The sequence below is a fragment of the Pithys albifrons genome, chromosome 18 (assembly GCF_047495875.1).
Source record: "Pithys albifrons albifrons isolate INPA30051 chromosome 18, PitAlb_v1, whole genome shotgun sequence".
Lineage (NCBI taxonomy): Eukaryota > Metazoa > Chordata > Aves > Passeriformes > Thamnophilidae > Pithys > Pithys albifrons.
This window is the reverse complement of record NC_092475.1, coordinates 8,221,909-8,339,024: the sequence shown is the minus strand read 5'-3', so window position 1 is coordinate 8,339,024 and position 117,116 is coordinate 8,221,909. Positions and strand designations below refer to the sequence as shown.

Sequence of the window (117,116 nt, the reverse complement as noted above, 5' to 3'; positions counted from 1 at the left end):
ACCAAGAGAATCATTTCCTTTTGTCATATGCTGACTCCTCTTGAACTCACTGTCGCTGTGGCTCTGCAAACTGCTGCAGAACGGCTCCTCATGAATCATATTTGCATATCATTTCCCTTCAGCACAGGCTGCTGCTGGAAATCAGCTCTTGTGTCTTGGATTGGTCGTTTTCTCTCACCCTCGAAGAAAGATGGTTTAAATTTGTTCCGTGTCTGCTCTGACAGTTGCTGTCTTGGGTCCGTGCACCATCTCCCTCTCTTGCTCTGCCCCAAGCTCTTGTTCACCGGTGCAGTAATTACCAGTATCGTTTACAGCCGCATTTCACTATAAGACTGGCTTTTTCCTGGTCCTTTCTGAGACCAACATCAACAAGCAAGTTGGTACCTTATCTCTGGAAACTTCAGGCTCAAATTGTAATCTAATTTGTTTACCTGAATATAAACTTCACCTCAGACTGTCAGTCTATTCTTCACATGTGCTTTGTGAGAAAGGAGAGGTTTTCTGCCCACCACTGAGCCAAAAGAATTCAATAGAACAAACCTGGGAACCATCTGCTTCATCTCCTCCAGTATGTGTTAATTCATGTGGCTCCACTGACAGGGATCCTGCCTGCCTGGCTGTTCTCCCTCTCTGCTGGATATGAGGGACATACTGCAAAGGTGCCAGGTGGTGTCTGGGGCTGCAGTTGTGTCGCTGCTGGGAGGTGGCCCTTGCACTTTGGTGGCTGCAGTGCTGAGATGCTGTTGGTTGTTGGCAGTAGAAAGCTCCTAGTGTTTGATATGTCTGTTTGATCTTCTATTGCAGAACACCTAGAGCACTGTAAAAGCACTTGATCTGCATGTACCCATTCTGGTAATACAAATACCATAAAATCTTACTATGAGTAATTTTATACGTTCATTGCTCCATTTATACTCAGTTTTTACAAACACAACTTCTTTAAAAAAACCAAACACAAAAATGAGTCGTATGATCATCAGTAAAATGTCGAAGTATCTATTAGAGTTTATAAAGCATGGCCCATGGATTAAATTATCTATAGCAGTCATTTATGCTTTATTTAAGCTTCTAGATTAAATCTCAAAATGCCCAGAAAATTCCCTGCACTATGAGCCTGGTGCCAAGTTCTCTCCATTCTAGCTAAAAGAGCCTTTCTCTGTCCTGTGAGGTTGAGGGAAGAGTATCTTCCAGCTCAGTCATTGGGCCAGAACTCTCTGCTGAAGGGGTCCTCATTCCTCTGTATTCTGTGAAAATCCTGGGCAGCACAGCTTTAACCCAGAAGTGAACCAAGACCTTCTCTACTTCACTGCAGCTGAGAAAGAAAAATTGTATAAAAGTGGGCTCTACTGCCTCTCATTTCTCTTGTCAATGTGCTGCTGCCCTGTTTTACAGACCAGGATGCCTTTTGGGGTGTTTTGGGAGAGGTTTTCTTGGGTTTGCTTTTATCTTTCCCTTCAGAGAGTTACTCCCTGTTCTTGGCTTATCCATCAATGCCTGTACGTTGCATGAGCTGCAGAGCTGTTTGGAGGTGTATCGTGCTGCCAGTGAACAAAGCACTGGCAGGTGTTTATGTAGGAAATTGGGTAACTCTTGCTAATACAACACTTGGCAGGACTGCAGATAAGGTTCAGGCTCTCCTGTGGGTGCCAGAAACAGGCTTGGTTGTAGTAGGTAAAAAAAAAGAAAAATGTTTACCATATTAGGCCCTTGTGATAACTTTCTGAGTAGGTGTAATTTGAAATATTCACATGAAAAAAACAGTGTAGTGTTTATCTTCAAGCTTCATCCTCATGTGACAGACTTCTCTTTGTGCGGATCAGAAGTGGTATGTCAGAGCCTGGATGAGACCAGTCCACTCACAACAGATGAGGTGCTGGAGATGAAACACATCTATGCCAAAGTTGATAAATGATAGGTTTGTTCACTAGAAAATTTATATCCTTTTTTTTGTATTTATGGGTTGACTGGCCAGGATTTTTACACTCAAATGTTTATGGCTCTCTATTGTCTTATGTTTGTTTTTAAAACAGTGTGTTTACCCATGGTCCAGCACATATAAGTGTTTATGGTTTTGGAACATCACTGAGTAATTTATTGCTAATTTATTTACAATTAAAAATGCTAGATGAAGAGCATTAGTTGTGGTTTCAATGTTAATAATGATGCTAATAATGTTAATTTGTTTTATGACTTGAAGGAGTATGTGTGAAACCCTTTGTAACCAAGAACTGAAGTCTCCCATCCAGTGCAGACACAGGCACTTTAAACTTGCTGGTGAAGGTCTCCTGCAGCAGCAGAGCCCCCTGAGCTGCCCTGCTGTGCTGGGTTGGTGTCTGACTCCCTGTCTGCTCTCCCCATGTTAGTGAGCAGTGTGGTGATGTTTGAGTCAGCTGAGGGCAAGTGTGCCTCTGGCAGGAGTGTCATGAGAACATGACCAGAGAAATTGGGTAACGTTTAAAACCAGTTCTAAGTGACTCAAAGTTAAACCAAGTGGTTGTGGCAAATCTGTTTATGGTTGTCCTCCTTTTCCCCTGTTCTGTAGGACTGCAGAGATCTCCCTCCAGCATCTTTGGCCATTAGAAAATTAAGACTGTCCTGGGGGTGAGTTTACCTTGTAATCGTGGTGTCCAGCTGGGGTGTCCTGTCTCCATAGCCTTGATGAGTTTGAGTGACTCTCTCTGAACAGAGTGTATTTATTTCAGCTACACTTTTAGCTCTTCTAATTAAACAGGGATGACACTTTAACTGCAAGGGAAATCTCCTTCTATGTGTTTTGCAATTGTGTTTCAAAATCTTGTAATGTTTGTCATATTCGTCTTTCACTGTGGTTTTTGGGTATTCAGAGATGTGTTTCATAAACTCTTCAGTGCACAGTAATGCTGGGAGATGGATCTAATCCACAGGAGAAAAGTGAGGAATCAGGATTCACTCTTTGTATTTGGAATATCCAGAGGTGGGCTGAGTAAAAAAAGGACTTTGTACTAAATATAAATTACAAACGTGCCTGGGTAAGTCTGACGGATTCTAAGAATATAAAACCTCCGGAGGGAACAGAACAGAGGAAGGAACTTTCTCTTGTGAAGTTTGTGGCTCTGTGGGAGAAAAGCTTTTCTGCTGTAAAGCTTGAGCTTTGTATGGGAGAAACTGTGATTTCAAATCTTTTTATTCAAAGATGTTATCTGTGCCCTGCCTGAATGGGGTGCAGCAATCTTAGAGAAAGGACAGGAAATCTATTTTACAAAACTTCAGCCTGTGAGGTTTAAAGAAAACACCAGTATCTCCCAATGAAAGAAAGCTGAATGTTAGCAACTCTTGCTGTTTTGCAGCTTGTGATACCTGACATGTTCTTAAAGCTGGAAATTTTCTTTCAATGTCATTGGCTGAGAATCTTGTCAAGTATTTATTTTTAGAGTAATTTTTAATCCTTGTATAATTGCAGGAAAAGGCTTATAAAATCATAACCTCCAAAACCTCTCATGTGTTGGTTTGAAGAAAAAGTGTTAGATAACTTTTCTGGAGGTTTTTTACTGTCTTTTTCTTACTACTGAGTTTTTAATCTCTAGAACAGCCGCTGCTTATCTGAGGTGGGGTTTGCTGTCTTGTCCTGGCTGAGGTGCTGGCTAATGGTCCTTCTTGACACCTGGGGTAGATTCTCAGGAAATTGATGGGAGGATATGGAACATTCTTTGTGTTACTTCATTGGTTCAGCTGACCTCAGTAATCAGCAGAAATTATTGATGGGTGAGACTGAGAGACCTATGTTTAACAGGCCTTTCCAGTGGCTGCCAGTGCAAAGTGTGGATGTGGAATCAGAGCCTTCTGGCTTCAGTCTCCATAGACTGGTAGGAGATTGATTCTCAGAGAGAAGAAAGCTCAGGAGGACTAAGGTGCTGTGTGGAGTTAAATTTTTGCTCAAGGTAGAAGACAGCAAACTGTGCCTTATCAAAAAAAAAAAAAAAACAGAATAAGAAATCTTTCCTGTATTGAGACTTCGAATTTTTTAACTTTTGCAGATCAGCCTTCAAATGTAACTTGATGGAGGTGTCAGCCTCACTCTTGGCTATATATTAGCAGTTTCTCTTCTTGAGGAATCCAAAGCAGCACATATTGGAATTTCTGGTACTGTCTTTGCCACTGACAATGTGTGATCACATATATGTCACGCTACTTCTTTGTGTCCTAATTTACCTCACAAGATAATGTTTGGTGTTTCCAAAGTGCTACGAGATTTTCCTGACAGCCTTGAAGAAAAATATTTGTTAAATTAATACTCAGCCATACCAGATGGGAAAGATGAGAGGAGAGAAAATAGAGCAGAGTATTTCAAAACTGGGGGTGTACTATGTTCGTATTTAAAACTCATTAATTTTCAAGTACTGAATGCTACAAACCATATTTTAATGATGGGGAAAATAAAAAATCTGGCAAGTGCTTTAATATTCAATGTTAAGAACTCTGGGGGTATGTTCAGCTCATTTTACCTGCAGCTATGCCTGAAGTTCATCCAGCTCCATTTTGACTTGGGCTGATGCATTAACTGGTTTGGCAGCCCCAGAGAGGTCACGCTGGTTCTGTGTTGAGAAAGAGAACACTTGAAAATGGGAACATGCAAGGGAGGGGATGCAGTAGGCCCAAAGTCAAGATTTCAGCTGTCACAGCACTGTGACAGTTTGCAGTTTTCAATTGGGCATGAACAGAAGTCAAAATACAAAACAGTGCCTGTTCCCACATGAATCAATTCTGTCTGACTGTACTTAGAGCAGGTGTAAAAAGTCTCTGCACTAGATGTTGTTAGACATGTCCTTGTCAGGCTGTGCAAAGGACAGCACAGAAGCACTGACTGACACCAGGCTTTGTGCAGCTCTTGCCCCGAGTTAGACACAATGATGGGGGACACTGCAGTGGCACCACGGCTCTGCAGGGAGAGCTGGGGCAAAGGGGCTCTTGTACAGACAGGTGCCACTTAGGGGGAAAACAGCTTTTAGTGGAGCCATCATGCTGCAGTGGTAGCAGAAAAAACCTCCCAACATTTTCTCATTTATGTGCAACAAAGAAGTTAAAATAACAATCCAGATTCCTTTTTTTCAATCAGTGCTAATATTGGCTTCTGACTTCCTGTTCTCTAATGGGAGGGATTAGGCCCTTTATGTTTTGAAAGAGACTGAGCCAATTCCTGTTGCAAAATTCCAGTACTGAGATCAAATGAATGAATAAAAACACTCAGGAAAAACTTGATTTGTCAGAAAGGCACCTTCATTAGTGCTCTCATCCCTTTTCTGTCACAGGGATTGTCTTTAAGCTATAATTGCATCTCACTGACAAAGGCTTCTGGCTACATATGTAAAGATTTGTAAAACGCTGCCTTGGGTGTGATCTGTGCCAGCAGCAGGAACCAGAGCTCCTCCTCCGTGGCAGTGCCAGGGACTATTGGTTCATTCAGCTTGAAATGCACTCTGCAGTGCACGGTCACTGGGCTCTGGGGAGGCAGGAAAGCATCTTCCTTCGACAGCGTTTTATGTAACATTGTCTGTGCAGTTACAGGGGGTTGGTCACAGAGCACACACTGGCTGTCAGTGGCAGTGGGGTCTCCTCAGCCCTGTGCAGTTACAGGGGGTTGGTCACAGAGCACACACTGGCTGTCAGTGGCAGTGGGGTCTCCTCAGCCCTGTGCAGTTACAGGGGGTTGCTCACAGAGCACACATTGGCTGTCAGTGGCAGTGGGGTCTCCTCAGCCCTGTTCCTGAGCTCCTGCTGGAAGGATGGACGTGTGGCTGCTGGGGCAATGGGGGTGGCTGCAGCTGAATCAGCTTCTCAGTTTGCACTTGCATTTCTGTTCCTACGAGGCTCTGTGCTGTGTTTACACAATCAGACAGGGCTGGGGGTGCTCAGTGTTACAAAACAACGTGTGAAATACTGTTCAGGGCTCCTCTTCATAAACCTGGGCTGTGCTGCCGTCAGTTCTTAAGTCCCCAAGAGCAATAAGAGGAAGAGCTAAACCTTGGCTGCTGTGTCTCTGGCATGAAGACTCCAGGGCCAGATGGGTGTGTGATGGGGTTGGCAAAGTGCTCTTGGGTCCCTTCCTCAGCACAATCACCTGTTTGAATTTTCCTGACAACATCCCAGGTCTTTATTACAGGGGTGCTGTTTGTCCAGCTGGTGTCAAGACACATTAACCACATTTTCCAAAATATTAGAAGTGCCTTACAAGAAAAGGACGAATCTGTTCTGTTTCAGGGTTTCTTTGGTTATACTATTTTTCTCTCTTTATGCTCTACCAGCTACATGTTGAATTCTAGCTGAATGTTAAATTCCAGTTAAATGAGATGAAGAAACATCCTGCAGATTGCATGATGTTAGAGTTGAACATCTCAAGTGGATTTTAATACACTGAGAATTTATGTTCTTGCCAGCCATAGTTGTGGTGACCTTGTTGGGAACTTTTGTTTTACCATATTTCTGTGGGTTATTGTCTCCACAGCTCACTATGCTCCCCCACTCAGTGCTGCAACCATATAATATATACTTTTGGAACAGTGTCCCATCAGAGGAATGTCTGTGGAAACTGTGGTCTCAGTGTGACAAAAGCAAAAACTTCTGTGTTTATTTTGTTCCTATTTTTATTTTTGCACAGAAAAAAAGTTAACCTTTAAAAACAACATTTTTTTAAAAAAGTTTACAAACATTTTGCTTTAAAAAAGGTTAATAATTTATACTTGGGGCTCAACTGGGGCTGCAACTCGCTGTGGCTGTCTTCATGCAAGCTGTTCTGTCTTTGAGCTTCCAGTTTAATGAATGCAGTCTGCCACATTAATTCTTGAAGGAGCTCTTAAGTGGGAAGTTGTAAAAGGGGTGATCTTGGACCAACATACTTTTGAAAATAGGAACTTGACTGTTGCAGCAGGAGGCACACGTGTTTGGTTCCTTGTGTAAATAAGCAATTTTATAGTAGTCTTCAAAACTGTGAAAGGGGTTAAAAAAATCTCTGCAGCTTTTCGTGGTACAGGGAAAGCAACTCATAAAGCAAATTCAAGTATCTGGAAAAGGGCAGCAAGGAAGGAGCAGAGGGCAGTGATACTTAACCATATGGGTTTCATTGATGTGGGAATGAGTGAAGTGTTGGGAATGCAAAGTGAATTCAAGAAACACCTGGACTCCTTTGTGCAAAGAGCTGGGCTGGAAGTTAAAAGGGCTTGAGTTTGGAGTATGAAGGATCTGAGACCAGATGAGGGGTTTTTCACTATAAAGTATACATTGTTTTCAAATATTTCTGGCATGAATATGTCCTCCTAGTGTAATTTTTTCAGCTGTGTGGGACATAGGCTGACATGTGTTTATTTTGGTTATGACCACAGGCAGGGTTTGTTGTGTTTTTCTCCCCTCACTGTTTGCAGTCACTGGCAACAGGCCCCCAGCAGCTGATAGTCTTACCAAAATGAAAACATGGCAGGTGATGTTGGGAGTACATCCAGAGAAATTACACTGTGCTGTAGTTTTATGAAGGTAAAGTATTTCAGGTTTCTTGTTCTGACTTTCTTATTACAGCTGGGCAGAGGGGTGAGGCTGTGTTGTTAACAGGCACAGCTGTAGATCTCGTGCTTGTTTTGGTGGTTGTTTCTGTACCAGCTAATGCAGAACTGCACAGCACGTCACTCCAGAAATAGTTATTCCTTGGTGCCACAGCAAATTCCTTTTTACTTGTGTTATTGAAATGCTCAAGTGCTCTTTAGGTTTATTACTAGAAGCACACACTGAATGTCAAATGAAGCACCACATTGACCAAAGCTAAAACAAAGCTTTTACCATCTTGTCTTGGCATGCCCTTGGCACAACTTTGGGGCAAAACATTGATATTCCCTATTTTCCAGCAGGTGAGAAGTAAGGGGGATTTATTTTAAAGCTCATTTTTTAACAGAATGAGTGTAACCATTGCCTGTTTCACCAAATGGAGCACATTCCATCACTGGCCCCATCCCTGTCAGCCAGGCCCATTTCCATGACCTCGAGCACTCCAGGCTGATGTGGCGGTGCTGTGCAAGTGTAGGGAAATCAAAATACCCCACAGCCCATGGCCCAGCAGGGTCAGGTTTCTCCCCTCTCGTTTGTGAAGTCTTTACTCAGCAGTCACATTTTTCCTTGTGGTAAGAAACGCAGCTGAGCAGATGGCGAGTGAGAACACACGGACTGCGGCTCTGCCTGGAGTGGGGAATGGGGAGCCGGGGCTGGCGCTGCCTCCCGGTTTCCAGGAGAGTTTGGAAGGTAATGGATTTGTTCCATTCAAAATATCCAGTGGTATGTTCTGGGTTCAGCGGTCAAGGGATCCTTTAGGAGTAATTGAGGAAAGCAGGAGGTTTCCAGACTCTGAGCTTGTGGGGCTTTTTCCTTTGACTGATTTTAGCATTTTTGCCATTAATATGAAACTGCAAAGAGAGACAGAAGGAACAACAATGGATAGCAACATACAGCCTTTACCTGAAGGAATCCCACAAGAAAGATGGAGAGGGACTATTTACAAGGAACTGTAGTGACAGGACAATGGGGAATGGCTTCATACTGCCAGAGGGCAGGTTTAGATGGGATATTGGGAAGGGATCTTTCCCTGTGAGAGAGGTGAGGCCCTGGCACAGGGTGCCCAGAGAAACTGTGGCTGCCCCATCCCTGGAAACATCCAAGGCCAGGTTGGACAGGGCTTGGAGCAACGTGGGCTGGTGGAAGGTGTCCCTTTGAGGTCCTTCTGACCCAAACAATTCTATGATTCTATATTGGGTTTTAAGCACTGCAGTGATACCATACCCCTCATGGCAGCTCCCCTTGGACTTGAAATGTAAATGCAAGATCACAACTTGTAGAAAAGACCAAACTAATTGCTCTGAATGTGCACAGGTGTGTCTTTAAGGCCTAAAATTTGACAGTGATTTACTGTACCCTTTGGGAAGGTTCTCCCCAAGCAAACAGTGCTTAGTTCAGTCAGGATCAGTCTGTGAGCACAGTCAGCCCCGCAGGCAGGGCTGCTGGCCCCAGGACTTGGCTGCCTGAAGGAAGGTGAGGGTGTGCAGAAGTTACAGTGTGGCTCTGGTGTGGTTACAGCGTGGTGATGGAGTGGTTACAGACCAGTTATGGTGTGGTCATAGAGCAGTTATGGGTGTGGTTCCTGTGTGGTTACAGAGCAGTTATGGTGTGGTTACAGTGTGGTTATGGAGCAGTTCCTGTTTGGTTACAGCACGGTTATAGTGTGGTTATGCTGTGGTTATGGTGGGGTTACAGCGTGGTTATGGTGTGGTTACAGAGCGGTTACGGCACGGTAATGGTGTGGTTACGGTGTGGTTACGGTGTGGTTACGGTGTGGTTACGGTGTGGTTACGGTGTGGTTATGGTGCAGTTACAGCATGGTTACAGCGCGGTTATGGTGTGGTTATGGTGTGGTTATGGTGTGGTTATGGTGTGGTTATGGTGTGGTTATGGTGTGGTTACGGTGTGGTTACGGTGTGGTTACGGCGCGGTTACGGCGCGGTTACGGTGCGGTTACGGTGCGGTTACGGCGCGGTTATGGTGTGGTTACGGCGCGGTTATGGTGTGGTTATGGTGTGGTTACGGTGTGGTTACGGTGTGGTTACGGTGCAGTTACAGCGTGGTTATGGCGCGGTTACGGCACGGTTATGGTGTGGTTATGGTGTGGCTATGGTGGGGTTATGGTGGGGTTACAGCGTGGTTATGGTGTGGTTACAGCGTGGTTCCTGTGTAGTTCCAGAGCAGTTCCCAAACAGCTCCAGCACTGCCATCACCCGTTTGCCCTCCCTGCTGCTGCAGGCAGTGCACACACCAGGCTGAGCCTCATTAGCCCGGGTGCTTTGTTGGGCCTTGGGGCTGTGTGACATCATTGGCAGACACTCAGAAAGTGCTGTATGTTAAATTTGATCAAAGTAATTTAGAGAAGGTACCTTTCTATTTCTGGGAACCCATGTGCTGCAGATTCCTGTAGGTTAGGGGAGTATTGCAGGCAGGAATGTTGCATGCTTGCTCTGTTTTTGTACACTAAGCATCAGCTGTTGGTCTCAGCTGGAAACAAGTTCCTCAGCTTTGGCTGGACCGTGTAGGCATGCTGGCTATTCCTGGGCAAATTGCTTCCTGGGCCACTGCAGAACAGCATCCCAGCTGCTCACTAGAGGGTCACACACAAGCCAGCCCTCAGGGATCTCTGTTTCCTGGTGCACTACTCTTGGAAGCTGAGTGTAATTTTCCATCTCCTGTGACTCATGGGTGGGTCAGTCTCTGTTTGTCAGAATGCCTTCTCAATGAGCATTAGAATATTTAATATTTTGCCAGGCTAAGTCTAACACTTCCAGTTTTACCACATTTCCAGTACCTGCTGGATTGTCCAAGGTGCTGTGTGCTTCCAAGTCCCACTGCCTTCTCTCCTCCAGGCTGAAGAAACCAGCTGTGTCAGCCTCTCCTCGGAATGTACCTGCCTCACCCCCTGAGCATCCTGGTTGTCCTCTTGTTGGACTTGCTCCAAGTGTGTCAGTCCAGCAAATCCTTCATGTCCTGGGGAGTCCAAAGCCAGACATGGTACTTGACTGAGTCTTGTGCCAGGATAGAGGGCTGTGATCAGACTCCCTGGCCTGTAGGTTGTGCCCTCCCCATACCAGGGTGTGTTATCTCTGCACTGCCAGAGAGTCTGCTGAGTCAGGGGCAGCTTCTTGTCTCTGAGGCCCGTCAGGACTTCTTTTCTTGCCAGTTGTTAATTAGGTTGACTTTTAACCACTGTTTGCCCTCACTAGGTCTATGCTGACTCTTCAATCTTTGAAGTGCTGGAAATGAATTCCAAAGGTTTTGCTCTGTATTTTCATTGGTACTCAGGTTAGGCTGAACATCCTGTAGATAGATCCCTGTATCCTGCTCCTCAGCCTTCTGAAGTCAGGCATGGCATTTGGCTTGTTTCCAGTCATCAAGAACCTCCTGTGATTGCCCTGACATTTAAACTGACTGACAGCAGCCTCAAGGTGATGGGAACCAGCACCCTTTGCATCTCCAAGTGCATCTGTCTGGTCCCACAGCCTTTGTTAGATTTTACTTTTATTTACAAGCTTGCTGTGACAGTCCCTGTTTGGATCTCCCCCTGTCTTATGCACTTCCTTAGACTGTGCCACTAGTCAGGGGCGTGCGAATTCTGGGAGCAGGCCTGGAAGCAGAAACCAGGGCAAAGAATGCACAGAGTTATCCTACAGGTAGAATGAGAGTAGTTGTGTTAGAAGGGTGCTGGGAAAGTTTCTGTCTGTGGTGCTCCTGGAGGTGGAAATGCTCAGTACACTGTCATTATTTATCTTAGTTTGCCTCATTCCTTCTTTTTCTCTTATTCCCTTTTGGCTTTCCTGAAGATTAACACATGAGGAAACTGAGGGGCTGAGCTTGTCCAAGTCAGGCAATCTGCCTTAGGGAGCCTCACAGACAGACTGTCAGACCAACCACAAATGGCAACAAAACAGATCCAGACTTGCTTTTTTAAAGGACATGTTCCTTCTGGCAAGAGCATATTGGGAAAATTATTCTATTAGTGAGAAGCTAAATCTACCACTGAAGAGCAGAAAACCTGGTGGGGAACAGACCTAAGCACAAAGTCCTGGACTGTGCATTCAGAGCACATTTTGCAGTGAGGTTTTGAAAGCTGCCACACCCCTGGTGGCCCAAGGAGAACTGCTGCATCTTTGTTTTCTGTCTCCTTACCAGGCAGCCAGTAAACTGTACTTCCCATGGCTTCAGCAAGATTATTGATCTGTGCAGATCATTATTGCAGCTGCTGAACAGATCTTTGCTGAAGAGATTGAAGGTGAAAGAGCAAATATAGTTGTTTTTTTTTCTCCTGTGCTTTTCTATATTCTCTTGACTTTATGTATCTCATAATTTCTGAAAAATATAGCTGTTTGGCAGTTTTTACATATTTTCATGGTATTGTACTTCACAAAGGGAAGCCTGATTTATCCTTCCCTTGAGGAAATTACATGTCATAAGTGAAAGGTTGTCATGAATGACCAGTTTCAGCCAAAGGGACCCATGGGATGCTTTCTGGAGCTTGCATGGAATTGGCTTTGCTCTGGAGTGCTTGTAAGGAATGTTTAGAACAACACAAAGGAAAAGATTTTTGCATCTTCTGGAAGAAAGTTCTGCAACTTGTGCTCCTCATTTGGCCACATTCTGGGCTTACAATATTGAGCAATAGTTTTACAAAACTGAGCAAGTGTTTGATTTCCTTACCTGGCTGAGTTAGTAAAGATGCTTCACATGGAGAATGGAATTCAGCTCCAGCAGGGAGTGCTGGGTAAAGTATATCTAGTGTGGGAGATACAGGCAAAAACTGAGCTCTGAAACTTGTGTTCTGAGAACTGGAGTGGTTGGACATTACTATGGTTGCCTTAGGACAGAAACTACTCCTGTCCTGAAGAGGAGAATTTCCACCTGTACTCTGGTTTTTGCAATTAATAGTTTGGGCTCTTTAGCACAAACCCGCCTTTGTCAGGGGTTCATGGTGGTGTGCCAGGCTGGCTCTGATGTGGTGACACACTACCTCCTGCAATAGAGAGAAGAATCCCCTTGGAGGAGGAATGAGGAGCTGGAGGAGCTGAGGTTTTAACCAGCCCTGCAGGCGCTGCAATTATTCCCTGATGCAAATCCAGGCTCTGTTGGGACTTGCTGTTCCTTGGGCCATGCTGTGCCACCTCTGTGCCCTGGTTCCCGAGGTGCAGCACATCTGGTGAGTGTGTGGGGCTGTTGGTGGAGGCACCTCAGCCTTCAGCCTGCTTTGAAGTGGCCAGTTAAAAGGCGATCCCTTGATGCTGGTTAAGAAGCTTCTGAGAAGTTGGTTTAGTTGGCTGAGGATGAGCCCCAGCACTGGTTTTACACTGGTGTTGCACTGCTGGTATCTTCTTGTGTGTGTGAATGCTGTGCTGTGTGGTCACTCAGCACAGGCTCCAGAGCAGCTGAGTTTTGTTTTCTGGGCACTGTGGGATTGGTAGCCCCAAACAGGAGATCAGGATCACCATGGAAACCAGCTTAAGTTAAAGTGGTCTCTGATGTGGCAGGGGTGGACATCAGAGCCCTCATTCTCCTTATTAAATGAGTTCCTTGGTACATGGCAAATCTCCAACAGAGAACATGTGGCCAGGATTTGTTGTGCTCAGCACTGGAGTTGAGCATGAAGAATGTTTTGGTTCTTCATTTCATGCTTTTCCCCAAAGTGAGTGTCTTGAGTCCTCTTGCTCTGTGCTGGATGTGCTGGTGGGAATCAACAGGAGGCTGGTTGGAAAAGTCAGACTTGGTGGGTTTTGCAGAAGTAAGTTTTACTGTTGAACTTCAAATCTCTTTTAGTAGAAATGAAAATTATTTCACCATTTTTATATAAAACTATATTAAAAATTAAGATTGAGAGGAATCCAAATAATAATTTTTGAAGTTTTGGTGGAAAAACCCTGAGGTTTGCTTGACTTTGGACCTGCCAAAGAAAGAGGTTTCAGCTTTTGCTCAGTTTTGATTACTACAATGAGTCTTAATACTTTAATACCTGCAAGAATGATCAGAGCTGACAAATAATTATTGCTGGGTGGCCAAGAATCCCCTTTTATCTCTGATAGCAGAGATCAGATGTGTGTTGCAGGTCTCTGTGGAGAGGTGCTCCTTGGTCTGGTTTGCTTTCCTTGGGTACCTGCAGCCGTGCTGATCCACTCCAGAAAGCCTGGCAGACCTTCTCTGTAAACTAACTGGAGCAAATTTGTTTATTGGTGTCAAGGGAAAGGTGCATTAGTGCTGCTTCAAGTGGTAGGCAGCAGGTGTGGGAGACATGGATTCAGGAGCTCTGGGAACACGAATATATTTCAGGCAAAGTCATCACCACAGGCCAGCTTTGAAACGGCAGAACTGATCCAGAGCTGGTTCAGGGGGAACTAACACAAGTAATAAAGTATTATCCATCGAAGAATCAGATTTGCTATTGATCTAAAAAAAAAAAAGCGACAACTAACAACAACAAAAAACCCCAAACAGTAAATTCTCCTTGCAATTGTGGCATCCTCTGTTAGGAGGAGTTTCGGACAGTAAGTGCTCGTACTTCTAAAGTCGCTGGTTACCAGCCAGAGTGGGGCAGTGATTTCATGAGCTGTGGGAGATCCGGAGGCTACTTCTAAAAGCTGCTTTGAGGGGCTGTGCCCGTGGTGAAAGTGGATTGCTCTGGGCAGGGCTTTCTGCAAACGGCTTGGCAGTCAGCTCGTTAGGCCTAATTACTGTAATTCACAGCACCGTTTCTGCCTTGTCTGCTCCCGGTAGGACCAGTGGCAGCATTGCCCTAGAAATGGGGGAGATTATTTTACTTGTAATATTGGAGTCACCTTTACCTTTTCCTTCTCCCTGCTTTTATTTTGGGGAACATACAATGTGCGTGCTCCACCGTGAATAGTCACAGCTGGCTGTTCCCGCACTGCTCCTCTCCGTGTTCCTTATCCAGGCAGAGCCTGCGGGTCAGCGGGAGCCGCGTCCATCCCGCCGTGCCGTGTGAGCGCCGCCCCAGCAGCCAGGGCAGCTCACGGGATCAATCCATCAGTGTTCGCCACTCCAGCGGGGCCTCGGGGTGTGCAGAGCCGGGGGCTGTTCCCAAGCGTTAGCAGAGGATGCTCAGGCGACGCTTGTGAACTTGGAACACACGAGTGAGAATTAAGTACCAATAAATGGGAGCATTACCTTTAAATAGCAAACTACCCTCAGGAAAGAGGTGAAGTTTAGAGCCTGGAGAGCATCAGCCTCATGGGAAAGACAGGCTCTTCCTTTACCATCGAGACAGAGATTTGAGCTAGAAATTTGGATCGCTGCACCATAGAAAAATGATTTTATCTCCTCAATTCAGGATTAATCAATTATTTGAATTCTTCAAAACCCCAGGAGCAAAACCAAATCCCTTTCTGTATTTCTTCTGTAGTCAGTATTTTCCAGTGGTACTAATTCATTTGCATTTCTCTGTGCTTTAAAACTAATTTCCCCTGTGTTTTACTCTATTTTTATCAGTTCAATATTAACCCAGCAAAAGTCTGTAGAATCAGGTGTGAGAATAAACAGCTTCACATCTTTACCATTGGTTACAAAGTCAGTTATTGCTGTTGGAGAACAACTTCTGTTCTGAGGTGCTGATTCCAGCCCCCTTGTCTCTCTTACCAGTCCATCCCTCGGGCATTATTTCCTGTTCTTGAGCACTCAGCTGGATTTCTGCCCTGCTCTTGTTCCACAGGCACCCTCTGCCAGCACTCACCCCCACGACCTCCGAGAACTCCACTGCACAGAAGTTCTTCCTGTGAACTGTGCAGGTACTAAGTATCCAAATCATTAATTTTTGATAACCAAAAGGTTTCTAGGAAAGTGCCTGGGATTATTCTTAACAGTTTGTACCTTGGGACATTATGACTCTATTCCATCTCACGTCTTTGGCTGGCAGCTCTAAGGGAAGGCAAAAGTGTCTGATCCTGGAGTAGCTCTGTGGAGATGGAATGTTTATTCTGGCATTTGATCACAGAGTTTGCACTTGGGTTGATGAGCTCCCCAAATCAGTGAAGACACTGTGCAGAAGCTCACTTTGGTTACCCCCATGTTCTCATATTTCAAATGATCAGAGGGCTGGGGAGTGCTCTAGTGTAGCCTGTCAAACCTGCCAAGTCCTGTGCCGACACTGCCAGCTTCGCAAATGCTGAGTGGGCAAGAGAACGTGAAGTCAAGGCAAAATTTTAAAATTCAATAAACTGCACGTGAAGCTTTCAGCACACTCTTTACAGTAGGAGTTCACAAGCTGTTGTGTAATATAACTTCAATGATGTGGATAAACTTTCTGTACAGCTGTTATGGGCCTCTGGATGTGCAGTTCTGCAATGCAGATGGGATTTAGGCACGAGCAGGAGTAGCTGTTCATCACTGTACCATTTATAATGTTTTTACTTCAAAAGAAGCCTAGGGAAACAAGCCCTCCTCAGTTCTCTGAGTAAGGAACAGAGGAGGGGATGTACCTTTCTGATGATTGGCTTTGCACCCAGGGCAAGATGGAGAAATGGAAAAAAATGTGTTTTAAAAATGCCTGGGAAAAGCTCAAGATGGAGATCCCACTGCAAAGTCTGTAAAGGAAAAAAAAAGCCAAGCTTATGGTGAAAGTAAAGCTGCATGGCTGTAACCATGGAAACCAAAGCTCTTCTGATGCAGAAATAAATGAACACAACCTTTTCATATTTATTAGTGGGACTGATGATGAAAGATAAAGTCAAATTAAAATATAAAGCAATAGAGGCAGAGCGAGTTGCTGCCTCTGCCCCTGCAATGCAGGTTATTGTAATGGATCACTACCAATGAGCTGGGGTTACAGAGAGGCAAATTGGTTATGAAAGGAACAAAATACTCTGAGTTATACCAACCTGTTTATGCAAGTAACAGCTTTTTTATTAACAAAACTGGAGGCAGTGAGATACAACAGATTCCTGAAATCTTTTGTTTCTGATAAAAATGGAAATAATACCATAGCTTTGAATGAGATGTGTGTACTACACAACGGGAAACATCCCTGTAACTGTACTTGTGAATATGTGACACCTGCTAACTTCCTGAGGGCAAGAATGAGAGAATTTTCCTACAGAAATACTGGGTGAATATTCAGGTTTGTCTTGAAAATACGTGTCCAAGGGTCAGGTGAGTTGTTACTACAGAACTGTCACTGCAGGACAGGGGAGGCAGCAGGAAACACCAGGGGGGCTTTCCAAAATGGTTGAAACCCGTGCAATAAACCTTCAATTTAGAGCTTTGACATGATGCTGCAGAATGTTTGGATTTCTCCCAGAGTAGGGGAAGGATTCAGCCACAGCCCCCCAGGGAAAACGCTGAGGTTAAGGGTGGCTTTGGTGTGTGGTGCACTGGACAGAGAAGTGTTTAGGGGAGCTGCCTGCCCCTGCTGGGAAATCCCAGTTCCCTCTGGGGGAAAGCTGAGTGGCTGGGCCTGAGGGTGGAGGGGAGGGGATGGAAGGAGAAGAGCACTGACAGAAGTGCTGTGCTGAGCCACAGCCCGACTGCAGTCTGTGTGTGGACTGGGATTCACCAGCACAGCTCTGCTGGTCCCACACGGACATGGGCACAGATGCCACCAAACCAGCTGCTGTGCCTGCCCAGGGCTACCCCAGCACCTGAGTGTGCCGGGGGGCACAGGGCACAGCAGCTCCTGGGCTCTGCTGCCAGAGCTGGTGCATGCCTGGAAACCATGTCTGTGCCAAAAACCTGCTGCTCCTGCACATCTCCAAGTGCATTTCACACAGAGAACACACTTTACTTTCCTTCAATTCAGGTAAAGTGGGTGAAACAAAGTCTTCAGAGAAGAGCCTTAGTGGTCTTTGTGCCGCTGTGCTCCCGAAGCCTGGGCAGGCTCCTGCTCCAAGGGCTCCCACAGAACTTTGTAATGGCTGCAAAATTTGGGTAATTTCCAGCTCATAAAGTTATAGCAGTGTGACATGTTAAATTACCCAAACTGGGGTTAAGGTTCTCCCAGTTCTACTGGGCTATTTACCTCTTCTGCTTTTTGACTTCCTCAGAAGTGTGGTTAGCCTCAAATCTGAGGGGAATCTGTGCCAGCCTCAAATCCACATATAAAGAGTTACTGGTTTGAAACAGCAGAAAGTTTATGCCAAAACTTAAAATAACCACCCTCCATCCTTCTGGATATTCTGGTAAGAGAGGTAAAAGGCAAGACCTTTTATTTAATCACTTTATAAAATGGCATTTCCTGGAATTTTCTGGCAAATGAAGCACTCCTAGAGAGTTCATATTTCAGTCTTACTATTCACTGACCACACCCAGGAGCTCAGAATATGTAACTTACAACTACAGAGCTTTACCTTGCCAGATATTGAGACAAATCTGATGTAGGTTGATAACAGGATACCACATTGCTTATGCCATTGCTCAACAGATAAAGGCTCTGCTGTACTTTTAAGGTTTTGCAAATACATTTGTAAAATCCCTTAAATCCAGCCTGAAGGACTTAGAATAAATTCTGAAATGTCTGAATTCTCAGCCAGCAGCTTCCTGCAGCACAGTGGGAGGAAGGAACACAACCAAAGTTTCTTAGAGGGGACTCAGCTTTTCCAGGACTTCCTGCCTGGTGCTGCTGGGGTACAGATCAAGCCACTGACAGCTCCAAGTGGTCATTAACCAACTCTCACTGGATTTACTGAAGTTATTCTCCACCAAATAGTTTGGAAAACCTGCTCACAAAATGAGTTGAGGCTCCAGTTTTCTTTTAAAGCAGAGAACCACAAGGAGCTCTTTTGGTGATACAAATGTCAAAGTGGTTTTCCTGTATTGTTCTTGAAACAACTTCTACCCCTGGAGCTGGAACTGGGAGCCGGCCAGTCCAACTTTCACTCCTCTGAGGGGAAAAAGCACAACAAAGTTGCGTCCCTTCTGTGAGGGGGGAAAAGAACGAGACAAATCTAAATCATCTCCAGGTACCTGTTTTCAGTCCTCACTTCACAGAGTTACATCAGCAAACCCCAGAGATGCTCCCTGCAGTGTCAGCAGCACACGGAGCACACGCAGAGCCTCAGCTTTGGGGCAGGCACAGCCAAACCCACCTCACTGCTCACCACCTCTGAGAAATGCTTTTGCTGCTTAAAATGATGGAAAAACACAGAATTATTCCCTCCTTAACAACATCAGTGAAAATTGCACAGGTCAGTGTAGTTCTTGTTTAGTATCAAACAACAGGTCCCGGGATTTACGAGTCCAACTCAGCACTCTGGTCAAGAACAGTTTTGTTCCCATCACAATCAGGTTCCCCTCAGCCAACCGTCTCCTCTTGCCTTGCTCAGCTCTGTTCCCTGCACAGGTGCCACATGGTAGGACTGGCTTGGCCAAACAAGTCACAGCTTTGAATGCACTGATTTTCTGGTAATCAAGTACCTTTTCCTTCCAAGCCAAGGCAAGCCTGTGCTCCTCCCTGTGGGAATGGTCAGCATTCCAGCACTGCTGCTCTCCTGCCCCTCAGGCCTCAGTGCCCCACACACAGTCCTAGGGCAGGTTTTTAGAGGTGAAAGCAATTTCCACTCACTGAGTACAAAGGGATGGAAAAGGCAAAGAATTCACAGCCCTTGTTTCCCCAGGATGCAGAACAAGCAAACCACTACAGTCCTATTTATAACTCCGTGTTCTACAACACTGAACAGGAACAACGAATTTCAGCTCAAGTTAGTTTTGTACATTTTCAATATCCTTGAAGGACATCAGTCCATTCAGTAAGTACTAAACAGGCCCCAGCAGGGCTGTGGAGCACTTGGAAAAACAAAAAGGAAGGAATGAATATAGCAAGGTGGAACCTACCAACCAGGAATGGAGCACTTGCACGTAATAAAGCAAATATTTACATTAAGCACAATACAGCAATTTATTTAGATGCTTAAATGAAGAATACAAAGGGAAATAAAGATCACAAAATTATACATACTACAACAGTGTGTCATATATTAGATGGTATAAATGAATACACCTTGTTGGTGTTAACTAAAGATAAAACTAAATATCCAAACCCAGCACTTTGTCTGTGTGCTGCTTCAACACAATACACTTTTATACAGATCTAAAAGGTGTCAAAATTAGTAGCTGCAAACTCGTTTCTTGCATGTGATTTTTCTTTTTTAGCTTAAAAGATTTCAGAAAATGGCTCTGAAATACGTTTGTCATCAGTTGTCATGTCAAGGATATTCAGAACAAGAAAATTCTATAATACAACAGAGCCCAGATATATTTTTATGTTGCTGGCCTCTGATTGGAGATTGTACAAGGTTATGTGCAAAAACTAAGTTTGTCAAAATTGATACTAGAGCAGTCTCAAGCTTTGCTAGGGAAACTAGATACAGCATTTATTACACAGCAGGGCAACACTAAAAAAGAGAAACAGATCTATGATGGGTACACAAGAACAGTTCCATAGGCTTCACTTGAATAGGTCTAAAAGACTGTACAAATATACATTTCAACTATTCAGAATGATACATGAAAAGTCCATTTCCCCAGAGTCTGCTATACAGGTGCACCGGGTGGCGGCCGTGCCGCTGAGGGGCGTGTTGGAGACACAACTCGACATGGACAGGGTGAGATAACGGGTTGGAAACGCAGATAAACTAACCCTCTGCTTTACTCCGTGTGCATTCTGGAGCCACCAGCGCATCCGTTTCACATTAGGTTACTGTGCTCATCCCAGCAGGAATTCCCAGGCCAGAGCAGCCAGGAGCATCCCTCTGGGCCCACTGGGACGGCAGCGGCCGCCCAGGCCAGGCCGAGCCCGGGCGCAGTCCCCGCAGCGCGGGAGCCGCAGTGCCACGGCAGTGGGACCGTGGGCAGAGTCAGCCGTGCCAGGCCGGTGCCAGGCCGGTGCTGGGCCCTCACGCCTGCTGGCTGCTCAGCTCCACGCCGGGCAGGCTGCCATGCATGGGCTCGGCCACAGTGGCCGCCACGCCTGCAAAGCCTGCGCCGTCCTCGTTGTCCAGCGCACCGCTCTGCCACGGCACCTGCTGCCCAGCCAGGCTCCCCTCCACCTCCGCTGCGCTCTTCCACTGTGGCTGGTCCTTAGACCAAAACTCTTCTACCTTTCCATAGGAACGATTCTTCCACTTGGACTGTTCTTCATCGCTTTCAGATCCGCCCCCTTTGGCCTCCACAGCGGGTTTGCTGCTTCCGGCGTCTTCACTTTGGGAAGATTCATCTGTCCACACTTCTGGTTTTACTTCTGATGTATTATCTTCAAAATCTGAGACCTGCTGGGAACCAGGCCCGCTTTCAGACTGGGAAGCTCCATCTTTCCATTCCACAGCATCATCCTGATCACCTTCACTGTCCGAAACATCCCCTACCAGTTTTCTTGGTTCTTCAGCAGCAATAATCTCTTCGTATTTAGAGCTTTCCTCTTGTTTTTGATCAGACTTCTCTGGAGATTGTAATGCATTTTCTTCCATGATTTCCTTGGATATGCTGTCCTCGGGGTTCTCTACTGTGCCATCAGGTGAGGGTTTCCCACCAATGTCAGAGATGCGCTGACCAAACGGACTACGGCTCTCATTGTATTCCTCGTCTATATTTTCATAGCTGTCTGAGGAACTGTCATTGTCCTTTTCTAAGTTGATTTTTTTATCAACAGTCTTACTGGCATTGACTCTGGAGTTCTTTTCATCATGGTTTTCAAACAGCCATTCAGCGTCAAAATCCATTTCATGTTTGACTTTGTTCAGCTCTTTCATGTTGAAGCCGAGCAGCACACCAGGCTTGTACTTCTCACAATCCCGAACACATTTCTTCCTTTTGTTACTGAAGTGAGACGCGATGTCTGATTTCCAGAGCCACAGACTGGCCGCCAGCTTTTCGATCTCTCTCCTTGTGGGGTAGGGTTGCTTATTGAAATACTTTGTAAGAAATGTTTTCCTGGCTTCATAGGAATCATCTTCATGACCCTTGGGGTCCAGTGCTAGAACTACAGGTTCTTCGGGCTTCTCCTCAAAGGCAGAGGGCGAGTCCTCATCATCCGTCTTCCTTTTCTTCATCAGGGGGAACTCCATGTGCTCGTAGGTGCGTTTCACCGGCGCCATGGCCGGCGACTGGCCGAGTCGGGACGTGCCCTTGTCCTGGCCGTTCTGGGTCTTGCCCACCCCTCTGCAGTGCACAAGGTGCAGTGTTATGGTTGAGGCCGTCATGTTACTCGTGTACACCCCAAGGCAGTGGATGCACTTGTAGGTCAGCTTCTTCTCCACCGGGTGAACAGTCTGGATCACCTGATGCCTCTCCCGTAGGTGATGCGCAAGAGCATCAGAGATGGGTCCTTTTAGGATTGAAAAGCACAGAGGACACAGAGTTTTCCCCACATCTTTTTTGTAGGGCACTGCTGCTTGTGGAGAACTTTTGACAGGTACATCAGACTTCTCCTGGATTTTGGGCTGTGGTTTCGGTGGAACAGGGGGAGTGTTCTGGGCATGGTAAGCTACGGATTCAGCGGGAGCATCTCGCAGGTTGTAGGTGGTTACAAGGAGATGTATGTTCGTGTGACTGCCCTGCTGCAATGTCAAATCAAAGGTCAGAGTGGAATCAGTCTTAGGTCCCATTTCTTCGTCCACGTGCACCATTCTCATGTGAGCAGCCATCTTCTCCACGTCGTTGAAGGTGGAGCGGCAGTAGGGGCAGGACAGGCCGTGGATCAGCATGTGGTTGAGCAGCGTGTCGGTGGGCAGGTAGCGGTTACAGTAGAGACATTTGCTAGTGAAGTTGTGGATCTTCATTATGTAGTTGGCCACTGCAGGCACCTTCTCAGCCTTGTGCTCCTTTTCAAAGTGGACACTGTACACGTTTTCAGGGAACAGCTCGTTGCAGATTGTACAGATTTTCCACTTCTGCGTGGACGATGTATTGACAGTGGAAGGACCTGTAGCAGCCACAGGAGATTTGGAGCCAGACTGGCCCAAAGCTCTGGTCGCTGCTGGTGACTGGGAGAGAGAGGTCTGTTTGAGCTGTGCCGAGGACAGTGAGGAGGAGTTGGCAGACTGCAGTGAGTACCTGGCTGAGGTCTGGGACCTCTGCTCCCCTCCAAGAGTGTAGGGCCTTCCGTTCCCACTCGCTGAAAACTGTTTCATGGTTTGTGATTGTTGGGAAAGAGAAACAGGTGTGTTTCCACTGAGGTTGAGCCTCCCCCCTGGCTGCCCAACATAACTTGGGGGCACTGATTTGACCCCATAATTGTTCTGTTGCAGGTGAACATTTGACATCATATTCACTCCTGCGGAATTTAATGTAGGCTTTGGTATAGTGAGTCTGTTCATCATCTGCTGTGATGAGAGAGACCGGACACTTCCAGTGGAAAGGGCACCCATCCTCTGAGGGAGTCCCATGGACTTTTTATCCTGGGGTTTTGGAGCTATGAGCATCAAAGGTTTAGAGCGTGGAACCACCACGTTAGTGTGACCTATCATTGCTGTGACCTGGTATCCGATTCGCTCGTGGTCTTCGATCACGTGCTGCACTAAAGCTTCGTAGGATTTCGGCATGAAAAGGCATCGCTTGCAGTGGATACCCACCTCCTCTCGGGCACCGGAGCTCAGCGGAACGGCCCCATTGAGGGACTTTTCCCCTCCCTTTGCTATGTAAGGAGCAGCAACGTGCTGAAAATGTTCCCTGTAAATGTGCTTTCTGACGATCTCGTAGAGCGGGTCGCGGTAAGTGCACTTCTTACAGTAATAAACAGCTTGTTCCACACTGTCAGCCTGCTTGGGTTTAAGGCTCTCGTGTTTGTTTTTATCTTTGAAAGTGCTGATGCCTCCACTCGCTGTACTGGCATTGGGAGCGTGGAATATTTTAATGTGCGTTTCCAAAGTCTTTTTATCCGCATTGAAGGTACAGTAGGGACAGTTGAGGAGAATCCTGTTCTCAAAGTCTTCGCTGTGAACATTCCGGAAGTGGCTTTTGTAGGCTGAAAAGAACTTCGAGGAGAATGGACATGCACTGCAGCAGAAGGGCTTTGTCCGATAGTCCTTGAACAGAGAACAAAGCACAAACTCAATATTGATCAGCAGTTTTTATAAAAACAACACCCACAATCTTCCCTAAACAATGGTTCTGAATGACACTCATGAGACCCCCTGCAACGTCTCAATCCTTCCAATTCATTTCTTCTCTCCCATTTCTGGCCTCCTAAAAAGTTCCTCCTCTGAGCAGACATGACGGGGCCCCTCAGAGTTTAACCACGACCTCAGCAGGCAAGGCTGAGTCAGAAGCCTCTTTCCCACCAGTCACAAAAAGCTCCTTCCCTGCAGCTGAGCTGCAAAAAAAGGTTCCCCATAACCTCATTTCTGGGGGAAAAGACAAACGGGACTGTTTGAAGAGAATAAGGCTGTACACAGATGAGATACTTCCCACCTAAATCTGCCAAACTTCTACAGATATAAGATGGATCTATAACTTGAACTATTTCAGTGTCTTTATCCATTACACACTTTAGTATCAAAGATGGAATTCAAACCCTATTTTTGGTGAACCAAAGGATTTCAGCTTACCAAGGGGCAGACTAAGGCTACACAAGCCCTTAAAGCCACCAAGCTTTTTCCTTCTGATCAAAGCACAAACCCGATTTTTAAACCAACCTTGACTTAGGAAAAGAGGGGATTTGAAAATCCCACCCTTGCAGTTTCACTGCAGCCTTTCCCTTTGTTACATTTAATGTGGTGCTGATGCAGTGCAAACCAAAGTTCCATTGGCCTCAGAAGACACAGAATTCAAGTAGTTGCAAACACTCCTCATGGGGATCAGAACATCAGAACAAGTCCTGTGCATGGAGCTGCACGCAGGCCACGTGAAGGAGCTGCAGAGCTGCCCCTCTGCACAAGGAAGCAGAACACCTGTCTCTGGGCACCTGCTCAGACACTGGTGGGTGGTGACAGGCCACAGCAAACCAACTCACCCACACCTGTCTCCTTCTGCATTACAATTTTTATTCTGAATTAGCCAGAAAAAGGGACATTGGTGTATTTTATGGAACACAGCACTAAAGGGAGATTTTTAGATTAACACAGGAATCCATCCCACCTCAGGTTCCCAGCCAGGCACTGGCTGTGCACAGGGCAGGGATGTGTTCAGTTAAACTTCTTAAGTGATGAGAACAGGTAATGAACCATCCAGGAAAGGTAAAAAACTGATCAAGAGTTTTATACGTGTGGTGATCTTTTGACAGGAAGATGGTGGAATTGTGTTAAGTGTGGAAACAGGTGGGAATGGGCATTTAGTGTGCAGTTGTTTGACTTGGGCAACATTTCTGGACCCAGCAGTTCTCCAGTATTGGCCACCCAGACTCCTGAGAAAGACCAGGATTAGAACTTAACACAAAAGAGACAGAAGCAAGCAAGTAGCTTTTTGCTGTTCCTTGAGCTGCTGACACACAAAGGTCCATGGGGAAAACTGCATGAAAAGCTCTTGGCAGGTCTGTGAAACACCCTGCAGCACAAACCTCCTCAGACTCAGTCAACTCAAACTCGCACCAACCTGGTTTTTCGTAAGCGATGGGTCCCACAGTCCGACATCCTCCCATGTAGTGTTTTTCAAATAAAAGTCATTAGGTTCAAACTGCTTAAAATCCTGGAGAGGCAGAAGATGTGAAGAGAGGACAGAGAATCAGAACCAAAGCCCAATGGCCCCCTTAAGCAATCCCTGAGCCTCCCCTGGATCCTCCCAGGGGCTGCTGGCCAAGGGCACACAACACTAACCCAGGGCAGTGGGGGTGCTGCCCCTCCCCGTACGTGGGGAGCTGTGAATATTCTCTGTATCATAAAGCACCTCAATAACCATTTTCAATTCTTGTCCTCCTGATTAACCCAAGACTACAGTTACACAGTCACCTCATTTCAAAAGCACTCCTAGAGAAAAGTATTCCCAGAATTTGATGTTTGGGGTTTTTTGATTGGTTGCTTTTTTGGAGAATAGTGGTGTGGTGTTTGACTAGTTTTGTTTGGATTTAAATTAATTTCACACAGGAATTCAGATAGAAGTTCTTAAAGCTGGACATGAGTAAAGTCCAAGATGCCCAATTTTTATTAAAAATTAATCTTATCAAGTACTTTGGCATTTCACCTTTGGCATGAAAGTCAGCAGTGCAGAAGGGATCAAAAATAACATTTCCACTGAAATGAACATTGTCCCAATTCTGAACTCTCCCTTTAAATATGAGACTGGCCTGGCAAATTCTCCAAGCAGGAAGGACTGGCATTTTCTTTCCCTGACACATCTCAGTCAATGCTCTTTGGAGAGGCACAGACAGAACAGCCAAAGCCACAGTCACGTGCTGAGGCTGCCAGGGGTCGGGGGGAACTGCCAGGGAAAGCTGCACTTCGGGACAGCACTGAAGGGGTTTGTCCAGAAGAGCAGCACAAACACATCTCCCTTACAGGAACCGACACAGGCACAAAGTCCTTCTTTACCTTCCTGAGCTGCTGTAGCACAGCCAGACTCACCTTTGTCCCCCAAGAGCACCCCACACTGCTCCCAGTTCCTGCAGCATTCCTGGGTGTTCAGAACCAGGTGCTGTTGAACAGCCCAACAAAACTGAAGAGAACTTACCTTCAGTGTCACCAGGTCAGTCCCACAGAGCCTCAGGTCTGTCTTGGCTCCACTAAACTTCTCAGTAAGTGTTTACAGGTACATTTTATCTCAAGTTTTTAATTAACTCCTACTTTGTGTAGAACTTCAAAAGGTCTAAAAATACTGGCATGCCCCAAATCTCTCACAGTGCCCCTAACTGGGGAGCACTTTGGCTCTAACACTTGGGAGATGCCATACTTACTTCTATATGTTCTTTACAGTATTCCAAACCAATGTCACTAAGGATTTTTTTCACAGTTTTCCGGGCCTTTCTTAAACTGCCAAGGTTGTTGACAGGAAGTTGGAACATAGTTTCTATTGAAAAAGAGAGTAAGAGAAAAGGTTTAAATCAAATGTGTTTTGTCTGACGGTGTTGCATTTTTATCAGTAGTAATTGTCTGTCTCATCTCCCCACAGAATTTGTACCAGAGCTGTACCTTTAACTAACCAATTACACCCTCTGTCTGATTGTCCTTGGCTGAGGCTGCCCATAAGGCTGGAGAGGGCACTTAAAACAGGCAGCAAACGGATGGAACAACCACTGCAGGAGCTTCAGCTGCATCTGGAAATAACTTTGATTTCTTTAGTGTTTGTCTTTACAAACCCTACACTGAAGTACTTCAGCACCCAATTTCTCCCCTGTGCGTGTGTTCTAGCTGATTTGAAAACTGGCAAGTTGAGCTTCAAGGTCTGTGTCAGCCTTGCAGCAGATTTACCAGTGTCTCTGTGGTCACAAAGATGCCCCTTGCGCTCAGCTGTAGGTGGGACAAGAAATTCTTGCGGTTTCCTCCCTTCCTGCACTTGGAGCTTGAACTGGCTAAAGCTGCTCAGTAAAGATCCTTCCCTGAGGAGGGGCCGTGAGCCTGGTTAGAGCCCTTCGGAGGGAAACCACTGGGGAAAGCACCAGAGATGGCTTAAACCTCTGCCTGCACCCAAGCACTGCCAGCTGGACATCAGAACTGCTCCCTCTGCTTTCCCCATTCCCACCCCTCCTCCGGGACAGTCAGTATCTCCCCTGCAGTTCCTCCCTCTGTGCAAGAGGGACTGTGACTGTTTAACAGCGAGGGTGACACAGGCTGCTCACTGTGGCCCAGGGAATTGTTCTAAACCCTCAGGAAGGCCTGGGAAACAAGGTCTGATGGCAGTTTCTGACTCCTTGTTACTGTGAAAACTGACTCAGGTTGACTCAGTTACTGAAACCTGTGTTTGAGATTATGGCTCCTTTATCAGATTTTCTAACCAAATCCTGAGCTCATCCACATGGCCACTGCCTCTGACCTCAGAGCTATTTCTAAAGGCGCACATGAAAGAGAAGTTTAAGAAACACTTTCAGCACAGGCAAGGTTTTCTAACTGTGTACTCGATGTGAGGCTGAGTCAGTTACTCCAGAGTTCCAAGTGCTCTGCTCCCTGGGCTTGCCCACACAGGGTATCAGTTACTGTTCGAGCACCTCTGGGCAGAGGCTGCATCCTGGTGCTTGTGCTGTTGCTTAACATGCCTTTGGGTCAAGTAAAATAAAAATAATACCATTTATGTCAAAGTACAGGCACATAAATGGTGGAGAATTTGAAACCAGTAATAAATATCTACCTTGCAAACAGGAATTTGTATTGGGAAATGGCTGTATTAAAAAAACTAAGACCACAAAGAACACATTTATGCGTTTCAGGGCAATTTTACAATTACTTTAGTTGCTTCAACAAGTAGAACAAAAATCTCCTTGAATAAAAATATTTTTGCTTCAGTTGTAAAAACAATGTCTAATACAGCCTAAGGTGAGCCAGGTCCATTTTAAAGACATGAAAAGTAATTGAAAATATTTAACAAAAGAGCTGAGGGTCACCAATGCCAGTTCTGTGAAACATGAGTAATAAATTAGTTTAAAAAGACTCAAACCACATCTGACTTGTGTGATACTGGAACTTTATTAACAGGACACAAAAAATAGCCCACAGTGCACAGAGTGGTTCTATCCTTACAGACACCAGAAAGATGGTTAGAAAGGAAATATGTTTCCTAACAGTCTATTTGAGTCTTCCCTCACCAGAACTGGAGCTATGGCTCTCAACTCTGAGCTACAATCAAGTCACACAAGTTTGCTTTCAAAGCAGAGCATGATTTTTTTTAACTCAAGAACAGCCAGTTATTAAAGTTCTTGCTGCTGCAGGTCATAGAACCAGAGTGAAAAACACTAATGTAGCCAAGAAATGACTTGTGGCTGCACCAGCCCCAGTTCTCTGAAGGCAGTGGGAGAATGTGGCTGGACTGCTCTGGCTCAGGAACCCCTCCAGGCACTACCTGCAAGCTCCAGTTCTCTATAAAAAATTCTATGTGTCAGCACAGTCTAGTATGTTCAGGATTTGAATTAATATTTTCAAGTGAATTTCAAATCCAAGGAGGTAATGCCCTGGAAACTTTATTCCAGAAAAACCCAAGTGATTAATATGAACTGCAGAAACAGCTGTGCATGAACCAGTCATGGTAAAGCTCCTGGCAAGCCCTGCTGCTTCCTCCAAACTCCCTGTCCCCACTTCAAGAACAAACTCACTCTGCCTGCAAAGGAACCATTGCTGATCTCACCACACAGGCACAGTCAGGGCAGAGCTTGGCTTTGGGCACTGATCACTAGACTTGAGTCAGCCATGAGTCTCAAATAAAGCTTCAATCAAAGAGCTGATTTCAGTACAAAATGCCACTCGACTTCTTCACCAAAGGAATCAAATCCTTTATCTTAGTTGCTAAATACGCCATGATATATAGAAACTCAAAGAAAAAGAAAGCAAATTATTTAAATCTGCCTGAAAACAAGATCTCTGGTCTACGTGCACCACCCTCTCACCTCTGCCCTTTGCCTGCCTTAGTCAAGTCTCGACCACAAAATATTCCAGGACCTTCCTATCACCCCCACCGTGACAGACGACAGAATTGGATCTTCATCTGAAACCTGAACTTTTACAGAACAGCTTTGAAAATCAGCCTTACTTTGCAAGTTCTTCTGGGTGGCTGAATCCAACTCAGCTAATATAACAAAAAACCTCATCCTCAACAAATACAGTTCACTTGATTTAGGAAATTATTTCATCATAGTGAGTGGAGAGCCAGATACAGTCTAATATTATTATGGTCTGTGACTACAAAAGCAGCTTTTAGCACCTCCATTCATTTCTTTTTGCAGCAGTAACTGCCATGTACACAGCACTGTGCTGGCACCTCCCTGGGTGGGGACACTGAACCTGCTGGGGCTGAGCAGCATCTCAAACCACCAAACAGACACTGACGCTGCTCTGGAAACGAGGGATCCTTTACCTGCCCCACGGCAAAAGCTTTTCCTCTCCATCCACTCCTGACCTGGTCAGCCATGGAGGGCAAAGTAGGGGGGGGGAAATTGTGCAACACCCTGAAATGCTCTCAGGAGCACTGGTGTGAACAAAAGTCAGGAAAACCCCACCATTTCTGCTTAGTTTTAGGACCTTAACAGTGTAAATATCCCAAGGACAGGAAACCAGGACTTCTCCTTTCTATGGCATGACAAAAAACACAGAATGGAAAATAAGGTCTAGCCCCAAATTAACCACAGAGCAGTTTTAACAAACCCCAAACTCTTCACTTTTTTTTTTAACTGATCTTAGTGTTTAGACAGACTTCCAGTGACTTCCAACTCCAAATTACCTCTTCACCACTTGCTACTTTTACTAGCACTTCCAATTGCAGATGGAAACAATTATAGTCACTACTCTAAAAACAGCCAGAATGTCTGACACATCCTCCTGACACGTTACTCATTTTTGCATCAGTTTCAACATTTAACAAAAGTAAACTCTCCTTGCTGTACCAACTTCAACTGGCCATGCAGTTCTGCCCTTTTGGTAATAGTTTTGCAAATATTCTGCAATTATTTGGAAAAATGAATGTAAAATACAGTAACTGCATGCCTGGTTTAGTCTTTTGTGTTGCAACAGTGAATGTTCTGCTGCATTTCTCTGTTGGTGCAACACAGTCCTGCCTCAGGAGAATTGTCCTGATCTCACACACGCACCTCACAGGAGGGTCTCACCCAGAGACTGGGGACGAAACACCACAGGGAAAAACATCAAAACCCCCACATCCATCAAATTATCTGAGAGGATACAAAAGAGAAAGCTCCCACCTGTCTTTAGACCCCAAAAGATCTTTCTATTTTAGTGTAACTAAAACCTTAACCCTCCAGTGGGTCTTTTGTCTCTTGGCCCTCACAGAGCTGCTTTGCACCTGCTCCCCTGGTGCCCTCAGGTATCAGGTGTGGGGCTGTGGCAGCTCTGCTGAGGACAGGACGGATCCCCCCAAGAGCAGCTGCACAGCACCCACAGCCAGCTGAGCCTCTGGGGAAAGGCACCAGTGGCACACCAAGACAGCCTTTTCCTCTCAACTGAAATCCTCAGCCAATATTCCCAGTCTTCCCCACCGTGTTATTTGCACTTTTGGACACTATTCAGGGTTGGCTTATGTTCCAGCTTTGGTCCAGAATAGGCAGCAAGCACTGTGTTTCTAATATCATGGTCTGCACAGTACAGCAGTGGTTTCCAGCCAGAAACAGAGATTAGAGAAATAACCTGGAGAAAGGAAAGCTGTGTAAAGGAACCATGACAGCACCAGTCTAGGTGTTCTGGAAAACCTGCTCTAGGTTTCCTTCTCTCTGTTCCTACTTGGAAATGACACTGTTTCCTAACCACACCAGGAAACCTCCCATGACCAGCAAGCACAGAATCTGGGTGACCTGAACATTCTCTGAGGGGAGTCTGCACCCAGCCAGGTTTGGGGAGAACATCACTGAGCAGTGGCAAGGAAAAACCAGTCATAGAATCCCCAAAAACTGGAAAGGAAAAAAAAAAGTCTCCAATAAATTTCATTCCTGCTCAGGCATCCCAGACCCGCAGGAGGGCAGGGACCCTCAAGCTCTTCAGTGGCCACTGGTTCTCCCCAAGTGCCTGTTCAGCACTAGCACAACCAAGCCAGTGGAATTCTTGACTCTAATGATACTAGAGGAGTAACTGGGAAGTTCCTATCTGGCTGTTTCATTTATTTCCTTCAAAAGTGTCATGACATAGTTCTAAGCTGATCTGAGTTCCCAGAGCAGGAACAGTTAGAAGAAGCAGTCAATTAAGAAAAGGAGAACTACAAAAGTTAACCTTTTATAGAGAGTACTGAGTGAAAATTATAATGAAAGTGCTATTTTTCTTTACATGCATTTAGCAATTTTCTTGACATTCAACTTCTTATACCAGTTGATGATTCCCAGGCCTACAATAAAAAGCTCACAGGAACACAGAGGTGGAAACACCTCACAATGAATCTATCATTACTCATAAGAAGCAACATCTACCCCTCAGCCTACCCCTTATACTTTATTTTTTCCTAGAATCATCACAGACTGGTTTGGGTTGGAAGGACCTCAAAGCTCACTCAGTCCCACTTCCTGCCCTGGGCACTTTCCACCAGCCCAGGCTGCTCCAAGCCCTGTCCAACCTGGCCCTGGACACTTCCAGGGATGGGGCAGCCACAGCTTCTCTGGGCAACCTGTGCCAGGGCCTGCCCACCCTCATAGCCAAGAATTTCTTCCTAATGTCTTCCAATTGCTTCTTTTCATCTCTTCAGCTACCTGCTTAAAGGTACTCCAGGAAACTTACACTCTCATAAAAATCATGCTAAATGACTGACCTCAGAATAAAACTGTCTGTGCACCTGCAACTCTTTTAGGGACACTATTAAAAAGAATAAAATAAAGTATCAGTTTTACCTCCTCTTGTGAGCACATGAGGTTGACCCTTCCTTTCCTAATGCTCTTATTTACTCCTGTTATGGAAAGTGGGACACCCTGAACTGTTGGGTGATGTGACACCCAGTGTTACCAATGGTCCTGCTGAACAAAGCATTAGGTGTGAGTGTGTGTGCAAACAATTGGATAAGCAATGTGCAAACCCAGCCTCTTCTGTCCCTTTGTGACTGTTCATTTACAGCTCCACTCAGATGAATCTTACTACAATCATCAGCAATGGAAGAACTATTTCATTGCAGCAACATTTCTGTACATGTTTATAAAACAGAAGTGCTCTCTTTTCCCCTCTCCCCCTCATCATCATCTGCTGCCTCAAAAGGTCCATCCTTTCGGTGCTCTTTCCCCCTCTCCTCCTTTCTTTGCTGGTTCTTGGCCTTCTTGGTCCTTACCTCGCTCATTTTCCCTCTTCTCATCTTCCCTGTGCCAATTCATAGCGTCCACATTCCTTCGTCGTTCTCTCTCATCCTGTCTCCACCGCTTCTTGATATCTTTGTCCTTAACTTGCTCATTTTCTCTCCTCTTCTCATCATCCCTGTGCCACTTTATTGTTTCAGTATTTTTCTGCGGCTCCACGCTTCTTTTGAGATAGTCTTGTCGCCTCCTCCTCTTTTTTAACATATCCCTTTCCCTGGCACGAGCCTGCTTTTCTTTCTGGGAAAGAAAAGCTTTACGGGGCATCATGAGCTGCTGCTGTACCTGCAATAATATCGTATCCATGGAATGACACACTGTACATGCACCCAGCCAGGCACCAACACCCCTCACTGGGAGCTCGAGACTTCAGTGCTAAGCCAAGACAATGCAGTGCTTGTTCTGGTCCCTGCACGGCCCTGGGCTCGCTGGGTGTTGGATGAGGACAGGCACGGACAGCTCCAGGCACCACCGCACCGGCAGCACTGGGGACTGACCCTGTGGGACCCCCTGGAGGCCCCTGGGCCTGGGATTTCTGTGCCCTCCTCACATCCCCTCCCTCGGAGCTTTTGGCAGCCCCTCCCTTGGTGCTGCTGCTGCTGCACCAAACTGAACCAATGGGCTGCTAAGGGAGTGGGGAAGGAACCTTGGGTATGTCCAAACCTGTCTCCTCTCTTAGTGAGGAGCTGCATTTCACCAAACTTAAAGGTGCTCACTGATCTTTTCAGACCTCCACCCCCTTCCAGTTTGGTAAAAAATGGCTCCCTCTTCTCCTGGCTGGGAGGAGGCATTAGGAGACAAGCCACAATCTGAAGAATTGTGTAAGCTTTGTTTCCTGGGGAAACCTGGCCAAAACATTTAACTGCAGTTAATGAAATAAGTCCTGACTCATCTACTCAGACTTCCTCCAAGTATGTTGTGTCTTGCTATTCACAAGAACAAAGGGAAAAAAATGAGACAATTTACTTGGAGTTTCTGCTGACAGCATTCCCCAGGAGTGGGGCTTCTTGGGCTTGGGGTTTGGAGGTTTGGGTTTTGTGTTTTTCAAGAGATGTCAATGGAGACTACACTTAACAATGGTTTTACACTTGGTCATTCTCTGTATTCACCCAACACATTCCCATCTTCAAATGTAACAGTGTTCATACCTGCAATTTTGAAATCACAGAGAACAAAACAAACCCAGGAAGAACTTATACCATTACTAATAACATTTAAATACTTTTCTGTACACACTGAGCAGTATTTCAGCAATGACAAACTGCAATTGTGGCCCAGGTTTAAGATTTTTGGGTTTTTTTTTGGTTGGGCTTTTTTGTTTAACTTTTGTTTAGAAGCGAGATTTGCAGAGGTCTAATCAAAATGAAAACTGCAGAAAGGACAAAATTACTGGATTAGAATACTTAAGCAAAGCCTAAAACAAAATTAAACAAATGTACTTTTAAAATTTAGCTACCTTATGGAAAGCACTTGTTCCCAGCATGCAATACTCCATCTTTTTCCTACAGAAAAAGCAATGTTTCAAACCCTTATTCTAAAAGCTGTTCCTCTCCCCTGCATAAGATCCCACCCCACACACTTAAACCCTTTCCTTTGGTCCATTGTCTTCCTTAGTTCTGTAGCATGATCCCATAGCTTTCATTCCAGTAATTCAATCCCAAATTTCTTAATATCCGTAATAGTACCAAAAGGGAAGGACTGCAGCAGAGTCAAACACCATAATAAAAAATGCATGCAGTTTGGTACATTAGTACAGCAAATTCAGGGTATGCTCCAAATTACTTCATTAGAGGTGCAGGTAGCTCTCTACCAGACAGTCTGGGTTTAGGTATTAAATATTTCTCAATAACTGTTGGCATTAATATCAGAAAGCAATAATAACCCAGGATCAACATCCTCAGTGCAGCCCAGACACTGCAAACCTTCACAGGGTTTCACTCTCTGTGGGCTGCGTGCCAGGACATTACTCGTGTTTACTCGAGCAAACTTAACTCATTCACTTTTTAAATGTACCTTATCTTTACAATTTGATCAGTAACCTGGTTCAATTCCAGTAACAACAGCATAAATTAAATTGGAAATAAAACACACATCATGCAGATTATTCTCCCCCCTCTCCCACCCAAGGCAAACACCAACATTTTAAAAAACTTTTCTGGGACTAATTGTTATATTTTCTTTCATTTGGTTGCTTTGTTCATGGGAGGGGAGGTTTCCCCTTTGGCTTCATCTTTCCACAGTATTCTTCCCTCCCCTCCCTTTATACAGCCAACTTTGACAAACCAATTTATAGACAAATGATAGAAAATATCTTAATAAAGAACATTTCAGATGAACTTCCAAAATTAAACATTTCAATTGAGAGTCAAATATGTAATGTCAGATTCCAAGGAATAACTTAAAGGGACATCCAACTTGAATTAACTATCTTTGAACTTCCCTACCCCAGTTCAGGGGTTTCCCCCCAGTTCAGCATTACAGTCCATCAGGCAGGCCGGTCATTTCTTTTGCAGTCAGGATCAGCTTTCACTTTTACCTCTGATGGTTTTAAACCAACAAAGGGGGGAATATTTTAACCCAGGAAAATGAATTAACCTGCAGTGAAGCTGCCAGACTGAGCCCAAAGGCCCCACCCCTCAGTTTCTCCAGAGTTCAAGCTGGTGTTCCTTTAAGTTCAAAATGTCCAAACCTCAGAAGCAAGCAGTTTGTTACTGTTTTTGTCCATTCTTTGTCAAAAGAAAATCTTAACTCTCCTCCATCTGTTCAGTAGATATTATGAGACATTTACCTCCAAAATTGATGGTGCTTGGGCGTCTCAGACTCATTGGACAAGCTTCATGCAAAAGCCTCCAAAAGTAACTGAGCAGCAGGACCAGCTCAGGGGGTGTCGCACCTACTGTGGGAGGGCCCGGCCTGGGCACAGGGGGAGGATCATTTCCTGCTGTACAAAACAGAGGGGAGAGACAGGAGTTGTGATAAGGGCAATCTGACATTGATAACAAAACCACCAGTGCCCCCCAGCCCCTCACGATCACAGTGCTGTGCCTGGCACAGGGCTGCTCTCAGTGCAGGGTCACAGGGCTCAGGTTTGTGGCTGGAACACCCCGTTCTGCTGAGTGAAGCCACCTGAGGAATGATTTGGTGCTCAGACTGCAGTTCAGTCACCCAGTTTAAAAGGCCAGCAGGGAACAGAGCAGGAATTCCCCCATTCAGACTCAGTCACCCTTCTGGCTGAAGGGGTTCAGGGCTCAGTTCCCCCTGCCCTGAGCTCTCAGCACCACAGCACAGCCCCACCCTGAGGGACAAGGGAACAGCCACAGCACTGCCCTGGGTAGGTCATTCTCCCAGGAAGGTTCCACACAAACAGGCCCCACCTCCAATGACCAGATTATGGGACACCAAACAGTTGACAAGGCTGACAGACAGAGCCCTGGGGACACACATTCCTTTGGGAAGGAATTGAAGTCAGGTTAAAACTGTCAGTTACATTGCTAGGACCAGGATGGGAAGTTTGGGGGGATGGCACGATCACACTTCTGTTGGGAGACTGATCCCTCTGCCATTCCCATCAGCCACAGAGAGTCAGTCTTGGACACACTGGAAACATAAGACACAACAGCAGAACAAGAGCATCAGCCACACCTTCAGACAGGCCTGGGTATTGACAGGTTATTGTTTCACACTAGAGGACTTTGTAACTGAAGGTAACTTTGTGCCCGTGTCTCTAGGAAGTCCCCATTACCTCTCCCCCACAGAATCCTCCCTGCAGACAGCACAGTTCTGGGTGAGGACCCATCAGCCCTGAGAGCAGATCAGTGACAATTAGTGCATCAGGCTGATGATGCTGATCTCAGGGAAGCACTTCATCCCATGCTGGGTCTCCACGGACTGAGTATCATTGCCCTGCACTGTGCTGCTGACAAGGATCCCCAAGCATCTGGCACATTTCTGACTTTATGTAATCCAAATTTCTTTTATTTTAACTCTTATTTTGCCAGCATTTTAAGCAGAAGAAGTTATTGGTTTATATGTAACAGCCCAATACATGAGCAAACATCAGAGCTGGCAGGAGCTCTAAGATCCTGGGCAAGATGAAACAAGGCTTGGTTTCCTGATACTGTGCTTTTTATGTCCCTGTTCCAACTGCTTTTAAAATAAGGTAACTTTTAATAACTTCTCCACCTGGCTACATTTAACAACATGCTCTAAAAGGCAGCCATGAAACAGATCTACAAAGAAGGCTGGTAGTGCAACATTGAGTGAAATCTCTTAAAATACAAGAAGAATATGCAAGAGAATGAACCTGTGGTTCCCACAGCAACAGGAAAGCTGCCTCCCTGTGCACGCAGTTTAAGTGATGCTGTGTGGAATGATGGTGTGTGACATTCCATACTCAAAGGAGGACAAGGATGGCCTGTCCCTGGGACTCTGGGACCTGGCTGTTTGGGACAGCTGAGCAGGAATGACAGTCAGGAAGCAGAGAGGTATCTCAGGGAAGAGCGAGCAAGTCAGAAAGACCAAGAGCAGAAACAGCAGGGAGAACAGAGAAGGTGGAAGAACTGAAACTACTGAAAACTTTCATGAAAAGGTGAGAGTTGCAATGAAATCTCTCTCCTCCCTGCACGGAGTGACTGCAGAGTTGACTCCCAATACATCTACTGCTGCCTGACTTTGAGCATTTTCACTTTCTTCCCTTGCACTGTTCCCTCTCCTCCTTATTTAAGTATTTCTGGCCCACTTTTCCAAGGGCTGTGCACCCACACTCCTGTGAAGGTAATGAGATTTACAGTTTAACAGCACATCTAAAATGCCAGACAACTGAGGGCTCATTTTTCCAATCCACTCTAATCCTGGAGGGAGCGTGTTTTGTAACAGCAGCATGTTAAACTGAGGGCACCTCCTCAGCCATTGCAGCTGGAAGGTCCTGCCCAGCCAATAGGATGGTCCTGCAGCTTCCAACACACCCCAGCTCCAGTGGGGAATTTGGGGTGCACAGCTCCAGGTCAGACCCAGCACCTCAGTTCAACCTTAAGCAATCCCCAGCCCTTCAGCTTGTTTCTCTAACTTCTGTCTATATCCAGAACAGGACTTACTGAAAAGACATGAACAAAAACCCCAAATCAAACTCTCTGAAATACCTGACATGTTTTAGAACTAAGATTATTGGAACTGAAGGCAACCAACACCTGGAAGTTGCTACCTGGTCAAAGCACTGCCCAGCCTGTGCAGCCCTGCACGTGACACCCCTCCAGCTCCCCCTCACAGCAAACAAACTATTTCTTAAAAGTCCCTTTGTCAAAATAAAGGAATTTAAAAAACACTTCAGAGATTAAATTGGCTACATCAAAAAAAAATTCAAGTTGTGTGTCAAACCAAAGGACCATTTCACAGCACTTCTCCTGACATCCCATGTAAACGTGGCCTCGGGCAAGGGGATCAGTTCATCTAAAATGTGGTACTAAAACCCTTTGGAGGAAATTCTGAGGCTAAAAACTTCAATGTCCTGTTTCAGTGGTTATAGGCAATTTTCAGCAAGGGTTTATGAAACTCTTGTTCATATCTCTTTTCTCAGGCTTGCTGAATCACTTCAGCTGTTGCACTGAAAACTCCCAACTTCCCATCAGAGGAAGAACTTCTATGGAAGACAGTTGGAGCAAAAGGGATGAGTAAGGCTGATCTGCCTCAGTCTGCATTCATTCTTTATTTAAAGATTAAAATCCCACCTTCTGCAGTCCAGCAGAAAGAGATCTCCTAAGTCATTCACACACTTCTCATTCTAGCTCAATTTCTGGAATTTTCCACTGGAGCCCGAAGCTCCATCTGGTGGGTGTGGACACTCACTGCAAAACTGAGCAGGAATTAACTGTTTCCTCATCAACTTCTGTTCAGTGGGAGGAGTTCTGTGCCCACTGACATCTCTGCGCCCCAGTGTGAAACCCAAACTGGTCAGACTTCGATTGCTCTGGGAACCACAATGACCCATTTCTGTTCCTGATGAACAACCCACTTCCCAACGCCTTGCTGGGAAACCCCTTTGGGTGTTCTGATATGGAGGACACAGGCTGAGAATGTTAAAGAATGTGCTGCTGCTAAACCTGAGTGTTTTCTGAAGGGTCTTTTGAACACGCACAACAAAGCACACATCGACTCTGGCATCTGCTGCATTCTGAAAAGCACCCAGAAATGGTGTCCATTCCTTGGGGCATCAGCAATCTTGAATTGGAGGCACTACCAGTCCAACACCTTGGCTTGCACACCTACTGCCATCTCAAAGAACATCTTCTGTGCCTGTTCAAGGCCTCCAAAGATAAACGTTCCTATGCACATACACGTGCAGTGAAATCAAGATGCAACACACACACTCCATACGAAAGCCTGGATTGTTTAGCACTATTTCTAAAAGGTTTGGGTGTGAAATGCAGCAAAGCCTGCACATCTTGCTGAAATTTGAAATTGAGACTGGAGATCATTGGAGCACAAAGGATATTATTTGCTTACACCATGATATCCACACTTCAGTGATCAGGAAAAAAGGCTGCATGAATATGCTCTACAATTCCAAAATAATCCTCATCTAGATTGCAGCTAAGCATGAACAATCCCAGAATAAAAATTATTTTGGAAATAGAAGCACGTTAAATTAACAAGCAGTTACCATTTAAATTAAATCAAGAATCATCTCAAAATTTTCAATGCACAGCTCACAAAAACATTTGTCTAATTAACCAAAGCAGCACAGAAGTCGCTGCAAAATGTGCAAGAACAAAGCAAATAATCAATATGAATGTAATTTGTGACTGGATTACACTGACAGAAACTGCAGCCAGATTAGACTGCAAGGGAAAAGGGTCCCCAGCCTTGTGTGTCATGTTTCCTGACATCATCACGGTGTCTGCAGCCAGAGCAGAGCCCGACCCAGCTGAAAAAGCAGAGCAGCTCCTTCACTGGCCACACACAAGTGCTGGGCCCGAGCCAAGCCCAGGGCAGCAGGAACAGGGCCCAGGGCAGCACAGACACACACACAGGTACTGGGATCAGGAGTGAAGGGCAGCCTGGGCGTGTCCTGCCCAGCAAAACGCACAGCCCGTGTGCAGGGGCAGAGCAGCCCAGCCACACAAAGAGCACACAAATACTTTCACAGGCTCATCCAAAGCCCTGCCAATCTGTGCTTTCTCAGACAGATCCATCAGCTATTGCAGGGATCTCGCCAACTGGCTGCATCTGAGTATTTAAAGTGTAAAAATAGTTGGGGAAGGAGGCTGATGCTGATTGTTTTTCCTCTGCCTTACACTTCACACACACGATGCACAAATGCTGGCACTACAAGACTGGATAAAGTCTGTAAACAAGAGCTTAAAATCAGTCTTACCACTTCACACTTCTTACCTCTTTCCCCTTCTGTCTAAGCATAGCTCCCAAGTGCTCCAGCCCCTGCCTACATTCCAGCGTTAATCCACCTCAGCCCCTGCTGTCCTCCGGCTGATCAGGAACCTTCCACGGGCAGGGCCTTCACGGCAGCAGCAGCAATAGGGAAACAGAACACAACAGAACATCACAAACTTGAGTTGGGCTACAGAGGAAAAAAAGCATTTTAAGACCATTACTTGCCCACTTAAGGTTCCAAGAGCCATTCAGCCCCTCACTGTTGCTGCTACGACCCTGCATCACCAGCAGCTCCCTCGGCCCAGCTGCAGCACCAGCACCAAGTACAAGTCATCCCAGAGATCAGTGAGAGGTGACACAGGGTGAGGGGGAGCACAGCTGGGGGCTGGTGGAGGAGCCAACAGTGAGGCCAGGGCAGGCCATTTCCTCCACCTAAGGGCTGGATGGGCTGAGAGTCCTTCAGCAGATGATGCTCAAACAGCACTTAGTTTCTAGTTCTTGTAAACTGTTCCAGATCCTACTCCAGAAGCAGATACGAACTGAAGAGTTTGGCCACATGATCTGGATACACCTGCAGGTGTGGTGTCAGCTACACAGGCCTAGGACAACAGCCACTGCCAGTTTTCACTGAAATAATCTTTAATGCCACCCTTAAAAAGTTTAAAAAAAATGGTGGGAACTGAAAGTGACTTCCTGCAGAAAAAATGGTATTTACTCCATTCTTACTCAAAACCATCAACTGCCATACACATTCAAGAGCACTACTGTGAGATCAGACACTAAATTCAAGCCTCCTGTTTGCCTTTTGAGAGCTGCAGCACAGGTCTGAACAATGCAGCTCTTGCCTTGAGGCACATGGCCCTCAGGTAGATAAATAAGAGCTACACCCTCTCGAAAAATGTCTTTATTCAAATCTAAAATATGTATTTGATTTTTAAACCAGATCTAAGTTCTTCCTGAAGGCTCAAAAAGAACAGGTCCATCTGGCCATCCTGCCTAGGACAGCCAGGACATTCTTCCCAAACGTGTCAGCTGAGGCAAAGCTCACCTTCCACATAGACAAAAAGTGTAGGATTTCTTTTTAACAAAACTAAATTAAATATCAGCAACAGTTCTTTTCCTTCCAACACATATACAGACTCAGACCAGCACCTCTCACTCTCATCTCCACCTCTTACACTATTGAGAAACACTGTTCTATCAACTGAGCTATTTGTAGGAGCAGGACCATCTCCATATTAACAACCATCCTGTTACAAAGATGTTCATAGAAAACATACCATACATATCTATACACCGGGGCAGAGCAGGTCTTAAAATGAAACACTCCTGCGATGCTGTTCAGATGCAGCACAGTCAGCTGCTGCCTTTTTAAACAAGCATGTTGCACACACCCTTGAGAACACAACCCCAGTAAATGCAGCATCATTAATACACAAACTCAGCTGAACTAATGATGCAAAAAATGCCCCATTTTTGCCCCTGCAGACAAAGCAGCTCCAGTGACACCTGTAACACACCGAGCAGCTGCAGCCCTGTACCTGTTCCCTGCCTCTCCTGCCACCCAAGCCCCACACACTTGCACTGGTTCTCTTCAGACCTGACAGTGGTTTGCTCATTCCCAATGTATTTTGTCTCCTACACCAACTTCAAGTAGTGGAGCAAAGACAACTTGCCCTTTCTGAAAACAAAACTCCACAAAACCCACCCCAATAAATTTCCTATTGAGCTGCTAGACCTTATTTGCAGGCACCTCAAAACAAACACACTAACCCAGAGGCACTGTCTTTGCTCCCACAAAACCATTTGTTCCAGTTGCCTCCTTTGCATCAATCAAATCAGCTGCCATCTTAATAACAAGCTATAAAACATACACTTGCACTGTATGACTTCTGACTGCTGATAAGATTCTGATATGTTTATGTATTCCAGGAATGCTACTGTAAACTTTAATATCTGCTTTCAGTATTTACTGTTATTATGGAGCAGTAAAGCTGGGCTGGGAATAATCACCTATTATTCACCCTGCAGTGAGTGAGCACAACTCACCTTGCCCAGAACACGTGAACGTGCTCACCTACGGCTGAACAGCAACTCAGTCACAGCACAGGGAGCTTGGGAAGCACCCAACAAATGAGGTTTTATACTATTTAAGCTTAATTAAAATGCTGTTGTAATACACTCCTGTCAGTGACACACACCAGCTCTGAAACTGCTAATGGGCACCTTCTGATAACTGGGAACTTCCACCTTACACACACAGAAGCCCCATGAAGTTCTTCACCTCCTCCTGAGGAGCACACACACCTTCCCAGGTGTGGTGTTTGTGCAGCTGATGGTTAATGCTGCGGGGCAGGAACTTTCCAAACCAGTCAAGCTCCTGTCCTGGGAAGGCGTTTCATTCCTAAGCACCATGAGCAGCAAACACTTGTCTGTCCTACCCACAGGCAAACGAGACACCTTTCACCCTTCTCGCCTCCCACACACCCAAGAGCATCTCCCTCCCACAACTTAACACAAGGGACCTTGCCAGCTCTTCAGGACAATACACTCTGAAGCACAAACACTGGTAACCCAAAGAGAGGCTTTCTACAAACTTGTCTGATGGACCATCACTTCAAATTCAAAACAGTTTTTTAAATAACGGGGCACTAAAAATGTATCAGTATGCAATGATGTCAGAGCTGTCCCCAGACACTGGGAGCATCTAATTTCTACTGGGTACCAAAAAGTAATTCTTAAAAGCTAATTAGAAATAATACTGATTGGAGTAAAGGGCAGCTTACTAGAAAAAAAAGGCACAAAACCATTTAGCTCATACTACTTTTGGAAGACAAGTTATTTGTCGTGAGTCAAAAAGGACACCTTTGTTTTGACTGAAGTTTAAACGTTTACTGTAATAATCTTCAGAAAAGGTAACCATTACGTTACAACCCATGAGCATCTGGTGCAATTCTTTTAACAACAGGGTGTTCCTCTGCTGTTTTCCCTTGTGAACCTTTTCAGATTTCAGCACATATCATGGTAAATGTCCATCTGCTGACAGCAAAGTGCTGCCCAACATGTGCAAATGCACATCTGCAGAGGAACCAAGCTTGGGGTTGGTTTGTTATTAAAAGTGTAACTCTCTCCCTTGCTTTTCTGTTTTTCAAGCAGGGCGGTCCATCTTCCTCACCTAGAAGGATGACACCTTGTGATTATGAGTTCCCAGCGTCCTCAAGTGAAAGTTTTCCCAAGTATGAGACCCTGCAGGAGGCAGCAGTGCTGGGGCACACACAGCTGAGCCCCAACAGCCAGCTAAGGTCGGTCCGTGCTACCCTGACAGGCAGCAATGTTGTGTCTCCATTATCTCACACCCTGCACCTCCAAACAGAAATAGAAAACAGGCGTAAAAATAAACAGAAACACAACTAGAAAAACAACAACTTAAGAAAAAGGGCTATTTCTCTCACAGGAATAAAACCCTCTTTAGCAGCTGCCAAACTGCTTAAATACACCCAACAAACAACGAACACCAACATTTCCAGGTACGGGGGCTCTGGCCTGACAAAGTCCCTCGGGGCTCGAGGAACACGCCGCTCCGTGGGCTGGGGCTGCAGCCGCGAGCCCGACAGGTGACACGGAGAGTGGCCCCGCGGTCCGTGCCTCATCCCCGGTGTGCATCCCCCTGGTGTCCATCCCAGGTGTCCATACCCGGTGTGCATCCCCCCGGTCTATCCCAGGTGTCCATCCCCGGTGTCCCATCCCCCTGGTCCATCCCAGGTGTCCATCCCAGGTGTCCCATCCCCCTGGTCCATCCCCGGTCCCGGTGCCCCCCCCCGACGGAGCCCGGCGCGCAGGGCGCCCCCTGGCGGAGCCGCCGCGCAGCGCCCCGTCCGGGCTGCGGAGCTGGGGGGGGGTGTCGGTGTCCCCCCAAACCGGGGAGCGGCCGCGGGCACCGGGAGCGGGGACGGGGCTGCGGGACTGGCTATGGACCCCCCCGGGCTGCAGCCGCCGCGGGAAGGGGGTGCGGGACACGGGGGCGCCCGCTCGGTGCGGTGCGGGGCTCCGGGGGACGGTCTGCCCGCCTTTGTCTGGGAGCGGTGCCGGTACCTGCGGCGCGGGCAGCGGCGGGGAAGGCAGCGCCGCTCCATCCGTCCCGAACCGCGGCTCGGATGGCGGCGGGGCATCCCGCCTTTTCCCGCGGGCACGGAGCCCTCGGCTGCGCCCATTCATCGCCGCCCGGCCCCGCGCCAGCAACAGCTCCGCCCGGGTGCGGTGCCGCTGCTCGGGCCCCGGCCCCGAGCGGGGCGGGGGTGCCGCTGCCCCGGCACTGCTGTGCGGGGAGGTAGCGCTGCCCGCGGCTCCTCAACATGTGTGCGCGGGGAGGGGCCGGCCCAGCCCCGCAGCCGGCGCGGCGGGCAGGGCGCGGGATGCCCGCGGGAGGAGAAGGAGGAGGAGGAGGGAGTAAGGAGGGAGGGAGGGGGCGGGCGGGCGCTGCCCCCGCCTGGGTCGCCCCGCGGACCCGCGCTCGCACCTACCTGAGCGGGATCTCGTCGCAGCGAGGGCAGGGCGGGCCGGGCCGGGCGGGGGGCGCCGGACCCTCCCCGGCGCCGCCCGGTCCCGGGGCGGGCGGAGCGGAGCCGGCGGCGGCGGCGCGGGGGAGACAAAGGGGGGGATGCTGTGGGGGGGCAGTGTGCGGGGCGGGCGGCGCGGGGCGGCCCCGGGGGCGGCGCGGCGGCACTGGCCGGGGCAGGGGCGCGGGCAAGGCGCGGGCAGCGCCCGGGCCCCTCAGACAATACGGCGGGGCCCGCTGCCCACAGCCTGCCCGGGCAAGATGGCGGCCGAGAAAGAGCGGAAGTGACGCCAGCCCCTCATTAGCATACGGGACTCATTGTCCGGCGGGAGCGGAGGGGGCCGCGCCCCGGGGGGGCGGCAGAGCCCCGGGGGGCTCGGCGGCACCCGCGGCCCCGCGCCCGCCGCACCGGCCGCTGGCACGGCCCTGCCGCCGGGGGGCCCCCGCGGGGCGCGCAGGGGCGGCCGCGGCCATGGCGATGGCGGCGGTGGGATCTACCCCGGCCCCGCTAGGAGGCGCCGCGCCCTGCGGCTGGTCCGGCGCGGGGATCCCTCCGCCGCGCCCCCGGCCGGGACTACTTCGCGTCCGGAGGGGCCGCCGGGGCGGCGGCGCAAGCGGCGCGGGCCACGTGACCGCGGGGGGGGCGCACGTGACCGCGGGGCCGCCCCGGGAGCGCGCGGGCCTCGAGCGGGGGCGGCACCTCTGGGGGACGGAACGGACCGGGGGGGACCGACCTGGGGCACCGACCCGACTGGGGGGACCCTCCGGGGGCACCGACCCGACCGGGGGGACCGTCCGGGGCCACCGACCCGACGGGGGCCACCGACCGGGGGGACCCTCCGGGGGCACTGACCCGACCGGAGGGACCGACCCGACCTGGGGCACCCACGGACCCAACCTGCCCGGCCCGGGCCGCTTCCTCCGTCGCTCCCGCCCAGCCCTCGCACCCACCTCAAAGCCCGGGGCGTGCCCGTGCCTGGGACAAGCCGAGGGGCACCCCCGTGTGTTTCCGTGCCCGCAGGGAGGGGCACCCCCGGAACCGGGCTCTGCTCAGGGGCACAAGAGGAACAGGCGGGAATTGATGGCCGGGAGGTTCCACCTGGACAGGAGGAAGAACTGACCTGTGCAGTGACTGAGCACTGAGCAGAGACCGGGGAGCGTGTGGAGTCTCCTCACTGAGGATATTCCAGAACCATCTGGACACAATCCACGTGCTCAGGGATGGAGCAGGAGGTGGTACCAGTGAGGACCCTTCCAGCCCCACCCATCCCGGGCTCAGCCCAAGGGGGGAAGAAGGAGGTGTTGGGTGAGGAACAGTCCAAGTGGTGCCACCAAATCCACCATGGACTGTGTTGGGATTGAGCAGGAACTGGGAGAGGTGTTGGAAGAGGTGTGATTTACACACCACCACTCTCAGGAACTCAAACCGATCACTCTGGGTTCATGTGCTGAAGCCAAGGCAGCCCCAAAGGCTGTGTGTGTGATGGTTCTGTGCATGTATTCACAGACACCTGTGCAGGGACATCTGGGTGGGATCGTCACTTCTTAGAGTAGGAACATCTGGGTGAGGACAAGATCCCACACTGGATCTTCCTTTTGAAGCAGGACGTATCTCAAGATCTCTTCAACAATCGAGACCAAATTCTACAGCACAGCAAAAACCCTTCAGAAGTGAAAGAGACCTATGGGTTTTGCTGCTTCAGAAAGACACAAGGACTTGGAGGATGAAGTAAAGTGTAATTCCTTCCATCCTCAGCTTCCAGAGCCTTTCTGGTTCAGTGACACACTTGAGTTCAGCTTTCCAATGCTAGAAAGTGCACAAGTTTGAAGCATTGCCTGAAGTGTAGAAGCAGAGAAATATTGTCAGCAATTACTGAGACTGCATATAACTCAAAGATCTCCTGTATTTTCATATGCTGTTTATCACAATTCACTTAAATAGCTTTTATGAAGAATTTGGTGACATGTTATTGTGTCTGTGAGGCTGCTTTGGCACCTCCTCATTCAGTGGGAGGTAGAAATCCACTGCTTGTCTCTGTCTGCAAGCCACACTGGATGCTGCCACGGCATCTTCACATCAGTAGTCCTAAGAGTCAGTCACAGAAAGAGGCTTTGTTCTACATGGAAATGTAAATTAAAAATGTAAATACACAAAACTTAACTGCAAAACCAAAGCTGGTGCTTTGGCGTCAAAAGGACTCCTAGAACTGAGGTACTTCCAAAGTTCCTCTACAGCACGTGTGAAATGGGTCTCGAGGAAGAAAAGCCAAGAAAGCTGGTTTGGTTTTTCTATAACAACTTCATTTTGCCTTCCAAGAGTAGATGTTTTTTTCTTTGATGCCACAATTGTTGAAGTATGTTGGAAAACGTTTCTGAACATTTTGTTAAGTCAGGACCATGTACAGAATCTCTCAACCAGCTTCATGGCTGCTGGAGCCAATTTGCTCCTGCCTAAAACACACAACCCCAAACTTGAGCACCTCCCTATTTCAACACCTTTTTATTTGTGCTTTACCAGTGATCACTCTGGAGCCATCATTTAATACAAAGAAAATACAACAACTCCAGAAAAACAACCCACAGACCTGATCTAAGGATGGAATTTGAAAAATCAGGAGTGTCTGAAGGTGGGAGGAACTGAGTGTAGAGCAATATGATAGTGCAGTTGGAGGTAGAAATTCTGTTTGGTTGATGTTTAAGGGAATGAACACAACATGAAGATCTGTGCAAAGGATACAACAGCACAAGCACAAACAGCTGGAGTCCAGGCAGGAGAATTCTCCCTTTTTCTCCTGTGTGTACAGAGCAAGGTGAACGAAATGAAGCAAAAGTTGATGGTAATAGTCTTAATATACTTTTTATATCACAGAAGTGGATATTGTTTCTCACACCAGAAAAATCAGTAAAATCACAGGATTGTAGGAGTCTAAACACTTCACACCAGAGGGGAGACAATTAGCACTGCCAAGCTGAATAGGTTTAATCGCACATGTTGTGCTTCTGATTCAGGTCAGAATTGTGCCCAGATTCATCATTGTTCTAGTTTAGGAGCAGTATTATGCTTGTTTTTTATTCAAATACAAAATAATTAAGGCAACTATTGATGGCTTTACACATCATTATATAATAAATAAAGTAAGTTTATCAGCATTAAGATCACTGATCTCATAATGATTTTTAAGACCCATTAAGCCACCCAGCTCCTGAACTGTGACACTTCATCATCTGTCAGCATTTTCCAACCTTCTTCCATGAGCTTCCATGAGGTTGGCTTTGGGAAAAGTCACAAGGAAGGAACCAAATTTAGTCTGCATCAAGCTAAAAGTAGGGAAACACTACTCCTTGATGCAGAGTACCCTCCTTTTCTCCTTGTTTTTGAAAAATATGTTCATATTGAGCAGGTCTGTGATTAGAGGTGCTTGGGATAAGTTTGCTTAGTTTTGGGATAACTTGAAAGGAAAGGTAAAGTTGATCCCTTAGACAAATAGGGAATTTATGTGTCATAACAACACCTAAATTTTTCTTGGGAGCTGGTCAGTCAAGTGTCATCTCACTAGGGGTGATGCTGTCCTGCTATGACAAACTACACTTCTGTGCATATCTTACATGTTGCCAATGCTTTCAGAAACTGCATTCAGGTAGGATTTACTGAATGAGAGACCCTGACTAAAAAAACATCACCTAACTTCAGCCTTGCCATCACTGATCACTTCCAAGCAGCTTGTCTTTCCCATATCCCCTGCACTGCACGATAAGAAATGTCATTATTTTGGCAGGATCCACCAATCAGAAGTGCTGCCTTGTGCCTTCTTTGAAAGGCAACAGAATGGAACCTGGGCTGGAGCTCTCCAGACATGCTGCAGGCATGACCCAAACTTCACAAGCAGTGAGGAAATCTGGTTATTTCCCTCCTGGGGATGCCCTGGCAGCAGCACAGGTGTGGTGGGACAGAGGAGCCTAAGGCACTCTCAGTGGCTGCAGGTGCTCAGTGAACATCTTTTGTGTTCTGGAGCAAAAGCACAAGTATATTCTGGTGCTCAGATCTTCCCTGTCCTGAGAGCACAGGTTTTAGGAGCTCTGTTAGACAACCACCCTCAGCTTCCCAGGAAACAAGTTCCCAGCTCTAGTTTTGTCTGGGTTCACCATCTGGGCTGTGACATGTCAAAACAGGAAAGAAGTTTGTGAGCCAAACACGAGGTGGTTAAGGTGGTGTTGTTGGTTTTTTTTAATTAAATTTATCCATTATGATGCACCACTGGTACCAGTTTCTGTTGAACGGTCAGTGCAACTACCCTTGCAGGGATAACCTCCCATTTTATGCTCTGCTGCTTTGTTGAAATTTCTCTCTTAGGCTGAGTTTTCAGATGTAATTTTGCTTTTCTCTCTCCATTTCCAATATGTTTCCCCCTGAACAGTAACAATCACAGTCTGTGAGGAAGTTGTAAATTGCCATAATGTCTGGAGAAATAAGGTAAAATGTGGCAGGAACAGAGGAGGAAATGAGGCTCAAAAAGTTTCTGTGCTTTTCAGTGGTTGCCTTCTTTACTCATGTCTTTTACAGCATGAAGTAGAGAAATGTGCCATAAACAATGAGAAGTTTGATAAGGATCCCTCTCCTCTGCACATCCCCTGTTCCTGCTGATCCCAGGATTACCATTTGCCTGCAGCTCTGCAGTGCCAGCCCCTGAAATCTGTCGCTGAAGTCACCCATGTATTGAACTCAGCAGGCAATCTGTCATTTCATTCCTTTGTGCCAAGATTTCAATCCATGCTTATTCTTGGAATCCTGATAGACCCTTAAGTAAATATTATTGATTAGTCATCATTATTTTTTACTGTTGATATGCAGAAGGTTGTGGAACCTTGCAATTGGATTTCTATGCAGTCCACGGGAAAATATGTTTGATTACAGTGTTTATATTGGCAACTGGGTACATCTTTATTGCAGGTTCAGATTAGAGCCTCATAAAGATTTCACAAAGAACCCAAACCAAAACTGAAGCCAGCTCCCTCCAACCTCAGATCAGACAAATCCTCACCCAAACAGATAAGGCAGGGATCTTGTTTTGGTCCTGGTTTCATGTTTCGTTGGGTACATTAACTCAGCCTTGGCTGTTCCAAGTGGTTTTGTCCCAGCTTCACAGTGCCCTGGGACAGAGGGATTGAACTGCTTGGCCTTGGGAATCACAGACCTAAATCTGTTCAGGGGAAACTGAAATGTGAGTTACCTTCCTCCCCCCATCATTAAACATGCCCAACCAAATATATCCATGCTATACACTGATTTGAGCCAGGAAGCAATTAAAGCTCCTGCTCTTGCCAAATGATTGAGTGCTTGCAGACACAGATTCCTAAGAAAGTATAACAGAGAAAGTGCATTAGCAAAGTATTTGTGCCTTCACAGGAAATGAATATGGATGTAATTAAGAAAAGCTGATTTATGTGGAACTGTAAAACCAGGGACATAAAATGAAAAATTCACTGTAAATGTCAAGTCAGGGTCTCATGGTGGCCAAAACAAGGCACGTAGAGAATAGCATGGTATTAAGAAAGGAACTGAGAATTAAAATACCACTTTAGAAATCCCTGGTACACGAATCTTTAAGATATCATATGGAGTTCTAAGCACCTGAACTCTAAAGGTTGTAGAACTGTGTTCTTCTATAGTCTGCTACTAACATTTGGAGAAGGGCAAGTGGAGCGTGGCTTCTCTGGGGACATGAAAAAGACAAGAGTGAGTATGATGAGAGGATAAGCAGGGTCTGTAAAATAATAGAAAAAGGAAAATGGGAACAAGACATAGGGAACATAGAACCATGGAATGGTTTGGGTTGGAAGGGACCTTAAAGTTCATCCCATCCCACCCTGTGCCAGACACCTTCCACCAGCCCAGGTTGCTCCAAGTCCCATTCCAGCCTGGCCTTGGACACTTCCAGGGATGGGGCAGCCACAGCTTCTCTGTGCAACCTGTGCCAGGGCCCACCACCCTCAGAGGAAGGAATTTCTCCCCAATATCCCATCTCACCCTGCTCTCTGGCAGTGGGAAGCCATTTGCCTTTTCCTAGCACTATGTGCCCTCACAGGTCATAAGCCATTCTTCCCCTACAATCCTATTTAAATTATTTTAACCTATTTTAACCTTATTTTAAATTTGGGGGGGTTATATTAAGAATTTATGTAGGTGGTCTTCAAATACAAAGAGGCTTGATTAAAAGAAGCTGAGAGCAAATGGAAATAACTCAAGGATTTACTGTTAAAAAATGTAAAAAGTAAAAGTAAGTAGCCATGGCTACTTCATGTCATTACTCACTAAAAAGATAGAAGCTTTCTTAGTGAGGGAGCTGTGTTAGAGCTCTGACAGTGGTGGCTGTATTAGGGTATTTCTTTTTCATGAACTCCCAGCAGTGTGTGCAGGAGGAAGGGGCAGTGATGGAATGCACTCCCAGAGTGGTTTCTGCTGGTTCCCTGTGTGCAGAACTGTGCCAGGACTGGGGAGGTTCCCCAGGGCCAGGCCTGAGGGCTCAGAGACAGGAAAACTTTAGAATCAGCCATTTGCAGTGGAGAAACCCATTGGGAAGAAAGTACTGAAGGTGGAGATGTGGGACAGGATGAGGGAGAAGTGGTTTAGGACAGTTCTGGGCAAGGATTAATTTATTTTGTCCCTAACCCACCATTAACAGGATGGAATTTTCTGATTCTCCCCTCTCCAGAGGTATGAGGGTCAAATGCACAAACTGCAGCTCCCTCTTCTGAAGTTCAGCCTTTTAAGACTTACTGGGGAGTGTTCAGTGTTGCCTGAGATACCTGCAGCCCAGGGCCCTTTTTTGATGCAATACAGTCTTTTTGCTGGGAGAAAGAGCCCAAATGGTTTGCATGGGCATATGGTGAACAGGAAGGGTGTGTTTGGATGTCCCCTGGGTGTTGTAGAGTGGCTCATCTGATGCCCAGAGGGCACTGGGGGTTGGTTCTTTATAGCCCTTTTTTCCTGATCAATACCATTACCTGCAAGCACAGTGAGAAATATCTTCTATATAGCTAAAAACTGACTTGCTGCCCAGTCACATTTCAAACTTCCACACCCTGGAGCACACAAACTACACTATGTATTATGACCCTACTGGGTATGTAAAATGCCTTCCTCAGACATGATCTCATCAATAAATGAAGGAAATTTATCAGGTCATTTTCATAATTAAGAGCCACAGACATAAAAGCTAAGCCTTAATTCACAGCAATTAGATGATAAATAATTAACATACTGGACTATAGTTATATATCCCTACATAAAAGTGAGGAGAAGATGAACTTACTGAGGCTCAATTTGCATCTAGCAAATGATCAGCATTATGCAAATTTAAATACACTCTAAAACCTCACTATTTGGTCATTAAAAACTTTGTACCTGTTTTCAACTTAAAATACTGGGGTTTGCCATGAAACCTTCCAATGAAACATAAATAGATGAAATCTTACTGGAGATTTAGTGGCCCTGTAGACCCAAAGACACATCTCTGTATATATAATTAGCTCTGATCAGTCTGCACTAAATGAGATTATACATAATATTCAGAAAAATTACAGGCAAATGTCACAAAATGTACAGTTCACTCACTGTGATCCAGTTACATGTACATTAGAAACTCACAGCTATATTTTTTATTATTTTTTATTATTTTAAAGCAAATTAAATATGAAACATTTGCTCTGAATTGTCAGAAAAGGAGAAACTGTATCTGTACAACTCTACTAAAGAACAAAGGAATAGCAGCCCATTAGGAAATAAACTTTATTTAAAATTTTACTTAAATCATTTTTATCAGTGTGATAAAAGACAATCTGAAATATGAATTTATCATTTATCTAAAAGCTTTCTATTTTTTTTCAAATATTAACAACTGTATCTGGGGTGCTAAAGGAATGAAGATAAACATGAGTCAAATAGGCAGCATTTTTAACACAGTTGTTGCTTCTCCTCTCCTACCATCAATTTTCTGATACAGGTATCCAAAGAAATACCCTCCCAGCACCCCTTCCCCCAAAAGATGACATTTTTTTCATATATATAAAAACAGCCATTATCAGAATAACTGCACCCTCCTCCCCAGTGCACATTTGTTTGCAAGGGCTTCATGATTTCTGCATTCTGGCTCTAGCAAACCATGAAACAAAAACTAGTATTGCTGTTTGTGTTTCCTTCCTCAGGATCTGGAACAAATAGAGACTTTTACATTGCGAATTGTTATTTCACAGATGAAAAAAATCTCAAATATCTTCACAGAGGTGAACAGGATCTCTGTTTCCCTAAACTTGATGAGGTGCCAGGCTCCCACTGTACAGACTCCAAAACAACTATTTAGTTTCTAAAGGAGGTAGGGAAAGGGACTCATCTGCTTCTGGACAAACACACAGAATATAAAATTATTGCACACACAGTTCTCTTTCTTAACCAAAGAATATTCCTTCTTTCCAGTCCAGGAACTAATCACTGTACTCTGTATTTCCTCTTAAACTACACCAGGTATTACCAGATCTGTAGAAACATGCAGCTGCTTTAAGACACACATACTGGGGCAAGAAAGGACACTAATTTAAAGGACATTCATTTAAATTGATATCTACAAACCACAGAACAAAGATCAGATATTCCATTGGAGGTTTTTTCTGTCCTTGCTTGTCTTTATTACAAAATCTTCTTTAGCTTCTGCTGAATAATGATTCACTTCCAAATGCAAAAGATCATTTAGCATCCTGTTCTTTATTAAGACTTCATTGTTTTTACAAAAATAGAAAATCATTAGCCTTTATCGCTTTTAACATAGAGTTAATTTATTTTGGAATAGTATTCTGTGATACAGTGGATTTAATTTATTGTTTTGTTTAATTATTTGGTTTGTTTAATTGGTAATTTATAGCAGCTCTTCTGGTCACCACACAGATTATCAAGCTTCTGCTGTTATATATTAGAAACTACATAGATGTCAGGAAATGTTTGTCTAAAAAAAGTGAATTTAAGATAAACCATCACGTTGTGGCAAACAAGGTCAAGAGCCCCTTTAGGAAGGAGACTATTTCATTGCCTCCCAGTTTAGACTCTCCATAGACACGGTCCACAAATGAGATAGGAACCTGTTGAAACAAGCAAAACTGTATTTAAGGTTCAAACCCTAAATATTCTGAGATTCTGTACACAAAAGAATGGCCTTTGAACTACAGCATGTTCAGACATGGGACAAGGCAAGCACTGGACCAGCTTCCCTTGAGTCAGTTCTTCCCAGTGGCTGCGGAGCATGAAATGATTTGGTTTATCACCTTTAAAGATGATCCAAAGACATTCCTCAGTGGTTGGATGACACACCAGGCAGAACAGCCTCAGTGTACTAAAATGAACCTCCAGCACTTTCCCTGTTAAATTCAGTACCTTTGAGGCAGTGCCCACAAATCTCCCACCAGCACACAACAGCTTGACCCCACCCCTGGCTGGAGATGACTTCTGAATGTGACAGTGCATACTGCCCTCCTTTGAAGAACCTTGTCAAATTGTATGCAGCTAAAGGAGTGGCAAGAGGAAGAGGAAGGATCCAAGGAGCTTATCAGCCAGGGGAGTAAGTAACAGGAACTTCAGATCCCCTATTCACCCAACAAAGTTGGAAAAATAGAGTTCTACACAGGTAATTTCTTTCTATTAATTTGAAAATATTGGCTGCTTCTTGGGAGCACAAAAAATTCAGGAATCTGTGTGTCCCTTTACACAAAAGCACAAGATCCTTATCAAACCTGTCTTGTACCTCTCCAATGGTGTATCCCAACTGTCTGGCCCGAACAATCATCTCCATCTGGAAGACGTAGCCTTTAGAAACACATTTCTCCATCAGTTTCTGTAAGACTTCTTTTCTGTACAACCTGTGAACAGTTACAAAGAAAAGGAAACCTGAAGCACAATTTTGAAATCTGGAAATCAAGACAGTGTATGGGAACCTGAACTGCAATCCCACACCCATCTCATTACTATTTCTGAACATCTTTTTAAAAGTCAGAGGAGAAGCAGCAGCAATTCTTGCTCTCTAGTCCACTATTTCTTCCACCCTTCCCAAACAGATTTCATAGCCCTCAGTAAAGAAGGGCTGTTTTTACTCCAGTTCCTTGTTCAGCAGTTTCTTAATTTCCAATAAACTTTACAAAGTGCAAGCCAGAGCCATACCTGAAACTCCCTGTGAGGTCTGATGCTCCTGGTCTGAGCAACACCTGAGTTAGAAAATTGGCACCACGGCTGGGAAAGAAAACACAAAGTCAGAGTTGTCCAGCACACAATTCCCAAAGGTCAAGCAGAATTTCTAGAAAATAAGTAAATATCACCCCTCCCAAAACAAAACTTTTATTGCTTAATATGAAAAAGTTAGATTTCCAGTGTGTTTTCAATGCTAGATTTGATTAATAAATTATAGAATCTTGAAATTAAACACCCCAAATTTTGTTTTTCAAAAACAATTGATTGGTAGGTTATTGAATTTCTCTATGAAGGAGAAAACAAGGATTTTTAGAAATTAGGTTTATAACATGGTTCGTTATGAGAGAACTGCTACACATATGAAAGAAATGGAATATGACAACTACCACAGCAACACTTTTCTTCTGACTGACATTCACTGTAAGTGGAGAATAAAAATGCTTCCTGGACAGATGTGGGACTTGCATTTGGAAAACCACCAGAGTGTGACCACTACAGCCACTGAAAAGGGTCTTTTGAACGTGACAAAAGTCTCATAGTCTCAGCTCGTTCTCTGGATGATGGAACTGGAACTGTTCCAGTGGTGCCAACCTCCCCACTGCTCCAGCCCATTTCTCAAGCCCAGCCATGGCATTGCATCCTTCTTGGTGGATTTGAACCAATTTGCCAGTGGTACACATTTGTGGTATTGAATGTGATGTTGCAGTGTCCAGCAGCTACAGCAGTTCTGCTGACTAAAGACTCAGCTCAGCTCAATCGGATGGAGTGTTATTACTATTTATAAGTAACAATTTTATGTGTAAATATGTGAAAAATACTAACCTGATTAATTTCCTTTTCAAATCCCAGCCATATACTCCTCCATTTCCTTTATATCTTGTTCCAGAAACAATATCGAAATTGCCTTCTTTCTGCTTTCTATGAACAATTGATTTTATCAGACCAACAGGAGAAATATTTCAAAGTAAAAACAATCACTCTTTTAGAACAAAATCTGTATTTTACAAACTTTTGACCAAGTAAGCAGAGAAGAGAGGGAAGCAATAGTTAGGGTGGTTATAACACTATTTAGACCTTTGATAATTGCTCTCTTAAAAAGAAGTACTTTAGGAATCTTACAACTACCTTTTGCCCATTATGGCACAGAATTTCACACATTAATTCATAAATGATTTATAAAGATTAACTTGCATTTTCATACTACAATCAGCACCTACCTGATAAACTCTGGAATAAATTTTGGCTGAAATGGAAGAAAAACAGATCAGAAAAGAAAAAAGGGTGGGGGTAAAATAAAACCAACCAATGAAAGTTTAATTCTAACAGATCAAACCATGTGGTCAGCATGAAATACAGACTTACGTGGTGAGAGAGGTCAGCATCCATAATGACAATGAAATTCCCAGTGGCATGCTTCATTCCATGGATGTAGGCAGTGCCTGATGGAAACAGCACGGGAATCATTGCCCTCACTGCTTTAACATGTGGCATCTTCCAGCCACAGTCTTCCTTCATTTTCTACAAGCTCCATTAGAAAATGATCAACTAACTACTCCTAAAATATTTTTAAATGACGTATTAGTGGACAAATATTAAAATTATTATTCCTTTTCCCTACAATTTCAGCCTTAGGTTTTATAAATACAACCCCTGGCAAGTCCGACTGCACTAGAAATGCACAAGGAAACCTGACTGCAGACCTGGGTCACTGAGGTGTCATTTACAAAAGCACCACAGGCACTGAGGAAACTGGAAATAGGACTCAGGCTCCAAATATCACTGAAGCTGAAACGCTCATTGAGTGCTCAGGGTATGCGGGTGGGAGGGAAAGGAGCAGGTCTGAGCTTACGGGGATGTTTATAAACACACCGGGATTTTTATATGTGCATTTTTAACCTTGTTTGTTTACAAACAGCTTGAGGCAAACATTCTGCTTTTAGGCTTTACTGTGATTTTTTTCTGGACTTTTATAGACTAGATCAATCAAAATACACAGCAGGTTTATTTTGTTTGTACTCCTCAGAGTTAATAAGGACTTACCCAGGCCCAGCTTTCTTGCTCTGGGTCTCAGAAGCTGCAGGATATATAAAAGATACATATATTACTTAAGTACAGATTTTAATTCACTTTAGTGGCATCTTAATAATTGCTATTTTCAAGGTATAAAAATATTTTAAGATTTACTTCACATTTTTAGAAAAAAATGACAGAACACACAACTCACTATTTTATCTGATCCGTATATTTTTTCCAATTGCTGAGCGACTTCCTGTGTTCCATCTGGACTTCCATCATCTATGATGATAATTTCAAAATCGATACCACTGAAATGAGAATTATTTTTCAATGAACAAATTAAAAGCCCCTTTCCCTCCCTAAATCCCTGTGAAGGGCAGGAAGCTGAGGAGCAGAGCACCGATGTCGTGTGGTCAGAGCTGCAGTGGGTGCAGCTCTGGCTGAGCCGGGTGGGGGGTCAGGCTCTGCCACAGGGAACAGGGACAGCAGGAGAGGGGATGGCCTCGGGCTATGCCAGGAGAGGGGCAGGTTGTACAGCAGGAAGGATTCTCCATGGAAAGGGTGGTCAGGCCCTGGAAGGGGCTGCCCAGGGAGGTTTGGAGTCCCCACCGGTGGAGGTGCCCAAGGAAGGACTGGCCGTGGCACTCAGTGCTCTGGACTGCAGGCCAAGGTGGGCATCGAGCACAGAGTGGGCTCGGTGATGTTGGAGGGCTTTCCAACCCAGATGACTGCGTGACTCTGAGGTACACTCGGGCTCGGGACACCCGCCCGCGCACGGATGATGTTGCCCTTTCCCATCCTGCGCCGTCCCGTGCCAGCGTTACAGCCGAGCAGCCCTGTCCGAGCATCCCCGGCTGTGCATCCCCCGCCGAGCAGCCCCAGCCGAGCAATCACGGCCGAGCAATCCCGGCTGAGCATCCCCGGCTGTGCATTCCCGTCCAAGCATCCCCAGCCGAGCACCCCCGGCCCAGCACCCCGGGCCGGCGCTGCTCTCCGTGTCCGGCGGCACACCGGGGTGCGGCCGAGCCCGCTCCCCGCGCAGTCCCCTCCCGTCCCGCGGTACCTGTCGCGGAAGGTGCGCACGAGCAGCCACACGACGAGCGGCAGGTTGTCGCGCTCATTGTAGGTGGGCAGCAGCACGGAGAGCAGCGGGGCCATGCCGGCAGTGACGCGGCGGAAGCGGCGGCGGCGTCGGGAGGAGGCGGAGCGGGCATGGCGGGCGCGGGGCAGCGGCTGCGGGAGCGGCTGCGGGCCGAGATCCGCCGGCGGGAGCGGGAGCTGCGCGGGCTGCGGGAGCGCCTGCGGGCAGAACTGGCGAGGGGGGATGCCGAGGAGGAGGATGGAGCCCGCGGGCTGCGGGGCGATCCCGAGGAGGAGGATGGAGCCCGCGGGCTGCGGGACGATCCCGAGGAGGAGGATGGAGCCCGCGGGCTGCGGGACGTGCTGGCACAGGGGGACGCGGGGAGCGCCGAGGAGGAGGAGGAGGATGATGATGGCGATGCTGGGGACGGGGCCGGCGCGCCCCCCGTGGAGTTGCCGCCGCTGCCGAGGCGGTCGGCGCTGAGCCGGGCGGAGATCGCGCGGTACAGCCGGCAGCTGCTGCTGCCGCAGCTCGGCGTGCGCGGACAGCTGCGCCTGGCGCGGAGCTCCGTGCTCGTGGTGGGCTGCGGCGGGCTGGGCTGCCCGCTGGCGCAGTACCTGGCCGCGGCCGGCATCGGCCGCCTGGGGCTGCTGGACCACGACGTGGTGGACACGAGCAACCTGCATCGCCAGGTGCTGCACGGGGAGGCGCAGCGGGGCCGGCCCAAGGCGCGCTCGGCGGCCGCGGCGCTGCGGCGGCTGAACTCGGCCGTGCACTACGTGCCCCACTGCGGGGCGCTGACCCCGCGCTCCGCCCTGCGCCTCGTGCAACAGTACGACATTGTCGCCGACTGCTCCGACAACGCACCCACGCGCTACCTGGTGAACGACGCGTGTGTGCTGGCCGGGAAGCCGCTGGTGTCCGGCAGCGCCCTGCGGCTCGAGGGACAGCTCGCCGTGTACAACCACCGCGGCGGGCCCTGCTACCGCTGCCTCTTCCCCGAGCCGCCCCCGCCCGACACCGTCACCTCCTGCGCCGACGGCGGCGTGTTGGGGGTCGTGCCCGGCATAATCGGCTGCATCCAGGCGCTGGAGGTGCTCAAGATTGCCTCGGGAATGGGCTCCTCCTTCAGCCACTTCATGCTCGTGTTCGATGCCCTCGAAGGCAGGTTTCGCAACATCAAGCTGCGACCGAAGAGGCTGGACTGTGCTGTGTGCGGGGACAACCCCAGCATCACCTGCCTGCAGGATTACGAGGCGTTCTGCGGCTCTTCTGCCACTGACAAGTGCAGGACTCTGCATCTGCTGCCCAGCGAGGACAGGATCTCGGTGGAGCAGTACAGGGAGCTGCTGGAGCAGCAGGTCCCACACGTGCTGCTGGATGTGCGGCCCCAGGTGGAGGTGGAGATCTGCCGCCTGGACCACGCCGTGCACATCCCGCTGAGCAAGCTGCAGGAGAAGGATGGAGAACACCTGGAGTACTTAGAAAAAAGAATCCGTGAAGAAAATCAGAGAACTAGCGACCAAACATCTCTTCCTGTATATGTTGTCTGCAAATTAGGAAATGATTCCCAGAAGGCTGTAAAAGTCCTGCAGGAGTTGCCTGCCAAAGAGTTTGGTTCTGTGTTAGTGAAGGATATTAAAGGGGGGCTCATGGCTTGGGCCACTAAAATTGACCCAACGTTTCCTCAGTATTAGAAATTTAAATAGTGAAAACACCACACATTTTCACAGTAGGTGCCATAGGGTTTCATCTTGTCTGTGTTACAACACATGAAAAAAACAAAGAGAAATACCATGTTGCTTTTTTATGGTACTTTTTTTTTTTCCAAAAACACTGTATTTTTCTAGAGGTCTGATTATTTTTATAAAACTGTGAATCTATCCATGCAAATGAAGGGAAATGTGTTTCTTGGTTGTGATTAACAGTAAAAACTTGTCAGAACCACTGAACTGTGCATGTAATAATCGACTGAGAATGGCTCCTAGTGAGTAATTGTAACCTGGAAAATTACAAAGCATAGGAATCATGTTTTTACTCAATCTCTAAACTTTGCAAATGGAAACAGTGCAGGAAGCAATAAAAAAACCCCAATCTGTTCATCTCTAGCTGATCTAGCACTGTTAGCCTGTCATAAGGAATTGCCAAGGCAGCACTGACGAGACCATTGAGGTCTGTATTTGTGGAAGAGAACAGCACCTCCAGCAAGGAGGTTCTGCTCAGAACTTCCAGAGCCACCCATCCTCGTTGTTGGCTGGCAAAAAAGTGCATTCTCCAACTTGAGTAGAGAAACTCAGGTTAACTGTTAATAAGGCATAAGTTTGACCCCAGAAAGTTTGTAAACAGACAGAAAATGTTTTTGTCAGCACTTAGGTTTCACAAGCTGAGAGATAAGGGGCAGGGGTGGAGAGGGAAAACCAGACATCCTCCCTCCTGCGAGGACAGACCTGTTTCCTAAGTGTTCTCCCGGCTTGGCAGTTGCACCTCCCTGTTTGCACTGTTTTATTTGCTCACTGGCATGGAGAGCTCTGCACATCTGAGAAGTATCAGTAGTTGAACTGAAATAAAAGAAAGAGAAATAAATAGCTTCTCAACAGAGCTGCCTGAGGCCTCATCACTTCAGCGTAGTAATTATCTCCTTACATTAATTAAGGTATGGATTTCTTTGCTTCCTGAGGAGGAAAAAAACACCTGTCATGACTTAATCTTCACATTGTACCAGGAGGAAAAAAAAAAGACTAGGAACAATGCCATTATAAGTAATAGTTGAAGAGGTGTATTTTACTAAAATAAATTTGAGAACAGCCACACTCCTGCCTTATTATAATGTGCCATGGTTCTGGCAGTGACAGGCTGGTGAAGAAGCAGTGATGTGAGTTTATAAACAGTGGTGTCTCACAGTTTAAAGGACAATCAAAGCATGGAAGGCCATGCCTTAAAGTAAGTTTTAGTGTTTGTGCACAAGAGTCGTCAGCGAGGACCTTTTCAGACGGGCTGTGGGGGCTCAGCTCGGGGCTAGGTCCTGGTGGGTTCCTCTCTGGGGAACTGGAAACCAGAGGGACTTGTTTGAAATGCCTGACCTATGTTTGCGTTTTTCTTTTTCCTGTGATGTGGAGAAGAGACTGAAACACTAAATGCAGCAGTAGCAGTAGCTGTGAAATACCCACAGCGGGTGGTGTGTCACACATCATCTGCCCTGACAAAGGGATTCGTTTTCAGTCATTTCAAGCAAGGTGAACCCAAGGACTTGGGAAGAAGGGAAAGACTCTTGGATTCTAAATCTGAGTGGGTGGAAATCGTGTGTGAAGTCTTTTCCCTTGTTACACCTTGTTTTGCCTGTGTGTTGTCCTGCACTTCATGTTCTTTTCTGGTGTTCCCATCCATTCCCAGGATTCCTTAAACTATCAAACAAGAGCTGGACTCTGATCCTTGAGGGTCCCTTCCTGCTCAGGATAATCTGTTGACTGGTTCAATATTTATAGCAGGTGTATACTAATTCTGGGACAGAAGAAGGAGGGTATTTGTAGCAAATTTAAACCTGAGTTTCTTGTAACACATTTTCAGGCAGGCAACCAGACTTTGAGTCCTTGTGCTTTATAGAAAACAATCAACACCTGAGGGTTCTGGTGAATTCTGTGGAAACACAGTGATAAGGATGAATGAAAGTGGACTGAAAGTAGACTGATACCAGAACTGGCAAATAAAAATAGTAGTAAATGGATCGAGTCAGGCTGATGAGAGACAAACTTTTAATCATCTTTTCTATTAAAATGGCTTTTTGGAAAGACCATTCCTGCCAGGCTGCATGGACTAATGTCCAGAGGTCTTACAGGAGTGCAGCATCTAAAAAGCATCTGTGATTTTTATATAAAGAGAGTTGTATGCAGAACTAATTGGGCCATACAATTTAGAGGAGGTTATTCTGGAAAGAACTGGTCACTCAGTTCTGCTCTCAAGGGAGTTTGTAAAATGTGGGTTGCTTTGAAAAAAAATGATCTCTTCCCTGACTTAGGATAGCAGCTAAATTCTCAGCAAGTATGACATCATCTTCCCTGCCTCTCAGATAAGGGTGGGGTCCATAGTGCTTGTCAAATTTCACTCTCTACATGCTGGGGTGCTTTTTAAATTTTTTTCTTTAGATTTATTTTTTGTTTAATTTCTTTTTTCCCCATGGCTTGCTGAAGTGATGCACAAGTCATCATGTAAATACAGTCTTTAGTACTGCTGGACTGTTTGAAGATAGGCTGAAAAATCAAGGATTGTAAAATCATAACTAAGCCCAAACCATTCTTATTATCGGAAACTTATCTTTTGACTTGCTTTGCTTCTTGAACTCCATAAAATATGTGGTGGTTTCTCTACTGTTAGAGAAACTCTACTTAAAAATTCTAAGAGATGCAATAAAACTATGATTCTGTACTGCTGCCAAAGGACTGTGGAAATCCTGGTGGGTATTGACACTGAGTGAAGAGAACCTGCTTTGGCCAAAGAGCTCGGCTGTGGCTGCTCTGGAGTGTGTTACCAGGAGGGAGAAGGTCAGGCAGTGCAGGGGGTTTATCTCCTTGTTCCTCACTCAATGTCATGACGTTGCTTTTTGCCTGCTTGGTCATTTTCTCTTTAAGTTCCTCCCTGGGATTTGGCACAGGAACTCAACAGAAGCAGCTTCCCCCTCGAGGTTTGGGGGATCCCCAGAGGCTGCAGCGTTCGGGCTGATGTGCTGCTTTTATGTCTCCCACATGTCCCTCTCTGGGGTGGCTGAAGGACTCAGAGTTGCACATCTGAACTCGTTTATTCCTCAGCCGTGGGTGGTATTTTAAGGCGAAGCAGATCAGGGTGGTCAGGTTTTCATTCCTGTCTAAAACATGTCTGCAGACATCGTACTAATGTGCATTAATAACCCCAAATCCTTATTTTGTTAGGCAGGAGTCTGTCATCTAAAAACTCCAGTAAGTTCATCACTGACCTACTATCAAAGTGTAAGATTTCAAAAAAGTCCCCAACAACTAATGGAAGTATTTGTAGACAGCTGTATGAGGAATGTTACCAAAACTAGTCCTCAAAGTTCATGCACCAGAATTTTAGGTATGTGAGCATCTTGATTATTAATATCCTGTTTGAAAGCATAATTTCTAATACAAATTTAACAGTTCAAAATTTTGCACAGATGCTTAAAATACTGCAAGTTCAAGGTTGGGTTTTTTTTTAATATGAAAACTGAGCTTTGTGAAACTACAGAAAACCAATGTGAAGGCTGTGTGCTAGGTGGCACTGCAAGTTAATAAACCACTGCATTCCCCAGGCTGTGAGAGGCAATTCAAGCTTTGAAAGAGCTGAGCTGTACAATGTGTCATTGTACAGTTCTTTTGAGAGAAGACCAGGGAAACAGAGGTAAAAGGAGATTAGTATTAACATCTATTAGGGCAGGAAAATTTGGAGCACAAAACACATGAATCGGCTTGTGGTGTTAACCTGCTGTGGTTTGTGTTACTGTATCAAATAAACCATCCCCATTCCTTTCCTCACACTGCAGGTTCAACATCATGGTGGGGAAATAAAAACAGCGCAGGAAAAGCAGGACTTGATCAGAGCCCCTGGTTAGGAAGGGGATATATTTCATAGAGCTTTCTCCTCTAGTAGCTCAGTTGTCCAGAAGAGTAATGGTTTCATGAACAAGGCAAAAGACAGAAGAAATGCAGAGTTTCTGCTAAGTTTTGGCTGCCCTCCTGAGCAAGTCACTGTTTCCCCAGTCTGCTCTGTGCCCACTGTGTCTCCAGTGACCAGATTCCAAGGAAGCAATTTAATTAACATGTCTAGAACAGCTCAAATTCATGAGTTATGTGACTTGGACAAGGCAAAGGGGTATTGCAATGACAAAAGCTTGGTCACTTAGGGCACAAGTCCATTCTAATCTGTACTGTGCCATACAGCTGCACTCTCTGTACTCTCCATACAGCAGCAAAGGGAAAGGAAAATAGCCGCTGTTTCCCATTCTCTGGTCTTTTATCATTGAACAGGTTCATTTGATCTTGTCTTCACAATGTATTTCAGATGATTGATTCAGCTGATTGTCAAAGCCCACTGAAATATATCCATGTGATGGTGCTGCTCCGACCTCTTATTCTTTTTATTGTGAAGTACTTGCAATGCTGATATTTCATGCTTGTGCTAAGAACAAAAAATAGTTTCCCTCTGAAATGATAGCTGTCATTTGAGTCTTATCAGAAAAGCACATTGATAACAATTTAGTCCAGTCCTGCTGCAGTGCAAGTTTTCCAGCCAGAGAAGAAGCTAATCCTGGTCTATTGAAAGCCAGAGTCAGGCTGGAGCTTTAGCCAGAATGGATATCTGAAAAACACAGTTAGGAAGAGTAGTGCAGGCTGGAACACACTGTCCATGGTCCAGCTGCCTTCCTTCTCCACTGGGCCCTGGTATGGGGGTTCACTGCAGGGTTTACTGCCCTGACCTTTTTTCGCTGGTCACTGAAGGAAGGAAGAAACAGCTGGATGTTCTTGTGGCTTCTCCTTACTCATGGCACGGGGCCCTGATGTGTGAGGAACCCATAGTTTGGTTCACAAGGTGTTCGTGCTGTTGCTAAGAGACCAAATCCCTGCTTGCAAAGAAAGGTTATTTCCAAATTTAAAACGGCTCCACAGATATTTGACTGGGAAATGAAGTCTCTTAGACAAAGGGGCATTCACCTGTAGTGAAGGGAGTCATGGAATCACAGGATGGTTTGGGTGGGAAGGGACGTTTAAAGATCATGTGCTCCAACCCCCTGCCACGGGCAGGGATACCTTCCAGTGGAACAGGTGACTCCAAGTTTGTCATGGCCTTTGACACTCCCAGGGATGGGGCAGTCACAGCTTCTCTGGGCAACCTGTGCCAGGGCTTGCCCACTCTTTCTGTGATAAAAGTGTTCCTTACAGCTAGTCTGAATCTACCCTCTTGTAGTTTACATCTGTTACCCCTTATCCTATCGCTACAGGCCCTGCTACAAGTTCTTATTTTGGGGAACAGATTTCTAACTTCACTATGTAAGGGTTTGAAATTTTAAAAAATAAAGTGTTTAAACTTGTTTTTGTATATATGTGGTTATATGTGCAGGTGTGTGTGTGCACACCTGGAGCACGGGTGTGTTCCAGATGCTGTGACAGACCCATGTTAAGCAGAATTTATAGAAGTCATTTCCAGGACTTGCATATTGCCCATTTCAAGCATGTTTTATAAACTCTGCTCTCAGTTCCATTTTGTTACTGTGGTAGTGGGAGGTAACAGGTGTGACAATGATTGGAACTCAGTAGAACACTCTATAGGTGCCTTTTCGTCCTCAGTTAGATGATTTTCTTTTTCTTTAGATTCTGTAATTTCTTTTACAAATAAAATCATACTTCTTTTCTTACCAGGCTGTTGCTATACAAGTGATTACACTGCCCTGAAGTTTGTTAATTTTACTCTGATAAAGTTGCATTAGTCTTTGGAAAAATATCACTTGCCAGTGTTCCAGCCAAAGAAACGCTGTGTAAGTATTTTTATGAGTATCTTTGCAGTGCCAGTCTGTGGTTCACACCTGCCAGCAGCTCTGCTGGTGGGACCTTCACCCTCGTGCCCTTGCAGATCCACCAGCCTGCTCTGGAAACGGGAGGCCACGTGTGCAGCGGATTGCATATTTTCCTCTGCATTTTAAAAAGAATTCCCAAAAATATTTCGTAGCTCGTTTTGAGGTCGGCTGGTGCAGGTGGGAGCTCCGGGGCTCGGCAGGAGCTGCCGGGAGCGGCCCATAGATGGCAATGTAGGATCCCGGGATCTGGCACATTCCCTGCTCGCAGGGTGAAAGCCCTTCCCAGGTCATTGACTCACACTTGGGATTTACGGTGTTGCTGTCCCTTCCCTGGTTAGAAATACATCGTACACAAATTCAGCAAGTAACCGGAGTTAGATTTACAGGGAACACTTGCCCTGTGGCTTTCTCTGTCAGTAAGATGCAAAAATTTAGCTGTATCTCATCACAGAATCAGAGAAAATTCCTCCGAGCCCATTGAGTCCCACCTGTGGCCGATGCCCACCTTCTCCCCCAGCCCAGAGCACAGAGTGCCATGGCCAGTCCTTCCTGGGGCACTTCCAGGGGTGGGGACTCCAAACCTCCCTGGGCAGCCCCTTCCAATGCCTGACCACCCTTTCCATGGAGAAATCCCTCCTGAATTCTCCTGGGGCTGTACAAGTTGTACAGCTGTGGGCCAGAGCTCCTGCTGTCAGCGAAGAGGAGTCAGCAGGGAAAATGCACCTGCAGGTTTCCACAGGTCTCACTGAAAGGAATGTTTTATTAACACAATTCCAGGGCTTCTAGAAGCCTCTGTGGTGGGATGAGGATGCCAGCCTTTCCTCCTGCTACTCTTGCTGATGCTGCCATTCCCATCAAATTATGTTAGTTTTCATCCTGGGACCCCATGTTGAATTTGTGCTCTCTGCTCTCACCTAAGGTAACATCACCCACTGTGCCATGTGATGCTTTGCAGCCTTAGCTCTCCCTACTCAGGTTGTCCTCTGAACTGTTCCTCTCCAAAATTAAAAGCACCTGCAACTCCACAGCGTTGGATCTGCTTTGCTTGAAGATGGTATTTATTGATTTCCCCAAATGTTCTTTTATTTATGAGAGAAACTGAGTCATCTTTTCCTTGGCTGACCTGGAAACTGCCATCCCTGTAAAAGTTACAGATGATATCGCTCAGCTTCTTTGTGACATGAGGTGCATCACTAATGAGAATGAGAGCATTACTTCAATTTATCATTCAGCAATTCCGTGTCAAAACTTCATTTCTTTATATAATTAACTATAGAAATTTATGCCAGACCCAAGCACTTTGTTCCTGAGGTGGACACCATTTAAATTATATTGTTATCTTTAACAGAAAAATACACATTATCATCTTGCTGACCACTTCACTTGCATGACTGAGGCCTGAAAAATGAGCTGTCTCGTTTTGGAAACAAATGGCTGTGGGTTTTTTATGAATTCCCATCTCCAGATGATGCCTGGGAAGTACTTGCATTCCAGGTCCATCACTCGAACGGCTAATTATTGTAGTTTACAGCCCTGTTTTTCTGGACCCACAATGGATGTAGGAATCAAATTATGACCATAATTAAGCATGGCTACAAAGCCGCTGTCATTAGTGAGGGTACCTGACAGAGGCGGAGCTGAGCCCTCCCTGGCACAGTTACATGTGTTTGTGTGCCCTGCCTGACTCTGGAGATGCACAAGGCTCTTCAACTCCTGTCACAAGGGCTGCAGGGATAATGAATGAATATTTATGAAGTGTAGCAAATCTGCTCTAATTACCCTAATTGGCCTGCTGCGGTTGCAGTTACAGCAGAACTTCATTTCTGTTCAAGTGACATTTGCTTCTGGATTAGTTCCCGCAGGCAAAGGGGAAGTGAAAGCCCCACTGAAGAGGGCAGAAGATCCCTTGATATTCTGATCCTGCAGATTCCTCACCATGCTTCTGGCAGGCTGAGAGCTAATAACATTCTTTATCTCATTAGTCATTTCTAGTGAGTATTTCAGAAGATGTGAGATGCTGAGAAATGACAAACAATGAACAAAAACAGGGAAAGAATTAGTTTGTAGTACTTGATAGGACAAACTTCAGCCTGGCAGCACAGGTACAATTTTTCTTGACTTTATCTGTGGTGTAGAAATTTATTTTTACTTTCAGGGTATGATTTTGCACTGGCACACACCAAACAAAGGATCCTGTCCTAAGGACTTACACTCTGTGTTACAGGACAGAACACACACAATTAGGAAAGGTGTTTGTCCCTTTCCTCTTGTTTTAACTTACTTGCCTTTTTTCTTGTCTAAGCCAAACAGATCAGTCATTGTATTGAGCAGAACTGCTTTGCAGTCAGGCATGAGCTGCCCAGAGCTGTTGTACTTGCTGCTGTTTCTGTTTCAGACTGACCCTGAACAAGAACAAGTTGACCTCTCTGCATCCTGGCTCTTCCCACTGCTTAGTCCCCACACACAGTGAATGAGATGTGGACAGGACAAATCACGTGGAGCTACTTGTTGTTCTGTACAATTTAACACTCCAATTTGTTAGACTGGTGTTTTAATGTAACTCCTGATTAAGGGATCTGGCCCATTCTGAGCTCTCTCTTAAGAAGCAAAAGAGAGAAGACAGAACATCTCCCAGTGGGGTTCAGATCTTTTGACAAGGTCAGCACTCTGCTCCCCCTGCAAATGTGGTTTCTTTGATGTACCACTAGAGAAGCCTGTGTGGCTCTGCCTTCACTTACCAGCATTGCCCCCACCAAGGGATCTGTGCTGGTTTTGGGAAAGAGGAGGGTGGAAGGGGAAAGGTTTTGGAGAAAGTCATTTAATGTACCACCTTACCTGGAAGTTCTGGTTTCATCAGGGATTTTTCTTTCTCAATCTTCACAGATCCTTCCTGTTTTCTTCTGCATCTGTTAGATCCTCTGGTTAAACGGTTAAAATAGTTACATTCCATTTAACTGTGACTTTAATTCTTGGGACAACGTGCAACAGAGAGGTTACCCTATACAATCTTGGTGCCTCAATTTTTCTAGTGGGAGATAATTTTCTTTCCTAGTAAATGCTTTCTGTCACAGGCAGAAACACTCCCAACTTCCCCTCAGCTCCACTCCCTTGTCACAGTGACCCCACATTGTCACACCCCTGTAGCACGTGTGACAGGCTTTGTGTCCCAGAAGAAGCACATGGAAATGCAAGGAGAGCCTAACACTTTATTAATCAACACGAGCACAGCTCCTGCTGTGGGTTCATCCTGCACATGTACTGAGCATACAGAGGCAGTGCCAGAGCAATGCTGTGGCTGTCCCAGATGTCACCACTGCCAGGGCACCCAAACAACCCTCCTGCTTCAGGAAAGCACAGCGGGGCTTTATTGCAACTGTCGTGTTGGCTGCACATGCTGTTAAAATGCCAAAAAGGAGTGATAGGTGACTTGGGAGCTTTCAGAACAGGCAGCTTTTGAGTCAAGCCATAATTTTCATGAATCTGACTAAGAATTCAGATAATATACTGTAAAGAGGCATAATCATCTGAGACACTCAGCCTTCACAGTAAAGCATGTGGGTTTCATACGAATGTTGTGCTCTCATGGCTGGATTTATTTAGCATAAGGACTGCAGTCTGTATTGCCTCCTGTAAAACACAGCCAGGTTTGTTACAGTGATTCAGAGTAAAACATGGCCATATCCCTACAAGGAGCTGTTGCCAAGAACAAAATTACACGGGGTAGGTACATCCTCACAGCTTATTTGTCCCTGGCATAGGCAGAACTTGCAACAGGCAGGATGCTTTCACAGTTTTGCTCAACCAACACCCAACTCCATGGTGATATTTTTAATTTTTTTTTTCCTGGACAAGGGCTTTAGAATCAAGCTTTGCTTTTGGGATGTAAAAATTAAGTGATACATGAAATAAATGAGCATTAATGTAAAGACATTGAGAAAATGGATGACCCTACAGCATTTATTAACTAGCAGAATATGGAAATGAGCTTAGGTTTTATTTGGTAAGTCTTGATTTCTCCTTATATTCACTTACAGCTTCTTATTTATGGCTCAGCCTGTCAAACACATTCTTAGATAAGCAACTGTTGCTCACAGGACCAATCTAATTACCAGTTCTTTTTATAACGAACGCTGACACCAAGGTAGAAGATGTATAGCACTTGTGCTGCAGCCAATGCTCCAGACGAGCAAACCGCTCTGAAACTTAAAAAAATGGGGATAAAATGGAAAACGTGTCCCTTTCTTGTCACGATGTTCCTGGTTTTTTGTCCAACTCTAATTAAAGCTGAAGAAGAAGAGTGAAAAGCTGGTTCGTTTGTAGCTTTGGCACAGAATTAATTGCCAAGAGTTTAGGCTGGATATTTTCGCACTCTGTAGAAATGTTCCACAAGCAGTTCCCTACCACAGGCTGGGGAATGCTGGAGCCCTAATTATTTGTTTAGTGCATCTTAAAACTTCTGGAATTACCCTCAGGAACAAACCTATCAGAACACCTTTGCATTGTATTTTAAAGTAAATTGAAAAAAAAAAAGAAAATCAGCATAGTGTGAGCCTGGCCAAACAGCACAGACTGAGGAACTAATTTTAGTTTTTCTGAAAGGACAGTGTTTGTGTCCTTGGCCTTAATTTAAATCATAAATCTTGCATTCTGGCATTTCTAGAATGATAATAAGAAATAGTATAGGCAAAATTAAGGTAGAGAAGCACTGATCATTGTGATAGGAACTTCTAAATTCCCCAGGTTTGTAACTGCTAATAAGTAAATTTAATCAAAAAGGTGTGTGTGTGTGTGTGTGTGTGTGTGTGTGTGTGTAAAACTCTTCAGATTAGCTTCTCTTTACTTCTAAGCACACATGAAATCAAACCAGTGGATTTAATTACCTTTTTTTTTAAGTTCTAGAGTTTTAACTCAGAGCTATTATCAAGCCAGTATCATTCCCTCTAAAATATATGGGGGGGTCTGTCATTAACCTGCAGAGAAGCTTGTGCCAAACCTGAGCCTCTCATGACTCATGTGCTTCTCCCCAACTTCTGCAGAAGCTGGACCAAGACTCCCCTGTGGCTGAAGAACACATGGCTGTGGTTTAGGACCTTCATTGCTTTTTCACATCCTATTTAAAACTTTCTCCATTACTGCCGTATGTGTAAGGATGGCAAAGGTAGAGTTAATTCAGCCCTGAGTCCCTCCTGATTGAGGACAGGATAAAGCTGTCAGTGCCCCCCCACTCCGTGACTCAAATGGTATTTTATTTTTTTCTTCACTGGCAACTTCCCACGACCACATATTTTCTGCTCCTTTTACAGAACCGAGTGCTCAGTGGGAATGGGAGCCCAGCATGGATTTGCCCAGCCCTGGAGAGACTCCCCTGGCAAATGTCCTCTCTGAGCTCCCTCCCAGAGCTGAGGTGCAGCGAAACCCGGGACAGATGGCTGGGAAGGCTGGCATCTCCTCATGCATATTGCATTGCATTTGCAGCTACTCACCCCTTGGTAATAATATTAAGTGCTACAAAACTCCAAGGCTTTGTTTCTGGTAATGCTGCATTCGATGGCAAAGTATCAATGCTGTAATGTCAATTAAGTTTTGAAGCTGGGGAACTCGAAGTATTTACATCTTTAGCAAGGTTATGCTATAAACAGCTCCATTCCTCTTTTCTGCTGTGTTTAGGGCTGTCTGACAAACAAATAGGTGGTTCTGTTGTGAGTGACAAATCTCACTTGACGCCTCTTTTAAAGCACAATGGGACAAACATCCATTACGCTCCAAGGCGTGTTAGTGCGAGAGAATTTAGCCATTAATTTTGTTGTATTTACATTATTTATATACAAGAAGAACGAGAGAAATGGCTGCCTGTTTAATGATTATATACATTGTGATTTGGTTGGAAAAAATGTGTTACAAATGGCAAAACAGCCTGTCAAGTACCTAATTATATGTTGTTGTTATTTTTTTTCTTGTCAGGGAACTTCTAATTCCTTAAATCCCACTGCATGATCTCAGTGCAAGATCTGTCCTATACAATTACTGAGGGGGAGAAAGGAACAGCATAACAACAGACTTCTTAAACCACATCAGTTCCTGGCTATAGCTCCTTTTCTTCATTTTAGTATGAGGGTTACCCTTGTAAAATGCTTCCAAAGCAAATTAGAAGAGGGAATCTGATACAACAAAACTACTCAACAGCAGGAGAAGTAGTAACTTAAATTTCATTCATTGTCCCTGGTCTCGGAAGAGAGAGTGGTGAATAAAACCTCACTGCCCTGTGACTCATTGCTCATCTGAGACTTGGCTTTCAGTAAGAACTGTGCTCTCCTGTACATTATTCTCTCCTGTTCCTGCTTCAGCTCCAGATAGGAGCGTGAGAAGGTGTGGAAGATGGAGGTGACGGGGAATGCCATGAGGAGGATGCCGCTCAGGATGCTGCTCAGGGCCACCACCTGCCCGGGGATGCTCCTGGGCACCATGTCCCCATAGCCCACGGTGGTCATGGTGATCACGGCCCACCAGTAGCAGGCAGGGATGCTGGTGAACTCCTGGGAATCCGCCATCTCATTCTCCACGACATAGAGCAGGGGCGCGAAGAGCGCGATGGCCACGCAGAGGAAGAGCAGCAGCAGCCCGAACTCGCGGGTGCAGCGGCGGGCAGTGAGCCCCAGCGTCTGCAGCCCCAGTGAGTGCCGCGCCAGCCGCATCACGTACAGGATCCGCAGCGCCCGCAGGATCCGCAGCACCAGCCCCACCTTGTCCAGGTAGATATTCCCAGAGCTGGGCTTCTTGGAGCCCCCCGAGGTGGTGTCCACCAGCAGCGTGATGTAGTAGGGCAGGATGGCGATTATGTCAATCAGCGTCAGCGGCCGCCGCAGAAATGCAAACTTGCTCTTTGCCTGGATGAACCTCAGCAGGAACTCCAGGGAAAACCACGCCACACACACAGACTCCACAATGAAAATATTGTAGCACATCTGGGAACACTCACCCTGCAGGAAAGAGGAGGAGTTTGTAACCGGCACTGGGTAGTAACTATTTCACTTGGTGCAGTGACAGGAAGAGAGGTTTCTGTGTGGGTTTCTTCAACCCAAAATATTAAAGGAATTGGAGCTGTTGCTATGGGGAAACACATTGGCGATTTGGAACAAGTTAAATGCAAAACTTAGAAAGGGACTTCTTATTCCACAGAAGGTACTGCTAGGGAATTTCAGCCTTTCTGAATAGCAAACACAAAGAACCCAACAAGGCAATATTCAGCTGTATGCTAACAAAATTTTCTTTGGACATAAAACTGGGTATGATTAGTTCTCTTACAAGTAGCTGAACAGCCATGTAAGATTTCAAGTATTCTTTGTGCTATTTTTTCCCCTCTAAGGACAGCTGCAAGATCCCTGTTGAGATCAATATCCTCAGACCTCGGACTTGCTCTGCTCTTCCCAGCACATACCATTTTCCATCCTGAAAAGCCAACTTACCTTTTCCTCCTCCTCCCTCAGGTCAGGCATGGTGCTGATGGATAAGTTCACTGCTGTAATAGTTACAAACAAAACAGACAAACACGCAAACACCTTTCCAGGAAGGCCAGACTGGGGCCTTTCTACCATGTCTTGCAACTTTTTCATGCACAAACCAATTTTTGTCTCCTCTACTGTTTCACCTGTTGTTTCATTTTCTAGGAGGTCATCCTCCCGTTCATTTAGCTCCGTGAACTCCTCCATTTTTTGCAGGTATCTCCTTTTACAACACCAGTCCAAGTTGTCTTCCTCAATCCCCCAGTAGAGCAGCTCCTCTTGGAAGGACAATGCACACATCTCACGCAGGAGCCGCAGTTTCCCGACCCGCAGGAAGGTCAGGATTGTCCTGAACGCCCCTGGGTTGCGGTCGAAAAAGAATTCATTGCATGTCACATCGTAATCATCACAGATGTTGAGAATGTCGTCAAAATTATTACAGAATTTCAGTTGTCCCAGACGAGTCAGCGGGAATTCATCGAGTGTGGTCCAGGGAAGCAGGTACTTTATGCCCCCCACATTTATAATAATGTGGTGCTTCCTGTCATCAGGGTGAAAGCCTCTGAGGAGATCCTCCTGAGGGGGAATTAGCCTGGCTCTTTGGTAAAAGACTCCCTTGAGGGTTTCTGACTCTGGAAAGAACGTGTGGTTGAAGGAAGTATCTGAAGTACAGCTCAGGGCACTATAGTCATAGTCGGAATTTTCTCCAGGCATCAGAGTCATCTTGGAAGACAACTTTACATCCCTTTGCTGCTTCTGCAAGTGTCTTCTGGAACAAAAAACACACACGGTGAGTAGATGAGAGGCTGTTCTTGATTTTTCAACCAATATAGTGATTTGAGCTCAAAAACATTTATGGATGAGAAAAACAACTGGGAAGAAAACAGCAGCGTGGTCAGAAGTGTGGACAGAAGACCTTTCTGGGAAGGCTGGGTTTGTCCAGCTGGTTTGTCTATCAATGGCTGCTCCTGTGTCCAGGAGCTCAGCTTGGCATATTTGTCACACTGAGACCTCTCCAGTTCCCAGTAAATAGAGAGGGAAACCAGGAATAATTCCTCCATGTGGCAGGATGTTTCTGGTTCAGAATGGAGATGTAAAAATTATGACAGTTTCACATAAGAACACAATTCAAGTGTGTTTTGTTAAAAAGGAAATTGTATTGTTTTATTTAACACATAAAAATTGAGTATTTTAGTACTCATGAAGTATATTGAAAGAATCAGAAGTCAATTATGTTGTAATTGAGTAAATACACTCTTATAAAAAACCCTTAGTAACAAAGCTAATTTCTTAAAGGCCAGATGGAAACAGTTTGGGGGAAAAAAGCCCATTTGTACTGGTGATCACATAAATGTTTCTATGGAGTTTACACACATTTAATGACATGGCAACTCCCTTTTCATGGCCTCATTTACAAGAGATTGCAAAGAAATACAGGATTTCTACCCAAACTTTGGGTATTATTTCAGTTATAGCCAAAACCCCACATGCAGTATTAGGGCTCTGTTGTTACAGGGTGTTGAGCAGGACCTGAGAGCCAAAGTGCCTTCACCTCTGCTTGCAAGAAACCAAAAAATTCTTACAACAACTTGGAAAATCCCATTCAAATTCTGCTCACACAACACTGGCGTAGAGTCTATGGAATGAAGTGAACAGAGTTCAAATGGGTGTAAAAAGCAGGAGCTGAGAATGTTAAACTTCTGGCCTCCCCAACTCACTGTGTTTTTCATCAGCCTGCAGCCTGTCCCTGCACAGGAGGGTTGGGCTGTGCTGCTCCAGGAGCTCCCACCTGCACACTCGGCTATGGCTTCATGCAGTCGCTGGGCTTCACTTGGGAAGAGTATTTATTTACCAGGCTTAGACTTTCTGGCCTCTAGTTCACAGGAAAGGAATAAATATTACACTTGTGTGGCTTCAGCAGCAGTTCAGTTCTGTTCTTTCCCAGGCTGCACTTACCTCCCTGTGGCTGCACACCCCAGGGGTGCACACCCCCTGCCAGGGCCACTTCCTCAACAACAGAACCCTCCTTTTCAGAAGCTGGGCTTTATAAACCACACCAGGAGTGGTGCATACCTACTGGAGAAGAAAAACCCATGAATACACAGCAGCAAAGGGCTCACCATACGGCACTTCAGTTTAAGAGCAACGGGCTCTCCTTGCTTCAAGGGAACATAAAATGCTGCTTTCAATGAAATGCTCCCTCAGTCCTGCTCCTAAAGTCCCCAGAGGGATTACACTGAACAAAGCAGCTCCTGACACACAAACAGGTGGGCCCAGGTCAGCTTTGGATGGAGTGGTATTTCCTGATTCCTCACTTAGATAGAATAATGGAATGGTTTGGGTTGGAAGGGACCTTAAAGTTCATCTAATTCCACTCCTCTGCAAGGAGCAGGGACACCTTCCATTAGCCCAGGCTGCTCCAAGCCCTGTCCAACCTGTCCCTAGACACTTCCAGGGATGGGCCAGCCACAGCTTCTCTGTCCAACCTGTGTCAGGGCCTCACCACCCTCAGAGAGAAGGATTTCTTGCTGACATCTTATCTAAAACTGCTGTCAATTTGAAACCATTCACCCTTGTCCTGTCACTACAGTTCCTGATGAGATGTAATCCTCCCTATTGCTAAAAGGAAATCATTAATTTACTTACCTTTAGGGCACATGGACAAGAAAGCCTACAGGAATACACAAGAATGGACAAGGCATGTCTCAGATCCTCCGAGAGCTGTGGTACCATTTTCTGGCCTGAGGTAAGCAAAGAGCTGAGCTTTGCCACTGTGTGTGTGCCACAAAGTGAGGTCTCTGTTACTATTGATAGTGACTTGAGCACAGCTATTTGGACAGTAACCTCTTCTCCATGCCAAAATCTGAATTGTGCTGAGCTCTCAGTGCCTTATCAGCTTGTATTGTTGAGTGGCTCTGTCTTCACTCCAGAGTTATGACTCTCAAAGTCCCCTTCACCCAGAATGGAGATTCTGAAACTCCTCTAGAAGTAACAGTGGGTGCAAACAGTGACAAAACCCTGCAGGTCTGCACTCAAATCAAGTTCCCATGGATTTCAGTCTCTCTCTTGCCTCAAGAAAGAATTGAGCTTGCTGAACCGAAAGTCTGCTTTTCAGAAAGAACATTAACATGAATATTAAAAAGTCATGTTCTAGGAAATTCTAGCCAATACTGGGATAACCAGTGGAGTTCATGACAGGTGATGGCACTCTGGCATTGCCCACTGGACAAGCTGCAGTACTTGGGTAAATGAAGGCATCTGAGGAGAGGGAGAGCTGGCACAGACAGTGCTAACTCGAGCTCATTGAACAGAGGAACAGTTCAACAGTTCCATACAGTCCATCACTGAAGCATTCCTATTGATCTCAGAGCTGCTGTTCTGTTAACGCAGTCCCAAGATATGAGCACAGTAATGCCACTGGAGTCCAAGCTATAGGTTTGATATGGGAAAACAGGGCTACCTGAGGTCTGTTTATGTAGGGCTCCTCCTCTTAGAGCAACTGTTGTTTTATTTAGAAACAAGTGTTTTCCCCTCTGCCTTAACCATGTCTAAGGCAAGGATGGCCCAAGAAGAATAAAGATGATGCCTGATGTAAGACTATGGATAAATGGGAGCTCTTAACCATCTTCCCTTCTGCAATACCAGATGATGTTGGTTAGCAACAACTTATGCTTTGAATCTCAGCCAGGAAAAACGAGGAGGCAGCTCATCTCTGTCACTGGTTTGATCTCCCACTGCATCCACTGTTGACACAATGGGAAGAAACGGGGAGAGGGGAATGTGGATGTTCTGCGTGTGTCAAACACACACTGCAACCTGAGGCAGCAACTGGGAAACAACAGAGCAAAGAAAAAAGAATTTCTTTCTTTGCTCCCACCTTCTGGACCTGTGCAAGACAATAAATTGGACAAATTGATCCCCTGTGTGACACACTGCGTGACTGCAGTGATAAAAGGTGGCTCCTTCCTTCTCCATAACCAGAGCTGGCAATCCTACAGATCCACGTAGGAGCTGAAGCCCTGCATGAGTTATTTACATGTTCTTTGCCTCAGACACATGTAGGATCAGATCTGTGGGGGAAGAGTGGGAGGAAATAAAGGACAATAAAAAAGGTGGCCTGACAGGAAGGAGAAAAATAAACCCATACATTTCTTTGTCTGTTTGTTGTTTTCCTTTAGAAGGTGCCTCTACAGAATGATGGGCAGTACTGCTTTAAGATAGGAGAGATCTAATTCATGGAAGGATTTTTTGCTATTGAGCTTTAAAACCAAGCAAACTGTTTTCTTCCCAAGTTGTAGCCTGATGACACTGGGGACAGCTGATAGGAAATGTGTTAAGGATTAAAGACAACACTCCGGAATGTGAGGTCACACAAACATATCAGCCTATAGCAACAATTTTCCCAGCAATTAAATAAGATGAACTTTAAGGATATGCTGTAACAGTAAAATCCCCTGCTCTGCTCTGGTTAAGGCCCAGTGGTAAAATCCCTCCTTGTCTGAGGCAACATTCTGCCTTTGGAATGCTTGGGAGTTACTGAAGCCCAGTTCAGCTTTCTAGCTCTCCTGCTGATAACGTATTCTCATCTTGGGCAAATCACTTTTCCCTAAGCATCTTTTCCTATTTTGTTTGTAAGCTTCCCGGGGCAATAACTGTTTCTCATTACATTATACAACCCTGGTAACTGTTCTGGCTTCTAGAACCTATGGTAACAGGAACAACTGGCCTATAGCAGGGGCTCTTGGGGACTCTAAGTGGGGTGTTGTGCATGGGAAGCAAGATAGAACATATTTTCAAAAATCTGTCCTGCACAAGATGATATCCATTATGTCTGGTGAAGAAATCAAATTAGAAATCTGTACTGCCCTTATTTGCAGCCGAAATTCAGGAAGGATGCCAGACTCCCAGGCAATGGGGAAAGAATTATTAAAGATGCCCTTCTGAGGGAAAGAAACAGAACTCATGAGTAACATGCTAAAATTCCACTGCAAGTGTTGTTCCCCCCCCACAGTGTCCTCTGCAGTATTTTGAATTCTGCAGTGCATCTCTGATGTAATCAGAGCTCCTGCAAGGAGTCCTGCTCTGCTCCATGGTGCAGACAATTCAAAGTTGTGCCTGGATGAAAACAGGCATGCAAGGAAGATTCAGAACTCCCCCGTAGACTTGTCTATCAATTCCAGTGTCTAGAACTCATCTCTGTTGCTTTTTACCATTTGTAAATTAGGTTTACAAAAAAAAGTTTCATTTTTTCATGCAGGTTGAATATTAATATAATGATATTTGGAAATAATGTAATGAGAAACTCCTTTACAGTTCAGTGACCCTTCCTCCTGTAGTCTTTCCTTAGTTAACCAAGCAGTATTTCCAGCAGTGTTACATTCAGGTCTCTCCTGGCACAGGATTTCCATGCTGTACCACAGCCAGTACCTCCTGACATACTCCAAGCCACACTCATGCAGCTCTTTGCAGTCTAAGAACAGATCTCAAACTTCAACTCTGCTTGCAAAGTGCACTTCAGCGGAATCAAAGTAAAACTGATAAAGGTCAATGTATAATAGGAAACAAAACTCTCTTGAAAAGCAGATAAGCTGAAAAAACATGCTGCTATCTCTATATATTGCTCATCTTGAGCTGGGCAGTTACGGCATCTTATGACAACGTACAAACTGAATTATGTCAAATATGTTACTCACTGTTTGGTTTTATGGAGCTGAGCCTTATTCTATTGATAATAATCAGAAGTGAAATAACTGCAGATAACTTATATGCCCAGGAGAATGTTCTGAAATACATTAGGACTATTAACTGTATTTACTCTCCTGCTGGGAAATGTATTTATGTCAACAAATTTGAGCAATTCACATTCAAAACAATTCCTTAAGCATATTTTTCAAAAATAAAGTATTTGATCATTATTTATATAGGTAAATATTTTGCCACTGAAATGAAGATACTTAGTCACAGAGGAGTTATTTTATGCCTGTCCTGTCCTTGCCCCCCTCCCCAAGTCTTTTCCAATGAAAAAAACTCTTCTACAAAGACATTGTCTATCAAGAACAGTTCACTGGTTGTGTCAGTTGCCAACGAGCAGAAGGCACTAAAGAGATCAATGTAAAAGACATTTCTTAATTATTTTAAAATTAAAGCTAGAAAGGACCTTCAGATTAGGCAAAGCAGAAGAAATTGGAAACACAAGCCTCCATCCTGCGCTGTGCAGACACAGGACCCGTGGAGCGGGAGAGCCGGGAAGGGGAAGCCCGAGCAGCACGAACCGAGCCCGACGGATGATTGCGGAGCGCCGTCAGCCTCCTCTGCGGCGGGGCCGGGGCAGGGCAGGAACGAGCCGGGCGGTCCCGGGCAGCAGCCGCCCCGCTCCCGCTGCTGGCGGCGCAGCCAGCGCGGCTCGGGCAGGGAATGACGGCGCGGCCGGACGGTCCCTCTCTTCCATCCCTGCGGCGGGAGAGAACCTGTTGCTACAACCCGTGCACGGACCCCCCGCCCCTCCCGCCACGCTCCCCGCCCCGGGAGCTCCCCGAGCATCCCCACCCCACGTACCCTCATCCCGCGTACTCCCACACCGACCATCCCCATCCCGCGCATCCCCGGCCCGCGCATCCCGGCCGTGCTGTGCCTCGCGGCGGGGCGATGCCCGCAGCTCCGCGGCCCAGCGCCGCTCCTGCGGAAAAAGTTCCCTGGGAACTTGCCTGCGAGTTACCCGCTCGCCGGGCACGGGCAGCGAGCGCGGCCGCCCCGGGCTGGGTCGGCACCGGCCACGCTACCGCGCTGCGCCTCCGCGGAGCCGGGCGGGGCGGGCGGGGGCGGCCGCGGGGCCGGGCGCGGGTGCGGGAGCCGGGCGGGCGGCCCGGGCGGGCACCGGCGCAGCTCCGACCCGCCGCATGGCGCGGAACGGCCACGGCAGCCGCGCAGCTCCGCGCGGACCGGCCCGCGGGGCCGGGGGAGGAGGAGGAGGAGCTCCTGGAGCCGAGGAGGAGCCCCGGGCCGGGCCGGGCCGGGAGCAGCCCCTGCCGCCCCGGCCCCCTCGGGAGCTCCGGCGGTGCACAGGTGGCATCCCGGGCGGCAGCAGCCTCGGGAAAACTTCGAGTGCTTCGCCCGTTCCCGGGAATTGTGATTGTTGGCTGGGGAAGGGGATTACAGGTGTCCATTAAAGCGCAAACCGTGTCACAGCTCTGCCCCCCGAGCCAGAGCAGCGGCTCCAGGAGAGCCAAACCTGGGCTTTACTCCCGGGGCACCCCTACAGCGTCCAGCGCCAATTAACAGACTTGATTTATTGTCAGGGATTTGGGGAGTATTCCATACCTCTACTTTTTAATGAAATTTGTTTGACGTCTGGGTGGAAGTTACTCTGTGTGGGGTTTGATCTCCATTTGAAAGCGGTGAATTAAATCTTGGTGCCAGGGTTAAGGAATCACCAGCAGCTCACGTTCTGTCACAAACTGTAACGTGTGAACCCCTCCTGTCCCGTGTGCTGTTGTCTCCGGTGGGTGCAGAGACCATGATACTTCTGGGCTCTACTTCTTCCTCCCTGCCGAGGATCTGCTCCTGGAGGGAATTTGCTGCAATGATCCGCACCTCCGTGCAGGATGGTGACAGTCACCTCTGAGCTCAGTGCTACAAGGGGTGTCTCTCACTGTGGGCACTGTGCACTTCACCCGGGGCACTGCGGGGTCTCATTTCAGGAAAGGTCCTTTGTTGCTATGGCAATACAAATGAAAAATCTATACTATGGTAATTTTAGCAATATACCTCTTTTTTTTTTCTAATCCAAATTGGACGATGGTTCAGAATCGTGTGGGCACACAGAAACAGTCGTGCTGATATTCCTGAGCCGTAGCTGTTAACAGCAGTTGTGTAGAGGGCTGTCAGCGATGGGGCTGTCAGCTCGGGCTGCTTCTCCCTGCTACTGTATATGATTTGTACCTGACTTTGGAAAGGTTTTTTAGCAGCCTCTCAGCCTTTTTCTGCAGCAGGGAGGTGACTGGTTTTACTGACCACAGTGCCATGAGCGAGAGTTTTGACTTTTCTGCGATAGTCTGTGATAATCTTGTTGATGAAAGCCTATATTTAAAAGTCTTTGCTGTCAAAGAGGAAGGATATATTGAGTAGAGTCTCCCAGGGAATAATCTGGGAACAGTTTTGGCCAGTGTTTTCTGTCATAACTTGGGTGAAAGAATGGAGGGCACTTTTACAACATTTGCAGGGATTCCAGCAATCACTGGAAGTGCACTGGGGTGCAAGGCTGAGATTTAAAATGACCCCGGTACACTGCAGAGCCAGTCTGTACTCCACACATTGAAATTACAGGCAGAAGAATTCTGTAGTGTGCCACAAGGAAGGGCTATCCCATGCCAGATGAGGATTGTTAGACAAGAGCACTGCAGAGAGAACAGGAACTGTCGTGGCTCGGAGCCGGAACGTTGCTGCAGAGCTTCGAGCTCTCGTAGCAGGAGGATCAGCTGTAAGACATCAGAGGGCGTTATTTCTGTTCCATTTAGCACCAGCCAGGCTTGGCTAGAGCACTCTATCCAGTTTCAAGCACTCTTAAAGAAAGATGTAGGCAAACCAGATAGGAGAAGAGCAACCAAAAGTGTAAGAGGCTCAGAAATGTAAGCTGTGAGGAAAGCTGGAATTTATTATTCGATCTGGAAAAGAAAACACAATATAAGGACATGGCAACTGTCTTCAAATGTATAAACACATTCACAAAGATGACAGTAAACAGTTATTCTGTGACCACAAATGATAGGATAAAAAGCAATTTACTACAGTGCAATTAGAGAGGTTACTTTAGATATCAGGGAAAAAAACAAACAAACCAGACAGAACTATTACCGTACAAGTAGCTGGAATCTCAGGAGGTTATAAATCTATTCAGAAGATTTAAAGGAAAGATTAGACAAGCAGCTCTCAGGGCTGGCTGGAGCAGGCATGGCCATGCCTGGGGTAGGGGAGATTCTCAGCGACCACATTTCTGTGATTTCTGGTTGCCCACCAGGCTACACTGATCCTTCCAGGAAGGGGCACAAAAGAACAACTCATTACCACCCCATATGATTCATGCAGAGGTTTTTTTACTATTTACTAAATCACCCCTATTTGGACCAGGATCTTATTACCATCTGGAGACCAAAAGCAGTTCAGGAGACAGACACGGAGCAGAACTTTGCATTGCAAGTAAGCACTTTTCAAATCCAGTTTTAAGCAAGAATGATTGTTACTCACTCGAGGGTCAGTGTAAATATAAATGTCCTACAACTTGCTTGGGACTCACTGTGGAACTCATCACCCCATCTGGACTCTTGACTGGCAGATTCAGGTGAGGTCAAGGAGGCAGGTGTGAGATCACTGCCTTTGGCCAATATGAGATCTGTCCTGGCAAATGGAGCTCTTCCATCTTCAGGCAAGTCTGCCTCCATCCTTCCTGAGCACAGAATTCCTGTGGGAAGTAGAAGTGATGCTGCCCTTGAGGGTACCAAGGAATGCACGATCAGCTTTCCTTCAGGGATACTGTACACTGGCCAAGGATTCCCAGAGTAAATTTACTGCTTTGTGCTCCTTGAGGAACTGGCACTGCCACGGAGAAGAATTTTAATCCCACTTTCATTACTTTTACAGCCTGTGGCTGTGTTTCCTTCCATTCCTTTGATCGTGGACATTGAAATCCTGCTCTCTCAGTTTCTGTGGCTTTTGCAGATAATTCCAGTACTATTCTGCAGTCAGGGGCAGTTCTGCCAGCAAAACAAGGTGTTTCTACTTCACAGCACCTTTCACCTCTCACTTCCCAAACAAAGCAGGAGGCTAAATTCCTCTCCTATAAAGAGAACTTAAATATCTACGCAGCTGAAAGGTGAGAATTTTCAAAACCAAGCTATGACCAAGGATTACTCACAGAACTTATTCATCAGAAAATTTCACCTAATGAATACATTACAAAAATGCCATTGACTTGAGAAGGACCATGTAAACAGAGATAGAAGCAAAATTCTTTGAAGAAATTAGGGCTGGCAAATTATTCACCTGGTCCTAGAAAACTTAATGCTTTTGCCTTTTAAGGACGCCACATAATGTGTATGCAAAGTGTCAGGCTGGAAGGGTAAAGCACAGACACTGCTTCAAGGAGGTTCAAAAGGTCTTGGAAAAACAATATGAAAAAACCCCAAGGTACCTTCTGCCAGCCAGAAGGGATGGACTAAAAGCCTCAGAATTGCTGTTTCAAGTGTGTCTCAGAGCTCAGCTCCTGGTGCAGCTCCTCTCAAGCATATGGAGCAAGCCACGGTGTGTTTGGGTTTGGTGCCTTTTTCCAAAGAATTTCTCACCTGCCTTGCTTGAGGGAAATAAAGTAAACAAACTTTCGCAGAGAGAAAGGACTTCACCAACAAGCTTATGAAGTTTATAGTGAAGACATTTTATTTCACACAGCACACGGTTTATATAGGGTTAGAGGTACATCTTATTGGCTAAAAGAGTCTCACCCCAACACCCTAGAACTTCTAATTGGTTAAAAGCCTATCTCTCACAAGTCTGGTGTTTGTATTATCTCATCCCGATGTTTTGAGGTCCATGTCTGGAGATCAGGAAGGCAGTTGAGACGTTCTCATGAAAACACTTGCAAGGAGTGACTGTCGCCTACCAGACAAACAGCAGGTGTGTGTCCTTGCAGGCTGAAATATCAGCATGATTCTCACGGAGCTAAAGCAGTTTGGATTGCTCAGAAATTAACTTTTTGCAAGCAATCTCACAACAGGGAAATGTGTCAATTTAATCACTTTACGCTCCCTTTATTAACCATTGAGATGCATTTGAGCAAATGTGGCTACTGACTTTAAGGTACACAAATAAACTGTGTCTCCATGGGTGGCTCAGGACCCAATTCAGTATAAAGGGAATCCTAGGGAATTCTGGCACTGCTGCTCACGTCTGGCCAGCAGGGCCCCACCTGGAACTGCCTGCATTAGATCACAGAAAGTCTGCTGCAGAGAAGGAATTGAATTTAGGTGTTTTACTCTCACCTTTAATCATTAAACAAATCCTCAGACATTTGTGTTTGGAGAAAAGCTCTCCTTTAGCTTCTTTCTTGTACGGTTCTCTGTGAGTTTTGAGCCTGTGCATGGGCAGAACCAGACTCTTCTGTTCTGCCTCTGTTTGTCCTTGCTGAGGATCCCCCAGGAGAGCTCCTGCACGAGCTCCTGCACGTCTGTGTCGTGCTAGTTGTGGCACTGAAGGAGTGAGGAGTAACACATCCCTCCTCCATCTGCAGCTCTGGAGATGTGCTGTTTATGTTTGCAAGGTGGCCGATGTGACTAAAATTAATTTACAAACTCCTGAGATTTTACTCCAGTACCTCGTGCTGCCAACCTCCCCCATGTTCCCTCTGCTGATCCTCCCTTGGCTGGAGAGTGTGTGCTGATACCTGTGGGCACTGGGAAGTGCCTGAGTAGGATTCTTGGTGGGCAGGGCACCAGAATCAACAGAAACCACTCTACAAAGAAACTGGGAAATGAACAGGGAGTGAAGAGAAAGAAGTTAGGAGCACAGCTGGGCAGGAAAATCTTTTTAATTTAAAAAAGTGCAGAGGTGTGGATGTGCTTGAATAGCTTGGCAGGAGTTTGGTTTGACTTATGCAGCTTTTCTTCCTCAACTAAACATGCTTGGCTGTGCAGCCCCCTGCTCCCATCCAGATTCTATTCAGCCCTTGAAAAGCCTGTGAGTACACGAGTGAGGAGAGGAACCTCTGCATGCATATGTTTTGCATGTTTTGCATAACTCCTGCCTAATCTGAATGTGTGATTAACTCCCTAGCAAAGGGTAAAGAGGAGAATTTCCTCCTGCAGGTGACTCTTGCCTCTTTGGATTCCTTTGCAGCTGAGATGTGCCACTCTCACTGTGGCACAAACCAGAGAACAGACTTAAAAATCCTGATATTCCAAATTGTTTGGTAAAATGCAAAACTTCAACTGTGTTTAAATAATTAATTTCTCTCATGTAACAACAAGATCAGCAAGATTGTTTACAGTAGAGGAAGGTTCTTGAGCTGAAATGAGTTTCAGGGAACTGCTGTATTGAAACTATCAGGGACAGTGGATTATTTATCATGGCTCTGGCAGACCTCCAGAAACATTGCACATTTTTTTTCAGGTTACTGAACTGAAAGAGCCTTGCAAGGATCAGAGAAATGCCTTCCCAAGCATGTGCTTCAGCAGCAGAATTGTTCAGCTTTATGAGTAAGAATGGGTAATGCTCCTAAATACTTCATTACTGCATCTGCCTCAGATTAGTCAAAGATCATTGTTCCTCTCCTGTGTTCAGCACTGGAGAAATGTGGGTGTATTTCTTGGGTGTTCTTGTGGGTCTGGAGCTGTGGGTGTGAACTGGCTGGTGCACACAGGACTCCAGGGCCCCTGCAAGGAACTGGAGAATCCCTTGTCCAGCCATTCCCTTCTCCTACTGCCTTTCACTTTGAATGGGAGTCTCTTAAATTAATAGCCTCTTACTGTCAGCCCTTTGGAACTTGGCTGTCATGGACAGGAAAAAGAGATAGAGAGGCCAAATGGCCCTGGTTTAGAACACAACCTGTGCTATGAAACACTTCAAGGGCGAGAAGGTCCTCAGTTCCAAACTAAATTTAACAGTTCCCTGATGATAGATTACTCAAGCTGCCAAAATGTCACCAGAGGTGACCAGGCACACAGTTTTCAGGCATTTATTTCTGTGCAAAAATATAGGTAAGAAGAGATGAACTTCCATTACATTTCTTTTTCCAGCTCAGTCAATTTTTAATACTCATGATACATTCATTGGGTATGAAATAATTCTTAGTCATAATAATTTTGATTCATATAATAATATATTTTGTGTTGCAGCTTTTAAAATGATTTTGACAATATAAGAGAAAAAATCTTTTAGACAAAAGCCCTCATGCATGACTCCTGTAATTGCTGTTACTAAAAGCTGGGGGAATACAGTAGAATTGAAATGATTTACATTTCATTATTTCTCAAATAAACACAATAAAGGCTTAATCCTAACATTTCTCATCCAGAGCAACCTCATTCTTCCCAATTTTACCCAGTAAATTAGAAACTGGGGAATTCGTGCTGTTTAAGCGAGCAGGTAACTGGTATGAAGGATACACCCTTTCTGTGAGGGAATTCCTCCTGGTGTCTGTCCTGAACCCCCCCTGGCACAGCCTGAGGCTGTTTCCCCTTGTCCTTCTCTGGCTGCAGTGGCACCAGCAGGCAGTGGAAGGGACACCAGGAGGTGGGGCAGAGAGGTCTGAGTTCCTCTGCAACACCAGTGAAATTTCTGTACATCCTGGGCTGGTTTTCCCTTTCCACTTCTTGGGGCTGCAAAGCAGAACATTTTTAACAGCAAAACCTGCACATATTCACTACTGGAGACCTTCTCTTGGGAATCAGCTGGAGAACAAGTGGTAAAACAGGCCCTGAGACATCTCCCAGGCTCACTGGGACAAGGAGGTAACTCTCTGGGGAGGAGCAGACTCTTTACTATAATTACAGTCCCTAATTCCAGTGGGAGTCTCTGAGTGACCATTTGCACAGGAATTCCCATCTCTGCTGCACAGGTGGAAGTGTGAGAGAGCAGCCTCTGAGCCCCCAGCCTCTGCAGATGCTGATTTGTGGCAGGCAGTTGGGAGGATGTGATTCCTGCTGCAGCCTGTGCTGTCCTGGGCACTGCCCTGCTGTGCCCTGTGACGGTGCCTGGCAGGTCCATCAGTGCCTGAGCAGTGCTGGATTATTGTGGGCTCAAAGCTGTGCTGTGCACTTCTGAGTTAAAAGACTTGATGAGTGGTTGAAGCTCTGGAGCAGAAGGGGGGGAAAAAGAGAAATATTTGGCAGTGGTGTCCCAGGAATCGGGTTGGGAAGTGCAGTCTGCTCTCAGGATGGGGCTTTCCACCATCCACCCCTGCGCTGCTTCCTGGGGCTCACTGCAATCCCACAGCTTTTTACAAGAGCCTCAAGTGACAGGACAAGAGGGAATGGCTTCAAACTGACAGAGAGGAGGCTTAGACTGGATATTGGGAAGGAATTCTTGACTGTGAGGGTGTGAGGCCCCGGCACAGGTTGCCCAGAAAAGCTGTCGCTGCCCCATCCCTGAAGTGTCCAAGGCCAGGTTGGACAGGGCTTGGAGCAACCTGGGACAATGGAAGGTGTCCCTGCCTATTGCAGGGGTTGGCACTGGATGGGCTTTAAGGTCCCTTCCAGCCCAAGCTATTCCGTGATTCCATGATCTCTAATGAAAATGTAAAGCTGTCCCTTTAACCTGGAGCCAGACTGTGGGTTTTGTTTCCTGTGGAGCCTCCCTGGGTGGTTTTTCGTCCCTTGGAAGGAATGCCCTTGGAGTGGGTGACACAGGGTGAGATCTGCCCACTCAAAATAATAAAGGAACTAGTTAATTTTTAGCTGTATGTAGCTCTGTAACTGTGGATCCTGCTTATGAAACTTCCCTGTGGGTTACTCTATTTTTTTTTAAAGTCTATAGCACCAAAATACTGTTTTCTTTCTACATTGATAAATAAATCTCCCATATGCTTTCATGGCTGTATGGTGAAATTTAGCATGTCTTTTTCTAAATTGAGATTATTAATTTCATCTCATTATGATTCAATAGCTGCTGAAATTATAAAAGAAAAAGGAGTGGAGTCCTGGTAAAATATCATATGGACAGTTTAGTTTTCCTAGCATGTGAAAAAAATCAATGTAGAGAAATTCAAAGTTAAACCAATATGTGTGATTCTTCTAATTCAGAAATGGAACCTCATATACAAGAAGCAAGACTTGCATAATACAGTTATTATACCTAATTATTGTTCAGCTGTATGTCTTGCTTAGAGGAAAATTGCCACAAAATGTAGACCAGCTTTCTGCTTAATAAGATTCTTTTCCTTCTTATTAAGTTTATGAAATATTACTCTCAAAATAATTCTTGTAGAAATCATAAGACTAAAATCAGGTTCTTCACTGGTGGGTTACTGTGGATTAGTCATTCATATTTACTGAACTTCTGAAGTTGATGGATTTATCTGAAAATAAGTATTATTTCTTTGACATTTCCTGTTTGGTTATAACTGTGCCTGGCTCCAGTTTCTGCCAGCAGCCCTTCAGCTGTACACCTTGGGAGTCTGGTTATGGCAACTTTCTACTCATTTCCCCGTTGGAATTCCTGTCAAACTCCCTCAGGTCCAAGGACAACTGGAGTGGAGTCCCAGGAGCTACCACAGAACAAATCAAGAGCAGTCATTTTCCAGCATGAGCCCAATAAATTTGTCCCTTTTGCCACTTCTGTGTCTGATCTGGCACAGAAGGGCATTTGGGGGTGTGTGCCCTGGACAGCCGAGTTCTCTGTCAGATCTTGTGGCTGTTGGGAATTGAAGAACAATGTTAGCATTTGTTATTCCTCTCAAAATACTGAAACCAGCACTGCCTTGATGAATTTGTTGAAATAACTCACAAATGGAGAGTTCCCCTGGAGGAACAAATACAGTTTAAGGTCACTCCATTCCTCTGTATCTGCAGGCATTCTAGCACTACAGAAGGTAAAGATTTATTTTATTTTATTCAAATATAAGAAAAATCTCCATATTTTCAATCTCTGTATAATTTCTGCAATGAGATGTCATTATTATACTAAGGTCTGATTGCATTGCTGATCAAATCTTAGTTTAGCAGTTGGTGGACTGATAAAAAGATACTAATGAGTTCTTGGCCATTACTCTTTTTCTGTCAGACAGCCAAATAAACTGCAGTGGACCAGTTTAATTGGAAAATGGGCAATGGAGCATCAACTCAGTGTGTGGTGGAGAGATACCATCTCCTGTATTTTGGTAAGTGGCTGAGCTGTCCTCCCGTGCAAAGTGTTCCATGTCCAGGGGATGCAGAACAGGATGTAATTGCAGAGGGTGTTCAGAAATGCTTCATTGGGGCCAGTCTGGAGTCACTTGGGTGGTGCTGCAATTTGTAGTGTAGAGTGTATAAAATTACTTTTAATAATTAATTCAGTCAGTTGTTTTTATGGATATACTTACGGGTGTTTTGTGCTGATTCTGGTTGCATTTCTTTTGCAGTCTCATTCCTCTTGGTTTGTGGTGTTGCAGTCATCAGTACCTGAGAAAATTGGACTGGTCATGTCAGCATTGTCCAGTCTGTCTCTACACCACTATAGACCTAACCAAGAAGGAAAAGGAATAAATTAGCTCAGGCTGCACTGATATTTCTGTAAGAATTTCACAGGCTGACATAGTTATAGCAAGACAAGCAGCATGTGAAGAGTCAATTTCTAGAGCCACTTTCTTTTGATCTACAGTGGAGGTGAGACCCTGAAGCTGATTATCTCCAGCAAAGGGAAGCTCAGGATTGTCTTTTCTCATCCTTGGCATTTTGTTAAACTCATCTGCCAAAGCAGACACAAGAATGTTCTGGGATGTCCATGCTCTGAACCCCGAAAGCTGCTGGGCTGGTTGGGCCTGGCTCTCTTCAAGGCTCTGTATAAATCCTCTTTGCCATGTTTAGATGAAAACAGGCCCTTCTAAGGCAGCATTCTGGCCAGATTTGGGCTATAGCCCTTCATGGGGCAGAGCTGTACTCTGAGACCAGAAGGAGCAGGTCATGTGTGCAGCTGTGGAGCTCAGAACACTTCAGGGGGCTCATCTCTGGCTAATGGGCATTTGTTTAATTAATACATCAGCAAGTTTCAAGTGGTGTCTACACAGTTGTCCCTCTGTCCCTCCTGGGGCCAAGCAGGGGTTGGCTGCTCCACGTTCAGCTCGAGGAAGCCTTCCCTGACCCTTCCTGGGAGGTTGGGTGGTCAGTGTTGTCTCTCCTGGGAGCTCAGTGGAACACACTGCTCTGCTTCCAGGGATCAGCCAAGCCCATCTGCACTGAGACACTGACGCCCTGCCCAGGAGATGGGTTTCTAGATCAAATTTCAGTGGTGGAATTGTACACTTGACAAATGCTTGTCATTATGGGCTTGTGGTTAGAAGGAGGTTGAGTACACACTGACTTTATGTTTAATTACAGGAATTACAGTGGGTCTTTTCCTCTCTAGCTGGAAGTAACACCACTTAGCGAGTGACCTGGAGACACATCCAATTAGCTCTTCTCTGAAAGCCACCACATAATGACTTGTTAAAAACTTCCCTAACAAACTTCCTTATCTGACGCTGTATTGTGGGCAGGAATAATTATTTGCTGCAGTCAGAGTATAACTTCCTTCTGAGTATATGGGTAACTTTGAATATTTGGGAAATACTTCTGGATCCTGCTGTAAGCAACAATTACTCCTTCAGAGTTGATGCAATGGTTTTATCTGCATGTACAGCTGCAGCCCTAATGCACCATGAGGAGCTGGGGCCTGTCCAGTCCTATCTGAAGAGCAGAATTCCTTCCTTGTTCATCCCACAGTCCATTCCCAGCTGCTCTGTTGCCCCTAGACTTTGAGACTCAGCCTCCAGTGATGCTGAAATCTTGGAGCATTCTATCACAAATGCTAATTCTTGCTACTTTGGGTGGGAAAAACTTTCCGATTATTTTCCATCCTGTCTGGATGGTTCCAGCTCCTGATGGTGTTCCAGAGGAGGCTGTGCTGTATTCCCTGTGAGTGCTCCTATGGCACACTTCTTACCACTCTCCTCTGGAATATCTTCTTAGTGTGCTGCCATGGGCACACTTCATTGCATTTCCAACCAATTCCTAATACCTCTGAAAATCCCTTCCAGAAAATATCTCTTGTTCCAAGAGACCCATCACATCAGTCCCAGAGTTACCTGCACCCCTCTTGAATATAGAATTCTCTTATTGTCTGCATTATTTACATACTAAAATGAAGACATCAAGACTGAGTCTTGAGTCATGGTACATTTGAAGTTTCCAGCAGGAGTAATTTGTTTGTACCCATCATTCCCAGTCCTTTCTCAGTGTGGTGTATGCCTGGAGTTTGGCAGGTATAAATGAAACCTGCAAAATGATGCAGTTACTCCCTGCTGTGACTCAGAACAAGGTTTTCATCAAGTTGAAATTATAATCAGTTATGACAAAGGTGGCAGGATGCCAGAGGATAATCCACTGAGGGAGGAGGAGACATGAAGCACCACATGGTGTTTGGAGCAGAGCTGAGCAGCTCTGAGGCCAAGCCCCTCATGGTATCCCTGTGGTCCTGCTGTCCCAGGACAGAGTGAGCCAGGCACAGTTTCCATGGTCCCATGTCCTAAGGGCTTCCCATGGGCAGGGCTGCTTTTCCTGTGGCATTCCTTGGATCCTGGATCCTCTCATGAACTCCTGTGTTTCTGGGGTAGATATGGAATGAACAGCATCCTCTTGCCAGCCCCAGTCATTGGCTGTCATCACAGCAATCGCTCTGGACAATGGGACTCCTGGGAGCAGGAGAAGCTCCAGCTGTGCCAGACTGTGCAAAACGTTACCTTTCAGCTTGGGCCTCAGAGAGGCAAATTGCAGAACACACATGGAGGAATGAATGTTGGACCACATTCTCCCCAAGTTCAGAATACCTGGGATTGATTCTGGTCTTACTGGGCCATAGGTTTTGTTTTCCCTATACCAGTAGCACTTTCTGTTTAAGCAGAATAATGATAACAGAATTAGGCTCTTAATTCAATACTCTCCTGACTCTCTTGTAAGACGAAGGTTCACTCCAGGATGAATTTGGCCCACGTGATAATCAGTGTCTGGGATGGCAGTTGCTAAAGAGGAAAAGGTAAATTTACCTACAGAGGGAAGGGAAACAAAGGCAATATTTATCCACAGCAGTGCTGCTATAGAGACCAGGGACACTTCAAGCAGCAATAATAAAAAGAGATGTGTGCTAAATTATCTCTGCTTGGTTCTGTCATTGTTGGGCTCGTTACCATCACTACCTGCTGCACTGGTTCTGAACAGCAGCTCCACCACTATTTCTTTAGAGACTTATACTTACAAAAACTCTAGCTTTGTGGAATTTGATGATTTCATTTTATTTTAACAATGAGGTTCCAGCCTTTAGAAATAGCTTTTCAGTCTCTTTCCCAGACTCCAAATTAAAAGAATAATTTATCACAGAAAAGTACAAAAATGGGCTTGAGAAGAATGAAAGTAACATTTATTTTTCTCTGCATAAAAATGTCCCTCAGAAGTTGAAAGTAAAACATGCAAATAAAGGGGCTGATTGAGGCACTACTGCAGATCCTGCACATTCTGGGCAATCTTTGTTTATCCAGTGACGTAGAAGACAAACTGAAATAAAACAAATATGGTTCAGATTCTCAAGTAGGTTTCCAGAAATCTTTCAATGAATTCTGTTTTATCCTATTTAGAGCTTGTCAGCAGCACTGGGTCTAGAGCAGCAGAGCTGCAGAGTCCTGCAGTGCACACACAGTCTTGGTGCTGCTGGGTGGGACACTTCCCCAGCAGCTCCTGTCTGACAGTACTGCTGAGTGACACAGCCAGCACTGCTGTCCTGTGCTAGCTCACATCTCACCTGAGATGTGGGTACCACTGGGTATCTCTGGTGCCTCTTGTCCAGCACAGCTCCAAGGGGTACAGCGAAGTGCCAGGAAGAGCCCCTGGATCGAGACAATTGTGCTGAACAGGTATCATGAATCAGAAGCAGTTTTCCGTCTTTTTCTTTGCTTTTTTTCTTGAGATCACTTGTATAAAAATGAAGGACCCAGGTGACTGTGTCACTAAGTCCTGAATGGATGGGAAATGGATATCTCCATGACTATGACTGCACCAAGCTGCTCACCACTCTTGGTGGTTACTAAGGCCATATGTAAGTGGGGAGCTATTAGCTTGAGAAATTATCTGGAAAGCATTAATAAAGACAATAAAACTGGGATTTTGAAAGGCATCAAGTGTTCCCCAGGGAGGAGAATACCCTCAACATTGAAATTCTGTGATCCTGGAGGCAGTGGGACATTTCCATGTTGGGCATCAGGTGAGAATGTTTACCTGCTGGGGTGGTTTGCATGTCTGAAACTGATAAATCTGAAGATAAAATTGATAATCTGAAACATTTTTAGAGGCACTTGTGACGTATTAATTGGGCTAATACTGTCATCAGTTCAGTTGAATCATTTAGTCTGAGTTCAAAAGCTGTGGTCTGTTCTTAGGACTGACACTTGGTGCTCTGAGGGACAGTTCTGTGCAGCTCTCACTGAGCCTTCCTCACTGAGCACTGCTGGGGGTCTCCATCAAGATCCTTCCTGCTCATCACACTGGATTTTCCAGCTTTTCCTGAGATGTGTGTGCTATTTCACTTGCTTTAATAATGATGAACAAGTCTGTATTAAATTATGTGCCACATTTTTTGGCCAGCATCAAAATTAAGAACAGTTTATCAGCCACTTTGAAAGGCAGATTTGAAGAACAGAACACTAGTAGCTCTAGTCAGCTTTCCTCTCAACATTAGGGTAATTACTTGAATGTAATTCTGTATATAATGTAATAGGTAGATACCTTAGAACATTCCAGAGTGTGCCTGTCTGCATCTTTCAGGGCCTAAATACCTTAAAATTACTGACTATATGTAATGAAGTCACTTTGGAAATGGAATTTATACTCTGCATTAATTAGATATATTAGAAATCTTTGCCTTGTGGGTAATGGGCAGATTTACATTGGGAACATTAATGAAAATACAGGATGTTCTTCAGTCTTGAGATCTTTTACTTCACTGAGGTGTGATGTCATAGCACTGTTGGCCAATCTAGATAAAAAATAACCTGCTCTTTATATGTGTGGGTAGTGAACATTTACCTGCCTGTATCACTTGTAGCATGAGTTAAAAAATGTGCCTAAAAAAATGATTAGCCAGTGCAATCTGAGGCAGTATCAGTATAAATCACTGTAGTTCCCTGAGCCCAGTGAAAGGGTTTGCTCTGGAATAATAAAAAGGTTCAGAATATTTTAACATAACCATATTCCCTGTTACCTCAGTGGTCAGAATGGGGTTTCCATCCAGGAGTTTTCCGTTCCTTCCTTTCCACAGTCCATCAGGCTTAAGGTTCCTGCCCTTGGCTGCTGCTCAGTGCCCAGCAGGTCACTGGGATGCTGAGCCCAGGGTGCTCATCAGCTCCTCCCTGCTGGTAGATCTCTGTGCCTGTGGGTTTTAATACTAAATTCCACTCTCTATAAATGTTTCTTGCCTTTTGACCTGTGACAGAGGGAGCCAAGTTAAGTGTAGGGTAATTTCTTCCTCCCATAAATGGGCATACATGGAAAATTTTGGATGTTTTATTATCTCGTTGTAGCTTGTGCTTTCTTTGGTTTACTGTGGGTTCTTGGCATGTTTTATAGCAGTGTCTGGAAAATCCATTTTTCTTTTCCCAGCTACAAAGCAGTACATGTGTTCTTAAACAAAATCCTGTCATTCTGACCAACATCTTCAATTTTTCTTCCATAGTGTTGTCGTGAAACCTACTTCAGTCCCATATATTTGCTCTTTAATTTCAGTGTTGCTTTTAGGGATCACACTTAGTTTAAGAATGCTGTCAAACAAGTGATTATACAAAAGGGCTGCATGTGTATTTAAAGGGTTTGTTGTATTTTAATTGTGCTTTCTAAACAGTAGAATTTCACTGGTTTCTTTCTTCTATCCTCCTTGTTTATTATCTACCTTCTTGAGTGCTCGCTGATGTCCGCAGGACAGTTCTGTCCCCACTACGGGGTGAATAGTGTCATCTCAGGGTCAATTAATCACTCCTTGTGTAGGCAGAGCATGTGCTTGGCTCTATCTGCTGGAAGGGAATTTAATTACTGCGTAAAAAGGTTTTTTTAACACTGAAATTACCATCACCATTCTCATTTGAAATCAACGAATTAATTTCTGTTTACAGTATTTGTCTTGCAAATGAAGTTTTGATCTTTATGCTGATGAGCTGATACACCACAAATCCTCCAAGAGGGGAGATCTCAAAAGGTGTCAGATGGGAACGTTAATGGCACAGTTGAAATGGAGCTTCTGCCAAGGAGCAGAGGGTCTCTGCTTTTCTGGGAATGCTGAACAGTGCTGGTGTCCTGTAACAACATTTTGGTAACTCAAACAGCATTGTTGCTGTTTATAAAGGACAGAAAACCAAAAGCAAATGGCTCTAAATGTTTAGCACCTCACACACACATTAACTGCCCTGAAGGAAGCAGACTCCCAGTGCCTGGTATGAAGGGCGACCAGCAGTGCCTGGAGCTGCTGACAACAAACAGGACTGGGTGTTCAGGTCTTTGAGGAGAGCAGTGGGAAAAGCTTGGGGTAAAAATGGTCCTCACCTGAAGGAACAGGGTGAAGATAAAACACCTCACTCCAAGGCACAGTCAGCTGATTTAAGACCAGGAATTTGAAAACATGTTTTTGTCATAGATTTTTCTTTAGACCTTTGAGACAACCTTACAAAACAAACTCTGGAGGAGAGCAGGATATTGGTGAATGAACTCCCAGCAGTGCTATGGGCTGTCTTAACAATCCTCAGATTATTTGGGGGGATAGTTAAATATGTTCTTATTGCAAAGGACTTAAAGTTGTTTTGCTCTTCAGAAGAATATGTTGGTTTGTCTTTAAAAATCAGCTTTACTTGTGCATCTATTGGTAACACCTGTAGCTGTGCAGGGCTACTTAACCCAGAGCTCCTGAGCACCTGGGAGTGATATCTTGTGTGTGGTCTTCCTGGTTTTCACTCTTGGTTTCCTGTCGCCTTTCCTTTCCCCAAAAACTGCAGTGCTACTTTCTTCCATACCATGTGTTGATCTCGCTTAGCTGTTTTTTTTTTATTTGTGTTTTGTTTTGTTTGTTTTTAAATGTTGTTGCTTTGTTTTGTTTTTAATTCCAGTAAAGCTTAAAATTCAGGTCGAGCCTTGGTGCTCTGAACTGCCTGGAATGGAGCACATTCAGCCATCAATTTTTAGTGCCTGGTAAAGGAAGAGACTGAATAAACCAAACTTGAACCGTTTGTTGATGCGGAGCTGAGCCTGTGAGATTAAATGAGAAGGACATCACAGCGCAGGTAAGAGGGTTTAACATTCAAGTCTGAGCTGCTGTATTTTCTTGTGCTGCCAAACTCTCGTTTTGCATAACCTTGGTCCCAGAGATGGGAAGATAGAGAAGGACTTTGCAGGTTTGTTGCTGATACAAAGGAAGGACTTAACTGGTCCAGGAATACGTGTGGAGTGTCTGTAATGTGGGAGCACAGGGCTCCGCTGCAGGGAAGGGGTACTTTGAGGCCAGCAGTTTTCTTCCCAACCTGTGCTGTGGAACAGGTGGAACAGCAGCTCTGCTGCAGCCGGAGCCCGGGTCCAGTGGAGTTAATGCTGTTATTGACTTCAGTGAAGTCAGAAACTCTCCCTGAATCCCTCTGGTCCAGAAGCCAGACGGGGAGAACAAAGCCATTGCTGATGATAACAGAGCTTTTAACTCCCTTTGTCTGTCCAGACCTTAGTCCTGCAGATAAGTGCTGTCAATGAGGGTGGTATTAGTACATAACACAATTTATCGCTGCTTGTCTCTCTCTAATAAGAGCTCTTCATCTTGTTACCAGCATTCAGTGCTATTAGAACCAAACATGCAAGCCGAGAGCAGCCGATCTCTTCTGGCCAAGCTTATTTGAAATTATACTGGCATGAGAGTTTTGGTGATTTGAGGAGATTTATTGACAGTTCTTGTGATGTACTTGCAGCAGAGTTTTGCAACCCTGAGGAAACTTATCTTGCCTTTGGGAAACACCTGACACTGAACTGAAACTGGGTGACCTGTCCTGGGAAGTTGGTGGCAACATTCCTGCTGCCAAACCAGCGGCTTGTACAGAGCAATGTTGGGTGGCCTGGAGGAACTTTTCTACTTTTCTCTTTGCAGGACAGTAAAATGGTCTTTCATTAACATGTCCCTTTGGTTTCCCCTGTTTGTAACATCCTGAATATAAACCATCCCAGGTGTTTCCAAAGGTAATGTGCTTCCAGGGGCAGAATTATCATGGAAAAAAGCAGCAGCAGAGATTGGGATAGTCCATTTTCCTTGAACAAAACCTGTGCAGGGCTTACACCTCCTCAAGTACCTGCAGGTTTGGAGGGTGAATTGATCTGGATATCCAAGCAGTCTCTGATCACTGGGACTATTCTGAGCCTCTGGAACAATGTGGGGTTTACTTGGATTCTAAAAGGAATTAAAAAAGAAAGTGGGTGAGGAAAGTGTCTAGAGCAATCTGAGAGGCCCAGCTCTGACTGAACACTTCATATTTGGATTCTGAGTCTAGTGACACAGTGAGATCAGTTCAATTTCAGTCATTAATCTAATTTTGTGAGACTTCATAGTAGCAGTAGGATGTTTTACAAAGAGGGCTTTGCATTCAGGTCTTACAGGATCAGACCAAAAAGTCCTTAAACCTCCATTTATCAAGAAATTCTTGTCTAGCCAAATATTTAAGAAGCAATCAGGGTTTAACAGGCATCCAATTTATTCACCATCTTAGCAAAAAAGGTTTGATTTTTTTTTTTACTAGTTTGCTTGTCAAGAGTTGCAAAAATAACCAGTAGAGATTGTTAACAGGAAATGTCACTTGCTTTGTTATTTTATTTGTTTGTGTGATTGGACTCCAGGGTAGAAGTTTTCATCCATATTAAGACTATTTTCCCAGTCTGCATGCTTGAAGTTTTCCTAATAAAAAAATCGCTTACAGGATGTTTTGTTGGTGTAAGAGCCTGGGAATATGTCACGGTTTGCCACCTTCTGTTTTTGCCATTTGGAAAAGCTAATTTTGTTACTGGATTTGCTTCTAGCAACTTGTGAGCAGCAGCTGCAGGGAGGGGCAGTGAAGGGGCCCCTTCTCAAGGACTTTTGTGCCTTCAGAGAGGGATTATTTTTTTTTTCTGGTTCTTTATTGCTTTGGGAAATTGTCCTCCCCAGTACCAAACTCCACTCTAGTCCTGAGGGCATCTCTGTGCTTTTAAAGGAGTTTCTGTAAGCCCTGATTGTTGCCTGGTTCAGGAGCAGAGCTCTAATCACCCCATCTCATTTTCCTGATTTAATGAGCAGCACAAATCACTGACGGCTCCGGCACTGCCAACTTCTGAAATACAACTGAACGCTAAACCCTCCACCAGCCTGGAATTACTCTCGAACACTGGAACTGTCAGTGTGACCTGTCTGGGAGGAGGTGACTGAGCAGATAATTAGACTGGGCTGAGGCTGATCCTGGGCATCTTCTGCGAGTAGTGACAGAGCTTGATGTGTCTGCTGGGCAGGGATTGAGAACTCAACACTTTCTTTTTTCCACTGGGACAACAAAGGGTTTGTCTCCAGGGCAGGTGTTTTCCTTCCAACCCAAACCAGACCGTGTGGGGGCAGAACATTTTGTATCACGGAAGGCACCCCTCCACCTAAGGAGGGACAAGACATAGGTGGAACCTGTTTGGGGTGAGGATTAGGAAGAATTCTGAAGTGTTTGGAATTTTATTTGAGACTTTCTTGAATGAAGTGATCTAAAAATAGGCTCAGGCTGTCCTCAGATGAGGACACAGGACTTGTCTAACACCTTCACCTCTGACAACCAAATGTTGGAATAGCTGAAATCTGTGAATGAAATGTTCCATTTCAAGGGACCGAAGGCAGATTTTAACGCTGTAACTAAACTGCATTGGTGAGGCAAATGCAGAGGGACCCCTGTGCCTGTGCAGCCTTTGGCATCGTTGTGGTGTAGCAGATAAACTCTGGCCATTAGATTAAGCACCCACAGCCCCTGGATCTCAGCTGGGAGATGCTCCAGCACATTTGAGTACTTTGCACATCCGTACTCGCATCCAAATCTTGTGGCTCGCCTCTGTTGTTATTCGTTAGCGTGGCCCTGGATGCCAAAATAACAATCCTTGGACAAGCTAATGCTCCTGCAGAACGTGATTGAAATGTAAATGTATGTTTCCCAGGGATTATGATGCTCTCTCAGCCATGCTTGAGGAGTGGATTCCTGCCCTAAGGCATGTTCAGGTATTGCCTCTCCTGAGTTGGAGTTAAAAACCAGAAGGTAAAGATGCCTTAGTTGTAATTCCAGTATGTTTTTTATTTTGGTGGGTTAAATTCAGTTTATAAGTGAATGAAAGAATTCTGAACTTTGTAGGAAATGTTAGGTGACACTGGAGTCTGGGAAGTCTGTTGGTGAGGATAACTTAGGACCCTTTTGGGTTTATACTCCATTTCTTCTCTGCTTTTTTTACCAAATGTCTGTCAACTGTCTGGAAAGGTTACAGTGAAATGATCCCATTGGAATTCTTCATTTACAGATTGTTCCTTAACTCATTAAGTAATTCAAAAGGTCTGAATGACCTGTGGGAAATGGTCTTTATCAAGAGGCTGTGCCCTGAACAAACAAAAAGGAAGAGATGTACATTTGAAGACCTCCTTTTATCACTGTTTCAAATGGAGATATTTAGAACTACAGGGCAATATGATGAGGTAAGAGCTAATTAACTCTAGTCAGACTTATTTTTTGTCTTTATCAGTGAGGATGTGAATCGGTTCCTGAGCGCTCCAGGTTTAGAATGTTCTGATTGGGCTCCTCTCTTCTGGCTCCCCACACTGGTTATCAGGTGTTCTGTGTGAGCTCAGAGCCTGTGGTGGCCTGGGGTGACCCTGCTGTGGTAGGAGCTTTGAAGGTCTAGAGGATGGGGTAGAAAAGAAATGGCAAGACTGCAGCTTTAACTTGCTGCTGGAGTCACAGTAGTGCTCCTGGACTTGTATCTGGGGCAGATTCTCACTGGCCACTTGGTGCTGTTGAGGTGTGAAGGAGGACTTGGACCTTGATCTAAAAAGGTCATACAAATTATTTGCCTGCATATTGTCCTGTTTATATTTAGCATTTCCTATGCATGTGCAAACAACTCCTGGCTTAAGCAGATTCAGCCTAAGGCTTTGCAAGCCAACAGGCCAGGGTGAGCAAGACCTGTATACATGAATTAGTAAATTCCTCTGTAACTCACAATCTGTCAGCAAAGGAATTTTAAGGTCACTCTCAAATTGTTTCACAGGCCCATATAATGCTATTCAGGAATTCTGGTGGCGTTTTTTAGAGCTCAGATATTTCCTTCCCATCATGCCTGGTGTGTGGCTCCAGTGAGGAGCTACCCCAGGTAAACTTTATCAGATTTGATTTAGGTTATACTGGTGAGTCTCGAGTGAAAACAGGGACATGATCACTCTGCTCATGAAAATTGTTCCCTAAAGGCAGTTAATTTGGACTGTTTCGTTGTAACACCTCAATGAGGTACCAAGAGCTGTATCCCTGCAACTTCTGTTCACAACAGGTAGGAGGGGGCAGAGTGTGAAATGTGGAGGGTGTCACACTTAGTGTTGTGCCATTGCATAGTTAGAAATAATAAATAATTTAATATACTCCAAGCAGTGCTGCTGCAGATTGAGAAGGAGCTTGGAAAACCAAGTTTTATCACATAACCCCAGTACAATATTTTCCTGTAAATCACACTAAACACTGGAGCAGAAAGGGCTCTCCCACTGGGGACCCTGGTCCATCTCACAGGACCTTCACAACACACTGACACTTATATACACATAGTCCAGGGAAAAATGTCATGTGCCAGCACCAAACTCTGCATCTCAACATACTGAGAGTGTAAACCAGGTCTGAGAGTGCTTGTAGAAGCAGGAATTGTACAGTGCTGGAGCAGTTGCCTTTTGAGCCAGGATATTCCCCCTGTTAAAAGGTGTTAGAGCCACCACTGGAATGGATTTACAAGGGAGTTTCAGTTTCTAGGTCTCAGCATCATGTATTTTGTCTTTTTTAACTTTTGGGTTTTTTTTGAAGCAAGTTTTGAGTTGGAACTTCTCCATGATGGCACTTGAGTAAATTGTTCCTTTTCCTTCCCTATAAGTTGCTCTGAGCTGTTTCACTGGGTTCTCTCTGGCTCTTACTGAAAGAGGAGAAACAGGAGGAACTGAAAGGGCTGATGATGTAAATGAAAATTAGCATCTACTTCTTGGTGGGTTGGGGAGTTTAGGGGTGCAGGGAGCTGTGATGGCAAACCAGGGAAGAGAAGTGAGAAATGAAAGAGTGGGAAAGAAGGCAAAGCAAAGGTCAGGAGCAATGATAGTCCTGCAGGTGTACGTTTGGCTGCTGCTGAATGAATGGGAAGGTACTGAACAAATAGTAATTAAAATCCCAGCTACTATGTAAATGCCAGATTAGAGCTGTGATCTTTTTGCAGACTTTCCTTGGAGGTGAGTGGGAGTCTGTATGTTACCCCTGGGAATGCTAAAGCCTAAATATATGCTCAAACCCAGAGAGAGTCAGTTTTCTCCCTGGAGTGAGTTGCCATCCCTTTGACACAAACCAGCAACACCCCAAGGTTTCTCTGAGGTCTGACTGCTCAGTGGGGATTTCACTGTCTTCCTACAGATGAGGGTGTTTCACGGACACCCTCCTGTGCAGCAGCTTTGAGTTCTATGGATTTATAACCTGATCCAGAGCTAAGCATTTCACTTACTCCTAAAAGACAAGGTCAGGGAGCTCTATAGGGGCAATGCTGCTCTCCCATGGGCAGAACATTCCACAGTCCTGTTGGGAGGGTAACTCCTGCCAGGAGCCTCCCTGGGGAGACACAGGGTGCTGTGCTCACCCTTGGGTTGACATGGATGGAATGTACCGGGCTGGGGAAGAGCTATTGACACCTTATTTGGTGAACACGTCTCTATAGTCCTGTTTCTATGGCAACCCTGATGTGAAATGTGTTGCTAGAAAAACATGAGTTACTATGGAAACATCTTCCCTGTGAAAAGTTTACTTTGTAACACATGAGGCCTAATATTAGTTTATTCCAGTTAAACCACCCACACCTGTGTTGGAATCAATAAACAGGTCATTGTACTCAGGGTGACATGGCTGGGAATGAACAGAACCTGGATGTCTCCTGCTCAAAGCACCTGCTGGCTTTGCCTGCCCTCAGACTGCTGAGCAGCAATAATGACACAGAAATGTCTTACTATGCAGGATGTGAGGAACTCCTATAACAGCTGTATCTGAAATATTTGTTGAGACCCTTAATTTTGTGAGAAATAAGTTAATTTTGGTTTTCAGTGGATGGAGTTTTTTACGTTTAAAAAAAATAAATCACAAAGATTATCCTGAGTCAGTCTCTACCTTTCAGACTCACCCTGATGGCCATTGGGACTTTAAAACTGGGGCAGGATTTTCGTTGGCTCTTTTAAGGTCATGTTCTAGAAACAGCTTCCTGAAAGCAAGGCTTGAATCTGGTTCTTCATAGGATCATTTAGGTTGGAAAAGACCTTTACTGTGGACTGGAACTGTGTGTTCTGCTCTCCTGGAGGGCTCAGTGAGGCTGCTTGCAACACAAAACTTGTAGTGTGGGCCATGGGTGTTGACCAGTGTGTGACTCCAGGAGAGTGGGGAGAAGCTCAGCACCAGTGCTGGGTTCTGCTTCTCTGCTTTGGCACCTGCCCCACGTGCCTTTGCCAGCACAGCAGCCCCACCAGCCTCAGCAGGGTCACTCTGACAGAGGGGTCTCAGTGTATTGTGGCACCTTGGCAGAAAAATCCTCCTGGCCACACTCAGCTGCACCCACAAAGCCCCGCTCTGCCATGTAAGATGAACCTCTCAAAGTGGGGTCTGCTGGTCAGGGGGTGACATTGGGGGGTGGAGAAGGCCATTGTGGTTGTGGAAGCTCGTTCAGAGAAAGGCAGTTTATTGTGTATGGAAGTGCCACCAAAAAGGCTCAGTGGTGGAGTTTTCAATGCCACCAAGGTAAGGACCATCAGCACCCTCAATGTCACTTCAAGGACAGGTCTCTTCTCTTGCAAACATCAGACTTCCTTGTTCAGAAACAGTGCGGGGTTGGAGGCTGTTGCTGAGCTGGAGAAGGTTCTGCAGTTGTTGTCTGTGCTCTGCTGTGTCTCTTTGGCCAGCACTGCTGGGATGAGGCTGCTGGGAGGTCACTGGTGCTGAGGGGTCAGTGTAAAGGGTTTCCTGTCTTTTGTGGGTTTGAGTGCTGCATTACCTGAGCACATGATAAAACTGTAGTAATGGGTTAGCAGTTGTAAAAGAACAATTTCCCATTGTTTCTGCACTGCCAGCTCTGCTTTGGTGAATCTCTGAGCTCCACAAAGCATTCCCACACCTCCTCCCATGAAGAAGTTAAATATTGTCACAACATTATGGTTGAGCACATCAAGCTGCAGCTGTAGGAAGCTGTTGCAAGCACCATGTACACACTTGAGTCTGAGGCCTTTGAGGAAGACACAGATTCTACAGGTTTCATAGACATCAAGGAGGATGTGAGGAAATCAATCATCTTTGCTCTGTGAATTAGCTGAAAGAGGAAAAAGCTTTTCAATTTTATTCATTGTATTTTTCAGTTCATGCCGAAATCTCATAGGAAACAATTTCAGTGCAGAAGTTTCTAAACTACTTTTTCCAGTTTTGCCATCCAGTCTCTTGCCTGGAGACTTCCCTCTGGGCAGATGCCCAAAGGCATCTGTGTGTTCCTTGGCTGGAGGGGGGAGTTGTTCCTGGACCAGTGGTGGATAAACCAGTTAACATGGATTGTTTTACAGAATGCACAAGGATTCAGATGTCACAAGAATGAAGGGATGTGGAGCACAGATGCAAAAGAAGGCTTTCTGCAAGTCTCTATTGCTTCCCCAGGGACAAGAGTGTCCCTTATTACCAGTGCAGATGTGCTGAGTGCTCTGGAAATGTCCACAGTGTGCCCCTGAGCAGAGGATGGGTGTGACCGTGGGAACATGTCTCAATGTGCTCTCCAAGCATTGGGCTAAATCTTGCAGTTAAGAGTTTGCCTTCAGGTTGAAAGGACATTTGTGAACTTTGATCTTTGGCTGAACGGAATTTCCAAAGAAAAATGCATCCATTAAATGGAGCTTTGATGGAGGGATGTGTTTGTTCCCTCTGGGAGCTGGAGAAGACAAGGTGCAAAGGAGGGACCAGGGCTGGAGGACATGGAGGAAAGAGCAAAAAAAGTGGGAGGTGTTGTTCCAGAAATGCCATTTCTTAAACAAGTGTTCCTTCTGAAGGTTGGTACCTTCTCACCACGTGCTCCTGGCTGTCTTTGCATAAGTCATCTGATGTGTGTGAATGAAGGAAAGGAATTACATCTGAGGGGTTTCAAGAGGATTCTTTTCAGGGGACTTAGACATGCTCTGTGGTTTTGGCCATTTTGGACTGTTAGAAACTTGAAAAAAAAATTAAGCTTATGCAATTCCCCCAGCCTGGTATTAACTGAAATGCTGCAATTGCAATACTCAGCACTGCTTCTGAGGTTTTATCTCTTCTCCAGAATATGCCAGCTCTTTTTAATCACTGGATTTTATGCTGTCTGATCACCTGCACATAGATCTCTTGCAAAGTTCTTTTGATTTTTCAGAGCCTGAGGGTGTGGGGTGGACCTGGCAAGAGTCTGATCATGACTCAAGAAAGGAAGGGCTCACATAGGCAAAGATATTGGTTGGAGCCAATTTGATCTCATGGATGGGCAGAATTGAATTCCAGAGTAACAGAGTTGGTGTGGTGGTTTCAGTTTGATCAGTTCTAGGCTGGCACTGAAGATCTGGGGGTAAATTCCAGTGTTGCTGCATTAATGTCCTTAAAGAAGGTGAAGGAGTAAGAAACTATCCTCTTCTGCATTGGTAACTTAAGGACAGAATGTTCTAATTTGGGTACCATAAATTATACCCATGAATAAGCATGTCCTGATTTTTCAGAGGTGCTGAACAATTATAATTCTATTGACTTCAGTGGAAACTGGAATGAGCCCAGTGCATGCTTTGGATAAATCATGTTATGTAACAGAGAAATGATGGTAATTTATGTTCAAGAATTTTTCATCACAGCACTGAGCTCTCTCCTTTGCAGCTGGAAAGAATGGAAAGTTTGAAGAGTTGTGCTGAGACTCTTAATGCACCTGCACAACTTTTCTGTTGTGCAGCTCCAGGACACCTGTGGCGTGTGCTGGATGTCACCCACCCTGGTGCTGGGCCACCTCCAGGCAGTGAGGGTGCCCTGGCTGGGTGGCACCAGTGGATTGGACTGCAGGGCAGGTTGTGCAGGTGAGTCTTGCACCTGCAAAGCACATGTGAAGGACACAGATAAAGGCTGGGAGCACAGTGTCTGCAGCCCTTGACTGTTGCAATCAGGGATGCACTTCCCAAGCTGCTCCTGTGCCTTCATAAAGAAGAGTGGCCAATGTCACAGTGTCCAGACATTCCCTGGGTCCCCTCCCAGTGTTGCTGTTTGCTCTCAGCAAGGGGGCAGGGAACATGGAGTGGAAATTAAAAATAGAAATAAAACTGAAGTCAGGAAAGCAATCAAACACCTGAAATCCAGCACTATCTTTAATTATAAGTGGAAAAAAAAAGGTAGGGAGTGTTGTTTGATCACAATCTAAACACAGCCTAAACAACCCTTTGAATTTGTAAATGACATGCAATAGAGGTATTTTTAGCTCATGTTGCTCACATCTCGAGGAGGATTTTTTGGTATGTTTTAGCTTATCACATTTCTTGCATAATAAGCTCCAGTTTTCCACAGCAGTTTAATTTTCTGTGAGCCTATTCTGTATGTAAATAACTTCTCTTTTGTGGTCTCCAGTGGCGAGATTATCTTTTCACCTTAAATTCACTCTGAGTAAAGAACTTACTGAAGGGCAAGATTATAATCTCTTCGTTTACTTTGTTTGTCTTTCCCAGGCATGTTTTTATCAGTTTGCTTATATTTTTGTTCTCAGGTTGAAATATCAATGAAAATGTGACAGTTTTTCTCACATATTTAGAGTGTGCCAAAACCATCAGTTTTTGTTGCATTTTGATTGAGACAAATGCCCTTTCTTATCTCGAGAGTATTTAGGGGGGTCCATCACCCTTGTGTAGAAAACACTCATAAAATAAATAACATGGGTTTCTAATGCACTCTTCCACTGGGTGCTTCTACTGACAATCCAAGAGCAGCTGTAAAGCTCAGCCTTATCTTCAGAACAAGGCAAACTGGTTTTTGTCTCCTGGGAATTAGACTGAGGACTTTGGAGTGTAGATGTGGGACAGCTCCAGAGGACATGGACAGCTTTCCTGTGAGGGAAGAGCTGGAGGGAGGCCACAGACAGCTGGGTTTGGGAGCATTTTCCAAATAAAGTGGTGCTCAGATTTAGTTTTACAACAAAAGAGAATTAATTCTCTGCTTTAGGGACCAATGGTCCAGATGCTTCTGTGCCACAGCCCCAGATGGTTGATGATGGAAGTGCTCAAGGTCTGTGTGCTGGGGAGGCTTTGCTGCTTGAGAAAATTGTGAGGAAGCAGAAAAACCTGGAAGAGGCTGGAAAGGCCAAGCAAACTTAATGGCAGAGTAAAGAAAGGGCAAGAACAGAGGAGGAAAAGAGGGAGCTAGACAGTCCTGAGGAAAGAACTGAGTGGGGCCTTTGCTCAGCAATGCTCTGCTTCAGCCAAGCTCTTCTCCCTGGTTCCCACTGGGACCTGGAGCACATGGCTGAGCCAGTGACAAGGAAACAGCTCTGTCCCTGGGTGTCTGATGGACAGTAAATCTGTAAATGCTAAGGGTGAATGTGAGGCCAGTGCCCTCTGTTCCAGGACTTGTCACAGGCAGAATGGGAATCCTCTATTTTGACTGATAATTAAGTTCCCCACTCTTATTTAATATTTGAAGTACAACAAACAATGCTCACAGGAAATGGGGCTCTTCCTCCCTCCCTCTTAATGATTAGTCCCAGCAGAGGTCTGCTGGAATCATTTGGATTGATTGCATAATAAATGCCAGGGTTCTTGGCAATTCCAGTGAAAGTGGAAGTACCTGGAGAATTCGAGACTGTTTAATTACAGCAGTGGCTGGAGCTGGGCTCTGAGCTGCAGTTCAGAACAGCCTTAGGAGCAGCACTGCCTTCAGCCTGGACTTTCTTTACCTGTATGCTGCTGTCCATTTGACATTTGGGAATCTTTGCCACTTCCTTGATCCATGGAGTTGTCATAGGAACTATTCCCTAAGCTATGTTCTGACTTGTTCCACGAGGCGCTTTATTGTATTACGAAGTGTTGACAGCAAAGCACAGGGATAGATTTTTAAATGTCACCAAGGTAACTACTGGCATTCAATTACAGTTCTGGATAAAGATGAATCTCTTCTGCAAATGGGACTGTGTGACAGCCCAAAACTGTGCTGAGGGCGAAGGTGATTTGTGATACAGCAAAGAATTCTCTTGTCACCTTGCAAGGTTAATTGTGCCCATTCTGGTTTTTGGTAACACAAATGTAACACTAGTTATTGTTCAGTTCCTCAGCTGATGTCCTGGGAGACACTGACCACTTCGTATCCAGTTGTTTGGGTTCTGTCCTGTTCCATAAATGAGTCTGTCAGTCTGAGACAGACCCAGGGCTTATCTCAGTGGTGCTCTGTAACACCCAGACTAACTGCTTTAAATGCCATTTCCCTGGGCCTGCAGACACATTCCAGAGAGCAGAGCAGGGATCAGACTGGGCTGCAAGTCTCTTGAAACCTCCCATCATCTCGTTCATCCTAAGCCTGAGAAGATGAAAGTGCCAGGATTGTGGGAATTAGGGAGAGTGGACAGCTTGAGAAAAATGTGTATTTGGGAGAAGAATTTTTAGAGACTGAGAGAGAGCAAAGTGCATTTGTCTGGGATCTGAGGGAAGAGAGGAGGCAAAGGTACTAACAGGGTAAGAGTCTGGCAGAAAATCATGTAGATAGTTTGGTCTTTGAAATTGTGCTGCCAAAGCTGGACTTTGAGTGTGAGAGCTGCTCTGGGTGGTCCCCTGGCTTTGAAGGCAGGAGGCTTCTTGTGAGCAGTGAAGACACTGAAGACCCTTAAACCAGCTGCAGCTCTCATAGTTTGAGGTTGTAGTCATGAAAAGGGCTTTTTCAAGGCCTCCCCAAAATGTCTGGTGACCTGCAGTGCCTCTCCTTTCCTTACTCTTGGCCAGTTTCCTTCCTCCCTGTTATCTTGTGCCCATTGTGTCTCAACATCTTTTCTCAGAGTGATAATCACTTGGTATCATTAAAGTAAAATTTAGGCTATTACACATTAATTTTTCTCCACCATTAAGAAGAGTCTTTACTTTCTCAACAGACTCCCTTATCTTTTTTATTCAAAGTTTCACATTACAGGTGAAAAGAACAGAGCCTGATAATGTCATCTGAGGAAAGCAATTTTATTTTAAGTGTTTTGTGAACAGCATCCTGATTGCTTGGCAGAGCTAAAAATAGCTGCCTGGTTAAATAGCTGATCAGCATGTGGAGACCTGGCAGTAATATTTGTCCTGTTGCCTCCTCATTCCATGACAAGAGTTGTCCTGCAGTGGAACTGCAGTGGAGGGGAGCAGATGGCTTCTTTGAGAAGGGGCCCATGACAAAGTGGGGGCAGTAAAGTATTGCTGTTAAAGCAGCAGAAGTCAGCAGCAATTTGATTTATCAGCACAATCTGAGGTTGTCCCTTCCAGTTGGGGTATTCCATGTTACTATGATGCTCCAGGGATGGATGAAAGGCTGGAGCTGGTATTTCACATAGCTTAGGGCAGCGAGAGCATGTCCATTAGGAGAGGAGTTTTGGCTCCCTGTGTAAATTGAGGTGATTTATTTTCTTAGTTTACTGCAAAACTATAACAATTCATAACAAAGCCATGTTTTATTCCCCTGAGCACTGTTTTCTGGCCCTGTTGTTTTGCAGGACAGGTTCACCTGTACCTGCATTTTCATGTCCTGACAAATCTGATCCCCAGAGCAGGGAGGATCAGTTGTTGGTGCCAATGTACAGGACTTACTGCCTGCTTGTCAAAGCCATGGAGACTTAAGCCGGGCTGTGCTGCTTGGCCTCAAAAGACCTTAAAATAAATGTGACACTCCTTGAGGTAAAAGGAAAACATGAGCAAGCCACCAAGATGTACAGAGCACTTGTGCTCCCTTGACAAGTCACATGAAATCCAAATAAAGGGCTGGGATTTGGGAGGGTTTTGCCATGTAAGGGGCCCAGTGGAGATGGAGTCCAGGAGAGATGTCCCTGCCAGGACAGTTCTGTTTGGCTTTGTTTCTTGTAAAGGGGAGTTTTTCTCCTTGTTTAAAGTTGTTTTCTCACAGTTTCTTTAATCATCATAATCCCCCTTTCACTAGGAACCTCCCTACCAAACAGAGCATTCGTCCTCCTTAATGCTCTTATTTGTATCTTTCTCCTTAATCTCCCCTCCCAGCATCCAATTATTTGGGTTTCAGCCCTCCAAGGAATACACTGGGAGGGGCTGCAGTCCTGAGGTGTCTCCATCCCTCCATATTCCCCTGGAAAAAACTGTAATTGCTGAAGAATTTTTTGTTTTCATTTTAGAAGATAAAGTGGGTCAGATTCCAGAGAACTTTCTGGGGAGGATTTATTTTTCCTTGGGAATGTGCCATGGGGAATTCTTTTGGGAAGGGGTACGAATATATATTACCAGTGTGGATACATATCATACCCTGTGACTGACAGCCCTTAGGCTGCCACATAATGGCAATTAACTCTCCTTTGCCATATTGTCAGGGAAATGAACTCTGTGTTGTTTTTGAGGCAATTTAATACAGTTTTAAGACAGGAATCCTTTTTTTTTCTCCTAAGAAAATTGCTCTAAGTGGCAAAGACCTGCTTATTCTGAGCTCTGTCTTGGGAAAGGCAGATGAATATTCTATTTTACTTTTCCCCCACTGAAGGTGACTCAGTGACTGTGAGCTGGCAGCACTTTCTGTAACAGTGCGAGGTCATGGGCTAATTAGAGTAAATTAATGATTGTGTTTCCATTTGATCCTTAGGAAGGACTGATTTTTTTACTCCTGTCAGTTCTCAGGTGCAACTCCATCATATTCCCTGGAAATCTCTTGTTCCTGACCGTATTCAGTCTTAAAGGAAACCAGTACTGTAGAGAAGAAATTAAAGTGGGAATGAAAATATGATTTAAGTAACTGTGTGAAACTGAAGTTTCTGTGCAGTTTAAAGGCATCTCTGTTCAGTTTTAATATATGCAAAACACTTGAATATTTTTGTTTCTAGTGAGGAAAAATGGAAATAGTTTTGTTTCTCATCTCCCTCTTCTGCCTCTAGGTAAATTCTCACGAGGTTTGTATTTGACACTTCCTCTCAATTCTACAGCTCTTTAGGGTATTTGCTCTTAAACACACAAGTTGTTAGAAGTTCTGGGAGGGTTGAGGGGATCCAAGCAGGGAATAAAGCAGATGGGAAGATCCACTGAGTGCTCTTTGTTTTTTGCAGTGATACAGCAAAAGTAGTTCTCATTTTGCCTCTGACATAGATATCTGAACCAGTGAGTCATTGATTCAGTCTGTAACTTTACCCTCCATGAGGCAAGAGATTCAAGGAATCCTGTCCCCTGAGGAATTGTTCTCAAACTCCTGATCACAAAGCTCTGTGATGTTGGTGAATCTGTCCCTGGCTTCAAAGACACCAAATTACCCAGGAATTTTGAGTTCTGGGTCTGGTGTCCATGTGGTCACCTGTAGAGCCTTCACCTGACTCTCAGGCTGTAAATACTCCAGAATGTTTCTTTCCACTCTGTGTACAGGGAGGTAAGGAAATGTCTTTATCCCAGAGAGGTTTGGAGTCTCCACCCCTGGAGGTGTCCAAGGAACAATGGGAATGTGGCTGCTCTGGGCTGGATGACAAGGTGGGCAGCAGGCACAGGGTGGGTTCCATGGACTGGGAGGGCTTTTCCAATCTCGATGATCCTGTAATTTTAATTAGCACTGTTTTCCTGCCTCCTTTGTTTAATCTCTGACTTGGTGCAAACTGGCTGCTCTTCCAGGGGAGAAGCTCCAGAGCAGCCTCTGATGTGATTCTTGTCATTTTCCTCCTGTCCCACTGGGGTTGGAGGCACTTCCATGCCACAGGGATTTCAGCAGTGTGAGGTCACAGGCTAATTAGAGTAATACAGGAGGAGGAATGGATGTGGAATGGCTGGGCTCGATGGCTGGAGAACTCTTTCAGTGACGCCGGCGAGGAGAGTTTGATTTCCTGTTAAATCTGCATGCCAAGGGTGATCAGCACTGAGCACAAACTGGGTCTGACCCTGGACCTCCCAGCGTGGAGCTGAGCTTGGTCTGCAAGCAAAGGAGACTTCCCAGAAACAACCCCTTTCCTGTCCTGAGAGATGTAACTGTGAATGTGTGCACACAGTCCCAAACTCTGTTTTTCTCCCACATTCACATCCTGATCTCGAAGGCAGAATGAGCTGGGAGCTAAAATGCTGAAATTATCTCCACAAACGTGCGTGGAATAACTTTGTTTTTTCTTTGGTATGGTCTTTGCCTGCTACACGTTCTGAATTGGAAAAAATGAGAGCTGGTAAAACTTGAATTAAATCTCAAGCAAGCCAATATATTAATTAAAAGGAAGGCTGATGGTTTTTAATTAGCAACATATTAGCATGTTGTGAGCACTAGAAGTTCTACTGAGTTGGTTGGTCTGACTGATTCACCTGTATTTACTGCTAATTAATGAGACATTAGAATCATTAATGCTTTTAGCAGTTTCTTGAGAGTGAAGTTAATTGTGTAAAGACCTCGAACTGCACCAGCCCCCAGGATGAGGTCTAGTGCATGTGGGCTGTTGAAATTCCAACCCTGGTGATTAGTAAGTGCTGAGCTTTCTGTCCCTCTGTGCTGCATGGGGTTATTTTATAATTAATGTTTACATAAGTGCCTCTATTGTTCAAAAAGCATCTTTGGAAAGTTCTGTCCATCCCTGCTGCTGCAGAAGCAGCTCGTGTGTCCTGCCCCCACAGCACAGGGGCTGCAGCTGCAGCACCTCCCATTCCTGGGGCAGGGGCTCTGCAGGGTTCCAAGAACCCCAACGCATCCATTTCTTCAGCATGTCTCTCCCACCTCACCCTGGAGGTGCTTCATCTTAGTCTTGTTGTCTGCTGGTTTTGAATGTCAGGTAATGAAAATGGCTTGTTTTCCTCTGTTGGAGGAAATGATTAAAAGCAGAGCTCAGAGTGGAGCTGCAGAGATGGTCAGGTCATCCACAATGCTGCTTTTCAAACGTTTATCTGCAAAAGAAGCAGGAATCAGACAGCAATGCGGAGCCTGTCTCTGCCTTGGCTCCTGGCACCACCTTCCTTCCTTGCTCTGTGCAACTGGACTGCAGGATTTCTTGTCACCTCCCTTCACTGTACCAGGCTCTGCCGACTCCTCTGTGGCCTGGCAAGCTATGCAATTGGTGCTTTTCATTGCTTGGAATAGTTTAAATCATTATTCTACTCTGCAATTCTAGGACAGCTTTTTAATTGAGGGGTCCTGTAGCCTTCAATGTAATTTAATTAAACAGAGGTCTTCAAATATATTAGTGAAAAGGAAACTGCAATTTCTCAGTCTGGTAAACTGAGAGACATTGACATGTGGATTTTGGGAGGTAAATGCAAGAGACAAAGGTGCTGATCTGCCTGACTTGCAGAGAAACAAACAAAATTCTCCTTGCAATTTGGGGCTCCTGTGTGTAGAGAGCTGAGGGGATGTGTGGCTGAGTTACATGTGCAGGATGATAAAGGTGTCCCAAGCAGGATCACAGCCATGGGGACAAGGGAGAGTTCCCAGGGCCCTGAACAGTGTGCCTGGGTAGCAGGTCAGCTGCTGCATCAGCCAGGCTTGCTCATCTAACCCAGTCTCTGCTGTCCTTGGCATGTCCTTGGACTGCTGAGCTGGCTCGTGGTTCCTGTCCCAGGTGAATTGTGTTCCCTTGTGGCCAATGGGCTCTGCTTCTGAGCCTCTGGGGGTGGGGAGCCCCGGACATTGTAAAAGTCTTATTTTGTGTGGGAACAGCAAGTGCTTTGGTCTAAGGAAGAGCTTGAGTGGCCTGTAAATAACCTCTGTTTAAATCCAAAGAAATCCCAGGCTGCCTCAAGTGAGGATACAGGTGTCGTGTGTGAGGACACTTGGAATGGTGGTCCCTGTGACCTGCCCATGGCTCCAGGTCCTGCTGGTAAGCACAGCTCTGGCCAGGGCAGGGGACAGAATTCCACGTCAGAGGCTCCATGTGCTCTTGGCTCTGCCTTTCTAGGAATGTTCCTCCTGTGTTCCTGACCCCCACCCCGCTAAGCAGGGCTGTGCTCGGGAGATCCTGTGTGGTCCTTTTGCTGTGGGATGTGTCTGCTTGTCACTCTCCAGAGGTACCAGCAGTCTTAGACCACAGGGTGAACTCTGGAAAAGGAGTTGCCTCAGAGGAGACGGTGAGGGAGAAGAATGTGTGTTCTAAAGGTCAGCTGAACCTGTGGGGTGCTTACAGGCTGAAGAAATTATAGCTTTGGTCTCCCAGTGGGGGCTCTGTAAGAGGATGAAAAGAACAGAACGGTACAATGGGCTCCGAAGAAAGTCCTTTAAACATTGTCATTAGAAGGATTTCTCTGGGCATAAAAGAAAGGCAGCACTTCGGTGTGGAATGTTCCTCACTTTTGACAAGTAAATTGGCTCCCATGATTATAGAGCCTTGCTTGGCACTTACTGGAACTGCACATTAACTCCTCCAGTCCCTCTGACGCTGCCTGTGGGGGAGACAACACCAAGGCTCGATTTGTGAGCCTCATTTCTGACTTCATCCTCCTGCAACAGCTGATGTTATTGCATGTTTATTAGTTGCTGATCCAGACTTTAGATCTGTGGTCAGATTAGCAGTGTAAAGTCACTATTCTTCTCCTACAGAATTTCCAAAGCTTTATGGAAAACCCCCAAAGTGTTCAGTACAATGACTGTCTGATCCTCACATCTTCAGCAGCAATAATGAAAATCGTTCAGAAATGGGTTAGAAACAAATATGCTATTTTCAAGTTGCACCACATTATTGGATTTGACTTGATTCTGGGAATGTAGGAGCACTGAAGAGCTCATACTGCTCCCACAGAGAATTTGAGCTGGAACACAAACCTCAAAGCCAATAACATGAGCAAAAGTTTGTCTTCAGCCCCGACTACGTTTGTAAGCACAGAATAATCTGTGTTTCAGGGCAGGAGCTGGTCAAGCAGTGTTTGTGTTTTCATTCTAATCCATTTGCTTAAGGTTCTGTCGCTCAGTCAAAGTCTCCCATCACTTCAGGGTCCTCGAGTCTTTCCTGCCATTTGTACGAGCTTAGCCTTGACATGAAATCTTTAAGTTGTGTTATAAACATGCAGCAAAGAGTGTGTTGCCAGTTCATCCTCTGGCAGAGAACAGCTTCCCTGGGCTCTTCAGCATGGGGCAGCCAAGAATCTCTGGGTGCCAAAGCCCTCTGCAGCCCCACTGTTGGGCACTGACTCCTTGAGTGTCCCACTGTACAGTTCCAGCTGTGACCTTCATGCACAGGAGGAATGAAGTCTGGGTGGGATTTGGCTCCATGTGCTGGCCAGGGGTTTTCAAGGTGAATGTGAAGGCAGAGTAAATTAACTTCTTGGTCTTGTTTTATATAAGGAGCTTCCAGCTGGCTTGGAAAGCATGGAATGTTTCTGTATTTGAATTCATGGTCTGGAATTGGCTCTGAGTTTGATCAGTGCTGTTGCAAAGGGCTGGTTGCAAGACTAGTCTTGATGTCACTTAGGCTGTGGCTTTGCAAAGTGATCCTGGGAACCCCTGAACTTCCCAGCAGGGTGATAGTGGGAGAATATTCTGGGATATACCTGATGAAGCTGGATGGAGTTATCTATTGGTGCATGTTAAACTGGAATTACGGCCCTCTGGGAAGTGCATCCATTCCACACCCATGTGTTGTTTGGAGTGTTCCTGTGCAGGGAAGCAGGAGGGTCTCCAGGTGTGTGAAGGAAAACCATATGGTTTTAGTGTTGGCAGGTTTCTGTGCTACAGATGAGTCTATTGAGGAGAAATTCGGGTGTCTGGAAACTATTAATGAGAGCTGTCAGTTCTGGGTGTTACACCTCAGTGTGACTGAGCAAAGTGACAGAAGAGAGTGACTCTGTGACTGTGAAGGGGTATAATGGAGAGAAATAACCTAAACATCAGCTTTGAAATGAGCCCGGAGGCACAAGAAGTGGGCAGGCCCCAGATTTACTGGTCTCCAGCAATCCAGACTAACTGAAATGCACCATCACTGACTGTTTCCAGATGAACTCCTGGGGTTCTTTCAGCACTGGTGTATTTAGAGGGAAGATCAAGTGTCACAACCTCTGCCAAAGAGGAGGGAGGATTTTTTCCTTGCAGTTCTTGTTGTGCCAAGCTCATTTTGGAGGCCTGTAAACACTCAGGATATCATTTAAAGCACTTAGGATGTGGGGGGCAGTCGGTGTTGCCTGTGCACCCAACACTTGTTTGTTATCAGAACTGTCACATCCTCCGAGCTGGGCAGGAACAATCAGGGCATGTGTTCAGTGACAACTTGTCTGGGCCAGGTGCCAGCAGAGATGTTCCAGGAATGGTGACAACAAAGTGTTGGGGCCCCTCAAGGGAAAAAATATCTCCTGAAGAGAAAAAATCTGAATCCAACTCTAACAGGGAGGGATCCAGCTGGATGCTGGGGTGTCCATTATTGATAAGACAACTGCGTGTTTCTTGCTGCAACACCTGCTCTTTCCCAGGATCCCACATTCCTGTTTCCACTGGAAAGACTTTCAGGTCTGTGACACTGGACACATTGTGCCCTTTCACCACTGAACTGCAAATTCTCCAGGCACCTTTGTGAAATTTTTCTTGTGTAAACAACATCTGACTTTCTTTTTCCCAAGGAATCTTTTCAGAACTAAATTCATTAAAGTAGGAATGATTCTACACACAAAGTGAGCATGGAGAAGGCTTCTAGTAAACACTTTAGTGCCAGGCCAGGAATTGTTTGGGGAGTTTTAAGTCTTGTCAGGACTTTCCAATCAATGTAGAATAAACATGTAAAATACATTGACTATTGTACCTAAAGCAAAGTGGGCTTTTCCAGGGTCTGGGATAGCTCTTTCCTGGACCTCTTGTCTGTAAGGAAACCAACTTTTGAATATGGAAATTAATATTTTTATCCTTGACTTCAGGTGAAGCAGAATCAAGCCCAGTTCTAGACTTAAAATAGGCCCTGTTCTGATAGACTGTGATTCTGGTAAATTTCTACTGGGTAACATTTTAGTATCCAGGTACATATTTGTGTAATATTTGAAAAGTTAATAAATTCTAGGGCAAATCAGTGCTGCTGAAAGCCTGAGTAAATATTAAGATTCCCCTTTCATGAATAACTCCTGGCTAGGATATTATTTCTAATTCAAGAAACCACCCCTTTTATCTCCTACCTAAACACTTTTTATATTTGGATCAAGGTTATGTTTTACTACACGCTGCACAAATGTTCCAGAAAATACAGTTTCTTCCCTGAGAAGCTGACAGTTCTCTCCATAAATGCAGGGTTGCCAGGGGTGTAGAGAAATATTTACATGTTGAAGAGAACTTGGGTTGATCACAGATCACTGGCACAGATAAGCTGTGGCACCAATAATAATTATTGGTTTAATATCCCAGAAAATTAATTGTCAAATACAGAGATGGGGACAGGGGAGCATTTGAGTCTTTGGGGCTCTAAAGGTGAGAGCAGAGTGATTTAAATCACTGGAGGAAATAATTGCAAGTTTTAACACCTGTAACGGCTGAGTCTGCTCTCAGTGGTTTTTTGCACTCTGACAAGAGTTTTCAGCAACGTTTCCTCTTGATTCATGAGCAGAGCAGGGATTTGGGGCCCAGCAGCCACTGTGTGGGTTATCATGCAGTGCACAAGTACAGCAAATGGAATTGTTCTTCCCTTAACACCTGCATTGACCAGATCGATCTACACCAAATTAGGTTTGCCAAAGTTCAGGTGTAGTTTAATGTCACTGGAGTGAAATGGATCTTCTCCTGAGGCCCAAAGTGCTCAGTGACTGTTTTGGGCAGACTTACCCTGAGGTAAGAACCATCTCAGTGGTTCAGTCAGAGACCAAATGACCACGGGGGTGAGTGGGAGCTGCACAAATGCTGCTCAGTGGTGCTGTATCTCCCTTACCTTAAAACAACACAGACCCTGGAAGGGAAAGTGAGTTGTAATGATCATTGATAGGTGGTTGAAAAAAAGTGATCTCAGACAAGCTGACAGTTATGAGATTGCATATAATTTATTGCAGTTTCTTCTTTGATGTTGCAAGCTCCTGTTTTAGGACAGTGTTTTATGTCTGTCCTTTAGACTGGTGACAGGTAGTGAATTTAAAACTTGGAATCATATCTGAATTCCCACTTAAAAATAAAGTTACTTGATTTTCATAATTGTTGTGACACAGGTTTTAGGGTTAGCAAATCCAGTGTTCTCCCCCTTTCCTCGTGCTATAGGTATTTGCAGTCCCAGGTGCCATCAGGGCACTCCCTGAGGACACTCCTTGGGGTGTTTGTCCAGAGAGGTGACTC

General features: G+C 45.6%; 4 protein-coding genes across 13 annotated transcripts; 1 reads left to right on the top strand and 3 right to left on the bottom strand.

Annotated features, from left to right (window-relative positions):
• Nucleotides 1-19,410: 19,410 nt before the first annotated feature.
• Nucleotides 19,411-44,580, bottom strand: ADNP (activity dependent neuroprotector homeobox). Of its 6 annotated transcripts, none has more exons than XM_071573272.1 (9): nucleotides 44,281-44,580; nucleotides 42,936-43,123; nucleotides 39,764-39,884; nucleotides 35,166-35,318; nucleotides 33,834-33,879; nucleotides 32,356-32,662; nucleotides 26,357-26,469; nucleotides 25,063-25,155; nucleotides 19,411-23,558 (listed from the first exon to the last, which is right to left on the bottom strand). In XM_071573272.1, exons 5-9 carry the CDS (start codon nucleotides 33,870-33,872, stop codon nucleotides 20,433-20,435), a joined length of 3,678 nt encoding a protein of 1,225 aa, XP_071429373.1. In that variant the 5' UTR covers nucleotides 33,873-33,879; nucleotides 35,166-35,318; nucleotides 39,764-39,884; nucleotides 42,936-43,123; nucleotides 44,281-44,580; the 3' UTR covers nucleotides 19,411-20,432. The 6 variants fall into 6 exon arrangements, with proteins under 6 accessions (XP_071429373.1, XP_071429374.1, XP_071429377.1 ...); XM_071573273.1 differs by having other exon boundaries at nucleotides 42,936-43,117; XM_071573276.1 differs by lacking the exon at nucleotides 42,936-43,123 and having other exon boundaries at nucleotides 33,344-33,879.
• An 8,756-nt stretch (nucleotides 44,581-53,336) lies between these two features.
• On the bottom strand, nucleotides 53,337-57,714 carry DPM1 (dolichyl-phosphate mannosyltransferase subunit 1, catalytic). Its single transcript, XM_071573250.1, has 5 exons — nucleotides 57,381-57,714; nucleotides 55,903-55,979; nucleotides 55,758-55,783; nucleotides 54,101-54,215; nucleotides 53,337-53,441 (listed from the first exon to the last, which is right to left on the bottom strand). The coding sequence occupies exons 1-5, from the start codon at nucleotides 57,712-57,714 to the stop codon at nucleotides 53,337-53,339; spliced, it is 657 nt and encodes a 218-aa protein (XP_071429351.1).
• A 37-nt stretch (nucleotides 57,715-57,751) lies between these two features.
• MOCS3 (molybdenum cofactor synthesis 3) lies at nucleotides 57,752-63,748 on the top strand. Its single transcript, XM_071572673.1, has one exon. It carries the CDS (start codon nucleotides 57,769-57,771, stop codon nucleotides 59,332-59,334), a length of 1,566 nt encoding a protein of 521 aa, XP_071428774.1. The 5' UTR covers nucleotides 57,752-57,768; the 3' UTR covers nucleotides 59,335-63,748.
• Nucleotides 63,749-69,134: 5,386 nt separating this feature from the next.
• On the bottom strand, nucleotides 69,135-79,638 carry KCNG1 (potassium voltage-gated channel modifier subfamily G member 1). Of its 5 annotated transcripts, none has more exons than XM_071572958.1 (5): nucleotides 79,399-79,638; nucleotides 78,852-79,144; nucleotides 74,651-74,770; nucleotides 72,659-73,463; nucleotides 69,135-72,172 (listed from the first exon to the last, which is right to left on the bottom strand). In XM_071572958.1, the coding sequence occupies exons 4-5, from the start codon at nucleotides 73,415-73,417 to the stop codon at nucleotides 71,402-71,404; spliced, it is 1,530 nt and encodes a 509-aa protein (XP_071429059.1). In that variant the 5' UTR covers nucleotides 73,418-73,463; nucleotides 74,651-74,770; nucleotides 78,852-79,144; nucleotides 79,399-79,638; the 3' UTR covers nucleotides 69,135-71,401. The 5 variants fall into 5 exon arrangements, with proteins under 5 accessions (XP_071429059.1, XP_071429058.1, XP_071429060.1 ...); XM_071572957.1 differs by having other exon boundaries at nucleotides 74,651-74,767; XM_071572959.1 differs by having other exon boundaries at nucleotides 78,967-79,144.
• Between the last annotated feature and the right edge of the window lie 37,478 nt (nucleotides 79,639-117,116).

What these genes read in the sequence shown, in the direction of transcription:
- KCNG1 (XM_071572958.1), bottom strand. Translation starts at nt 73,417, where the DNA reads ATGACTCTGATGCCTGGAGAAAATTCCGACTATGACTATAGTGCCCTG. An exon ending in TGAGGGAGGAGGAGGAAAAG is followed by an intron (nt 72,173 to 72,658) that starts GTAAGTTGGCTT and finishes TCTTTCCTGCAG; the next exon opens with GGTGAGTGTTCCCAGATGTG.
- MOCS3 (XM_071572673.1), top strand. Translation starts at nt 57,769, where the DNA reads ATGGCGGGCGCGGGGCAGCGGCTGCGGGAGCGGCTGCGGGCCGAGATC.
- ADNP (XM_071573272.1), bottom strand. Translation starts at nt 33,872, where the DNA reads ATGGAGTATTGCATGCTGGGAACAAGTGCTTTCCATAAG. An exon ending in GAAGAGGGAAAATGAGCGAG is followed by an intron (nt 26,470 to 32,355) that starts GTAAGGACCAAG and finishes CTTTTTCAATAG; the next exon opens with AAACTATGTTCCAACTTCCT. An exon ending in ACTGTAAAGAACATATAGAA is followed by an intron (nt 25,156 to 26,356) that starts GTAAGTATGGCA and finishes CTGCCTCTCCAG; the next exon opens with GATTTTAAGCAGTTTGAACC.
- DPM1 (XM_071573250.1), bottom strand. Translation starts at nt 57,714, where the DNA reads ATGGCCCCGCTGCTCTCCGTGCTGCTGCCCACCTACAATGAGCGCGAC. An exon ending in ATGCTGACCTCTCTCACCAC is followed by an intron (nt 55,784 to 55,902) that starts GTAAGTCTGTAT and finishes CTTCCATTTCAG; the next exon opens with CCAAAATTTATTCCAGAGTT. An exon ending in TGGGATACACCATTGGAGAG is followed by an intron (nt 53,442 to 54,100) that starts GTACAAGACAGG and finishes TTGTTTCAACAG; the next exon opens with GTTCCTATCTCATTTGTGGA.